At 43.2% G+C, this 144,179-nt stretch overlaps 4 protein-coding genes across 5 annotated transcripts; 2 read left to right on the forward strand and 2 right to left on the reverse strand.

Annotated features, from left to right (window-relative positions):
* Positions 1–5,429: 5,429 nt before the first annotated feature.
* Positions 5,430–10,897, forward strand: LOC141981651 (C-C chemokine receptor type 9-like). Of its 2 annotated transcripts, none has more exons than XM_074943275.1 (3): positions 5,430–5,540; positions 8,186–8,246; positions 8,947–10,897. In XM_074943275.1, the coding sequence occupies exons 2-3, from the start codon at positions 8,229–8,231 to the stop codon at positions 10,156–10,158; spliced, it is 1,230 nt and encodes a 409-aa protein (XP_074799376.1). In that variant the 5' UTR covers positions 5,430–5,540; positions 8,186–8,228; the 3' UTR covers positions 10,159–10,897. The 2 variants fall into 2 exon arrangements, with proteins under 2 accessions (XP_074799376.1, XP_074799377.1); XM_074943276.1 differs by having other exon boundaries at positions 8,994–10,897.
* A 9,208-nt stretch (positions 10,898–20,105) lies between these two features.
* Positions 20,106–102,887, reverse strand: FYCO1 (FYVE and coiled-coil domain autophagy adaptor 1). Its single transcript, XM_074945528.1, has 19 exons — positions 102,831–102,887; positions 94,444–94,598; positions 89,875–90,060; positions 80,403–80,509; positions 77,477–77,602; positions 74,035–74,141; positions 72,480–72,623; positions 71,145–71,238; positions 67,123–69,753; positions 65,051–65,143; positions 64,137–64,255; positions 61,571–61,738; positions 58,188–58,337; positions 56,622–56,827; positions 55,868–56,012; positions 26,452–26,547; positions 24,294–24,504; positions 21,666–21,775; positions 20,106–20,506 (listed from the first exon to the last, which is right to left on the reverse strand). The coding sequence occupies exons 3-19, from the start codon at positions 89,930–89,932 to the stop codon at positions 20,431–20,433; spliced, it is 4,641 nt and encodes a 1,546-aa protein (XP_074801629.1). The 5' UTR covers positions 89,933–90,060; positions 94,444–94,598; positions 102,831–102,887; the 3' UTR covers positions 20,106–20,430.
* CXCR6 (C-X-C motif chemokine receptor 6) lies at positions 47,026–48,057 on the forward strand. Its single transcript, XM_074945530.1, has one exon. The coding sequence runs from the start codon at positions 47,026–47,028 to the stop codon at positions 48,055–48,057; it is 1,032 nt and encodes a 343-aa protein (XP_074801631.1).
* A 6,597-nt stretch (positions 102,888–109,484) lies between the features above and the next one.
* On the reverse strand, positions 109,485–110,528 carry XCR1 (X-C motif chemokine receptor 1). Its single transcript, XM_074943277.1, has one exon. It carries the CDS (start codon positions 110,526–110,528, stop codon positions 109,485–109,487), a length of 1,044 nt encoding a protein of 347 aa, XP_074799378.1.
* Positions 110,529–144,179: the final 33,651 nt, after the last annotated feature.

Below are 144,179 nucleotides of genomic sequence, written 5' to 3' on the forward strand. Positions count from 1 at the left end.
TCTCACACCTGAGCCAAATTTTCAAAAAGGAGAATCGACGGGTGAGAATAAGAACGATGGGTTTTGTGCTTATCAATTCTATTAGCTGCTGTGCAAGTGACACACTCCATTGCCATTGTGTGTAAATGTTAGCACTCGAGTGGTGTGTGTGCAGGGGGTTGTGGGCACACAAATGCAAGCTGGGTTGGGGCTCTTTGGAAGATTTACTCCTCTTGTGGCATATACATACCCATCTGGACAGAAGCCACAGACAGCAGTAGCTATGCCAGAATCATTTTGGGTAGAGGTGGCTGATGGGAAATAAGCCCATCCCCCAAAGGCTCACCGAACACCGGTGATGAATTGAGCGTTGCCCCCTGCCTCTAATGCAATGTCTTCCTCCAGGTACTGAAGCGCTAAAGGCCTCTCTCCAGAATTTCTGTTCACAGGGTCTCAGCCCCCCTGAATTGTAGCAATAGTGTGAGGGAAGGTTTCCTGGCCCCAAATGGACAGGCAGCCAGGAGGACAAGCTGATTCTCTCCTTATCACGGCTTAAATTCTCATAGATTATTTCCTGAGCCCCCCATGGTCTCCCCTCTAACATGCTATAAAAACTCGAGAGCCCATGGGGGGTGGGGTGCCCTCAGGGCTTCAGCCATTGGGCTGGTGGAGGTGGGGAGCTTGGGGCTTCTGCCCTGCGGCTGGTCAGCAGGGCTCCAGGCTTCAGCTGGAGGGAAGGGGATCTCGGGGTTTTAGCCCTGCGGGAGCGGGGGTACCAGAGCTTGGAGTTTAAGCCTCGTGGGGGGGGGAGGGATGCAGGGGCTCAGAGTTTTAGCCCCACGGAGTGGGAGCACGGTGGCTCAGGGCTCCAGCGCCACAGGGGGCGCCAGGGCTCGGAGCTTCTGTCCTGTGGGGCGTGCAGGGACTCGTGGCTTCTGCCCCCCGAGAGTAGCTGGGGCTCCCCGCAGGTTTTAAAATATTTACTGGAGCTCTGCTCTGGACAGCTCTGACTCCTTATCATCTCTTACACCCACCATGTAACCCAGGTATAGTCCCATTATTCTCCCACTGAGGTCAATGAGAGTTGTGCTCACATATCCATGATGCAAATTTGATGTTTATTCTTTAAACCAGGCAGTAATGAAACTATTCTGCTTACATTAGTTCTCCTGACTTCAGCAAACATATCTCAGCATCTTGGGCCACTTGCAATTCTTCTGAGTCATCAAAGGTCAACGGATTACATGTGCTGTTTCTATGGCAAAAGGGAAGAAAACTGTTATTAAATATACTTGGAAACAGCACAACACAGACAAGTAACCACCGTAGTACTATTTGCACCCTTGTCTCCCACAGTAGATTCTTTTCCGTTACTGAGGGACAAACCTGATCATCTTTACTATTTGCAATACAGCACCACCCAGAGGCCCAGACCAAGATTGCAGCACCAGTGTGCAAGTCACTGTACATACATACAGTAAGGGACAGTTCCTACCCCAAAGACCTTGCAGTGCAAATAGAGAAGATAGGCAAAGGTAGGGGAAAGAAATCATTGCTAGCTCTATTTTGACAGATGGAAAACTGAGGCATAGAGCGATTTAAGTGACTTGTCAGGAAGTCTGGACAGATCCAGGAATCAAGCTCAAACCTTGTCCCAAATCCAATGCCTTACTTCCAAGACCTGCTTTCCCTGAGTAAGAGTGAGGAAATTCACAGTGAGAGTAGAATAATGAACTGTATTGTACGGGTCAGATTCCTCTCTCAATGATGGTAATGTGAACCAAGAGATGAGTCTATCAAAATCAATCAAGTTACAGTTGGATGATAGGAGAACCAAGACTGAGCACAACAACAAAGTGGACAAGGTCTCCAAGAGGATATTTAGATATTTAGTGGAAGACATGGCATTTGCCAGCAGACAGGTAAATCTATACTGATACCAGCTTCACTCGTCTTGATGTTCCTGCACCACAGCTCTCATCTCCCTACTACGCACATGGTCATGAAAACATTCTAATGTCCAGTTACGTAGCGAATGTTTTTACCGTGCTTTGAAGATGTAGGATAAAAACCTGTGTGAGCAAGAAGTCAGCTTTTCCCCATGACTAAAGACTCTGAGATAGAAAGTCTGCTCTGTGGGGGTGGGGTGGTAGTGGGGAGGGGGAGGGAGAAGATTGTGGTGACAACAACCTCCCCACTTCAGGGGGCCAGCACAGCCTCAGAAGTGGTTGCCACTGACCAGAGAGTTGGTGAGACCAGGGCAGATTCAGTACATCTCCTCAGCAGCCTTTGTGTGTGGGTCTCCTGTGGAGCTGTGGGCAGATTTCAAAGCGGCCCTCCTACCCTGATAGAGGGAAGTGAAATTGATACTGGATCTGGACTGCAAAGTGTTCTATAAATGTGTCTTTATTCTGACAATATCACTCAAAATGCTGGTCCATGACAGAACACTTTTACAAGAAGTATCTTCATGATAAAACAGCAAATCTTCTGCACCTATTGGAAATAGTGAGTGAACCAGGAACAGGAATGTATTGAACATCAAATTATCATAGACTCAACCCTCCCACGCCCATATGCTTCTCTCCATTACACGCTACTGTGAGTGGAGTGGAAGACCTCAGAGTTTGTGCAAAAAGTGGTGCATACAAGGGAAGTATAGCCTCTGCGTCAATCGCATATCAGAGTAGCTGTGAAATACCGGGTTGGGGGCTGTAGAAAAGCAGAGGAAAAGGAGTCTGAAAGCAGCCTGTCTGCACCATGTTCCCCATTGAAAGTCATGGAACACACATGGACAGCTCCCATGTAAGTTAATGCTATTCTAAGCTGTATTTACTTTGCCTACATACTCCATTGCCTCCATCAGAGGTGTTACAGGAGCCAACAGTAACGTGCCGACTGAGCCAGTTATGCTGCCATTTGTATGGGAAAGTCCTGTAGATTTTAATATGTAAGAAACAAACAGGGTTCGATAGAAATTCCTGAAAAAACCTAAAAAATGTAATAGAGCATGATCTCTCTTTATGGTTTTCTGAACCATCCTACAGAACTGTATAGGAAGGATTTCATTCTCTAATACATTCTACAGAGCAGTTCCAAACAGCTAGAGAAAAGTTCATTTTCTATGAAATTCTATAGAACTTTACGATAAGGAGGATGATGGGGTTAAGGCTTGCAGCAGTGCAGAGGGAGCAGCTAAATGCAACAAACCCCACCTCAGGTCATCAGCAGGGTTTGAATGTGTCATCTTCACCAGTGCACAGACATCCACCACTTTAAAGAAGGAACCCCATTAGCGGGAAGCGGTAGTAGGCTTTTATCTTCACGATGGATTAAACACTAGAGGGGCAACATTGTCAGGAACTCAGGTGGCTCCGTGCACGGTCGCCTAGCAACCCAATGAACTTGGCTGGGCCCAATGAACCCTCACTGAGTGACTGTGCTCCCTGATTGGACAGAAGAGCCACCAGATCCCTATTTAAGCCTGGTAGCAACAGCACCACAGTGTCTGCTCAGTGCGTTCCATGACTGCAGTTGTGTAAGACCTGCTTCTTGTACCAGCCCTTGCTCTAACCAGTGCCTGTCCCTGCTCCTGCCCTAGTCCCTGCCTTCCTCAGAACTCCTGATTCCTGACTCCAAGCACTGGCTATTCTCTTGACTATGATACATGCTCTGCCCTTTGGTTCTGTTCTGGCTCCCAACCCCTGTCTCTGGCCATTGGCTTGTCCCCTGACCACACCTCCTGATCTGCTCTCTGAATCTGCTCTGACCACTAGGCAAGACTCCTGTTTCGACCACTACCTTGCAACGCCTACACCTTGGTGTGTAACAGTTTGAGCAGCCCAGTAGACAGTAGGAGGGGCCTTCGCCCCATAGCATGGAGCTCCCCTACAGAAGGGCAACAGCAGGAGTCCAATCCGCCTTTTTGGACATTGTTGGGGAACTGCGGGCTCAGGTCGCAGAATTCAGTGAGCAGAATGCAGCCCTCCAGGCCCAATACAAGACCAGCCATTGTCTTCTGTCCCTGCAATTCTCACATCCACTTTCTGAATGACCAAGCTGCTTCTACTGGACAAAGTTCAACAGCTATTATGCCAAGTTTCATAGGTTCCTTAACCAATGTCATCTCCAGTTCATGTTACAGCCATATTTGTACCCCACGGATCAGTCCTGAGTAGGACTGGTACTAATCTGCTCACCACAGAGGCCCTGATGTGGGCATCCCCACTCCTGGAAGGGTCCAGGCCTCACTTTGAACACTTGGACTGCTTTGTACAGGCAATGGCAGGTGTCTTTGATAGCCCTAATTGAGAACGTACTGCAGAAGCTGCTCTCCAGGCCTCTGGCAGGAGCCCGGGTCTGTCGCCAAATATGCAGTGGGATGCTGATGTCTGGCTGCAGATCCCCACTAGAATGGGGCTGCCCAGGAACACCACTTCAGGCAGGGCCTCAACAACTCTATCAAAAATGAATTAGCACAGGTGGAACCTCTGCCTAGCCTGGGAGCCTTAATTGGTCTGTGTATTAGGACTGATGATTAGCTAATGAAGCGAGGCCAAGAAAAATGACACCCACAGGGAAGAATTGTTCTGTCTCCTGGGGCCCCAGTTGTCTTGCCAGATGCTGAACCAATGCAGTCGACCTGCCTAGCCCCACCTCTCTGCCGATGAGAAGAATCGTGGTTGGGCATTGGGGCTGTGCTGGTACTGAGGGGTGGCCCAGGCCCATTGCAGCCAAAGACCAGCCCACCTCCGCATCAGGAAACGCCTGAGCCGAGCCCCAGTAAGGGGGCGAGAGTTGGGTCTGTGCTCCACTCCTCCCCTCAGCAAATCACACTACTGCCTGTCCACCAGAATTTGGCAACCCCTAGTACACATGTCAAGTGGGCTGGAAGAAAGCAGACATTACAACAGCTTGGACTAGCCTCCCTGCCTGGCCTTTACTCTGTACAGGAGAGCCCCTGTGGAAGGATAAAACAGGGCCTCCCACAGCGGGTGCAGGATGTGCTCCCATTCACTCCAAGCCAGATGAACTGGCCAGTGTAGAGAGGTCAGGACTATGGCTGCAACTCATTTGTTCTCACCCTTCCCTCGGGCTCTGTTATTCTCAACATTGCCTGTGGAGGGGGCAGCCATAGCACTGGGCATTTCTGGTTTGCCCTGCATTAGCTGCTGTATGAGCAGACAGATGCTAACAGGCAGAAAAACATTTACAAAGGCATCAGGGATCCAACTACTTACCCCAAAGAGGGGGGAGGGGAAAGACTAAGAACAGCTTTTGTGCAGCATGAAGAAAACATCAGGGTGTGGCTTACTGAAACTCCAGGTGAGGAGAGGGGTTGGTTTGCCTCATTTATGCGGCTGCAACCAACTGAAGCCACAGATAAAAAAAGGCAGCATCAGATTCACCCAACCCAGAGTCCTGGAGCCATACGCCCTCCTAGACCCGCACTGAATGACAAACACTTTCCAGGAGTTGCTAAAGTCCTAGGAGCACACGGTCACCTGGGGCCACCAGTGCAGTGACTGACAGACTGACTCAATAAGGAGCTACAGCCACTGGTAAGTGCCCAGTTTTCTCCCATCCTCTCCCTGGCATGAGGGTTAAGATTTTGCTGTTTATTTTCTACATGCTGCTGCAGTGGAGATGAATCTCTGTGACATACGGCCTCTCTTGGCAAGCAGTACATTCAATTTTTAACTCACCCTTTTGTAACGACTTTTTACTTGAAAATATTTACTGTTAAAAGTAATTGCTGGGGTGCCCAAGGCTGCTGCAGTCAGCCCAGCCAAGCTACCCCTGTGCATCCCAAAAGGATTTACAGTAACATTTTGGAAATCGATACTAAGAGCCGTCTCAGGGTTTGCTGTAGGAAAATGAGTCAGTATCTTCAACATCTAAAATATCTCTGAACATTTAAAATTAAGCTACGTGAAATAACAATAACTTTCCCCCCCACCCCCTTTGAGAGCAACGCTGTGGCTAACATGTTACATACACCAAAGGAAGGATTTTTTTGGCACACCTTTTTTCCTCCTCAGTTACGCCAGCATAAATCCAGATAACTCCATCGGCTCCGGTGGAATTATCTGAATTTACAATTATCTGATGAATCTCAGAACTGTAAAATAGCACCCCATTCACATGTACTATTTTTATATGATGCTCTCTGGTGTTAATATTTATGCCTTAGCATTTCGGTGTAGTATGACTAATTTATGATTTCTGTGGAGATGGGGACTTTCAATCTGCCTCCTCTTACTACTGTAAAATTCCCATCTTCATTGTGACATTAATATAGTTATAGGCATTTAATTTCCTTCTTTGTTTTTTTAAAAAGAGGAAATCTGACTCTACGGATGTGAGCCTCAACTAAGCACGGGGTCACAAATTTAACTAAATGCACCACAGCATAGATAGAATCATAAAAAGTAATCTACTGAAGGTATTTCAATGCATAGAACTCCAGGGAGCTACATAATTCTGCAAGCCTCTGTTGCTCTATATGATTAAAATTACTAGAGCATATATTTTTCATTACTTTAAATGTTGTTATTTTTTAATCTATTTTTTCACCTAATCTTGTCAAAGCTCATATCCTGTAGTGATATACATGCAAAGACTCCATTTTGCAAACCTTACTTGGAAGTTACAAATATTCACATAAGTAGCCTTCCAGGATGACAAAAGGTGGCCAGCTCAGTTCCAAAGTTAGTACTTTTAGAACAAAATTATTTTGAATTGGGTGAAAAAAATTATCCAAATAATGCGTGAAAGAAGTGTTGTTTTTTGACCCTTGGCTAATAACAAAAAGGCCTAGAAGATTTTCTTCAAACCTTCACTTTTGGGCTGAGGGCAAGAGTAAAAGATTTTAGACCTAAGGATAACACACACACACACACATACACACACACTGAATGAGATTGTCATCTCAATAAAAATGAATAGCATAGCTGGTGATAATACAGTGAGGGATTGGATGATAGATTAACACCCAGCAGTAATAAGATCAGGAGAGATTTTATGAGTCAGCACAGATGAGAAACAGAGAATTTTTTCTTTAGTTTCATGGGAAACTACAACTTGAACGTTGGTCACTTCCCCTTGGAAAAAGCACTATTTAATGTAACTTTGCTGTTGTGGTCATCGGTTTTACGAGTTAGCTCCGGCTACACATTGAAACCTGTTTGTAGTGTGACCTATTTTCAAAGATGCGGGAACAAGTGACACTCTGAATGTCCTGAGTGATTTTCACTGAACTCCAGACATTTAGTTGTAGAGATCCAGTGAGTGTATGGTCACCATCTGAGTTGGCTAATAGTATTTAAGGGGAAAACCCTAGGTCTTCTCAGTGTTTGGGATTCACTCATTGACGCATAGCTGCACTGGTGCAATTGTCAACTGTAGACAAGGAAAGCCATGATTTGCACTAGCTTAGTTTACCCCTGCTTGAATGTAGGATAGTTAATTGGTGCAAATCACAGGTTTTCTTGGGCCCATTCCTGTCCACCCTTGGGTTTTACATGGTTTACATGATTCCTGGTCATCAAAGACTAAAATTTAAACTAATCCCAAGTAGAGATCACGGCCTATAGAAAAAGACATTTCCCAGAGGGAACGAAAAAGATTAGATAACCAGTTATTGCAGAAAATGGAGGTGTTTTTAAACTAGAGGCTGGTAATGAAGACAGGTGGATTTCCTTGCTAGTTGTGACACATAATTTGAGACAATTGTTTTTCACTCCCAGGAGCTTTTGGAAAGTTATGTTAGTTTTATTTAACAGTTTTTAAAGAAAAAAGTGTGAACCCAGGGACTGTACAGCTTCTTAAAAATGAAACAGAAGTAATCCTAGCCATTAAAAATGTTTAACCTGCACAGAGCACTTGAAAAGCTGCAGCCAGTATGCTGTTAAAAGCAAATGTAAATGCCGTAGCATATTTAGAGAGGTTTGTTTTTGGAAAACTTGCGTTATGAAAACGAAGCTGCAAATATAACTGAAAACTGCAGGGTCAAATCCTGCTCATCTTACCCACCCACAGAGTTGGACTTCAAAGGGACAACTCATGTGAGGAAGGAGAGTAGGATCTGGCCTGCAGGCTCATATGAGAAGGCTTTCTGTGAATATTCCTGGGTTTTTACACTCATCTCAGTCTGCCTGAAGGTCTGTATTTTATATGTCTCTTACCCACCTTATTCCCTCTCAAGTTCATAGTGTTGTTTTCAAGACTGAATAAAGATCTGACTGCAGATGGCATTTACAAGCATGGTGAGTATAAATCTACTACTGCCGAATAATCTCTCTCTCTTCCCCCCTTTCAGTTGTGACCGAGGCTATACCATCATTCCCTAAGGCGCTACAACACATTCCCCTGAACGTATTCTAGAACTGTGTTGTCCTCTCCAAGCTAGCAATGAACGTCTGTTCAGTCATGGATGCTCCTGCCCTACCAAACAACTCGGCTCATGCAAACTTATGGTTTAGCCAAAAGATGCTGGACATGAATTTGCCTGCTGAGCTGAGGGTATAACTGTACTTTGCTCTCCTGTTGGATCTTCCAGCTGAGGATCTTAAAGCACTTTACCCTGAAACACCTTTGCGAGCTAAGTATTATTGTCTGTAGTTTATAGCTGGGGAGCCAGATCCTCAGCTGATGTAAATGGGCAGCTATGTTAATTTCCTCCTGCTGTGTGGTTCTCGCCTAGGGAATGAAAAGCAGAGAACCTTATTGATTTGCCTAAATTCACACAAGAAGAGCATAGATTGTACCTGTGCACTATCTGCACTCAGATGTATTTGGGTTATTGGGCATTACTCTGATCGACAGTCAACGGAGGGTTTGAAATTTCCAATTTCTGGTGGTGGAAAATTTGCCCAGGTTATTGCAAAAATAATTCAAAATTCCACCTTCACTGTTTCTTATTCAATGATTTTGTCAGCATGTAATTAATCTGATGTTCCCCTGCAGACCACCCAGAACTACTTGGCTAACCTGGATTATTTTACGGGTTCTAGTTCTGTGTTGCCGCAATACAACAACCCATTTAACCACACAGACGTCATTTGTGAAAAAGGTCACGCCCAGCAGTTTGCTCAAACTTTCCTGCCAGCATTTTTCTGGATTGTCTTCTCCATTGGCACCATGGGTAATGCCTTAGTCATCCTCGTCTACTGGAAATACAGATACAGAAAGAGCATCACTGACAGATACCTGCTGCACCTGGCCATTGCTGATCTGCTCCTCCTTCTCACTCTCCCTTTCTGGGCAAAAGCAGCTTCAGATGGCTGGATCTTTAAGAATTTCATGTGTAAAATTGTCAATAGCATGTACAAGATCAACTTCTACAGCTGTATGTTGTTTCTGACATGCATTAGTTTTGACAGGTACATTACAATTGTCCAGGCCATGAAAGCTAAGAACTCTAAGCGAAAAAGGCTTCTGCGCAGTAAACTAGTTTGCTTTGGTGTTTGGCTGACTGCAATAGGCTTATGCATCCCAGAAATAGTATACAGTGAATCTAAGCAAGTTAGTGATACAACTGTTTGCAAGATGGTATACCCTACCACAGTTACCCGAACCATCAAAGTTACTATCCTAGCTTTGAAAATCACAATAGGATTCCTCCTTCCTCTCTTTGTCATGGTTACTTGTTATGCTTTTATAATTCATACCCTTCTTCAAGCGAAAAGATCCCAAAAGCACAAATCATTAAAGATCATCATCATGATTATCATAGCTTTCCTCCTCTCCCAGTTGCCCTACAACAGCATTTTGCTGGTCAAAACCATTGACACCTACACCATGGTCATATATGACTGCAAAACCTCTGACAACATTGACCTTGGATTCCAGATAACTCAGAGCATCGCCTTCCTTCACAGCTGCCTGAACCCCTTCCTCTATGTGTTTGCTGGGGAGAGATTCCGTAAAGCCCTCTTTAAAATTCTGGAGGATGCAATTCACCGCACTGGTAAGAGCCGAGAACAGAGCTCTTTCATATATGATAGCCAAGAAGGGAGCTCAAAATGGTCTGGATTGCTGGGGCCATCAAAAATCAGGAGCTCTCTCACTTTGAGTATGCACCAATATTCCTCACTCACACCCAACTTTTGCCAAGCTACTTTCGAAGTTAATGGGAGTCTGGCTAGAGGAAGGAGTACTGAATTCAGTGCTCTGTAAGTGATTCTTACCCTGTGAAAGAAAAAGAAAGATCCTACTCAACAAAGTGAATTAGGATCTTCATCAGGGGCTTGATCCAATGATCCTTCAAAGTATTGAGCAATCTCAACTTCTGCTGAAGTCAGCAGGAGTTGAGGGTGCTCCGCACCTTCCCTTGGAGTGCTGAACACCTTCAAAGATCGAGCCCTACACTTCTGGCTGAAAGTGAAACCATTGAAAAGAGCCAGAGAAATAGTATAACGCTATCTGGAAGCAGAACTGTCAAAGGATAGGGGATTTTAAAAACAAATCTTGTTACAACTGTAAATATCCAACCCAGCTGTGGCAATGAACAATCTGAAGCAGCAAGGGATTTAAGGGAATGATCACCTGTGGTCATGGAGCTCAGTTACTGTAGCCATGGACATAGCTAAGACTTGGTGGCTGCTTCACACTGCCCCATTCCGATCCATGCCGACTGACTAAAGCCAGGGGAGGAGTCAGGCCAGTACTGTTTTCAATGGGAGTTGCAGGTGCTCAGTACCTGTCAGGATCAGGCCTTAATTGGTTGATGTTTGTATAATGCTTCATAAAATGAAAAATGCTACAGATTGTTACGGTCATGTCACTGACAGCTTTTCAAAGTCCCTTTTCTGTAACAGGTGAAAGTAGAGTTGCCAAGTTTCTACTTGCACAAAACCAAACAACCTTGCCCTGCTCCCTGCCCCGCCCCTTCCCCGAGGCCCTGCCCACCGCTCACTCCATCCCCTCCCCCTCCCTCTGTCGCTTGCTCTCCCCACCCTCACTCACTCATTTTTACCGGGCTGGCTCAGGGGCGGTTGTGAGGGCTCTGTCTGGGAGTACAGGCTCTATGGTGGGCTGGGTGGTGAGGAGTTTAGGGTGTAGGATGGGGCTCCGGGCTGCGGCTGAGGGGTCTGGAGGATGGGAGGGGGATCAGGGCTGGGGCATGGTCATGGGAGGGGGTCAGGAGTGCCGGCACCGGGTGGGGCTTACTTTAGATGATTCCTGGAAGCGGCAGCATGTCCCCACTCCGGCTCCTAAACGGAGGCATGGCCAGGTAGCTCTGCACACAGCCCTATCTGCAGGCGCCACCCCCGCAGCTCCCACTGGCTGCGGTTCCCAGCCAATGGGAGCTGCGGAGCCGGCGCTTGGGACAGGGGCAGTGCGTAGAGCCCCCTGGCTGGCCCTATGCCTAGGTGCTGCATGGGGGATGTGCCGCTGCTTCCAGGTGCTGCAGGGAGCCACAGCAGGCCAGGAACCAGCCCTAGCCCTGCTGCACCACTGACTGGACATATAATGGCCTGATCAGCGGTGCTGACTGGAGCCGCCAGGGCCCCTTTTTGACTGGGTGTTCCGGGTGAAAACTGGACACCTGGCAACCTGAGGTGAAAGCTGTTTTTAGTGAGAGTTGCAACATTTCTCAGGATCAGCCCCAGAATCATCTAGGGTAAATTTCTGCACTCAGTGACATCATTTTAAATTCAGAGTAACTCTGGCTCCTTCACTAGAGCTACTCCAGATTTACACCAGAGTGAATGAGAACTGAATTTGACTCCCCTGATGCTTTTTTATTCAGTCTCTGATTTGTAAGTGTAACCTCAGTGAAGGCAGATTTAATTTTGTTCCACTTCCAAAGCTGCTACATTGCTAGAATAGTGGACATATGATGGTTTCTTGCTGGTGGAACTGAGTTGATTTAGATTCTTTTTTGGTAGGTCTTTGATTTTAGGGTGAAACTATGTGCATGGTTTGTACCATAATGCTTTGATGTTAGACACTTGCATTATATATACACATAAATAAACATTGTATCGTACAGCACAATTTTTAGAGGGTCATATTTGTAATTTTCTGGCAATATGGCATTTGCCTTTTACCCTCTGGTAAAGCTGGACGTAACGAACAAACGGATGCCAGAATGAACCACGGTGAGCATAATAAACTGGTTCAGAAAGTGTATCCAGCCTGAGGCCTGTAAGGCAGAGAGAGGGAAGGAGTGGAACCTAAGGTGCGGGAACAGTTTAGAGAGACTGGAGATGGGCCAGTTTCACACATTATGCAATTATAATGTCCTGCGCATCTATAGCATCTGTTGCTCAGGGGTGTCAAAAGCACCTAACAGGCATGAATGAATTTAGCCTCTCAATATTCCAAGTGCACAGGGAGACTGTGGCAGAGTCAGAAACGGAATCCAGCTCAGGGTCTCCTGTCTCGCTTTTCGGTGCCATAAACACCATCCTTCTGACTGACAAGATCTGGGCATAAGTGATACACAGCTTTGCTGTCTGCTCTCTTCTGCTCCCTAACATGCACTAGACTGTATGTCTCTTGGTGGCCATTTTAGTTTCGGTAAGCACTCATGGAAGGAGCTCTTTCAGTATTATCATGCTCCAGGACGAGTGCAACAGGCACACAGAGCATTGGAATTAAGGATCATATTCCCAGCTAGCCTCCATTCTGAGCACAATTTTCACACTGACCCATCGGCACGTACAAAGCCTAAATCGTTGTGCACAAAGAAGGCAGCTAGACACACAATGACCTGACTGGCACATGTGCAGGCAAAGGGACATACACAGGCAGTTTTGAGATTGCAAGTTTCAAGAATGCTGAGGAAAACATGGTACAAAAAAGGAAAGATAACTCTTTAAAGTAAATGGTAAGGAAAAGTCCCAAAGAAAGAGCTAAGATAGGGCTTATGCAAAGAAGACTTTGGTGACAAAGCCCCAAATTGCAAGTAGAAGCAACAAAACTGCTGTTTATCGAAATGATGTAGGATTTATTAACTTATTGAGAGTTTGGCCTTACAAGGCATGGAGCATTCCTAGGACATTCTGAGTGCCCTCAGCTATCACAGACTACAGTTGATTGTGCTCAGCACCATGCAGGAGTGCTCAGCGCTTTGCAGGATGGTGCTTCAACACAACGCGAAACAGCATGAAAAGAACATGATAGACTGATTACTTTTAGTACACGAGAGAGCAAAGCATGTTATGGAAAATAAATCCTGAATTCGTGTCTGTTTGAGAGATGCTCGCTGCACTGGGGCATAGAATAAAACCAATGGACACATTTATGAACCTCACAGCACTTTGTGAGGCTTTGTATATTAAAGTTGTTCTATACAATATAATTATCCTGGTAAAAAAAACCCTAGATAATTAGAGTATTTTAAACACGCACAAACATTTAGAACAGGTGTTCCTTAGATCCCCTTTGGAGACTCACTTATCTCAAGGCAGGGACGGAAATGAGCCATAAACATAGCATTGTTTTTCTGCTAATTAAATTCTAGTTAAAGTTTTACTTCCCCTGCAAGCTGCCTTCTTAATCCTTAGCCCTGAACAGTAAATGAGCAAACCTTAGGCACTGACTTGATGTCCAGGACAAATGGCCTTCTCTGACACGGGTTCCAGCTCCAGCCAGCAGCTCCTAGGACTCACCTTGTGAGCACAGTGCTGCTTGCTCTGCCTTTTTAGCTCAGCTGTGAGAACCACAGTGAGTTCAGGCTTTGGCTAAAGCAGTGGAATCTTCACGTATGATAGACAGTGAACCCGCTTCTCAAACAGCAAGAAAACCACATTAGCATCTGCCAATCGAAAAAATCTACACCAGCAGAGCAAACTATGTAGATAATTACCGAAGAGGTGCTGATTAGCTCTTCACCACTGTTCTTCACATATCCCCCAGTGTGGGGAAAAAGTGAAAGACTGCACTTCAAAATACCCCCACCTGGTTGCATGTCACTTTCAGTATTACTTTTTTGTCAGCCCTTTGAAATCTCAAGTCTCCTTTATAGAAATAATGGCTTCTTTACTGTGTGGTATTTGGTGAACCATGTTCCTGGGTTAATTGACACATGAAGCTTTTGAGTGTTCTGAAACCTAATCTGTATTTTCTCATACAGAAAGGTTGCGACCCGGTCATGCTACTTTGCCTATGAGTCACTTCTTAGATCTTCTTGTATTGTCATTGGAAGGTTTTTGAAACAATGACAGTCTAATGTGTTATATAGAAATAGAACAATTAGATTGCAGGCTATGGGACTTTGGCATAATTTGGACAGAAAGGCTTAGAAAAACTGCCCCATTTGGAACCTGTCCAGCACATTGTATAATAACTGCTGTATCTCCAGGTCTTAGTCAGCTCAAATTCTTAATTGATTTCACTGAGACTTTTGCCTGAATAAAGACTGGTAAGAACTATGAGCTAGTTTTTGCTCTGTTACAGCAAAAGAAAGCTGATCTAACTTTGCTGGATTTGCACTAGTGTAACAGAGCAGGACATAACTCTGAGTAGGCTTTTGTGCACAGAATTTTGAGGAGACAATAGGAAAGAGAGAGAATAATTTAAAAAACCTGTAGGCTCTGAGCTAGTTAAAAATTGGTGTTACAGAAAGAAACGTTTCCACTGATGGGCCAAATGCAGCACCATTTACAGGGGGCCCAGTGAGTTGTGCGCACATGAGGGCAGAATTTGGCCAATATCAGGTATACGCTTGGTGGGGTAGTTTCAGCTCTCTGCATCATGACTGTTTGCTTCTCCCACGGGCTTCACCCTGCACCCCCAATCTGTGTAGTTTTAGCACGTGCTCAATTCATAAGGTCTTACACAGCACAGACAAAAATTAAACAAATATGTGACCTAATTTGGCACAGACTCACCTGTCACAGCCAGGTTTGCTGGCTCACTCACCTGTTACACCAGTCTGACAAGATTCCTTTGAGGAAGTGGGAAAATCTCTGAGGAGCGCCCCAGTTGTTTTCCATCCCATGTATGGTCCTTCACGGATGCATTGCTATCTGTGGTGATGTTGTTCCTTCTCACGCACCACCCCCGTGTTCCATAATGATCCCCTCCATTATTTCATTGTAGGATAAAGCCAAAACTTTCAAATGTGGGTGCCTAAAGTTAGGTTCCTACTTCCATATATGGGCACCTACACTAGTGGCCTGATTTTCAAAAGCATCTGTGGAAGCTCCTGGGTGCTCAGCGCTTTTGAAAATCAAGTCACTTCATATCAGTGCTTAAACGTGCATTTCAGGGTACAGCTACACAGCTACCAGCAGCGAGCCTCTAAGCCTGGGTCGACAGACTTGGGCTCACCCTACAAATAGCTGGGTAGCAGCACTTTGAAGTTGTGGCCTTCAGAATCGAGCTCCATCCCAAACTGCCATGTCTACATAGCTATTGTTAGCAGGGTGGCATGAGCCTTGTAAGCCCAAGTCTGTCAACCCAGGCTCGGAGACTCCTTTCCACAGACTTACCCTAAGAGGCTAACTTTAGGCACCCATGTTTCAAAATCTTAGCCAATATCAATTTTCTCTTACTTCTGACCACCAAACACAAAAGGTAAATTAAAAAAATTGGGTTAGAATACTTAAATCAATGGAGAAATACCAGAGAGGAACTTGGCCCAATGGGCCAAATTCTGACCTTGATTACACCTATGTGTTTTCCATTGACTCAGTGTGTCCAGGTGTTGATGAATGCTGATTATGGCCCAAGGGGCATTTAGTCTTCTCATTGATCTAGCAAAGAACAGACATTCCCCCTCCTCCCCCCAATAACAATTTGCTCACTAGAAATTTGACTTCTGGGTCCTTACTGTGTATACTCTGAATTCAATGCAACTCATTATGGGTTAAATTCACCTCTGTGCAAAGAACCAGAACAAAGTCTATGCATCATGTAAGCATTTGCAGAGGTGTGAATTTCACCCGATTACTTTACTGGCATGATACAAGCAAGCCTCAAGATTTTTCTTAATTTTTTTCTTGCTTAAAACCTGATTGTGCAGTATTTCAATTTCTCATCTTCAAGACAAAACCAAGGATGCTCACTCTAAATGATATAGAATTTTATTTATTGAATTCCTGAGTAAAAATAAAAAGTATCAAGAAATATTCCAGTACAAAGCCGTCTACATCCCCATAAATGTACAGACGTCAATATTCAAAAAAGCTTTATTCCTCTGTGAAAGTTAAGTTGAACTTGGTGCAAATCCATTGTGCAATTCTTTGGCAGTTATGACCAAAAGATATTTCTGAAGAAGTTACAGTAAATTTCATTGAGCATTATTAAAACTATAGTGCAAGTTCAATTTTAAAACAAAACCAAGTCAAGTCATGTATTGCAGCTTTACAACTTCATCATTTTACAAAGCTGTAAACTCTTTTTATGCAATACATGTCAGTAAGTTTTCATGAACCAATTTTCAGTAACACTTATAGAAGTGTAAAGGAACACTGTCAAGCAATGAAAAAAACAAAAAGACAAAAAACAATTAAATTCTACCCTACGCAGAGTAAACTCTGATGGGAGAGTATCATTAGCCACATCCTCTGACTCCCAGCAAAAACACCTGTCTGCACATCACTGTTACCGCTACCTAAATATGTGTAAATCCTTGAGCCCAGTAACGGGCATTGTGTTGTTGGGTAACTGGCTTCTGCTGTGCTATAATGTGTACCCTCTGTGTAACAAAAGTACCACTCACTTTTAATTTAATTTCATTACAGATTAAAATGTGTCTTTTGTCTTATTTCCATGGCAGCTGATGGTCAGTTCTTAAAAGACCAATTTCAGCAAAGCACATGAGCGTGTGCTTCACTTTAAGTTCACGAGCCATCCCAATAACTTGAAAGTTAAGCATGTCCGTAAGTACTTTGTTGAATTGCGGCTTCTGACACTTGAATCATGGCTGTTCTTGTAACATCCTTCTGGACTATTTGTTTGCTGTATTGTCCATTCGGGGCTGCTTTGCCTCCATTTATTAATGTACAAATGGAAAACCAGGTAGGTTAACAGGTTGTCACACAGCACCTTGGCTAGATATGTAGAAACACTCCAGTCTATTGGATTGCATGGATGGATTCCTGTTCAGTTTAAACCACACCATAATCATTAATTAAGAATATTTCATCCAACGTTAACAGTATAAATCTCCTGTTTCTAAATACATTATTTGTAAATCCCTCGTATTGGCTTAAAAATAGCCTTTTTTTTTTTGCCTCTGAAATGCTCCAGAGATCAAAGGGGCTACAAAGCCACCCGACTGGAGCAGCTGGGGATTGCCCAGGTGGCTGTTGTGGAGCTGCCATCCCCTCTTAGCCACATCTCCATTTGATGTGCGGGGTGTGGCCAGAGCACAGGGCATACTCAGCTGCTCCCCAGTCAGCATAACAGCCCACTAGGGTGAAGTTCTGGGATATTGCCTTTTTTCAATTTTTTCAACTGGAAAACACTTTAAAAAAAAAAAAAGCAACCCCTCCCCCCCTGCATTTCTGATGTCGTACAACTGCTACATGTCTTACCTCGTTTATGTCTCAGTTTTATTGATAACATAACTCACAACCTCAGCACAGCTCTGATAATAAACGTGTGCTTTTGATGCTGGATGCTGTTTTTCAGTGTTGCCAACACTTACAGTTTTTAGTGTTTTTCACTAAGCCCCAGCTGCTGGAGTCATGGGGTTGCAGGAGAATCTCAGTGTTCCTTTTTCAATAAGTAAGTTTCTACCCCTGATGCTTGCAGAGGAAAGTGTGAAAATGTGATGCAAATGCACCCTAAAGACTCAAAAGCAAAAAAGGTAAAATAAAAAGCCCAACATTTATTATTTAAAAAAACTCATGATCAGCTTACAAATCTCTAGATTTTGGGGTGGCGGGGCAAATTCATGTTTTTGAATATTTGAGGTTGCACTACTGTTTTTTACAGAAGCAAAGCTACTCTGGGCCCTACATGAACAGCGTATTTTTTTTTTAAAAAATCTTTACAACAGAGTGATAGATTTTTAAAAAAGAGACAGAGAAAAAGTAAATCCAGAGGCCACCCTCTCTCAGATTATTCATAACATATTATAAATCACAGTTTGGCCTAACACTTGACAGTGTCCCTTTAACTTATGTTTGGCATTTTAAGAAAAATATCTTAGTGAAATTAGTATTCTAGCTAAACAGTAGCAAAATGCTTTTAAAATCACACCTAAAAGTTTAAGGAAAATTGCAGTGGACTTCAGTTAAACATCCATTATATTGCATAGTGTATGGTACATAGTATTCCACTTTTAAACATTAAATAAACTCTCATTGCCTAAATAAGAATAAAACAAAACCAAAGCACTAAAATAATATGCTGGTAAATAATGAAATTGCCAGTGCATAATTTGTTTATTGCTTATGTGCTACTCACTTTAATCTCAATTCCATGTTGATTAGAATCTTTTTAATTTAATCGTATTTTCAGCAGTATAGAGCTCAGTTGTGACGGTCTATGACCTCTCTGTTCCTACAAAGAAAAGGACCCTGCATCTTCCCAGGGCACTTTGCAAGTAGTACTAATATAATAAGAAAGACGAACTGGATTGTCAACTAAATGGCATGTCTTGAGAGGAGTCAGGATCCTGGCAGGTTAACATAGGGCCCGATCCAAAGCCTGTTGAAATCAATTAAAATTAAAATTTATTTCAGTGGGCTTTGGAGTGGGGCCATAGCGAGGGCATTTATGGTCTAGAAATACCCTGTATAGACCAATTAAAAAGTGCATCACCCGTAAACAACATCCATCCCCTTTCATTGCCATTTACAATAGCAATAATGACCTCAGCAATAGGGATTGGCGGCCTTCAGCTGTAGCTTGGGCCCTGGATTCCCACTGTTTTCTGTTCCCACCCCCAGGTTTCTTTTCTCTCTTTTAACTCCCCACAGGGCCCCCTACATCAGCTGATATTCCCATCAGGGAGCTGTCAAATTCCTGGCAGGCTCTGCTGGGCTTCCATCAATTGCTGCATTGAAATCTGTCATGGTCTCACACTCCCAGGCTATTTGGGTGAGGGATATCCAGTCCATTCTGAGATTTGTCTCACTCATGAGGAGATCTGGTTGGAAAATGTCCACCCCCACAAATAAATTTAACTTTCTGTTTATAACCTAAGAACTTTTCAATTGACACCCCAAAATCTTTTGTTTTTCCAGTTTTTGTAAAAAAATCAAACAAACTCAAAACCACAAATAACCCCTTAAATTTTAAATCTATGGAGCTTTTTATTTAAAACAAAAAAAAACCAATTTTCCACCAAAACCAATTTTGACTGAAAACTTTTAACCAGCCTGGCCCACAAGTGCATAAGATTTTAATAAAGGAGCCACCTTGGGCCCAGCAGAGAAAGGAAGGGCAAAGGAAAGTGACCTGACTGAGTTGGTACCAGGAGAGAGAAGGACAGGAGCGTAGGGGAGAAGGACGAGGACCTCACTAGGTTTGGATATGCATCCAGGTTTGGGTGGACTTATCCAGACTGGATCAAACCTAATGAGGCTCACCAATTGCGACCTTCCGCTCAGTCTATAGAAAGGAATCATTCTCATCATTTGTATCCTTCGAGTTTTTATTTTTGTGTGATCGCTGTGGTTTAAAAGAGCCAACTCAGAAAAAAGGAACATGGCCCTTTCCCTTTCTTTAGTGTCACACATTAGAACTGCTGGATTTTTCTGCCAGTTATACACCAGATTGTGACACAGTAAGTTGCTTTGAGAGAAACCTGACTCTGCAAGAGCTCCCATTGATTTCAGTGGGTCTACTTACAGAGAAGGGCGGTCAAGTGTGGAAGAAATAATCCTTCATTTTACAACTGTTGCATCTCTTTTTTTTCTTTTTTTGTAATGGACATTAAACGTCAGAGCGTTTTTTAAAACCCTGTTAGACATTTTAAACCAAAACTGAATATCTAAAAAGTATATTTGTTGCTTACAAGTCTGAAAAAAGGTAAGAACGATCCTTTAATGATACCTATCTTTAACGTCTAGCGTATTGCATATTTGCATTTTTATAGTTTTTTATAATTTTGAGCTGGTCAGAAAATGTTTTTTCCCCAACGGAAAATTTCAATTTTTTATTTTTATTTTTATCAAAAATTTCCAAGAAAAAATATAAACTTTTCAACAAAATAATATTTTCCAATTTTCAGCCAATTAATTTTTCTTTACAAAAACGTCAAAAACCAAATTTTCGTTGAAAAAAATGTTGAAGAAATTTTTTTTGACCAATTCTACCTAACAACATGGCTTTTGAGCAATCTCTACACAGCACTGAACCATTAGTGTTCCTGTGAAGGGTTTCTTTCTTTTGTGTAAACACATTGTAAGTGCTTTTTTTTTTGTGACTACTGCATAGCTTAAGGAGGTGTTCAAACAATGATATTTTTAGTGCTTACATACATATAAATAATAGTGTTTCTTAAAAATATAATTTAAAAAGGACACCATATATTCAAGGCTATGGAAAATCACTTCCATCGTAGATCACAGGGTGTTCAACAGTGAAGTGATAAAATACTTTTTTTGAGATAAACCTGTACAAAACAAACAGAAAATTATGTTAGTCTAACTCAAGTAAAAGTAAGATCATAATAGCTGGTCAAACCCTGCAGTCCCTACTCAGGCAAAACATCTATTGGACTTCAAGAAGTTTTGCTTGAGTTAGGATTGGATGCAGAACTGGATGCAGTAGGAGGATTAACTACAAGAAGACAATCCTGACTCTGAACTGGCTGTAAATAATCATGTAGTAAGTTTCTGTTGTTTCCTGTCTCAGAGATCAAGAGCATCAAAGGATGGAACAATGTTACAGAATCACAGGAAACTATCTTTAATAAAATCTGAAACTCAGGCCACTGAACCAATTTTTGACCTTTTTTTTTTTTTACTAGCCAGTCTATTAAAGTCTACAAGTAGAATATAGAATAGAATATCAGGATTGGAAGGGAACTCATCTAGTCCAACCCCCTGCTCAAAGCAGGACCAATCCCCAACTAAATCATCCCAACCAGGGCTTTGTCAAGCCTGACCTTAAAAACCTCAAAGGAAGGAGATTCCACCACCTCCCTAGGTAACCCATTCCAGTGCTTCACCACCCTCCCAGTGAAAACGTTTTTCCTAATATCCAACCTAAACCTCCCCCACTGCAATTTGAGACCATTACTCCTTGTTCTGTCATCTGCTACCACTGAGAACAGTCTAGATCCATCGTCTTTGGAACCCCCTTTCAGGTAGTTGAAAGCAGCTATCAAATCCCCCCTTATTCTTCTCTTCTGCAGACTAAACAATCCCAGTTCCCTCAGCCGCTCCTCATAAGTCATGTGTTCCAGTCCCCTAATCATTTTTGTTGCTCTCCGCTGGATGCTTTCCAATTTTTCTACATCCTTCTTGTAGTTTGGGGCCCAAAACTGGACACAGTACTCCAGATGAGGCCTCACCAATGTCGAATAGAGGGGAACGATCACATCCCTCGATCTGCTGGCAATGCCCCTACTCATACAGCCCAAAATGCCGTTAGCCTTCTTGGCAACAAGGGCACACTGTTGACTCATATCCAGCTTCTCATCCACTGTAACCCCTAGGTCCTTTTCTGCAGAACTGCTGCCTATCCATTTGGTCCCTAGTTTGTAGCAGTGCATGGGATTCATGATGAAACACTGCTTATTTCAATCTCTACACTCAGACTCTACCTACCTAGAGAAGGTGTTGTCAAATATCAGTATGTAGATACCACAGTTTCTTGCTTTCACCTGCCCTCTGATAGTTTCCTTATGAGAGTTGCAGCGGGTCATAGGAATAAGTACCTGGAATTGAAAAATCAAAACAGAACTTGGTTTCAAAGCTCTACCTTTACTCTAGGTTTGGAAGAGATATTTAGACTTATACCTTCCTGGTGGCAACAAGAGGGCCTCCTTGTGTGTATGTATTTCTCTTGGTTTGCATTATCTATTCTTGCGAGTGAATGTCAGGTCATATTTAAACTGTCTCCCTGTGACAACCTTCTTCTGACATCTACATGTGGAGTAGATCTATAATGCACACCAGTGATGGTGGTGGTGTGTAAGGAATGTGTAGCTACACACTGTGGTGAAAAGCAGGCTGTGTCCCTCTGAAGTGTACATACAGCCGTGAAAGGATCTGGCACCTGGGGAGGCAGTGGGACATCTCACTGCTAAAAATAGCCATGTAGACAGGGGAGTGTAGAGAGCCGGGTAGGGTATACACCCTAACGTTCTGCCATGTCCGTACTCTACTCACCTAAGTAGTTCATCAAAATCTATACTACTATTTATACCTGGGCCAGGGGGCATGCAGTGTATGCACTCTACACACCGCTGTAAAGAGTGCGCAGTGTAGACATACCCTTGGTTATAAGCTTTCATTGAATATTTAATATGTATAAAAACACTTCAAAGATACATAAGTGCTACTCATTAATATTTCTATAATTAAAAACAAAACTTATAAAAAGAATAGTCAAGCCACATAAACAGCTGTGGCCTGATTCTTCTCTCCCATACAACAGGTTTACACCAGTATAGTCCCTTGACTTCCACGCTTCCAATCTGCACTGGTCAGAGAGGAGAAACAGGCCCATGACATCTGTGGAAAGGGGTGAGACATTTGTTCCCATGAAGCAAGCCACAGCTAGGCCTGATCTGACCTGACCTCCCTCTACTCAGTTCAAAGCTCTCATGTGTGGACTTGTGAAACCAACACTGCGGGGGGGGGGGGGGGGTACTAAATTAGTTCCAATGGTGTCTAGTTTAATTTGGCCTTTTAAATTACTGCACGTTTAATGCAGCACCAACTGAATGTTTTATTCGTATTTTATCCAAAAAATGCCCATTGTTTTTGCTCAGTGGAACATACTGCATTAAAAAAACAAAGCCACAAATCCCGCATCAAAATATATTTGAAATGGAAGGTTTTCCTAAGAAAAGTTCGCGTTTCTGAATCTTTTGCTGGCGGTTGCCATACTATTGAAAAGGGAGAACATTTCTGTAGGTGATACTATGGGAAGCCTAATATCTCAAACTGTACTGTCGTGCCTCAATCAATCATCAGGAGAACTTTAACTTTCCAAGCAGGAAACTGCTGAGATATTCCATTTATCCCTCTCACCGTGTAATGGAAAATGGACTTGTACCGATAACTGATTTGAAAAATTCTGGTAACTTGGTGTGAGAGCTTTTCACGTACAAGCAAAATGGATTGTTTCAACCTGTAGATTTCTTACTTCACAGCTGGTGGGATTAACGTCCGGTAACAAGCTTTATGGGCCCATTCAGAAACGCACTTAAGCACACATTTAACTTCAGTGGACCTTTGATGACATTAAGCATGTGCTTCAGTATTTAGCTGAACGGGGCCTACATTTTTTTCACTGCTGACGTTTCCTTATCCCCAGCTGTATATTAAACAAGAAGAATGATCCAAATAAACTTAAGAGAAAAACAAGCTTCACTGGCTGGCTCAGGGAACTGGTAATACACTGCTGCTGCAGTGCTGTACGTAAAGACATGACCTTAATCAGTGTTAGCTGGTCATGGGAAACCTTAGGTCTCCCCAGTAACAAGGGTTAAAACTACAACTGCTTTGTTTTCACTACAATTTTAACACAGGTTAGTTAACATAAGTTAGCTTAACAAGGGTTAACACGGCCCCTTTTTTCCTATAAAAGACACACGCAGTGTGAATCAGGAATGTAGTGTGGGGCTTTCTGCACTGATCCTGCAAAAGGTTGAGCACTTTGGGTCGTATCCAGCAAAGCACTGAAGCACGCACTTAATTTTAAATCTGTGAGTAGCCCCATTGACTACTTCATCTTTCAACGGATGGCCTGTGTTTAAGAGCCCTGCTGGATCGAGCCTTATGCTATTTACAAATAATATTTATCTTTTGCATTAGATGTAAGGAAAAAAACTAAACACTACACAGATTTTGCAGGTTGGAGCTGAAGGAGCTGATTGTTTAGCTTAGTGACAGTGATTTAACTTTAAATACAAACACCAGAAGCTAAAGTGCCAGTCAGTGCAATGTCACCCTATTTCCCCAGGCAACGCTAAATAATTAAAGGTGTACTTCTTCCCACCAGAACAGTGCAATGGACTTTGGACAAGGAACATGTCTCCTGATGAGACATTTTGACATTTTCATATTTGTTACTACAGCGATGCAACTTCCAGTGACATTTGTTGGGGCCATGGTAAGTAAGCTTGCTGGTTCCTCCAGACAAACTCATTCACCTCATGTGGTGAAATGCAATTCCTGAGGTAGCTCAGTGAGGAAGAAAATCCCATTCTGAAATAACGTCCTTACTTTGCACTGATCCAGTGTTGCTTCTTCTGACTCTTGGTAGACAACGCTGAATGCTATGCTCTTTGGGTCTGATGAAAACACCCAGCTGATTGTAAGGCCAGTCTCTGTCACGGTGATAGGGATGGTGCTGTAGGTGCTGGACTTAACGAACAGCTCCCTGTTGTCTTCCCCAAAATTTAAAATCTCTTCAACTGTAAGGGGTAATTTTATCCTGAAAGACAAACATAACCATTGGAGAGGATCAAGTTAGATTGTGAAGACATCTGAACAGTGGACGCTGATATTTTATTTTCCTTTGCCAGACCTACTTCCTGCAGACTCCGCAGTGACTTTGGGGGAATGTCTAGAAGATGCAGCTATGGATGAAAGCAAGGACCAGATTATCACAGTCTAGTGCTTTCTATTGCTGCTGGCATTAAGCGACTTCACTCATTCATTTATTCCAGTGTAGTTAAAAAGAAGTAATATTGAGTGTGATACAGATACTTGACTTCAGTGTCACTTAACACTGTCGTTTCTCTTGATCAGCGAGTATATGACTTCATGTTTGTAATGGCGATGTCATGAAAAAGACTGCTGCCCTCTGCTGTCTCCTTTATATGTAAGCCAACGTCACTTACCATACTAACATCACTCATACTGAGAAATGGATGTTTAGGGAGATTTACAGAGCAAGTGAACATGAGCAGCTGTTCTACTAAATGTCACAGTGTGCTCTGTCCTGGGGCTTTTGGGATAATTAACCCTGATACTCACATTGTCAGTGGACAAGCGAACTAAATAAGTATCAACTTTTGGAACCTAAGATTAAAACTGAATTCTCTTCAGGACCTTGGGAAGTTCAGCCCTTTAACATTTTGTCAGACTGCCTCTCTATAGTGATATATTTCACATCTATGTAATTAGATCCTCAGCTCATGGTCTTCAGTGAAGCTTCACCAATTAACCGGCTGAGGAGGATCAAGTCCCCAGTATCTCCATTGGAGTTGGTCTGATATATCATTATTTAGAATCAAGAGAAATCATCTGAGCAAAGAGCTAACTGTGATCTCTGGTATTATGATACACTGTAATAAATTCATTGTCCGCCATCAAAAATCAGCACTTGCCAGCAGCTATCACACAATTCCCATAGTTATTTCCAACTCTAAGTATGGGGATCACTGTGGTATCTCAGCCATCCGTTGGTAAACGCTGAGTTTTAATGATAACTGCTGTTCCTAGGCCAATGAGAAATGTTTAGCTTTATTCATGTTAGTTCTTACCTAAGGTGAAACAACTACAGTACTAAACTCAGACGACCCTCAATTTTAAGTAGCTGGTAACATTTCTTTCCCCCACCTCTCAATCTATTGTTTGGGTGTGTATTTTGTTACAGCTGCTGTTGCTTGGGCTCTCAGAAAGACCACAACAAAATCCCAGCACAGACCAAATCACCTTATTGTAGTCAAAGTATAAACCTTTCTCACACCTGAGCCAAATTTTCAAAAAGGGGCATCTACGGGTGGGGATAAGAACGATGAGTTTTGTGCATATCAATTCTACTAGCTGCTGTGCAAGTGACACACTCTATTGCCCCTGCATGTAAATGTTAGCACTCGAGTCGTGTGTGTGCAGGGGGTTGTGGGCACACAAGTGCTGGCTGGGTTGGGGCTTTTTTGAAGGTTTACTCCTATTGTGGCATATACATACCCATCTGGACAGAAGCCATGGACAGCAGTAGCTATGCCAGAATCATTTTGGGTAGAGGTGGCTGGTGGGAAATAAGCTCCTCCCGCAAAGGCCCACCAAACACGGACGATTAATTGAGCATTGAGCAATATCTTCCTCCAGGTATTGAAGTGCTAAAAGCCTCTCTCCAATTTCTGTTTACAGGGTCTCAGTCCCCCCTGAACTCTAGCAATAGTGGGAGGGAAGATTTTTCTGGCCCAAACGGATGGGCAGGCAGGAGGGCAAGCTGATTCTCTCCTTATCACCCCCATACCCACTATTTAACCAAGGTATATCCCCATGATGCTGTTCTTAGGGCCAAGACCTGCCCTCAGATGCATACGGTCTGCTCCCACTGAGGTCAGTGCGAGTCGACCAAGATGATATCCAAGACGCCCATTTGGCAGTTTTTCTTTAAACCGGGCGGTAATGAAGCTGTTCTGCTTACATCAGTTCTCCTGACTTCAGCAAACATATCTCAGAGTCTTGGGCCACTTGCAATTCTTCTGAGTCATCCAAGGTCGAAGAATTATACGTGCTGTTTCTGTGGCAAGAAGGAAAAAACCTGTTATTAAATATTCTCTGAAACAGCACAACATGGAGACAAGTAATTTCCGTAGTACTCCTTCCGCACTTGCCTCCTGCAGTAGGCTCTTTTCATTTACTGTGGGCCAAACTTGATTATCTTTACTACTTTAACACAGCACCACCTAGAGGCCTTGATCAAGACTGCAGCCCCAGTATGCAGCCCCAGTGTACATACATCAGTAAAGGACAGTTCCTGCCCCAAAGACTAAATAGAGAAGATAGCAATGATTCCTTTCTCCTACCCTTTGCCTAGCTCCATTTTTAAGGATGGGAAACAGAGGCACTGACAGATTGAAGTGACTTGCCAGGAAGTCTGGATAGGCCAGGAATCAAGCTCAAACCTTGTCCCAAAACCATCCCTTACTTCCAAGGCCTGCTTCCCCACAGTAAGAGTGAGAAATCCACAGTGAGGGGTAAAGTGATGAACTATATTGAATAGGCCAGATTCTTCTCTCACTTATGGTAATGTGAACTAAAATATGATCTTACTGAAATCAATCAAGTTACAGTTGGGTGACAGTAGAATCCAGTCCACTGTCTGCATACCCCTAAACAAAACAGCACAACAACAAAGTGGACAAGGTCTCCAAGATACTTAAATATTTAGTGGAAGACACAGCATTTATCAGTATAGACATTAGGGTGACCAGGTGTCCGGTTTTTGCCCAGAACACCCGGTTGAAAAGGATCCTGCTGGCTCCGGTCAGCACTGCTAACCTGGCTGTTAAAAGTTCAGTCGGCGGTGCTGTGAGTCTCAGGCAGGCTAGTCCCTATCTGTCCTGGCACCGCGCTGGGCCCCAGAAGCGGACAGCAGGTCTGGCTGCTAGGCGGGGGGGGGAGCCCCATGGGGCTCCGTGAGCTGCTCCTGCCCCAAGCACCAGCTCCACACTCCCATTGGCTGGTTCCTGGCCAATGGGAGCTGGGGGGGCGGTGCCTGTGGGCGAGAGCACTGTGCAGAGCCTCCTGACCCCGCCCCCCCCAGCCTAGAACTTGGACGGAGACTTGGATTCTACTGTCACCCAACTGCAAGGGCTGGTACAAGAAGCAGGTCTTACAAAGCTGCAGTCATGGAACGCACTGAGCAGACACTGTGCTGCTGTTGCTACCAGGCTTAAATAGGGATCTGGTGGCTCTTCTGTCCAATCAGGGAGCACAGTCACTCACTGAGAGTTCATTGGGCCCAGCCAAGCTCATTGGGTTGCTAGGCGACCATGCAAGGAGCCATCTGAGTTCCTGACAGTGTTGCCCCTCTAGGGTACCGCCCCCAGGACCTGGACCCCTTGCTTTAACCAGTGCCTGTCCCTGCTCCTGCCCTAGTCCCTGCCTCCCTCAGAACTCCTGATTCCTGGATCTGATCATTGCCTTGTCCCCTGTCCACACCTCTGGTTCGGCTTTCTGATTCTGCTGCAATAACTAGGCCAGACTCCTGTTCCGACCACTAGGTCACACCATCTGCACCCCAGTGTGTTACAAACAACATGCATTATACAAGCAAGTTACATAAACTCAAAATGGCTTGTCAGGTGTAGAATTATGATTCATGTTTTCCTGTAGTTCCTTGGCCTACTGCTGCCCCCTCCAAAGCTGTGCCTAAGTAAATTAGAGATGGAAAAGATCTGTTAGGTTGGCTAGTCCAGCTCTCAGCCAATGTAACACTTCTCCCTCCAGTATATTCTATAGTACTTTGCCCAGTCTAGTTTTAATGAGATCAAGGAATGCGGCTTCCACCACCTTCTCGTGGGCTATTTTCCATTATACTCAGCCTAGAATTTTCCTTTGCTCAGTCTCCTCCCGTGACTTCTAATTTTGCAGCATAGACATCCTTAAACAATTTGCCACAGCAAAAATCATTCTTCTGTCTTTGCTATAAGTGGCTCAGACTCTGCTGTCAGCATTTGTGCCATGATATTAAAGTTCCCTAATTAATCCATTAATCCCACACTCTTTACTGGCTCCTTGGACTATACATTAAACGACGGGGGCAACATGTGCAGGCATGTTCCATCCCCTGACCAAACACACGCTTTTTTACTATTCCGTTGAGGTCCTTGCTATTTGTGGCTGCTGGCCTTGTACATTGTCTCACTTGGCCCTCTCCTCAACTTGCTTTGCAATTTAACTGGTAAGTGCAACGAATTCTGCCCACCCATTGAGCATCAAATAAGTGCCAGGTACACTATGCCATGTTTACTCATTTTCTGACAGCTTACACCTGACTTGACACCTTTTCCACTATATTTGTCACAGCACAAGTTGACTCATTGGCCATCTTCTCACCTCAGTTACGTGATGCTACTCCTTGCTTAATGACAGCCCCCCAACCTGAAGCAAATACTCACCAGCAACCACACACCACACAACAAAAACACTAACCCAGGAACCTATCCTTCCAACAAAGCCTGTTGCCAACTCTGTCCACATTTCTATTCAAGGGACACCATTGGACCTAATTACATCAGCCACACCATCAGAGGCTCATTCACCTGCACATCTACCAATGGGATATATGCCATCATGTGCCAGCAATGCCCCTCTGCCATGTACATTGGCCAAACCGGACAGTCTCTATGCAAAAGAATAAATGGACACAAATCAGACATCAAGAATTATAACATTGAAAAAACAGTCGGAGAACACTTCAACCTCCCTGGTAAACTCAATTACAGACCTAAAAGTCACGATTCTTCAACAAAAAAACCTTCAAAAACAGACTCCAACAAGAAACTGCAGAACCGGAATTAATTTGCAAACTGGACACCATTAAATTAGGCTTGGATAAAGACTGGGAGTGGATGGGTCATTACACAAAGTAAAAACTATTTCCCCATGCTAATTTTTCCCCTACTGTTACTTATACCTTCTTGTCAACTGTTTGAAATGAGCCATCCTGATTATCACTACAAAAGTTTTTTTTTCCTCCTGCTGATAATAGCCCACCTTAATTGATTAGTTTCGTTAGAGTTGATATGGCAACAACCATTTTTTCATGTTCTCTGTATGTATGTGTGTATATCTATCTATCTTCCTACTAAAAGAAAAGGAGTACTTGTGGCACCTTAGAGACTAACCAATTTATTTGAGCATAAGCTTTCGTGAGCATCCGATGAAGTGAGCTGTAGCTCACGAAAGCTTATGCTCAAATAAATTGGTTAGTCTCTAAGGTGCCACAAGTACTCCTTTTCTTTTTGCGAATACAGACTAACACGGCTGTTACTCTGAAACCTATCTTCCTACTGTATTTTGCATCTGATGAAGTGGGCTTTAGCCCACGGAAACTTATGCCCAAATAAATTTGCTAGTCTCTAAGGTGCCACAAGTATTCCTCGTTCTTTTTACTCCACTGAAGTCAATGGTCCAAATTCATTCCTGGTATCACTCCATTGAGAACACCAGAGTTACACCAGTGAAGACTGTGGCCTATAGAGGTCAGTGGTGTTCCATTAACTTACAGAATATAATTCTGTATATTTATCTAGCCTCACTAGGTGGCAGTACATCACTCATTGAGCAAGGTTGTTCCTACGGTTTGCATCATGTACATAACTCTTTCTCGGCCATATAAGAGTGTTCAGATTGTTTTGCTTTTCTTTCTTTTAAAAGCAGAATGGATCAAATGACATGACTGAATAAAGAATAAAGAACTAAAGAATGGAAAATATTTTTCACAACCCTTCCCCCCCCCAAAATTAAACTAGAAATATTATGATAGCATTTTGAGTGAGGATTAGTGCTCCAGTTGAACAAAATAGGAAACAACTGAGCTTTTGCTACTTTCAGAAGCCAAACTTGAATAAAACTTGCTTGTTTAACTTTCCCACCATCATTTTCCATTTTCACAAGCTTCTGAGCTTCCATCTGGAAGAAGAAATTATGAAATACTGCCAGTCGAACTCCTCATAGAATTTCTTGTTTAATTTCTTGTCCAAAGAGAATTTACCTTACATGATTATTATTAGTAAGGCCCTACTTGAATTGTGGTATGATCTTCAAATAATTGTGGCTGAGTTGTGAACAAGACATGGAAAATCACGGAAAAGTAATAATGCACCTTTATTCATAGTGGTAATTTGGAAAAGCCAGAGTAGACCTATTTGTTTAAGAAAAATTTGCTGGCAAGGGCGGCAGAGCCATCCCAAAAGTGGGGGGGGGAGGGGGAGCAGGGCCCCTCCCTTGCCTCTTCTCTTCCCCTTGAGGTCCCACCCCCGGCCAAGCCAGAAGCCAGAGCCAGGCCGGGAAGCCGCAGACCCTCCACCATGCCTCCTCCCCACCCCGTTCTGGTGTCCCTGGCTGGAATGATATAAACACTCAAGTATTACGTAAATTTTTTTTTGATAACCAGACATTTTGCTGCAACTATATTACATTAATTTAAAAAAAAAAAAAAAAACCTGACTGGTACAATATCAAATTCAGAAGACGAAAAGTCTTAACACAACTGCTGTAGAAATCGAGTCCAGTCACTTTAGCTTTTTACATTTTATACGTTTTGATTGTTAGTACAGTACTAATTGCATACTCAAAATATATACAAAATTGTGGACTGTGCAAAGTAAGCTAATTAAAATTAAAATTTCAGTGGAAGCCTAATATTGCAGGATCCACAATTTCAGCAATATCACAAATGAAGTAGGGCCTCAATTATTAGTTATTATTTGTATGCGGCAGTGCCTGGGAGCTCAAGACTTGGACCAGGACACCATTGTGCTAGGTGCTGTACAGACACAGAACAAAAAAATGGTTCCTTCCCCAAAGAGTTTACAATCAAAGTATAAGACAAGAGACAACAACTGGATACAGACAAATGGGGAAGCACAAAGAAACAAAGACACAATACTAGTCAGCATGATCTGCAGTAGTCTCAGCATATAATCTGCGTAAACATTGCCAAGTTTTTTGTACCTTGCACCATGGCAAAGGAAAGTTTTAAGGAGGGATTTGAAGGCGGAACAAAGCCTGTTCAAGCTCCGTTTCCAGCCAAATACTGTGTACTGGAGGTTCAGCAGTGAAGAGTTTCAAATAAGCAAATTTTGAGTTCTAGTCTGAACTCAGACTCTGAACCATGCTTTGAAGGTGCAGGGTTAAATCCTGCCTAGGCCAGAAGTCAGTTTGTTCCCACGAATAAAGCCCCTGAGACAGAACGTCTGCTGTGGGAGGGCAGATTGTGATGATGACAAACTTCCCACTCAGGGGGACAGCACAGCCTAAAAAGCATTTGTCACTGGCCAGAGAATGTGTGAGGCCAGGACAGTTGGGGAATACACAGATACAGTACATCTCCTCAACAGCTGTTGTGCGTGGGTTTCTTGTGGAGATGCTGGCAGATTTCAAAGCTGCCCTCTAACTCTGAACCCCTGATAGAGGGCAGAGAGTAGCAACATGGTCTGAAGTCCCCCTCCAGCACATGGGGCTAGCCTGGCACAGGGAGGTGAAACTTACACTGGATCTGGCCCATGAAGTGTTCTATAAATGCAAAGCATGTTTCATTATTCTGATGATGGGCTGTAATGGAAAGTGAATTTTGTGGGGTAAAAGACAGTGGTACAAAATGTAGGCTCCTAAGACAAGTGGCCTTGCTGATGGTTCAGGACATTTGTTTATTACAATCGTTGTCTATGCAGTGAGCGATGAGGACAAGGAGGACCCTTGTGGTTGATTGGGTCCATTAGAGAATGATTAGAGCTGTCAGCTTCTAGCAGCATTAAAACTTTCACCCAGAGGTCATGAATCATTGCAGAGTCAAGAACTTGCAGGAGGGAGCAGCTGCCAGTGCACAACTGTCGCTCAACACTGCCGACGAGGACAGTGGCTTAAAGCCACTATTCTTCAGTAAGCTGTTCATTCATTCATTGAACAAAGAGTACAATTCCTAGCATGAAGCTATTAATGACTGCAAGACTAAACACCCTTTGAATTGATCAATGCTATTGTAACAATACATTTAATATTATTTTTTTTCTTACTGGGACAGCTTCATGGACACACATCTTATTTTCAGTGGAGATCCTGAGGTTCAGCAGCCATTCAGTCACACTTCAGTACCTTACAGACAAACCGTACAGAGGGCTGTTAATATAACATAGCAGGTAACATCAAGCAGTCAGCAATTCCCAAGCTTTTTATGCTGAGATGCTGCTTAGAGTAGAAGATCAAAGGTGATTTATGGAAATGTGGTTCACGAGTCAAAGGAGGAAACAGATTAGAATCATGATTTAGATAGAGAGTTACTGAAACTATGCAGAGTGGTGAATTTCCCTTTGTTCTTGATAGAACAGTAAATGTTCCGATATTGTTAACAGTGTGTTTTCCACTTGTAAAAGGATTTATCACAAGTCACACAGGAATGGGCTCCCTGAGGAATCCCAGAGGCATGGTGCCCACACATGAAATAGGGCCAATAGCAGCATGGGGAAATATTTCCTCCAAGGGGAAGGACACCCCCACACACGTGATCTGAGGGAGAGAGATCTTTGGCTGTTAGATAGCAAGCAGGTTTCAGACATGGTTTGAATTGAGTTAATTGGCCTATTCATGTAGCTAAATTGATAAATTAGCTTGAACGATCTTTCCGCGGATGGCCCACTAAGCAGTTATTGTTTAAAAATTTTTGTTTTCTGCTTTCTTTGCTGTACCTTCAAATATATACACCATTTGTTTTATCTAATCCTAACTAGATCTGACTGTTACACTTGGTATTAATGAAAAGAATATTTGAGCTTCAAAATGCAACTATTTGTACCAGAAACCTAACTCCAAGATTTATGTGTATTCATCAATCTATTGTTGCCTCTTTTTGTCTGAGTGTTAGTCAATATTTGGGGACTTGTTTCCATTAGGAGGAGAAACCGATGAAACAACTTGTGAAGAAGGTGAGAGACACCTGTATTTTTTAAAGAATATTACGTGACTCTGTTTGATGGTTAGGGTGTTGCTTGCCAAAGGTTAATGAGGGGTTCAAACAGTCTTAAGTGGTTTTTCCCTATTTGCAGAATCAAAGTCAAGTGGCCATTAGATAGCCTGATCACTGGTACTCAACTGACAGTACAGCGGTCAAAGCCTTTGAAGTCTGGTCTCTAGAAGAACATAGCAATCTCTCAGTTTGGAAGAGGGGAAGAAAATCTTAAAGAACTTGAGAACTGTTAAAAGAGCATCCCCAGAAGCAGAGAAAGAGGGGCAGGGTCTACACATAAGCAGATGGAAACCTGAAGCAAGGGGGTTATGTGGGATAAGTGGGAGCTACCTACCTCAAGGGAAATGCTAAGCTTTGGGGAAGAAGAAGTTACTCACCTTGTGCAGTAATGATGGTTCTTTCAGATATCTGTCCCTACGGGTGCTCCACTGTAAGTATCCTTATAGGTGCTCCACTGTAGATGTGTGTGCGCCTCCGTGCTGTCACTCAGAGAATTTCAATAGTAGTCTGTCCCACCTACATATGCACAGCTCCCCTCCAGCCACTAGCCCAGCCGCTGTGCGCAGGCATTCCCTCCTCGGTTCCTTCTCTACAGCAGAGTCAGTAGGGGAACTCTGAAACAGAGGGCAGGTGGGTGGGTCGTGGAGCATCCATAGGGACACACATCTTGAAGAACCATCATTACTGCACAGGGTGAGTAACTTCTTCTTCGAGTAGTGTCCCTGTGAGTGCTTCACTGCAGGTGACTCCCGAGCAGCACCCACTGCTGGAGGCTGGGACTTCACAGTCGAGTCTGATATAGATGACAGTACTGAGGCCGTGAATTGGGCGTCCGAAGCCGAATCCCCCAGTATGGCATAGTGATCTGCAAAGTCATGTGCAGATGCCCACATAGCTTAAAAAAGGCAATTGACAAGGAAACTGACCTTGTGGAGTGCATGTGTCTTGAGGATGGGGTGTTACCCCCCACAATTACTAGCAGAGTTTAATACAGCCAGAGGCCCACTGGGAGAGTCACTGAGCTGATCGCTGCACCCTTCGATCTATCCACAACGGAGAGGAAGAGTCTTGGAGATTTTCTAAAGAACTCTGTCCTGTCCAAATAAAAGGCTCTTCTCACATCTAGTGTACGGAGGATGACCTCTCAATTATTCTTATGAGGTTTTGGATAAAATGTTGGGAACTGAATAAGTTGATTCATGTGAAATGTAGAAGTCACTTTTGGAATGAACTTTGGATGTGGTCTGAGTGTGACCTTGCCAGGGAAGAACACAGTAAACATGGGATGTGCCATCAAGGCCACCATATCCCCTATCCTTCTTGCAGAGGTAATGGCAATGAGGAATGCCATCTTCATGGAAAAGCGAATTAACGAACAAGTGGCCACGGGTTCAAATAGCAGTCTGGTTAGGCCCTTTAACACTAGGTTGTGGTCCCATTGCGTAGTGGAAGCCCTAGGTTGTGGGAAGAGGTTTCCTTTAAGGAGCCTCTTCATAGTTGGGTGGGAGAAGATTGAGTAGCCTTCCACCTGCTGGTGCAAGGTTGTGACTGACGCCAAGTAAACCTTCAGTAAGTTAATAGAGATACCAGACTTCTTTAAGGATAACAGGTAGCCAAGGACGACCAGTAGGTTGGCCGAATCAGGGGTGACACACATGGGCTGGCACCATATCTGGAATCTATTCCATTTCGGTAGTTATGTGCGACTAGTAGCATCCTTTCTACTATGCAATTGTACTTCTTTACCTCCTCAGAACAAGATGCTGCTATGTGCTGGAACCCACGAGGGAGCCAGGCTTTGCGATGCAGAACCTAGAGACTCGGGTGGAGGCGTGACCCTCATTCTGTGACAAGAGGTATGACATGATTGGCAGGGTCATCAGTGGCCATAAAGCCATCTGTGACTGGGTACAACATCTGTCTGGGCCAGGTGGGGGCACGTCTGTCTGGGCCAGGTGGGGGCAATCAGAATGGTGCTTGCTTTTTCTCTTTTTCTCTTCAGCAGGACCTTTAGAGGGAACAGGGAATGGAGTAAAGAAAGCCCCTGTCCCAAGGAAGGAGGAGAATGTCTCACTTGGAATGACATACGATCCCTGCTCTGGAGCAGCACTGCAGATGTTTCTTTTTCTGGTAAGAAGCAAATAAGTCTATTACCAGTGTCCTCCATTGCCGGAATATGCCATGTAGAGTCGTTGGCTCTATTTCCCATTCGTGGTCAAATGGGAATTTGTGGCTAAGACTGTCGGCCATGGTGTTGTGTACTCCTGGTAAGTAGGCCGCTGATATTAGGATGTTGTGGGAGATGCACCAGTTCCATAATTTCCTTGCTTCTGTGCACAGGGAATGAGACCTAGCGCCTCCCTGCCAGTTTATATAGTACATGCAGGCCATGTTGCCCATCATGACCTTCCTTTGTGTGTCCTTGATCAGCAGGAGGAAGTGAGTGCACGCATTTCATACCGCTCTGCACTCAAGCAGGTTGATGTGGAAGCACGTCTCTGATTGGGACCATTTTCCCCTGCACTGTGCGACCATTGAGATAAACTCCCCACCCATGAGGGATGCATCGGTGGTCAGGAGAAGGGATGGGGAAGACTAAGCAAATGGGATCCCTGTACAAACATTCACTGGGCCTTCCATCAGTCTAAGGATTGTTTGACTCTAGAGGGCACTGATAGGAGCTTCCTTATATTTTCTGTTTGGTCTGTACACCGAACCAAACCATGCTTGGAGGCATCTCATGAGTAACCTTCCATAAGCAATGACCGAAGTGCCCATGGCCATGTGCCCCAGAAGTTGAAGGCAATGACTGGCCAAGATCTGAGGGCTGCATTGTACTGTCTCTATCAACAATCAGAGACTGAGAAATCTGTAATGTGGCAGGAGTGCCCTCGCCTGAAATGAACTCTAGCCTTTGAACCGGTGTTGAGGTTGATTTTTGTTCATTGACCTGTAGGTTCAGACTCAAAAACAGGTGATGTGTGGCTTGAGTGTCTGTTGGGCCTCCATGAAGGATCATGCCCTGAGAAGGCAATCATCCAGGTAAGGAAAAATCATGATATCTTGAGAGTGGAAATGGGCCGCCACTACCAAAAGGACTTTAGAGAATACCTTGGGGGCCAATGAGACACCAAAAGGGAGTATTCTTTACTGGTAGTGGTCCTGGCCCAGTGTGAATCTGAGATAACACCTGTGCCTCAGGATAATGGAGATGTGAAAGCGTCTTGCAGGTCGAGGGCCGAGAATCAACCTTCTTTTTCTAAAGTCGGGATGACGGTTGATAGGGTGACCAACCTTAATTTCTGTGTTTTCACATATCTGTTGAGCTTTCTGAGGTCCAGTATGGGTCTCCAGCCTCCCTTTTTCTTCGGTATCAGGAAGTAACAAGAGTAAAAGCCTTTGCCCCTGAAATGTATGGGCACAGGCTCTGTAGCTCTTAAGAGGTGAACCATCTCCTCAGTGTAACGTAGTAGACTTTCGTGAGAAGGGTTCCTGAGAGGGATGGGGAAGGGTGTTTGGGAGGTGGAAGGGAGGAGAAGTGGATGGCATATCAACTCCGGACGATTTCCAGCACCCACTTGTTGGAGGTTATCTGTTTCTAGGTACTGCAGAATGGAGTAAAGCAGTCTCTGAAAGGAGGAGTGGGCTTTTCCAGAATGTGCTGACGAGAAGAGTGTTCTACCGGTGCCTCAACCAACCCATTAAAACTATCGCTTCAAAGTTGAGAGTTGAGATGAAGACTGTTGTGGCCCCAATTGTTTATGCTTAGAGAATTTATATTTCTTTCTCTACGTCTCATATGATCTCTGCAATGGGTACTGAGATGTGTACTGTGATGACCGGGGCTTGAACTGTGGCTGAGGGCTATATTTCCTCTTGTAGGCTGGTGTGTATATCCCCAGGGACCGAAGAGTCACCCAAGAATCGTTTAACGTGTGAAGAGGCACGTCTGTCTTCTTGGTGAACAACTTCATTCCCTCAAAAGGAGAGGTCCTCTACTATAGTTTGGACCTCCTTAGGGAAGCTGGACAAATGGAGCCAAGAGGCCCTCCTATAACCACAGCCATGGAAACTGGGTGTGCTGCCATATCCAGTGTGCATTGGAGAGATTTTTTTGCCACCAGCCGGCCCTCATTAATAATGGCCATGAACAGGTCCTTGTAAGCATCTGGGAGTTGGTCAATAAAGGAATTAACTTTGCATAGTTCTGATAGTCACACTTGGCCAACAAGGCCTGGTAATTTGCTACCTGAAACTGAAGGGTGGCTGAAGAATAGGCTTTCCTGCCAAACAGGTCCAAGCACTTCCCATTGCAGTCATAGGGCATGGATTTAAGTTGGTACTGGCAACCCCTAGAATTAACCGCATCCATGATGATGGAATTTGGAGACAGTGGGAAAACAAAAATTCTGTGCCCTTTACTGGCACATAGTCCGCCCGTTTGCATGTTGGTGGGATGGACGCAGGGGTCTGCCATATGACCCTAGCAGGGTCTAGGAGCACCTTGTTAACTGGGAGAGCCAATTTCGTAGAGGTGAAAAAGTGGAGAATGCCCACCAGTTTACAATGGGGTTCAGTTACTTCATGTAGCTGCACTTGCTGGGCTTCAGCCACTCTTTGGGCTAGGTCCTGGAATGATTTAAAGTCATCCACCAAGGATGGCGGGGGTGGGGGGCAATCACTGCCTCGACAGGTGATGAGCTGGAGGAACATCTCCCTTTTCTGCTTCTGTTTCTGTTCCTTCCCCCAATAGCTCAGGAGGGTCCGACACCTTTGAAGGTGCTGGTGAAGGAGGGTGCCTCCTTGCCTGCCAATATACCTCGCTAGGGGCTGTAAGGCTTGTTGCCTCTGGGTTTTCCAGGGGTCCCAGTATGGCCACTGTGGGTAGGGTGCTGGCAGCTGGAACTATGGCTGCCCAAACCATAGAGGTTGAGGGCTGGGCTGGTATGCTTGGTGCCTATGGTAAGATTGTGACCTGTATGGTGGGTGGAACGAGCAGTGAGAACCCAAGTCCTCTTGCTTACTGAGTCTGAAGAGGAGAGAGGCGGTGCATGGCATGGGGATGCCATTGTGTCCACTATTCCCGGTGAGCTTGGTACTGGAGCCCTTGTAATGAGAAGGGGCAAGTCCGATGCATCACAGACCGAGAGGTCTGATGCGCAACTCTAGTCTGTCGGTGCAGGTGGTACCAGTATCGGTGCCAATGGCTGTCAGTCCTGAGAGGTCCATTGGTGCCAGGTACACCGAGGTCAGTGCTGGTGCCAACGACCTAGTCAATGTAGCCTTCCCTGGGGTGGAACATCTATGTCTCATGCCCCCAGTGTACCAGAACTCCTTGCCCGTGAACATCAGGTCTTTGGGCAGTTGACTGGCGTTGTTGGCTTGATAGCACGCGTGCACTGGGTACTGACTCTAGGCAGCTTTGGCACCATCAGTACCAAAGATACTGAAGAGCCAGAGACTGTTTCCAGCTCGATCTGGGCTCACTAGAGGGACTCACAGACTTTTCTTAGAGGTCTTCAGTGAGTGGCTCATCTCTTTGGGATCACCTGCTTTCAACTTGGAAGGTTGCAGTGATAATTCTCACCGGGACTCCAGGGGTTGCAGGGCTGACTCCATGAGCAGGAGTTTTAGCCTTAACTCTCTGACCTTCCTGGACTTTGGTATTAGCTGCTGGCATCAATCACACTTTTGTGGATTGTGCTTCTCCTTGAGGCAGCGAATACTGTGAATGTCCATCTCTTACTGGGATGGAATCTTTGCAGCTAATTGGGGGGGGGGGCACGGCCAGCTTAAAACAAATAAGTAATAAAAGAAAAGAGGCTTCAAGAGAAGCAAAAATCGACAAAACTAAAGGAGTTAATGATCTGTGATTGGCCAGCTCTTAGCTCCATCTCTAGCCTAGGGTGGTTGACAAGGAACTAAGGGGGGAATGCCCACACGCACTGGCTGGTCTCATGGCTGGAGAGGAGCCATGCAGGTGCAGGCGGAATGGATTGTTATTGAAATTCTCTGGCTGACAGTGTGGGGACACACACACCCTTACAGCACCCGTAACAATGCTTACAGTGAAGCACCTATAGGGACACTGTGACGAAGTGGGAATGTTCTTAATGTTTTCTCTGAATACTGTGTGGGTGCCTCAGTTTCCCCCTATGCCCTTCTTAAGTATCTAGGTGGTGGGATAAGGGTGTGTGATCATTGCAGAGCCCTAGAGGGCCAGTGTGATGGTGTCTTCACAGAGAATGGCCGACACCCTGTCTCCTGGCAACTGATGGCCTGGGCCCCTTCTCTGCAAAGGTGCGAACTGAACGTGTTGGAGAACAAAGAGATCAGGTGACCTCCTGGCCCGGGAAAGAGACAAAGGCCAGAGGAGGGGCTGGAGAGTTTCAGTTCGGAGCTGGCTGGGGAAAGAGAGGGAGGCCCAGACCAGGGGTCTGGCCTCCCTGGCCCCAAGATGGACCTGACTTAGGGGTCCCGTTTCTATACCTACAAGCTCTGTTTTAGACTGTGTTCTTGTTGTCTAATAAACCTTCTGTTTTACTGGCTGGCTGAGAGTCACGTCTGACTGCGGAATTGGGGTGCAGGGCCCACTGGCTTCCCCAGGAACCCCGCCTGTGCGGCCTCACTGTGAGAAGCGCACGGTGTGAGAAGGGGATGCCGAATGCTCCAAGGTCGGGCCCAGGAAGGTCAAAGCTGTGTAAGCTTCTTGCCCTGGAGACAGTCTGCTCACAGAGAGGAGTTTCCCCCAGAGTCCTGACTGGCTTCGTGTGGAGTAGTTCCAGAGCATCGTCCAGTGACTCTGTGACAGACACTACTCAAAGAAGACGACAATATGCATGTAGGCTTTTGCTGTTTTAACCCCTTTTCTCTGGTTGCTATGTTCCTATGGCTAAATAAATAACACTTTGTTTTGAGGAAACTGCTCTGAGTCACACTATATTTTCATATTGATCTCATCTCCTGAAGGGAGGTCTGAAACAGGTACCAAACCCAGCTAATCCTGCTAAGGAAACATAACAGGCCAACGAGGCTGCTGAAAGTGGGTTGAATCATGGGATTCCACCCTGAAAGAAGTGCAGTTGCTGGGACTATCACTTGAAATTGCACCCGGGGGTGGAGGGGGAGGTCAAAGGTATGGCTCACACTGAACTGTGAGGCAAGTCAGGTAGACTCTTGGTGTAACCTTGTTTATTTATTAAAAATGTACACGAAGTCCTGCTTCCCTGAACACAGCAGAAACAAACAGCAGCAGGCAGTTTTCTTGCTCAAAAATCCCTGGTGTGCTACTCCAGTGAGCAATGTGCCCCAAGAGGCTCCATTGATCTGCTTCCTCTCAGAGTCCTTCTCCTACCTGCTTCTCTCAGCCTTCTCAAAGGAAGACTGCAAACTCAAACTTCTAATTCCTGTCTTTACAATTAGGGAAACTCCTTAGCCCACATGGCTTATTGCTGTCCTGCCATGTGCCTTGGGCAGCTCTTCCATTGTTTTCAGCTGCCTTTATTACATAAAGGAGGCTTAATGGGTTCCTTCCAGTGGCCCTGAAAGAGGGCTTGGCATACCCATTGACTAACAAGGTCTGTGACTGTTTCAGGATCAAAGACTCACTTGCTGTCATTAGCAACTTCCTGCATAACACTATTGTAGCCTTATCTATAGTGCCCATTAGAAATGGTCAAAACATGGGATGAAATTATCACCTTCCCCAGCTGAATTTTGATGAAAAATTGGAACACACTTTTTAAACTAGTTGTAGCGTACATCAACATGGTATCTCAATGTTCCAACTAAAGAACAAGAACACTCCCATGCGATCTGCATGTCCAATCAAAACTAACCAACACAGATGAAATTTGGAATATTGCGTGCTCATGATTAACTGCCATGAACTATGTACAGATGGTGGAAACTGGTAACTGGTAGAAATGGGAGAAACTGTCCTGCAAATGATTAAAAAAAAAATTCAATATGTAAGAATCCCTGATCTTTAGTGGAACTTGCATTTGTGGCCTGGAGGTCAGATATTTTCAGCAAGTCTTTTTAGATGTACTGAATAGTCTCCTTTAGGCCATATCATGTACCTTAGAAAGATCGACTTAGAGACAAAGATGTAATTTCAACAAGAGTATCATAAACTACTATTTTTGGTGTAAAAAAAAAAAACAAAACACAAAAAACCCCAGAACACCGACAGGAAACATCACAGGCGGATAAAACGATAAATATATAGAGTCACTGCCGTCTTCAGACTTCCTTTGAAACGTAAGCGTCAACACTCTCCACCACCATACACCGTCTTCCAGTAAGTGACTATTTTCTCTTACTTCAGATTGGAAGAGGAACATATATGGAGGGTAGAACAAAATACAGACCATCTTACATCTCTTAAAAATCCACTGGTCTGAAAGATTCTATTACTTCTGGAGGCATCCCCTATCTCTAAAATGGGAATTCTATCAGAACAGGTAGGTTCTTTCAAACCTGTGTAAAATATTTCAACTTTGTTTTCCCTTTTAAATATATTCTAATGTTGTTTTTTTAAACAACACTTTGAATTAAACAAATATTTTGGATACAGATGTTTGATGGAAGAGTTTTTAGTAACATCTTTCTAAACAATCTATCTTTTTCAGCTAGGGCTTGCTTAGAAACAAAAGAAGGATGTAAAATAATTTCACCTTCATCTGATCATAATGACCAGAATAATAGCTCAGATCTCAAAAGCCCCTGGTAGTAAAGACTATGCTCGAGACACAGATTTTAAAGCCACAGAAATCACAGGGTACTAGAAAAAGCACTGTTGAGTCATTTTGGTCTTTATAATGGGGGCAAATAATCATGTTTACTAGAAATATGTATTTAAGTCTATCACATAACAGGTGGTGGGGTTTTTGTTTTTGTTTTGTTGGGGGTTTTTTCATGCTGAATGATGCACAATTTAGTCTCACTCTGCTGGGAAACCTGTAGTGATCAGCACATCCCAGGAAGTGGATGAGAATGACCAACCAGACTGTGTGGCCAAGGCACCCAGAAAATATGCTGATTCAGTGATTCACCCCTCAGTTTAAAGCTGCCCTGCCCTGGAATCACAGGAATGGGGTCAGACGACAGGGGTATATACTTTAAGGATACAGCTAATCCATCACTGGTATCAGTGGATGAAAATTACACCCCTATATGCCAAAGGGTCAACTGAGTGCAGAGTATTCCTGACCAGAAAATCATTGAGCATTTTCTGTTTCAGGGTAAGAACTATTTAAATAGCTGGATGGTGTTATTGTTCCCAGATCCCTGCTAGGGAGGAACTGAGCAACTGGCCACGTGTATTATTTGTTCCCTCCATCCCACTTCTTTTGCTGAGGCAGGATAGCAGACTAGAAAAATAGAAGTTAGAGATCAAAAAGACCTATCAGACTTCCTCATTCATGGATCTTCACGGGGTCCCAGATGGTGGTGAGAAGTGGAGGTAATGGAGATGACTTACCCTGTTTTCTTGATAGGAGAGGTGAGATCCATGCACAGAAGGTCTATTCAATGCACAGAAGAGAGTGATGTGATCTGGCCCTGCATTTTTTTCTCCCTTTTCCAGTTCATTAATATGTACCAGATACCACCATTGCTCCTCGAGGACTACATGGCCATTCATCACTACTTAAAGTTTACAGTATTTCAATCATTTTCAGTCCATATCGTTTGTTTTTATCCAAGCCAATTTGAATTCAAGTTTTAAGTAAGCTTCCAGCCTTTTAAAATCCAAATATATCATATCTGCTTCATGCAGTACTTTTGTAAATCTGTCCCAAAAAACAATCACATTCATTTATAAACCTACAGTGCTCCTGGACAGTTCCATTTTCCTCAAGATGTTCAATAACTCCCCACTGCCCCCTTAATATGTCTTTCATTATCTCACCAAGAACAGATGTTACACTTGCCAGGATGGTTACTGCCAGGATCACAATTCTTTCTTTTTTTTGGAAAATTGGTACAGCTGGATCACTGGTCTGATCAGAGGTAGCAATTCCAATGTTTGAGACTACGTGCATTGTGGATAACAGCTTACTTGAGTAAAAAGTACTATTTCAAAAAATATGCAACATAAGACCTATTGATTAAAATATCAAATATATTAGCGAAAATATATCAAGAATAAATCATAACTTTCTTTTCAATAATTAAGTTACTTATCCTTTTTCCTTTTACAAGTTGCTACCACATGGGAAAAGAAAGAACTACTGACTTGTCTGAATTTTAGTTGGTTGAATGGGCCAGATCCTCAGTTGGTATTAAACATGATAGCTTGGCTGACTTCAGAGGAGCTACGCCACTTTATACCAGTTGAGGATCTGGCCCAGTATTTTTTGTTTCAATAACAGCTAGTCTTCATGGTTTATATATGTTTCCATCACTTTTTCAATAGCATAGGTTGGAAATATTTTGAAATATTTCAGGAATTGTTCCTTTCTGTAGTGATGATGAAGTATTAACTTTTAAAACACCCACCTTTAATAATTTCATATTACATCACCAGCAGGTGGGAAAAACATTAGTTAAGATTAAGAAGTGGGTTTCTTTTTTTCACCTCCCTTTTTCAGTGGCTCATAAGTTTCTCGCAAAAAGTGATTTGGGCCTGAAATTTTCCATGCTTGATCTCAGCCCTAAGGTGAATGTTTGGTTTTGTCAGATCAGCATATTCTCATGCATGTGGCTCTTTTTTGTGGTTGCCAGTGTCATTTAAGTGGGGGTTCTCTCTGGGTAAAAACAAGCAGAAAGAAAAGAGTCTTTTTTTAAAAAAAAAAAAAAGAACCAGAACCAGAAGGGTGAAAAAAACCAAAACCCAACTTTTGGGTCTTCTTTCGACATTACAAAAGTTAAAATCACCAAATTTAAAAAAAATTATTTAAAGGTCATCGTTGATGACCTCAGTTAATCCTTTCTTATCTGATTGATGATGCAAGAATAATTTGAGCCACGTTCTGCCAAGTGTATATGAGAAATTATGCCCTAATTCATATTTTTATTATATTATTAAAACCAGATTTTGAAACACACACTCATATATGTGTGTGTGTTTCAAAATTTGGTGTAACTCTTCTTCCTCTGAAATCACTAGTAAAAGTCCCACTGACTTAGAGGGTAGCACGACTGGGCCAGTGCTGAGCCCTTTTGACTATCCTATCCATAAAACACAAAGTCATCAGAAATTAAAAAAGTACAGCTTAGCTGCAGAAAAGAGGTTTTAGACATTAAATATTTGTGGGCTATAAAGAGGATCAACGTACTATCTTATGGCACATATAGGAAGAAATTATTTAACTTAAAAATAATGCTTCTGAGCCTTCAAAAGCAGAGACAGTTCAGTTGAAAAATACCTTTCAAATGAGACACTTTCCTTAGCTACATTAGGGCACTGTAATATTGTTATGTTGTCACATTATACACTGAATATGTATAAATTATTTTGCTTCAGCTCACAGGAAAAAAAACTTTCTTCCCTGAGAGGGTATTGAAACATCAACGGGAACATCAGCTGTGCCTGGAACAGTATGTAAACTAAAGTTTATCAGTTTGTTTCAATATATGTTGCCATGGTTTTGTTGGCCATGATTTTATTTTGCTGATTATTGTCCCCCTCCCCCCATCCCAGTATATCTGGATATGTAACAACTCTTTTATGAGGGGGATTATTATTAAATTTTAAAAAAATATAATTTGAAAGGATAACAGAAACCATTGTATAAAAAGCCAATAACTCTTCAAGAAGTCACACAAGGATTCCCCACACTTCTCTGATGGCTGAAGGCCTTTATGACTTTGCTTTCTGGCCTCAACACACAGCCAAGGCTTATGAGTAGCACCAGTTAACCATATTCTTTGTATGTTATTATTTAAATAATAGATGCCTTTGAACCAATCCAGGAGATCAAATCATTCAGGGTTGAATTCTGCTAATCTTATGTTAACTTATATTTAGAAATACTTTGCTGCATGAGTATTCTCATTGAAATCTGCCATTTGAGTTTCAAAAGGGACATCTGACAATAGCTTTACAATTGACTTGAAAAAGTTTTAGTCATCCACTCAGGAAGAAGAAACAATGTCAAGTAACCAATCGCATGGCAGGAATAATTGACCTGAACTGTTTACAAACACCATAGGCTGCAAATTGTTTGGTCAAAACTTTCTAGGTGCACTGGTGAATAGTGAATACATTTGCAGAAAATCAGTCACAAATGTTTCATGAACAGAGAAGAGAGCTAAATTCACACTGAATATTACTCTCAGTGAGGGCCAGATTCTTCTATTCTTAATCATGTAGAGTAGGATCTCACTTCGTAAATAGTTCTACTGTTCGTGGTGTGTGGTGGGTCACCAAAACTAGATGCTATTGTTTCTGCTTTCTAAATGGACGCCTAAAACTTTTCAGCAGGGAAAAAACAAATGGCAAATAACGCATTTCTGGGGTGAAAAAATATTCATGTTAAAACCTCTTAAGCTGTCAGAATTTGCACAGATCTGAATATTCACAAATTAATAATATGATCCCATGAAAAATAGCAGCAGAGTTTATTTGGGAATCTGTTGGGGTTTATTTGTTGTTATTATTTGTGTCCTGGTTGTGGCCACAGCATGCCATGTCCACACACATAGCAAGACAGGCCGCCTGCCTTGTAGAGCTCACAATCTAACCAGCTCTGGAAGAAGTGATAACTAGAGCCCTGTGCAGATACAATATTGTATCCACATCTGACCCACCATCCGCAAAAATCATCTGCGGATATCGGCATCTGTGGATACAGATACCCGCGGATATAAAGCAAATATCCATGGATTTGCAGGTCTCTAGTGATACCTATAGCATGGACTAGGTGTGACTGGGATTTGATGGACAAGTGGCCATTTATGTGAAAACAGTGGATATGGTTGAAAACTTTACATTAAAATCAGGATAAGGAAGAGATGTCCCGCATCAAAGCTCAAATGGTAGATGAGAGGGGTTTTCTTTTCCTGAATTCAAGAAGGTACAGTCCATTGTCACAATCAGTGTTGGAGAGGAAGGGGGATCTGAGTGACACTTTCTGACAGGGGTTGACATTCTTGTGCTGAGGTATGTCATCATCAAACTCATTAGGACTCAAACCCTAATTTTAGAGAAGGGCCTACACCAAAGGCCTGATCCAAACGACTATGAAATTTGAGGCATTTGAAATATTAAACCTCTCAGTCCCAGTCAGTGTAAATCTGTGCTAAAAATGTTGTATCTGCTTTCAGGACATACAGGTTCAATAGCTGCTCTGTCTGGAGCAAACAGTGTTCAGATTACACCATACCACAAAGATAGTGTGGTTTCTATCAGACAAATAAATATATGTTTATTTTCACCACATCAGTGACCTCTTCGCTTTTAGATAACAGCTTAGTAACATTTGTGCTTGTCCGCTGGATATGTTATAATAATTGTTTTACTTGCTGAGAAAATAATTTCAGATGTGTGTGATTACAGGTAGCCTTTAAAAAGAAGACTACATGGAGCTTCCAGATTGTTATTACCCAGACCTTAACCTTACGTGCAACGATTACAATGAGAATGAACATTTTCTCAGGGCCAGCAAAATCTTTCTGCCCTGTATGTATGCATTTGCTTTTGCCTTCGGGCTGATAGGAAATTCTTTGGTCCTTATCATATACATTTTCTGTGAGAAACTGAAGACGCTGACAGATGTATTTTTAGTGAGCTTGGCTACAGCAGACTTGCTTTTCCTTTCCACCTTGCCATTCTGGGCATATTCTGCTGCTCGCGAGTGGATTTTTGGCTCCTTGATGTGTAAAATTATACGGGGCCTGTACACTTTGAATCTGTACACTTCAATGTTAACACTCACTTGTATAACTATTGACAGATTTATTGCTATTGCCCAAGCCACAAAAGCCCACATGTGTCAAGCCAAAAGAATGGTTTGGGGGAAAGTGATCTGCATTTTAGTTTGGGTGATTTCACTAGCATTTGCAACGCCACAATTTAAATACAGTACACAATCAAACTATGATAAGTCAGTCTGTCGTGCAGTGTATCCTTCAGATCTCACAGAATTGGTTTTTAAAGTACTCCAAATGACCCTTGGATTCTTTATCCCCATGCTAACCATGATTATCTGCTACTCAATAATTATCAAAACTTTACTTCGTGCCAGGAGTTTCCAAAAACATAAATCCTTAAAAATAATATTTTCTATAGTAGTGATGTTCATTCTTACTCAGTTACCCTACAATTTGTTGATACTCATACGCAATATACATGTGGAATTCAACCTGGACTACAATTTCGACTCTGCGGTGGTTATAACAGAAGCAATTGCTTATCTCCATGGCTGTCTCAACCCTGTTCTATATTTCTTTATTGGGGTGAAGTTCAGGAAGAACTTCCAGAAAATCATCAAGAACATCAGATGTGTTAAGCGCCAAGGTATCGTGAAGCAATGGCAAACCACTGAAGATGAGGGCTCGAAAACTTGTACTGCCTCACCCAATGTAGAAGCAACAAGCATGTATCCATTATAAAAACTGCATAGAGGGTCTCAGCTTTGTTAATTTTTTAAAAATGTACTCACATTATGACAGGGCTTATGTAACAGTCACATGAGACTGATATAGTAGAAGCAGGCTCCGTGTAAGCTTCTCAACACATCCAATGCATCTCAGTCCTGACATTGTAGCACTCCTGTTATTCCTGAGCAAAGACTGGTAACTGGGTGAAACTCTGCATTAGTTTTATGATAGGTATACATAAAGGTTTGAGGATGAGATCATCCAGCTCTTTCATGTGTGATCTAAGGCTGGGTTTGAACTTAGGGTTGCAGCGATAGAAAGCTAGTGTATCAGCCCTCTGGGCAAGTTAACCTCCCAGGAGGGATGTTTGTAAGCAGAAAAGACATTTAAGAGCTTTGTTTTAAAGATGCTAAGTGAATAGTTGTAGTTTGTTGTGACTTTTAGCCTGACTTTTTATATTAAAATGTAATTTGTTTAAATGCTCAATCTTCCCATTGTGGTTTCATGTGATTCTTTTTTTGTTTTTGTCTGTTTTCCCTTTCCTTGCTCCCTCCGAGTCCCTGTTTGCCTTCAAAGGTAGAGTGAGATTTCTGTGGTCACAGAAGAATAGTAATCTGTCTTCAAACAAATATCAAGTCTCTCTAACAAAAAAACCCAAAGCATAAAACACCTGATTCCGTCACACACAACAGTACATATCATGCCGTAACAGTGCCGGTGTAGCCAGTTTGGCTGGTCCCACTTCCTACATAGAAATATTGGACTCCACAGACTGGATCAGACCCCTCAGCGACAGGGTTCCAGAGGACAGCCCAATAAACCCTATAGTAGGCAGATGTGGGATAATCTGTCCCCATGAAGGTCTCCTCCTAATATACACCCTGAAACATGAGGTTTTAAATCCTTCCAGTACTCTTTTAGCATTAACTGTTGTAACTCTAGACAGTCTCGCAATTCATATAAATATCCGGTCCTTCCTCCTAACTCTCTGTGCATCCCAGAATGCACTTCCCTACTATGCTACTGATGCCCTACTTTGTGCATGTACCTAAGGTGCTCTGTTCCCTGTGAGACAGCTGCTCAGATTTTCCCAGAATGCAGTGAGAAAACAGTGATACAAACTAAGCTAGGGAGCGTGGTGGGTGCAGATATATAGTTGTGTTTTGAATAAAGCAGCTGTGTGGGCACAAGTCAGTTATGGCTGTTGTAATCAGGTGAGGAAAAATTGTCATGAATTTGTTAAAAAGAAGTTATAATGGTAGGGTAGACACGGCCTTCCAATGATCTCTGTCTTAACCACAAATGCCAGTGTCAAGAAGGTGTCAACAAACAAATAGTTTTCTATGTTTCATAGTCTGTTTCTCGGCTGCTTTTACAGGATGTTTGTTATTTACTTCTTCAGCCCTACCAACAACTTTTCTATAAAGAAAAGAAAATGTTTAAAGTAGAAAAATAAAACCACGAATAAAGATGCACAACAAATTGTTAAATTATAACATATGCCTGGAGTGCTTAAAAAAATATAATCCCTGACTAACTTTTACTTGGCTACACACTCCCTAAACAGAACAATCAACAGCTTATCTTATTATTAACAGCCTATAATGTTTTCTGAGACAAAACAATATCTAAAGATACAGGGCCTTACTCTGTTCCCACTTATCCCAGCTTTACATTGATTTAATTCCTGATTCACACTAAGAACAAAATCAGGCCTTTCAAAAGCGTGACTACAGTTCTGTCAGCAATGAAGTCTGCCGTCCTTTTAAATTGAATTACAAACAGACATTTGCTGAAGGTAATATTGGTGGGGAAAAAACAAAAACGCCTACATGGCTTTGATTACACTATGAAAATTCATAAGCTATTTTTTGCAGTGGTGTAGTTTCCCCGATGCTACCAATGTGAGATGACGACAAAACATTTTTAACCACTACATCACCTAACCCTACCTGATCCTATCACTGCAGTACTCTACTTATTCCATATACATGATACCTACCATACACTAAAGGGTAAATCAAAATTAACACAAGATGTGTACCCAGTTGACTCGGATATACTGCTGAACTCCAGCCCAGCCTTCACTGTAGACACACTCTACAAACTGCCACATATCAAAAATTTAAAAAGTTAGAAAAGAAAACAAAGAAAAACAAATAAATGAAAAGAAAACACAAATGAACAAAACCTCAGCTGGCTAGGTGCAGACAGAATATTAAACTTATGATGATTTCTCACTTAAGATTTCAATGGAGTTACTACTCCAGATTCACAATGAGAGCAGAATGAGACACCAAGAGAGTGGTCCTCATTCCTAATTACAACTAGGGAGTTGAATCCTGTTTGCATCAGGTTGTGATGGCACAACAGGTGGTTTATCCTTTGAAAAAGTTCTGGAAATCATTACCAGGCACCATTCGTATTAGGTGCTGAATGTGACCAGAATCAACAGGCACAGTGAGAAAGGAGGACTCTCAGTATTATGAAATGACACGGACAATCATTTTAAGGAGAGAGCTGCAGAGGCAGGATCAATGTGACTATGAGGGAGAGTGGAAAACAAATAGATAGAAGGCAGACAGGCAGAGAAAATAAAGAGGGGCAGACGAAAACAAGTAAGCCACATTTCTTGCTCTATACTGCTGCAAGAGGCAACATGTTAGATTCGCCTCTCTGGGCACAACTTGCATGTCCAGCACCGAGCAGGACAGTTACACCGGGGTGGGGGAGGTAAGAAGGGGAAGATTCACACCTAGAGTAAGGCTGTGGCAGTACCACCACCTCCCCCCTCCCTAGGGTGCTCTGCTGGAGTAAGGCAGCTTTAAAATCTAGCCAGATTTGTACACAGTGTTGTCGGCAGAGGCTCCCTATGAAAAATGCTGAATCAGCATCTCTCACAGCCAGCCTGGTTCAGCCTTTGGCTGGGTCAGCTCCCCCACCCCCGGCCTTCTGCACTGGCTAGTTCCAGGTCACTGGCAGAACAGAGGTGACGGATGGTGTGGATTGTTTCCAGCAGGAACCAAGGGCATGATTCTGGCCCAATATCGTATGTATTTGGATGTGACTATTGGACCAAAAACCCAAACATGAAGACAAATAAAAACACAGTCCTGGAGCCTTAACATTCTGCCTGTCCTTGTGGGGATTTCCTTTGCTGCAGGATGAATTCTAGTGATACTTAGCACATAATTCATCATCATCATCATCATGATAATAATGTATTTGTTTTGCAGTGGCACCTAAAGACCCCATTCAGAGATCAAGACCCACTGCTCTAGGCACTATGCATACAGATCATTAAAAGACAGGCCCTGCCCAAGAATGATTACAATCTAAGGGCCTGATCCTGCAACTAGATGCATGTGAGTGGACCCCTGCCCTCTGCAGAACTCCCCTGACTTTGCAAGGGTCTGTCTGCAGTTAGGATTGAGACCTGAATAGCTGTCTTTCACATGACAAGGGAGATTTTCAGTTATCCATTCATTGTACAGGAGAAAGCTGTCACTCAAGTACAGACATCTTGCATAATAGCAAAGGAAATACATAAAGTTACCGGTTGAGCAAATTATTTCTCATCTATATGCTTTGGTATTTCCAGTGTGAAAATTCATTTCTAAAGCTACTTGCAACGCTGCCCAACTCTATTAGGTCCCACACAGCACTACAGAAGAGGCATATAACCCATCAGGCCAGTAAAATATTGAAGATCTGATTTTCCACTGTTACACTGGTTTTATATCACTATGATTCCCCAGAGGAAAGTGAAGTCACACCGGTGTAACACTGTGTAATGAAATGGAGAATCAGGCCCTTATTTGTCTTTCTATTTTAAACTAAATACCTTAGAAGTGAATCCAGCCCTGAGATGGATTGGTGCTAACTCCATTGATTTCAATGGAGTTTCACTAGGGATGAATTTGGCCTTTGTTTTCTTTGGGTGAAATAGTGTGTTCATCTTTTAGGACCCTGCAAACACTTAGGGTTTGCCTGCACTAGGGTTTTTAACCTCAAGATAATTGATTGCCAATAAAGACTAGGGAGCTAACACATTGGTAAAGGCCAGTGAGGACCATCCACAAAGAAATGCTTGTACCAGGACATAAGATTTTGTGGTCCACTTTAGGCTGAGCTCAGTTCTGGATCAAATATTTGGGGAGTATCCATACCTGGTTTTACAAGCTACCTTTCGTTAACTGGCAATTAACTCAAGCTAAAATATTCTAGCGCAGACACACCCCTACATGCATGCTTAACTTTATACATGTGAGTAGTCCCCCTGAATGCAGTTGGGGCAGGGCCTAAGATTATAAACTGTGCTGAGCAAGAACTGTCTTTATTCTTTGTACTGTACAACACAGTGTGAAACAAACAACAAATGTTGCTGTTAAACAAATAATAAATAAAAAATAATGGGGATTGTTCACCTTTATGCATTTGAGGAACAGAGTTTTTAAATAATGATAAAATAATATATAGATGATATCAGAACTAATTATTTTAGGGGATTGCAACAGAATCTCAGCATAATGAGACAGTGTTTGAAATATATGTACCTTTCCAAGACACTGTATGGGACAGTATTTCACTACCTACAGTTTCAATCCATTTTGAAATGTCACTAATGTTTGACCTTCTTGTCACTATTCTTTTTTATGGTTACCCCAGGGATATAAAATTTGTTCGTGGTTAAAAATGAAAATCTTTGGTATATTATTTCTGCTCTTTCCTATCTGATAGTCTGCTGATAAACAGCTTGGGCCAGATTCCCAGCTGGTATAAATCAACACAGCTCTACTAAAGTCAATGAAGTGGTACAGATTTACACCAGCTAAAGATTTGGCCTCTCCTGCCTCAAAACCCCCGTATTTATTTGCTCTGTGGGTTTATGTTTGCTGAGCTGTGCTGCAAAGGCCTGACTGTGACACCTATATTTCTGCACGCATTTCACTCACCACAGAGGTAGCTCTGAAATCTCTAGGGCTGTAAAAGGCAGTGCTGCCTGTTCACGGTCTAATATTTTTTCCCCGAGCACAAAATCACAGAATAATTAAAAAATTCACATATGACCCACAGGTGGCAAAATGCATTATGTCTGACTAACATTGAGTACCCGTCACTGCAGGCAATACATAGGTGGGGCTGATCAGCAGATCTTATATATATAATTAGAGCTATTCCTGGGTACCTACAGAACCCACAGCCAAGAAGGACCTCCAGTTTGTAGGAGAACCTCAAATTTCGCATGGGACCATGTGGTCTATAAATACCTCAGTGTGCTGATCTGTGCTAAAAGCAGGTTGAAGTTCAGCATGTTTTCTGCTGGTTTACACCGGAAGAAGGCCCATCAGCCAGGCTCTCTCTCAACACCCACATGAAGAAAGGGGACAAAGGGGAGATCTCTGTCTCCCTCTCTATCCCAGTTATACGTAGGAGGGGAGATCTACCATCCTTGTCTGTTGACCTCATAAGGGGTGACTAAGCAGAGATAAGGGGCTAGAGTAAACAGAGAGAGGAGAGACTGAAATAGTCCTGAGCCCAAAGGCCCTTTAAGATCATGATACTAAAGAGTCAAGGGCAATGCATATGAAATGGTTCTGATTAGCCTATGGAAAGCGATAAAGTAGAAGACTATTTTTCAGTTTTCTTCTCTATAGACTGTGAACAGTGGGGATAGAACAACAACACTGCTACAGGGTAATGCAGAATTCTAATGATACATCCAGATGCCTTCAATAATGGTCTTACAGTTTTGGTGGCTACCTCAGCAAGAGACTGACAGCAAGATGACCAGAGAGCCCTGTCCTAACCTCACAGCTCACATGCTCTCTCTCAATGTTGTGTTCCCAAGGGCTCACATTTTGCATTGTTCACGTCCCTTGGCCAACAGGAGTGACAGCTCCTGGGTTCCTAATTCAAGATGCCTTACAATCCTATTTTGCTGAATCATGATGAAGGTCATCATATGACTTTGGGAAAACTTGCATCACCTCACTTTTGCCATCTGTAAAATGATGCCAATGCCAATGCACAGGTGAGTTGCAAGGCTTAATTCATGCATATCTGTAAATGCTTCAGGGTCCTTTGAGACATTGCAGGCACATAGATGCTATGGTGGTAGGTAATTAAATAGCATAGTATATTAGCAAAATAACATAGTATATTAGCTGAGAAACAAAAGCCAGAATTGAAACATATTTTGTTCCAGATAAGTAAGCATCTATAGTCTACCTTAGACACAAGTAGCAAGGAAGTGTGGTTTATACAGGAACTAGTCACACAACGGGGGGCAAAACAATCTAGCTCGATTTTTTGAACCACAGACTTGTTACTTTGGGGCTGCTTTTAACCTGGCATTGAGAACATTTGTCACTACAATTTTTCTTCCCTGGTACTAAGGAACAACATGTGGGTAAAGAGTTACAGTAACTTACTTTTTTTTTTCTTTTGAAAGATATAAAAATAAAAATTAGACTTCAAAATTTTGTCAGGAAGAAATATTAGTGAACAGACAGCCTGTACCATTGTATACATTTATTTTTGGGGTAAAATATATTTTACTTTGGATATTGTTCTTAATATTCAAATGATTGAAACACAATGCAAAATGAAACTTTTAATTAATACAGAAATAGGCATAAAATATATTAATGCAACATTAAGTTTGCAAATTAAAACAGAGAATCTATCAATTCCTCCCTACTGCTGATTTATGCGGGAGTAGATGGAACAAGTGACTGAAATCTACACTATGAAAAAAGGTGTGGTGGATTTAGCTATATAACTGTTGTTCCTTTGTTTTCTGGGTATTGAATCTTTATAACTCTACAGACTCTGCTGTCTGCAGAGACAGGCAGCCACTTTATGTTCAGTTCAATAAAACTTGTCATAAGAGAAACACTGGACTTTGCTTTGGGTTTTCCCTTGTATTGTTTTCTTAATCTAAAATGAAGTTCAATATGACTGGGGGCTTGTCTACACTACCAAGTTTTGTTGACAAAACGTATGTCGACACCCAAAAGTCGGCAAAACAAAAATCACCAAAGCGTGTTCACACTTGCTGCCTCTGTCGACGGATCACGTCCACATTGGGGACACCATCATCGACAGGGTGAGCAATGCACCGTGGGTATTTATCCCATAGTGCAGTGTTGTGGGAAGGAAGAGCTGATCGCTGAGAATCTTGGGATTCTCTCCAAGTTCTCCCACAGCCCCCTCAGCTGCCGAGAGCAGCATCATGAGTAGCCCTGTGAGCTCTCCATGTTGAGGAACGGCAAGGCAGCACAGCAGTCTGTCCCCCTCCCGCTGCAGTAGCAGTCTGCCTGCTGCTGTGTTCCTAGTGCAGGGCAGAACAGGAGCATGCCAATGATTTGCTCTTGGTTTGTTTGTTCCCCAAATGGAGCAGCACACAGATACTTCCCAGAGCTTTGAAAGGGGAGGGGCGCATGCCTGCAGGGCAGCAGAGATCACAACACTGAGCAGAGCAATCAGGGCAGGCATTGTGGGATACTGGCGGAAGCCAGTTATGTCTACAAAACAATCAGCAGTGTCTACACTGGCTCTTTGTCGACAATAGAAGTGGGGGAAAAGACAAAAAAGTCTCTAATGGGGTGGACGTTTTCTGTCGCCAAAACTGGGCGTTTTTTGTGACAAAGTCCCATTGTAGTAGCGTGTATGCTCTTGCTGTTTTGTCACCAAAAGGCAGTTTTTGGCGACAAAACTTGCCAGTGTAGACAAGCCCTGACAGCGTCTGTTTTCTCTTTATGGAGAGGAAAAACGTAACACGGAGCTCCAGTTTTAAATTGAACAGTGTTTTACTCACAGATCTGTGTCACTCTGGTCCAGAGACTCTACTTCAGCTTGACTTTCATTATGGATAGAATCAGATTCCTGCACTTGGCACAGTTCCTCATCTGTGATTATATCAAACACTACATCATCTGGTGGTTTGGAGGTTTCATTCGTAACTGTGCCATAAAAGTACATCAAAAGAAACGCAGTCATAACATAACAGGCAGCAACAGTGGTTTTGTTTTTTAAACAAAGCTTATGTACATGGGCCATTATTCTGCCTACACAGTAGTTTTCGCATACAGCAAGTGCTAAAGCAGGGGTTCTCAAACTGGGGGTCTGGACCCCTCAGGGGGTCGTGAGGTTATTACATGGGGGGTTGCGAGTGGTCAGCCTCCACCCCAAACCCCGCTTTGCCTCCAGCATTTATAATGGGGTTAAATATATTAAAAAGTGTTTTTAATTTATTAGGGGGGTCGCACTCAGAGGCTTGCTATGTGAAAGGGGTCACCAGCACAAAAGTTTGAGAACCACTGTGCTAGAGGGACTCTCCAGGGTGACTCACTTGCATTAAAATATAAATGGGTATTTGTATCAACCTATCAATATTAACATATACTAACAAGCTCCTCAATTACTCTGGGACAAATTCCGCCTTGACTTACACCCCATTAACATCACTGGGGTTGCACAGAGTGTAAATCGAGCAGGATTTAACCACATGAACCCTGGCAAGAAGCCCAATAATCTCATTTATCTCACATTTGCACATGAAAAGGACTAACCTGTAACTTCCAGGGTCGGAGACACTGGTGAATTTAGCAGAGCTGCTGGTTCTTCTTGGCTGGCACGGGATCCAGAGTCATCCGTATAATCCACAATCACCCTAGGTTTATTGAAGCAAGCTCTACAGCACCGCTCCTTCTTGCCGCTGTGTTTGGTCATCAAGTAGTTGTTACAGCAGTAATAGCAGAAAATTCGACCGCACAGTCTAGAAATTAAAAAGAACAAACGCAAAGGTATGAGAATGTTACACCTATGGCTTAAAAATAGAATTAGGTAAGGTGTGCATTGATAGTGCTTGGGGTTCTGGTCATAAAGGTCATGTCCCCTGGGAAAGCATGAATTTTTTTGTAGGTTACAAGGCAAAAATCACAATGCAGACAATTCTGCCTTTTAAGGTTCAGAAAGACTTATTGGATCGTGAATGTTCAGAGAGGCACATTTTTCTTTTACAGTTTCAATAAAAATAAATTACACAGAAACAGAAGTTTCCAGATGGTAAAAACAATTAAAAATACAATTTACAAACATGACAACAAGAAGTACAGAACACATATTTAGTGATTTTCGATGGGCCTGATCTTGTTCCATTAAAATCAATGGGTGTTTTGCCATTGACTTCAGTAGGGAGTAAAAAGAGGCCACGTATTGATATTCACTCAAACCATCCCTAACCTAAATCCTTCCCCGCATAAGCTGCACAGCCTCCAGAAAAGGGAAGCAGTAGCAATATAAAATATTGGCTTCTGTGCAGTCAGAAAGAGAGCTACACAAGGATATTTGGTCATTATTGGAATCAGTCAAATAGTCTTTTAATTGATTTGTTAACAGTTTGTTGATGAAAAGACCCCAGTTCAGTTTGCTGCCATTCATTGGGTTTTAATACTAGCTGCTTTTCATAAGTATTCAGACAACCACTGGGTATTGGTGAAAATGTTTGCAAGTTTCACAAATATTAGTTGAAATCATTCTTCATCTGAAAAATCATACTGGAAGTGAGTTATTAGCTATTAACTAATCACCACCCGGTATTCCCTACTTTAAAATGTCATTGATTAAATGACTAATCGCACATCATGAATAAAGCGTGAACAGTCACACGCCACCCTACTGCCTGACATTTGTTCATCCAAACTTTGTGAATATATCTGGAGAAATCACGAACATGTAACTATTAATTCATGAACAGAAAAGGGTCAAAATTAGAAGCAAATAATTCAATCAACTGTCAGATGTTTTTGAACAGGCCATATCAAAATCAAATCTTGCTATTCAGAGTAATTGTTTCTCAACATATCTTTTAGTAGTAAATGTTATGTGTGTACAGAACCTAATTCAATGGGGCATCAACCCTGATTGGGTCAGTACTGTAATAAAATAATAATAGTACCATCGTACTGGACAATTTTTAAAGCATGTATATCAAGTGCAGACAGCGTATAATATACATATTATAACAATGAATGCCTGGGAACAGTGTAAAATGTTAAAACACTGGATATTTTCCATGGAACCTATGATATTTATTTCCATGTTTTTAATAACGTGTCAGAGGTCAAGAAACTGACCTGCAGTGGTGTCGGCGCATCATCCAAGTAAACTCTCGCTGACAGCCCAGGCACTGATTTACTTCTGTGTCACCGAGCCATCTTTGCTCCTCACAGAGCTTCTGCTGAAATTCCAGAGCGTCTGATTTCTGCCAGAGGGCATCCTTATCCCTATGGAGACACGTGTAAAGAAGAGCAATCCATTTTAGAAACATCACTGTTTGTTTTTAACTCATCTCAACTCTGCCCCCGGAAGAAAACTCTCTAACGTAAAGTGCTGTTATTTAACTCTGAAGTACACAAATCTGAAATAGCCCACTCCCTGCACTTTTAACTCAGTTACACCAGGACTGACAAATGTATATACACCGCCATCAGGTGTGATTGGCCTTTGTAGATAGAACCTCAGAATCAAAGAACTGCCATACTGGATCAGTACTATGGCCCCAGTTCAGGAAAGCATCCCTAGTTAGGAAAGCACTTAAGTGTGCACTTAATTTGAAGTTGGAACCAATGAGCAATGCCTAAAAGGATTCAGCTGAAGGCACAATATTCTTCTTACTGCAGCGAGTTCTATCAAAGATATCCCAGGAGCACATTTGGATCAGATTGTAGCTGTAAGTCATGGTTTGCTCTGCGGGAGAGTGAGGAGAGCTGCATTACAGCTGACCCACCCAGAATTCCACCTGGGGATCAGGTTGTGTGTGTGGGGGGTGGGGTGCATGTTACTGAAAGTGTTCTGTCATCCTTTGAAAGGATGTGGTGGAGACTCCCTCTTGCACTAGTCCACCTTCAAAGGTCAGGGTACAAGAGGGTGGAATTTAGGCTTTCTGAAGTGGAAGTGCATCAACAGCAAAAACAGGTTTGCAGCACTTGAGGTAAACTGTCAAGTGAGACCTCAAACCACAAAGGCTAACAACACAGAGCTAACCATCTCACGACACCATCACTACCTGACATCTTAGCTCAACTCTTTGCAGCTAGGCATAGGAGCAGAATCTTACACCCTAGTTACAAGGAAGGCTGCACTGTATATTTGACAAAGGGAAGGACTAGGAGTTAGGAGTTATAGTCTCAGCTCTGGCCCTAACTTGCTCTGAGGTCTTGGTCATTTGATTTAATCTCTGTTTCTCAGTTTACCAATCTGTAAAATAAATATGGTAATATTTAAGTACCCCACAGGGTGTATGAGGATTGATTAGTTAATGGTTAGACACTCTTTGAAAATGTTACGTGATATCAAGGGCTAAGTATGTAAGCCAAACTTTGCTCTCGATTACATCTTCTTCCGGCTCCTCAGCATATAAGTTACACCAAGTTAAACTCTCTTACACACCTGTAAATAATTGTAACAAGATCGAAGGGATTCTAAATTAGCATAAGGGAGTCTTCATTTATGCATCACTTGTGAATCTGACCTCTGGAAAGAATCAAGAAGTCAGAAAGAAATGCTACCTATCTTGACCCTACTGTATTGTTAGTCACCAACACCATCAGATGTAGGAAAGGTAATAAAGAAAGGACTTCATTTTTTTCAGTGACTTCACAGGTTTGTCTTCTTGCACTTTAAAAATAGATGTCAACTGAGATCATAACTCCTTGGAAAGGCCAAGAAAACAGACATTAATAAGAAAACCCACATTCTCTTGTCTGACTGAACAATACCAAAAGCTTCTGTGCATACTGATCAGAAGAATGTGCTAATGCCCTGGCTGTGTACTATGAGCTAATCAACTTTTCAAAGTTTTGACAGTATTTTGAAAAGAAATATCTGTTATAGGTTTCTCTGATTAAAAGGAGGCAAGAACTCCAGTATTAGCTCCTACTCCTTAACCAGATTCAGATAGATAGAGTAGCTCAGGAAAGGAATGACACAGTTAAAGGAACTTCTTTGTAGAAGGATCATCTGATGACCAGTTAATGTCTAAAGCTGCACTGGGTTTTCACTCTTCACCTAGTAAAGGTGGAGAGGTTTCTGCAGCACGCACAAGCTTTTGCGTGAAGACAAGAATACACAGACCAGAAGTGAGAAACCACAATTGGTTGCTATTTATCAAATTGTTTGTGTTTTGTAATGGCAACATAATTCAACACCATTAACCGAAGTAGCTGCACGTCTGCAAGTTATGTCTGCAACACTCGGCTTGCTGAAAGACAAAACCCTCCATTTTTTTAACATAAGTCACAATCTGTATTGGTCTTGTTCACTCCAGAATAGTTATGATAGACATTAACAGCCTACAGGAGTCTTCCTTCAAGAGGAAGGACGGCCCGTCGTCAGGGCCAGCTTCAGGCACCAGCTTTCCAAACAGGTGCTTGGGGCGGCATTCCGAATGGGGCGGCAGTCCGTGTCCAGCGGTGGCAATGTGGTGGCAGCTCAGCCGCTCTTCCGGGTGCGGCGGCTTTTGGGCGGCAGCACCGCCGCTCTTCCGGGTGCGGCGGCAATTTGGCGGCAACTGCTTGGGGCGGCAAAATTGGTAGAGCCGCCCCTGTTGGTAGTTAAGACACAGGACTGGGACTCAGGAGAGTTGGGTTCAGTTTACAGCTCTGCACCAGACCACATGTGTGACCTTGGGCAAATCACTTGGGGCCAGATTTTCAAAGCTGCTAAGCTTTCCTTTAGTAGTTAAATAAGGGCTAGATTTCCAAAAGGGATGCATCCAGCAGCTCCCATTGTGACACCTGTCAGCACCCATTAACTTCAATGAATCTGCACCAATTTAAACCAGCTGAGCGTTTGCCTGTTGAGTTTGCTATTTAGAGGCTGATCACACTGGGCTCAATCGTGGGCCAGACTATGGGCCAGGACAGGGAATTAAGGGGTGGGGGGAGATGACTCCTTGCTTCCCTGCGTGGGACACCCACATTATGGATGAGAATGTAGGTGGGACAGCAGTTGCTGCTGAGTCATTACTCCTGCACCCATGAGAGTGAATGGGGCATGGGTGAGCAATAGGTGGAGCCTTACACATATTTTTCACCCTCCATTTCCCCACAATGCACCGGTCAGCATCGTTCTCTGAATAACACTTTGGTCCCAGCCCAGCCCCTTATCCAGGGCACCCTTTAAAGTGCTCTCTATAAGTGATGGATACTGGAGATAAATATTTGCTAGGAAAAAATATTGAAACATTTTTGGCAGGGGAGGGGGAAGAACATATGCCATATATAGAATGACATGCACTTTGCAAAGCAGATACAAGCGGAGAAAGAGCTAGATCACATTTTGTCTATTTTACTGTTCATAATGTGGCCTAACCACTGAACTCACTGCCAATGTTGTCTCACAGAATTTGGCCATTACATTTATTTTCTGTTCAGGAATAAAAAATTAATCCCTCCACACAGCACCATTTAAAATCCTCTCTAATAGAACCTACACATTATTTTTTTTTAATACCAACCTGAGAAGTTCTATCAAACGTTCTTCAAGGAATTGCTTTGTTCTAGTTAGATCGTTTAGCTCAGCCAACAACTTCTGATCATTGCTGTCTCTGTCTGCTGTCGCCTTGTTGAGTTTGTCACCATACTCTTTGACTTGCTCATTCGCTTTGTCAACTTCCTTTTGGGTCCTGTTTAAATGCAAATTAATTGTTCTTAAAGAAGTCCCTTCTGCCATTTATCTTGATGAAATCTGTAGTTTTAGTGAAGTCTCTCTCAGTGTGAACATAATATTGTATATAACAACGTGCTTTAGTCTTTTGACACTTTTGAAGCTGTGCATAGATACATTACCTGTGGGCACCTTTGGCAATCAGTAACTTCTGGGGATGAGGGTCCTATTTCCTGCTCTCTTTTCATAGTTGTGTTTGTGATGGCTGCCCTCTTGGCTGCACACCAGGGATTGAACCAGGTAGCATGAACTGCTACAGCTTAAGCCAAGAGCCAAGGCTTTCTGGGTAGGTCTGTAAAGACCCATATCCCCTGCAGACTGGCCACAGAGGACAATCCACAGCACAAACATATCAGTGGTTTACATGTTCACAAAAGGTCTACTAAGTATTATATTAATTTGCAGTACCACAAAACAAAAAACATTTACAAAGGAGCTAAAAACCCTTTACCACTGAGTACAAGAAATATTGACAAGCTCTGCTAATATGACTTCACCTGAGTCTCATCCAGACAAATTTCCCTCAGATTTCAAATGGAAAGAGTGAAAGACTTAGAGGTTTGATCTGATTTCTGGTGTATTAATTTCAGTTAATAGAGCAACTTAAAACTAGAGAATTACTCACAGCTTCAATGGTAAACTTGACAGTCTACAGTCTACTTAACTTAATCAATAGACTTCCAGTTGGCACAAAGGATGAACTCACCGGATCAGACACAGTTTTGAAATCAGTGGACACTGATTTACACATGGAGCTACTTCAGTTGACACCAGATGAGCACCTGGCCTGCAGTGTTGACAAAGTGGATCACCAAGGACATTCCCTCCCCTCCCCCCCCCGCCAAAAGGGCATAGTCTTTGGGCTGAAGCTAAACACAAAAAATAAACTAGTGCACACTTAGTTGTAAGAAACTAGAGTGGATACAAACAGAAATCTGAAAAAGGAATTAAGGGCCCTGATTCTGGGAAGTCCTCATTCAGGCCCATATCCCAACTCTCTTTTACATGGGAGCAAAATAAGCATTAACTCCTTACTTCCAGGTAACACTTCTGTGCAAGGTCAGGCCCAGTCAGATCTGCTCCATGACCAGAGCTCATAAAGTTGCTGAGGGGCAGATTCTCCATGTAAATGAGGTCTCTGAGGGCACATCCACAGAGCAAGCAGAAACCCACGGCAGCATGTCTCAGAGCCCAGGTCTACAGACTCTGGCTTGTGGGGCTCATACTACAGCGCTCAAAATAGCCATGTAGACATTTGGGCTTGGGCTGGAGCTTGGGCTCTGAAACTCACCCTGCTCCCCAGGCTTCAGAGCTCAAGCTCCAATCCAACCCCAAACATCTACATGGCTATTTCTAGTGCCGTAATGCGAGCCCAAGTCTGCAGATCCCGGCTCTGAGACTTGCTGTTTCTATTGCAACACTGATTGATACCAGCTGAGCATATGGCCCAATATCTGTACTTTTGTTGGGGTCTGAAGCATCCTGGGCAGTTCGGTGTCCTCCCACCCCTACCTGTAGTCTCCATGGAGAGACCTGCCCTGATGGACACTGTGCACTCTCCAGCTGACAGCTCCATTACATAGCTGACTATCCTCTGGACTCATTTAGCTGATTGATAACCAGGGGGACCTGCCCTCCCAAAGCTGCAGTCACAGAACCCAATAAGACAGAGTCACAGACTCCTGCCTCAAGGCACGGGGCAGAGTTTGGTGGTCATGTAGGTGTTATGCAGCCATCCCTGAAAGGATTCCCCTCATTCTTGATCCAAGCAGAGATCCGCAGCCCTGGAGTCAGGCCAGGCTAGCTTGGTCTTGCCAGCTCTGTGCTGCAAAATCATTTAGTGCTAGTATTTGTCACCAAGTCCTTACTCAGGCAAAATGCCCACTGAGCTCCATAGGAGACCTGCCTGAGCAAGAGCTGCCGAGTGTGTTCCCTTCAACAGCAATTCTTACTTTACTCTTGAGACACCACAGAGGGGCAAAAATAAAACACACCCTCCATGTAAAATGCAGTGCAAATGTTCCAGTCCTCTTTTAAACAGCAGTCAACATTTCTGTGCTTTGAATGCTGCATCTAACCCATGATACAAAGCCTAGCGCCACGTAGACTAGTTTCACAAAGGAAACAAGAAATGTGATGACTATAGAACATCAGCTAAGTGAACAAAGGGAAGCTGTATTCTGTGTAACGTCCACGTTTTTCACCTGAAAAGCCAGTCAACGCTTCCTACTCAGTATGTCTGTATTCTCTCCTCTGCCTCATATAATGTACACAACAATAAGGTGTACACACTATGGTGACTTATCTTCTGCTTGGCTTCTTACAAACAGTACAAGTGAAATACCCAAAGTGCTAACCTCTCCAAGTGTTTTTTCAGCGACATCACCTCCTCCTCTTTTTTCAACCTGGTGGATTCATATTCAGCCAATTGCTCTGTTGCATGCTCCAGTTTGCTAGACAGATCCGTGTTTACAGCCTAGACAATAATAAAATATTTCTATTTAACATACAAAACCATCACTGTATCAACTGTAACTTAGTTACTATGTCACCCAAACAATGCTTTGATAGGGGAGTTTAAGAAGTCCAACCATTAATTAAAACATTATTATTGAATAATCAGACACTAATTAGTTATGTACTGGGGATTGATTACTTATGTCACATTGAATAAGGGATCAATTGTAAAGTAAGACAGCATTAAACCATGCCAGTAATTCTTATTAGCCACAGCAGAAGAGCTTTGAATGGCTTTTGTCTCATTATCAAAGAATAAAGTTCCAAACACAATGATGAAAGAATAAACCACATCAGTATTTAAAACTATTTCAGTCTGAAATAAGTGCTTCAATAGGCAAACAAAAAGTTTAAAAGAAACTAACTTATCATGCGGGGGAAAATGTCAAGTTTATGGCTTCTTCATTAAAACAAAGTTAAATATGAAAGGAAGTGAAAAAGCACCCTTTAAATGTAAACTTTAGAGGTACCATTTTCAGACTTGGGTACACCTCTATATCTATATTTAGGCACCTAAGTAAAAGTCGGCTGGTTCAGGGGGTAAGAACCTTGGTGTTTAACTGCTATTTGTGCCTTTGAAAATCTCCTCCTAGTTTGAGAATTTTGGCCTGCATGTCTATTATTTGTTCAAGTGCATTCTCAGGCTCCCAGACAGCTGCCAGACAAGTCCCCTGCCTTGTAAATTCTAACACAAGTGACTATTGATGCAAATACTTTAGCACATTTCCTTATTGTAATCAGATGAAGCACCTACATGAAGCTCTGCAATCTCTTCCTCTGCAGCACACAGTTGTCTGTTCTGTTCCTCAAGCTTCTTTTTTACTTTCTCGCATTCTTCACTGACAGCCTAGTGGAGTCAATAAAGCCCTTGTTAGTGTTCACATAAAAGTCATCACTCAGTTTTAAAAAGTTTCCTGCTGATGCAGCATGGACAATTAAAATGTACTGGGCCAAATTAATCCATTAATTATAATGGAGTTACAACAGGGATAAATTTGGCCCTCAGTGTGGCTGATGGCAGACCAATTCAAATGGGCATCCCAGGAAACTGGGATTCATGGGAAAAGTCCCCCACTGTGGTAGTCAGATGATGTTTTTCTGGCAATTATTATGGGCCTTAACAAAAATGGCCCAACTTGCTAAACATGTAAATGTTGTGGTGAAAGTACAAAGGGAGCACAAGTCATGCTGGGAATTAGTGCCTGACACTACTTTAAAACTCATTGACTAGATGCTCTGTGGGCAAGGAAAGTAGAAAGTAAGCGCACACAACTTTTCGATGTTAGAAGAATCTCAGCATACACGGAAGTGTGTACGTCTGATCAACTGGTAGCCTTTGCCTCAGAGCTGCAGTAACAGACACACAGTTCATAGATTCATAGATACTAAGGTCAGAAGGGACCATTATGATAATCTAGTCTGACCTCCTGCACAACACAGGCCACAGAATCTCACCCATCCACTCCTGCGAAAATACTCTCACCTATGTCTGAGCTATTGAAGTCCTCAAATCGTGGTTTAAAGACTTCAAGGAGCAGAGAATCCTCCAGCAAGTGACCCATGCCCCACACTACAGAGGAAGGTGAAAAACCCCCAGGGCCTCTTCCAATCTGCCCTGGAGGAAAATTCCTTCCCAACCCCAAATATGGCGATCAGCTGAACCCTGAGCATATGGGCAAGAGTCAGCAGCCAGATACCCAGGAAAGAATTTTCTGTAGTAACTCAGATCTTTATCAGTTCTTTATCCTTCAGAAATTTCTCTCCACATGATTCAGAGTTGAATCGGGGTGGCTCGTGACTGCTTCTTGAAACTAGACATTTATCTCAGTGGCTGTATCTTGAACAGTAAAAATACCGCTCAGGCTGGGATTTCTAACTTTGCTCTCACTGAAATCGACATTGATTGCAAAAGGAGAGGAGCCAGGCCCACACTCAGACTTCTGAGCATCCCACCATCGGCCTCTAGCCCATATGTTCAAACAGATAAACTTCCAGGTGTGAACTCAGTGTAACCTGTGCTGCACTATATGTCAGAGTCTGCAGACTGCCTGAAACAGTGCCTCTAACAGAGGGGTGAGTTGCCCTTATTCATATCAACAGAAGTTGACACTAAAGCCTAATGACAATGTAAATGTTACAAATATTAACTATTTCACTGCTGATCATTCATACAAGGATAGAGAAGGAAGGGTTCATGTGATCAGAGCAGCACAATCTACTGTGAGCATCTTATTTAGGTTCCACGAGTGCGCAGATGTTGGGTTGTAACTGGATTTTAGGAGAGCACCAGTACGGGTGTTACTTTTATCTGGGAATCGATGGGAACTGAGGGCACTCAGCCCTGTGCAGGAGGTATGCAGCACCTTAAAGTATTGGGCCCATTGTATTACAGGTACTTTTAAATAATGGCAAATCATAAGCTGAAATATTCATAGTTATTTGACGAATAATATTCATGAAAGTCGAGCAGCCATTGGGTCTGAAAACCCACCATTCTGCGGAGAAAAGAAGTTCACACATCCATAGCCTTGTTCTGCTGACCCAGTGTAAAGAGGATATAACTGGTTCAGTGTTAGACATCAAGGGGAGTCAAGGTTGCTTAGCACATTTCAGAGCAAGGCTCAGTGGGTGTTGGGGACTAAGCCCCCCTAAATTCATAGGTGCATAGATTAAAGCCAGAAAGTACTGTTGCGATTATCCGACCTGCATAACACAGGCCATTTCACCCCGTTATTCCTTTAGAGGAGGGAATGACTCCTCCTTACCATGTCAGTGAACACTGTGAAGCATGTAGAATAGAAAGTAGAATATATTATATTAATTTACCTTGAATTTTGTCTGATAATTTATAATCTCTGTGCTCATTTGAAATTTTATTGCAGACAGCTCTTCTTTGCTGGTCTCTTGGAAGCTTTGGGCCTGTTTCTCTGCCACCTCCAGCTGCGTTTGCAGGCTGGGAACAGCTGCAGCACATACTTGAGACTCCTTTAGTTTCTCTGTCAGGCCTTGGTTCTCCTGCCTGAGCATGGAGATGTCAAGTTGCAGCCTCTCCTGCTCCTTTGCTGCTTGCTCACCCAATTCCCTGAGCTTCTCAGTGACCTGCGCCAGCTTCTCTTCTGCATCCCCCTTCTCAGACGTCAAGGTACAAATCTGAATACCAAGTTCAGCCATATCAGTGTTGGTTCTGTGGAGCAGGTCATTGGTTTCTACATTTTCCATTTTAACAGTCTCCAAATACTGCTTAACCTTGGACAGCTCTTCCCTGAGACTCAGCACGTTTTTCTCCAGCTCGGCCTTTCGGTGGGCTTCCCTTTCCCGCTCTTTTTTCAGCGTTTCCTCTCTTTCTTTACACTGTACCAGCTCTTGCACATGGTTTCTGTTGAGTGACTCACTCTGCTCTTTCAGCTGCTGGACCAGTGTCTTTTGTTCCCCCAGAACTGCCTCTGTTGCATCCAGCTTGCCTTGCATCCTCTCTCTCTCATCAGCTGTCTGTTGAAGCTTGGCTCGAAGATCAATCACTTCTGCCTGCAACCTGGACACTTCACTCTGGTTGATGTGCAGCTGCTTTTCAGACACGGCTAGCCTGGAAGCCAACTCTTGTGACTCTTTCTCCTGACATGCTGCCTGCTCCAGCTGGGCCTTCTCCACTGAATCCTTCTCTCCAGTAAGGGATTCAATCAATTTTATTTGATGAAGGCATGTTTTTTCCATACTTAGCTTTTCCATCTCAAGAGACTCCGCTTTTTTTCGGTACATCTCAATCTCTGCCTGTAGCTGCTTGCATTGGCTCTCTATGCCTTGCAGTGTCACATCTTTCTCTGTAACCTGTGACCTAAGAGACTCTTCACACTCCTTCAAGGAAAACAGAATCTTTTCCATCTGTAAACCATGCTGTTTGGCACTCTTGTGCTCTGTTTGTAATACAGCTAAAGACTCCTTGATGGCATCTTCTCTTTGCCTCAGTTCCTGGTATTCAGAATACAGAGACTGTAGCCTCTCTTCCAGGATTTGATTTTCCCTTGTGACATTCTGCAAGTCTTCGTGCAACTGTTTGTTCTGCTCTCGGAGCTTTTTCTCTTTTTCATCCACCGACACCATGGCATCGTCAATCTGACTCTGGAGCTGTTTCTCCGATGCCCTCAGCCTGGCCAACTCAGCTTCCAAAGAGGCTTTAGATGCCTCCAAGTTTTTCTGCTTCTCTTTCATCTTCTCCTTGCTTTGGTGCAGATTTGCATTCTCGGATTTCAGTTTCTTGCTTTCTTCACCAATTTCGTTCAGTGCCACGCTTTGCTGTCCTGTGAGCTCCTCCATGTCCTTTACCTTCTGGAGGAGATGATCATTGCTTGAGAGGAGCTTTTGGTTTTGCTCCTCTAGGCTGTGCACATTCTGACTCAGCTTTGATAAATGATCCTTCAGCAGCTCAAGTTGCTCTGCCAAGGTTCTGGCTTCCTGCTTCAGCACACCTTCCCTGCAGTTGCTCTCTTCCTGAAGGTTCTCTTTTGCTCTTCTGGTCTCTTCAAGATTTTTTTCCAGCGATCCCACATGAGCCAGTGAGCCCTTCAGCTGGATCTGGAGTTCAGCCACCTCCTTTCCTTTCACAGTCAGTGCCTCCTGAACTGTATCCATTTCTTTTGCCATCATTTCCAGGCTCATGAGCAGTTTTTCATTCTCTTTTTTGGAGTCCGTGGTGAGGCAACTAAATTTGGATTCCAGTTCTTTCTGTGCCCTCTCTTTCAACTGCAGTTCCTCTCTTGCTGTCTTTACCTGAGACAGAAGTTCGTTATTTAGTTTCTGGATGTCAGCCTTTTCCTTTTCTGCCTGGTGAAGTTTCTCCAGCAATTCCTGGATCTTTAGGGTAGACTCATACTGGGTGGAGGTTTGTTGTCCTTTTTCATCCAAGATGGCATCGACTTTTGCAATGAGCTCTAGATTCTTCTGCTCTGTTGAATTTATCTTGGTCTGGAGCTCACTGATGCAGAGATCCTTCATGCTGACCGAAGCCCTGGTGGTTTCCAGCTCCTGATTCAAGAGCTGCAGTTCTGAGGCATAGTCCTTCTTACTTGACTCCATTTGCTCAAGCCTTGTGTGGTATTCCCTTTGCTGCTCGGCTGCATTCACTTCTAATGCCTGCATGCATTTTTGTAGCTCATGAACAGTGCTCTGAGTGGAGTGGGAAACCTCACACTGTTTCTGTAACTCTGCTATCATCTTTGTCAGTCTGGAGTTCTCCTCGCTGAAGTTGCTGCTCTTTTCCTTTTCCACTTGCACTTGTTCTTTCTGAAGGCTGACAGCTCCCTGCAGCTCCTGGTTTTCCTTCTCTAGCTGATTAATCCGGTCCTGCAGCACCCTCTGCCTCAGCTCTCCCTGGTCAAGTTCCACACGCATCTCTTCAAAGCCCTCCAGGTGTTCAGCATTTAGTGAGTTATTTGCATCAGGGCTACCTGGAAACTCTTGTGTCTAAGAGGGCAGGAAGGGAAGAATAGAAAAGTTAAATTGGAAACAGTGTATTTTTATACATGAAAGATTATGAATGTTCCAGGACTCAGTGATAGCTTAACTGTTTTTGTTGATTAATACCTGGTGGTGGTGGTGGTGGTGGTAACAATAAAATGAATATTTAAGGGATGCTGTCAAATAAAAATCATTATTAAAAAAATCCTAAACCTACATGCTACTCTTAGTCCCCTTGATTATTAATTACTTTTATTAATTTATAAGCATTTCTATAAGGCTCAACACTCCAGCATCTGAAGTCTTAGAACAAAAATAAAGTTCTATTAATTATTTATTTACTCTTTGTATGTTATGCACCTTAGCCAGTGATGTTACACCAGTTTGTATTGTGGTGTTCTCAGCAATGCATTTAAGCACATGCTTACATCCCATTGACTTTAATATATAGTTAAAATGCTTGCTGTGTTGGGGGTCTTGGATAATTTCACTTTCTGGTTCCCAGATGCTAGCACAGTGCTGTTGTGGTTGGAAGAACAAAACTGAGAAGGGAAACTTAAAAGAAAGAAGGCTATTTTCATTGATAATAATGAAAACCTTTCTATTCATGAGATTTTGTAAGCTTTGGTGTTTTTTTTGTTTGTTTGTTTTTTAAAAGAAGACTTAAATGTTAGGTTTAATCAAATTGTAAAAAGAGTCCTCTTAGGTTTTTCTCCCAGATGATGGGAGACCCTGGGCACACTCAGTGGCTTAAACACAGGCCCCAGTTTCCTAGTCCTTGCAAAGAGGGGACCCCACCCTTTGCAGGCCTTCTTAAATCTCTTCTGATGGAGGACATAAAAGGAAAATTAAATGTATCAGCACCCCAAGAATAACTTCTTCCTTGATCCAACTGAAAGGGAAAAAGGCAAACTTGCTTCAGTGCTGTCCGTGTAGCAGTTTTCGTGGAGACCCGCTGCCTAGCCTATTGAATCAGGCTCACTCTGTCAGGCCTATACTGGGAGTTCAGTGCACTCCCCACAGGGTCGTGGGTGGAGATCTCCTGGATAGAAGCTCCCCTTGTGGTGTCAGGAGTCGCTCCAGCAATTTCCTGCTCAGAGGGATCTCTCCTGTCAGCTGCCTGCAGTTTCCTCCTTTTTAAAGGCTTCCTTCCTACCACCCTTGACTGACAGGAACAGAGGGGTGGGTACACAGGGCCTCTCTGGCACCTTCCTCATCAGTGTGTGGTCTATCCATCCCATCACACAGCTATGGGACAATTCTCCTTTATATTTATTGTAGGTTTTTTGTAGTTTCCCACTAAAGTCACAAGGTGTTATACAGCTCCCAGGCCTAAAGATCTTTGGTGTTAAGGAAATGTGGCCTACATTGCATGCACTTCTTTGTCATTCAATTACCTGCAAATAGTTGCTCACTAAACTACTTATGCTTGAACTGCGACTTGGAGGTTTCCACAAATATGCTGAAGAGCCATGTGAGGACAATGTCCTCCTGCAGACCGCAAGAAAAAACAAAAAAGAAATCTTTTAATAATGGCTAAGCGTGCACACACACATAATTGTCTGCTCTGACTTTATGGATTCTTTCAGTTATAACCACTGGATATGGCAATGTACTACTGGCTAGCATGCATGGGGCCTGATCCAACATTCATTGAAATCAATGGGAAGACTCCTACAGACCTCAGTGGAACTGGATCAACCCCTACATGCAGGATTACCCTCTTTCAAGCAGAAGCAGGCCTGCTGAAACAGGTGTGTGTCATGAGTTCTCTTACTGCTCAAATGAAAGAGATTCATGCTTAGTTCAGCGGGTATGGAATGCAGCTTTTGGAGAAGAGGGACCCAAGTTAACTTCTCATCGTCACTGTGAAGATGTGAGCAGACCCTAGGGGGTCTGAGCTGATGCCCACTGAAGTCAGTGGAAGGACTCTCAGACTTGAATGAGCATCAGATTGGCCCCTGGAGTTCAGCCCAGTAATGACCATGAAGTCCACGTTGGCTGCAGAGATGTTACAAGGTGAAGGCTTATGCCTCCTTTTTACGCTTAAATAGAAAAGTTGCAAAAGTTTTTGCAAGTCACCAGAGGTGAAAGTAAGCTGGTATGCCCCGGTACGGTGTACCAGCAAGAGCCGATGCGCCATACCGGGACCGGCTTTCCCAGATGGCAATTTAAAGCCCTGGGGTAGCGATGGCGGGGTTCCGGAGGGGATTTAAAGGGGGCTGGGGCGGTAGCGGCGGCTGGAGCCCTGGGGCCCTTTAAAGCTCCGACAGAGCCTGGCCGCTGCTACCCCAGGGCTCGGGCAGCAGGGCTCAGACGGGGATTTAAAGGGCTTGGGGCTCCAGCAGCCGCTACCACAGCAGAGCCCCAGGCCCTTTAAAGCTCTGCCAGAGCCCAGAGCCCCGGGGTAGCGGTGGCAGCCGGGAGCCCCCAGGGCTCCTCAGTGATTTAAAGGGCCCTGGGTTCCGCTGTGGTAGCGGCAGCTAGAGCCCTGGGCCCTTTAAATCGCCCCCCAAGCCCTGGTGCTCCCAGCCGCCTCGGCAGCTGGTAGCTAGGGGGTGATTTAAAGGGCCCAGGGATTTAAGGCCCTGCCTCTTCTGGTTGAGGCCACGCCCCCTGCTCAGGACTCCGGTGTACCGGTAAGTCCTTTAATTTACTTTCACCCCTGCAAGTCACAGAATGTGTGTTATGGCTCTAACTGTATCGAAAACAGTAAAATTTTACTACATTACCTGGCAAATGTTGGCCAAGCAGCATCTAAGTCATGCCCTCTTGATGCCAAGTCAAACTGAACCTCAGTTAACTCATAGAGTTGACCCACAATGTCAGAACTCATTTTAGACTTCAGAAATGGACTTCTTGCATAGTACCAGTCACTAAAAGAAGAACCAAATGGCATGGAGTAATAAATAAAAGGGGAGCGCCTGCAACATTCTCAAGAAAATGAAACATTATTTGTTACTTCCCAGAAAAGTTGCCAAGATCCACTGCAAATGCAATCGACATCAATCAGATTCCCTGCCCCCCACACAACCTCTTTGTTGGGAGTGAGGGCAGCTCCTGGTGGCAGTAGGAGCTAATGAAGCTTATGGATTCCTCCTATGGAGAAACCCTACACAAAACATTTTTACTCTGGGCTTTGGCAGGCAACTGGAGAGGGTGATGGATTTGCCATATAATGGATAATCACATGGTACTCTGTAAACTGACATTTATGTTTTGAATGTGAGTAAACTGAATGTTCATGACAACAAGTGATTGGCAGCAGCAATCAGAATTAGATACATTGAAAAGGAAGATAAAAACTGAAAGCTTGTCCGTGAATATCCATCCTGACTTGCTAAACTCTTGCTATTCCAGTCTTTGGTTTTTCTTGACCAGAAAGACTACAACATGTTACATTGTACCTCACTGTGTGATACTTAGTGATGTACAGAATTATCATTTGGGGCTCTGTCCACTACCTCCAAATTCATTTCCATATATGATTTTAGCTACATCTGAACCCAGATGTCCAGCACTTGTAAAGATTAAAAAAATGTAAGGTCTGTAAGTACCATGCACAAAACACCATATAGTTTTTAAATGTTCCAGGCACAAAGCACTCTGCTTTATAATGAACTAGAGGTTCAAAAATGCCTTTGTAGGGTCCCCCAAGTTACAGATGCTAAACTCTAATGTTTATCATTACTTTGCTCTGGCCAACAAGTATGGAAAAGCAGAAAACTTGGACAGAAAAACAAGTCCTAGTGCAGGTGGTTGTGTTTTAAATTTCAATGACTTTCTGCCTTTTATAAAGGTGCCATATTTACAGCCCTGAAGGCTACAATACTCTACCTTCTGAAATTATAAGAAGGGACAGCAGCAAAGCAAGCTTCCCCACACTACCCTGCTATTTTGCCTTGCTCCTATAAAAGATGAAAGGATAGTTTAGTTTCAATGCCCATTTGCTCCTTGACCCCTCTACTGAGAGTACTAACAAAGGTGCAGACTAGGACCAGTTGTAATGGCAGTTTGCAATATTGACTCTGGTCTAAGAGGAACTGGTCTTGGACCAGTAACACATTTCATATAGGCCACTGAACAAATGTCAATATTTACTGACCTAAGATGGGTGTGAAACAGTGACCTAGATTACACTGGCTTTATACCCTATTATCAGTCCTCTGAGCCAACCACATGGAAGGTTTTCCATTTATTTCATGCGGCGCTGAATCAGTCCCATGTTTCACTGTTTGTTCGTCTCCAGATATCTCTCATGCATCACTACAGTACCTTTGCATTTACCTTGTTACTTTGGTATGCATAAAACATTGTTGCAAGGTGTCTGCCAGCCTTTGGTGTACTAAGGAGTAACGTATAAATGCTCTTCCTTTACCAAGAGATGTTCTCAGCTGGGAAAAACAAGCCACAGGAAGATAACTTTAAGCACCAATTATAAACATCTATAAATGGCACACTGACAAGTGAGCTATTAACGTTTCTATGAACATATGCCGAAAACATGTATAGCAATTGGGCTCCAGGAAACAATATTAGCGGTGACCCTGAGAGACACCCTCCCTAAATATCTTAATAGCAGAGTTCGCTCCTCTGACTTCTGCAGTTTCACTTCAAGAACACAATCTGACAAACGTATTATCTGAAACAGCTGACTGGTTTTTTTTTAAATCATAAACCGCAAATAAACAAAATTATTTTAAAAAATTATTCCACCTACAAATTTCTGTGGCTCCATAGAAAGTGAAACAGGAAATTTCTGTCACAGTCAAACCATAACAACTACATGAAGCTGTGTTTATTATGAAATTAAAGAACAAAAAACATATTTTTGAATGCTGAAACTTAAGGACGTCTGTAATGCTCTGTATCTCGTGGAAACACCATACACCCTCATGTTCATCTTTATAAAATGATTGTGTGGCATCCAATGCGAAGTTTATCATGTTGGGTGTCTTCGGAAGGCTCATGATGCACTGAGCATGGTTGTTATAGTGATGTTATAGTAATTTTTACAGTAATGTTATAGTAAGGTTATAGGTTATAATTTCATGTATATAGTTATGAGGCTGAAAATGTATCCTCATGGTTTTAAAATAAGTCCAGGCAAAAACTCTCCAAGAGCAGAGAGGCAGTTCACACCTCATCAGGGCAGGTATGGGACAAACCCAGCCCAGCCTCACAGGAACAAAGGACTTTGGCCTAGGCAGCAACAAAAGAATCTGTTGGACTCTTGAGGGAGTCATCCCACTTCCTTTGGTCAGTTTGGAATTGCGATAAGGTAATGCTCACCTGACTCTGAAGGGGAGGGAGGGGGGCAAAGCCAAGAGGGTAGAAAGGACATGATAAAAGGGAGAGACATTAGCCATGCTCTCTCTCTTCCACCTACATCTACAGACACCACCACCAAGTGACTGAAGTGCTGATCAAAGGGGAGAGCCTGGCTGAAGAGCAATCAACCAGCCCGCGGTGAGAAGCATCTAAGTTTGTAAGGACATTGAAAGTGTTAAGATCAGCTTAGAATGCATTTTGCTTTTATTTCATTTGACCAAATCTGACTTGTTATGCTTTGACTTATAATCACTTAAAATCTACCTTTATCTGTTTGTTTATTCTACCTGAAGAAGTGCATTTGGTTTGCAGTGTGTCAGAGACTCCCCTTGGGATAACAAGCCTGGCACATATAAATTTCTTTGTTAAATTGACGAACTCATATAAGCTTGCAGTGTCCAGCCGGCATAACTGGACACAGCAAGACAGAGGTTCCTAGGGTTTTGTCTGGGACTGGAGATATTAACTAGTGCCATTCGGTTGCAAGTAGCTGGGAGCACCTTATATGCCAGAGGCTGGGGTTCTCACAGCAGAGCAGGGTAAGGCTGGCTCCCAGAGTCAAGGATTGGAGTAACCTAGCAGATCACTGGTCCAGATAACACCAGAGGGGAACGTCACAACATCTTACATAGTTTTTAAAAAAGGACAGAAATCTTAAGGCAGACAAGAAAGATTTTGGTATCTGGTGGATAGAGGAGACAGAATTTATAACTAGTTATGTTTCTGCTGTCAAACCAAAATTCAAGTACAAGTACCATAGGAATGGAAAAAATAATACATCAGATGAGCTCATTGGAGGAAGCTCTTGCCTGGCTGTACAAATGGAGGTGGAAGGTTTCTGGTGTCTCTGCTCCTCCAACCATGTGCAGCCAAACAAGATGCATCGGAATCTGGCATTTATCTAGCTGTACAATATAAATGCACTGGAATTTTCATTGAAAGAACCAAAGGGAAGAAGATGGATTTGGAGCTGAAAGAGGGGTTGGGGAAATGTTTCATACCCCAAAGCTATGAGAGAAAGCTGGGTGGGGAGAGGGGGTTCCCCTGAAACCAAATGGAAGCCTGAAGGAAGGGTATGAGGAGAAAGAAGTGGGATGGGGAACATAGGGGCTAGCTACGCTAGGGGCAGCCATGCTAGCCTCATGACTGGCTCTCTGATCATGCAGAGAAGTTGCATGATGACAGCAGTCAAGGCTGCTGTTAGGAAGTTCTGACAGAATAGATGAAAACTTCTTTATCAACAAGTGCAGCCTGGTGCAGCCTGGGAATAAAATACCCTAGGAGTCATCAAAACCAAGTATCAGGACAACAATCAGCATAACCAACAACAGTGCTCCACTTACCCACGGGGAAAGTCCTCATGCAAGTGATTTAAATTTACTCTAATGACTCAAAGGATCAATATTAAAAACTTCTTGCAGTGCTTACCTCATTGACTAATAGATTTAGAGATAAAGGGTTGCTACTCTGTTGATATTGGATTTAGGTTTTATTACTGTGTTACTTACTAACATGTACTTTGCTTAGCCCAATACAAACCATTTCACTTTGAGTCCTTTCATGTCAACTCACCTCAAGCGATAACAATAATCTTAATCCTCAACAGTCACATGGTATTTTATATCTCCAACGCACCGTGCAAGTATTAAGTGAGTAGAGACATAAGACCAAATTCTCTAATCAGTGACTCCCATTCAACCCTATTGATCTACAGGAAGGTGACAAGAATAGTAAAACTTTACTACTTTTTCCTCTTGCACTCGATCAAATCCTTCCCTCAGGGAACCTGTGCACATGAGGGCAGGAATTGCCCCCTTGATTTCATTTCTGCTGTATCCCCATTGTTAAATCGTAGGCATTAACCCTAAACAAAGACCTTGCCCACCATTCATCAAATGTTTTCTTTTTTCTTTTTTTTACTGTAACTGAAAACACATAGGAACATAAGAATGGCCCTACTGGGTCAAATCAAAGGTCCACCTAGCCCAGTATCCTGTCTTCCAACAGTGGCCAGTGCCAGGTGCCCCAGAGGGAATGAACAGAACAGGTAATCATCACATGATCCATCCCCTGTTGCTCATTCCCAGCTTCTGGCAAACAAAGGCTAGGGTCACCATTCCTGCTCAATGTAATTTAAAATAATTCAGGACTCAACTGAGGTCAATGGGACTACACCTGCAAGGAAGAGTACACCAGCATGCATAAGGATTGTGCAATCTAGCCCTAAGAAATGTGATGAACAATAGGCGTCACTTATCTTTTGGTTTTACATTCTGCAAAGACAGAAAAAAAGTCCCATTCCTTCTCCTACTTTTCTTTTGAGTTCTGTAGCTCTCCCAATGGACATGCAGAAACATGAACTGCCTATTGTGATGATTAATCAGTCTGCTTTACTTACCTCTGAAATAGACTTAACAAAGCGGATCCCATCATTAGCTCCTTTGACTTTAGCCAGACAGTCGCAGAAGTAATCCCAGTAGTCTTTTCTGTTCCCCAGCAGTGTGGTCTTTTCTTTCTGGTCAAACTTCAAAAGGAAGAAACACTTAGAAAAATTTAAGACACTGAAACACAGAGTTATTCTATGTTTTTCTCCCACTGATATTCACATTCACAGCTATTAATTTTAATTAACAGGAGATGTGTGTGCACATCAAAAAAGGGAATAGACATCATTCTAGATCAATACAATTTGATGAATTTAAATGCTGCTCTACAGTTCAAAAGACAAATTCAAATTAGGGCTGTCAAATCACTAAAAAATTAATCACGAGATACAAAAATAACTGATTAATTGCAGTTATAATCCCACTGTTAAACAATAATAGAATACCATTTATTTAAATATTTTTGGATATTCTCTACATTTTCAAATATACTGATTTAAATTACAACACAGAATACAAAGTGTACCGTTCTCTGGAACAGTGCTCAAAGCATGGAGGGGCAAATGAATGATTAGCATATCTGGCACGCAAATACCTTGCAATGCTGGCTATAAAAATGCCATGTGAATGCCTGTTCTCACTTTCAGGTGAGATTGTAAATAAGAAGCAGGCAGCAGTACCTCCTGTAAATGTATACAAACTTTTTTGTCTTAGCAATTGGCTGAAGAAGAAGTAGGACTGAGTGGACTTGTAGGCTCTAAAGGTTTTCATTGTTTTGTTTTTGAGTGCAGTTATGTAACAAAAAAAAATCTACATTTGTAAGTCACACTTTCATGATAAAGAGATTGCATACAGTACTTGTATGAAGTGAATTGAAAAATACTATTTCTTTTGTTTCTTTTTTACAGTGCAAATATTTGCAATAAAAATAATAATATAAAGTTAGCACTGTACACTTTGTATTCTGTGCCATAATTGAAATCAATATATTTGAAAATGTAGAAAAACATCAAAAAATAAGTATAATAAATTTCTATTGGTATTCTATTATTGTTTAACAGTGCGATTAATCGCAATTAATTTTTTTAATTGAGTTAATTTGTTTTGAGTTAATCGCTTGAGTTAACTGCAATTGACAGCCCTAATTTAAATAATCAGCTAAATTAAAGAATAGCCATTCAAATCTATTCAGAACTCATAAACTGATCACTGGGATTTACAGCATTTCCAATCTTAATACAGTGCACAAATGTAGGTCAATACATTGAAGATAAGGTACTGAAAAATAGATACATAAATCCATACAGCTTACAATGAACTCAACATAGATCACAAAATGCTTAACAAAAAGTGGGTACGCAGTATTATCCCCATTTTACAGACCAATTGAGGAACAGACTGGTTCAGTGACTTTTCCGAAGACAGAGTGAGCCATTTACAGAATCATGAAATGAATCCAGATCTCATGGAGTGGAGAACTGTGAGCCAATGACTCATAAAATGACTAAGCAGACTGGAGTATAGTGGTAGCTGTGTCGACCCCAGGATATTAGAGAGACAAGGTGGGTGAGGTAATCTCTTTTATTGGACCAACTTCTGTTGGTGAGAGAGACAAGCTTTCAAGCCACACAGAGCTCTTCAGCATGTCCCTCTCGCCAACAGAAATTGGTCCAATAAGGAATATTACCTCACCCACCTTGTTTCTCTAACCAGACTGAAGATATTCACAGCAAAGTAACTTTTCCTTTTCACTTGGTTTTTGATCAAGGATTAAAAAAACAGACATTTCACCTGAAAAAACCCTACTCTTTGTATTATATTTTCGATGTTATAAAACTATTTTTCATAGCAAAGTCATGTTTTTGCTTGCAAAAACCTATATATTATACAGGTAATTATATTTATGAAATAATTATTTTTTCCCTTAAAACATGTCATCATTCTTATTACCAAAGAGCTTCTGTGATAATGTAAAATGGCATGTTTCAAAGTCAAGTTATAAAAGCTCCCCATACAATGCAAAATTCCTTGTGTTCTCAAAAGCAACCTACTAGTTATGATACATTGCTTTTTCACATAAGCATATTTACTTTCTATTGTAATAGGTGCAATAAGTATTGATGCACGGGAACCCAACAACTAAAAGGAAAGAGGTCTGTACTGTACTTAGTTAGAATACATTCTGATTTTTTAATTAATAACTAGATTCATTACTGAACCTTAAAGGTAAGAGAACAATACAGATGAAGGAAAGTCCAGTTCTCCCATATTATTAGGGCTCTATTAAATTTGTGGCCATGAAAAACACGTCACAGACCGGGAAATCTGGTCTTTTGTGTACTTTTTACCCTGTACTATACAGATTTCACAGGGGAGACCAGCATTTCTCAAACTGGAGGTCCCGACCCAAAAGGGGACCACGGGGTGGGGGGTGGAGGGGGTGCAAGGTTATTATAGGGAGGTTGCAGTATTGACACCATTACTTCTGCGCTGCCTTTAGAGCTGGGTGGCCAGAGAGCGGTGGCTGTTAGCTGGGCACCTGGCTCTGAAGGCAGCGCCTCGCCCGCAGCAGTGCAGAAGTAAGAGTGGCAATACCATCCCATGCCATCCTTACTTCTGCGCTATTGTTGACGGTGGCTCTGCCTTCAGAGCTGGGCTCCCGGACAGCAGCTGACGCTCTCCAGCCAGCCAGCTCTGAAGGCAGCGCCACCACCAGCAGTAGTGCAGAAGTAAGGGTGGCAATACCACAACCCCCTACAATAATCTAGTGACCCCCACAACCCCTTTTGGGTCAGGACCCCTACAGTTACAACACCAGGAAATTTTAGATTTAAATATCTGAAATAATGAAATTTATGATTTTTTAAATCCTATGACCATGACTTTAACCAAAATGGACGGTGAATTTGGTGGGGCCCTACATATGATTGTGTCACTTACCTGTAAAAGGTACTCAAGCTTGTAGGAAAACTTTTGCAAGTTGATGCTGTCATCGGTGATTGGTTCCCCTCCTTCTCTAAATTCTTTGCTTAACTCTGTCACAGCATCTTTAAAACAAGACACCAGAATAGGTGACTAAAGATAAATGATGTTTGGGGTTGAATACACAAACATTTTGAAATAAATAAATGGGGTGTCTCTCTTTACATTGTGTGTATGTATTCACTTTTTCAGTCACAGTGTTTTAGGGGATATCTAAACTGAAGTCGACCTATGTTAGGTCAATTTACAACCTGCGATGGCTGATGTCCACACTACCCACCTTCGATCGGGGATGTGTGTCCTCACCGACTGAAGAGGGGCAGCATGGGGGGCTGAGAGCCAGAGCTCTCAGCTCTGCACAGCTCCCCGCTAGGAGCCCACCTGCTCCCCTGGGCTTCATGCCTCCCCGCCAGGAACAAGAGGTAGCCACCCGGGCTTCTCACCTCCCTGCTCTCCGCCAAGAGCAAGGGGCTGCTTCTCGGCTCCCTGAGCAGGGATCTGGGATGGGGGGCAGCCAGGCTCTAGCTGGAGCCCACTGCCGCCCCAGGCTTTCTTGTCAATTTGGAGCCAACAGCTGATGTATGTAACACAGTGTCTACAGAGACATTGCGTAGCCATAACTAGACTAACATAAGCCCTATGTCTCTCATGGAGGTAGAGATATTATCTCGGTGTAGTAGGGCACTAAGGCTATGTCTACACTACCGCGGTAAGTCAACCTACTCCACACAACTCCCACTGCGTGAATAACCTTAGGTCGAGTTACCGCGGGGTCTACACTGTTGGGGGTAGACGGCAGAAACTCTCCCGTCGACTACCTCTGATGAGAAGAGTAAGGTAAGAGTACAGGGGTTGACTGGACAGTGATCACCTGTCGATTTGGTAGGTCTTCACTAGACCTGCTAAATCGACTGCTGGTGGATCGATCTCAGAGCGTCAATCCTGGCTGTAGCGTAGATGTAGCCTTACATTGGCGGGAGCAAGGCTGTTGTGCGTACACTGACATAATTAGGTCAAGGTAAGCTGCCTTACGTCAACCTAACTCTGTTAAGTAGACCAAGCCTTAATGACAGAGCAGGATCTTGCTGATAGACTCATAGTCCCAGGGTGTGCAAAACAAAAATCTACAGTTTATGTTGTATCCATTTGTTATACTGTTTTGTTTCTACCCTGCTGGAAATAACTAGACTGTAAACCCTTCTCCCTAGAAACTCATAGCACTGGAGCAAACCAACTGAAATTTTGAAGAGCCCCACCAGTATTTCCCCCCTGTTGCTTTTATTGGAGAAAAGAGAAAAAATATTGTTTCAGTTTGTATATACATCTCCCTGCACGGGGGCAATGGGAATTCTGATTCAACAGGATGGAGAGTGTAAGCTGCTAAAGAGGATCAGCAGATTCTCTAACATAAGAACTGTCCTTCACTCAGGATATTTACCTCCTCAACGTTTTATTCTGGAAGTTTCAGAGTGTGCTGGCTACAATACACAAGTGAAAATAAATAGGCTAATCCTGTAATAATTAGGCATGGAACTCTGCTGTCTCCAAGTGGACTTTGCCATCGCAAAGGGCTATCCTTCTGAGTAGCACCGTAAATTGCTGATTTTACAGGTTTCTGTAAAATTCTTTCTCAGTGCCTAATTGGGCTTTAGGTCTCAAGCTCTAGTAATGAAGGAGAGCTAAACAAATACTCAATTTGTTGGTGTGGGGGCCAAACCAAATGAATAATAAAAAAATTCAGTTTGTTTTGAACCAAAACTGATATTTTTGAGATTTTCTTCACCAAAAGTAAAATGAAGGGAAAAAAAGTTTTAGATAACAATTCCCTGAAATGAAAAATTAGAATGAAACAAAATTTTTTTTGTTTGGTTTCATTTCATTTTTGGGATGTTTTTGGATCCAAAATTAAATTTATTCCATTTTTTGTTTTGGGCAGTTTTTATCCTTTTTTATTGTTTTTTAGATTTTTTTAAAAAATAAAGATAGCTAAATTTCAAAATGTAATGTTTCAAAATGAAAAGTTAAAATGTTTCTTTTCAAAATGGATTTTCTTTTGGGGAAAAAAATATTCCATTTTTTTCTGCTGAAACTATTTGCCAAATTCATAGTTTGTGAATAGTTTCAGTGCCTGGGGAAAAAAAATCATTTTTTGGTAAATTTGCTATTCGCTGAATTTTTTTTTGCCCAGCTTTATTCATTACTGCATGAAATCTACAGAGGGAACAAAATCCCTTCTTATTGGAACTCAAGTGGGGTCTCTATACTGTGTCAGAGAGAGTCAGAGTCCCAGCTCATGGCTTTGCCCTGTCTTTCATATGAGGCATGAACCCAAAGCCTCGACCATTTGTGGTCATTAAGGATCCCTCACACTTTTCTCAAGTGGAAAAGTCTTAATCATAGAAATGTAGGGCTGGAAGGGACCCTGAGAAGTCAACAAGTCCAACCCTCTGCACTGAGACAGGACCATGTAAATCTAGACTATCCCCGACAGGTGTTTGTCCAACCTCTTCTTAAAAACCTCCAGTGATGGGGATTCCACGACCTCCCTTGGAAGCCTGTTCCAGAGATTAACTCCCTTTATAGTTAGAAAGATTTTCCTAATACCTAATGTAAATCTCCCTTGCTGCAGATTAAGCCCATGGCTTCTTGTCCTACCTTCAGTGGACATAGAGAACAATTAATTGATCACCATCCTTATTATAACAGCCTTTAACGTATTTGAAGACTGGTATTACGCCCCCCTCAAGCTTCTTTTCTCAAGACTAAACATGCCCAGTTTTTTAATCTTTCCTCATGTGGCAGGTTTTCTAAACCTTTTATCATTTTTGTTGCTCTCCTCTGGACTCTCTCCAATTTGTCCACCTCTTTTCTAAAGTGTGGCACCCAGAGTTGGACACTCCAGTACTCCAGCTGAGCTCTCATTAGTGCCAAGTAGAACAGGACAATTATTTCCTGTATCTTACATGTAACATGCCTGTTAATACACCCCAGAATGATATTAGTCATTTTTGCAGCTGCATCACATTGTCGTCTCTTATTCAATTTGTGATCCCCTATAACCTCCAGATCCTTTTCAGCAGAACTACCATCCAACGAGTTATTCCTCATTTTGTAGTTGTGCATTTGATTTTTCCTTCTTAAGTGAAGTACTTTGCACTTATCTTCATTGAATTTCATCATGTTGAATTCAGAACTTCAAAATTTGTCAAGGTCGTTTTGAATACTAACCATGTCCTCCAAAGTGCTTGCAATCCCTCCAGATTTGGTGCTCATCTGCAGATTATATAAGCATACCCTCCACTCCATTAACCAAGTCATTAAAGAAAATATTAATTACTACTGGACCCAGGACTGACTCCTACAGGACGCCACTAGATACGTCCTCCCAGTTTGACAGTGAGCCACAGATAACTACTCTTTGAGTATGGTCTTTCAATCAGTTGTGTACCCACCATATAGTAATTTCCTCTAGACCACATTTCCCTAGTTTGTTTATGAGAATGACATGTGGGACTGTGTCAGAAGCCTTACCAAAATCAAGATATATGACATCTACTGCTTCCTCCCTGTCCACTAAGCCAGTAACCCTGGCAAAGAAGGAAATTAGGTTGATTTGGAATGCTGGCTATTCCTTATAACCCTATTATCATCCAAGTGCTTACAAACTGATTGTTTAACAATTTGTTCCAGTATTTTTCCGGGTATTGAAGTTAGACTGACTGATCTATAATTCCCCGGGTCCTCTTTGTTAATGATAGATACTTTGGTTGCCATTTTCCAGTCTTCTAGGAACTTACCAGTCCTCCAGGATTTCTTGAAGATAATGGTTAACAGTTCCAACATTGCTTCAGCAAGTTCCTTAAGTACCCTAGGATGAATGTCATCAGGCCCTGCCAACTTAGAATCATAGAATCATAGAATATCAGGGTTGGAAGGGACCCCAGAAGGTCATCTAGTCCAACCCCCTGCTCGAAGCAGGACCAATTCCCAGTTAAATCATCCCAGCCAGAGCTTTGTCAAGCCTGACCTTAAAAACCTCTAAGGAAGGAGATTCTACCACCTCCCTAGGTAACGCATTCCAGTGTTTCACCACCCTCTTAGTGAAAAAGTTTTTCCTAATATCCAATCTAAACCTCCCCCATTGCAACTTGAGACCATTACTCCTCGTTCTGTCATCTGCTACCATTGAGAACAGTCTAGAGCCATCCTCTTTGGAACCCCCTTTCAGGTAGTTGAAAGCAGCTATCAAATCCCCCCTCATTCTTCTCTTCTGCAGACTAAACAATCCCAGCTCCCTCAGCCTCTCCTCATAAGTCATGTGCTCTAGACCCCTAATCATTTTTGTTGCCCTTCGCTGGACTCTCTCCAATTTATCCACATCCTTCTTGTAGTGTGGGGCCCAAAACTGGACACAGTACTCCAGATGAGGCCTCACCAGTGTCGAATAGAGGGGAACGATCACGTCCCTCGATCTGCTCGCTATGCCCCTACTTATACATCCCAAAATGCCATTGGCCTTCTTGGAAACAAGGGCACACTGTTGACTCATATCCAGCTTCTCGTCCACTGTCACCCCTAGGTCCTTTTCCGCAGAACTGCTGCCTAGCCATTCGGTCCCTACTCTGTAGCGGTGCATTGGATTCTTCCATCCTAAGTGCAGGACCCTGCACTTATCCTTATTGAACCTCATCAGATTTCTTTTGGCCCAATCCTCCAATTTGTCTAGGTCCTTCTGTATCCTATCCCTCCCCTCCAGCGTATCTACCACTCCTCCCAGTTTAGTATCATCCGCAAATTTGCTGAGAGTGCAATCCACACCATCCTCCAGATCATTTATGAAGATATTGAACAAAACCGGCCCCAGGACCGACCCCTGGGGCACTCCACTTGACACCGGCTGCCAACTAGACATGGAGCCATTGATCACTACCCGTTGAGCCCGACAATCTAGCCAGCTTTCTACCCACCTTATAGTGCATTCATCCAGCCCATACTTCCTTAACTTGCTGACAAGAATACTGTGGGAGACCGTGTCAAAAGCTTTGCTAAAGTCAAGAAACAATACATCCACTGCTTTCCCTTCATCCACAGAACCAGTAATCTCATCATAAAAGGCGATTAGATTAGTCAGGCATGACCTTCCCTTGGTGAATCCATGCTGACTGTTCCTGATCACTTTCCTCTCATGTAAGTGCTTCAGGATTGATTCTTTGAGGACCTGCTCCATGATTTTTCCAGGGACTGAGGTGAGGCTGACTGGCCTGTAGTTCCCAGGATCATCTTTCTTCCCTTTTTTAAAGATTGGCACTACATTAGCCTTTTTCCAGTCATCCGGAAAAATACATTTAACTTATTTAAATATTCTTTAACCTGTTGTCATAAATATAAAGGGAAGTATAAACACCTTTAAAATCCCTCCTGGCCAGAGGAAAAACCGTTTCACCTGTAAAGGGTTAAGAAGCTAGGATAACCTCGCTGGCACCTGACCAAAATGACCAATGAGGAGACAAGATACTTTCAAAAGCTGGGAGGAGGAAGAAAAAAAGTCTCTCTCTCTCTGTGATGCTTTTGCCGGGGACAGAACAGGAATGGGAGTCTTAGAACTTAGTAAGTAATCTAGCTAGATATGTGTTAGATTCTGATTTCTTTAAATGGCTGAGAAAATAAGCTGTGCTGAATGGAATGGATATTCCTGTTTTTGTGTCTTTTTGTAACTTAAGGTTTTGCCTAGAGGGATTCTCTATGTTTTGAATCTAATTACCCTGTAAGGTATTTACCATCCTGATTTTACAGAGGTGATTCTTTTACTTTTTCTCCTATTAAAATTCTTCTTTTAAGAAACTGAATGCTTTTTCATTGTTCTTAAGATCCAAGGGTTTGGGTCTGTGTTCACCTATGCAAATTGGTCAGGATTTTTATCAAACCTTCCCCAGGAAAGGGGGTGTAAGATTTGGGAGGATTTTGGGGGGGAAAGACGTTTCCAAACGGACTCGTTCCCAGTAACAGGTGTTAGATGTTTGGTGGTGGCAGCAAAAGTCCAAGGGCAAAAGGTAAAATAGTTTGTACCTTGGGGAAGGTTTAACCTAAGCTGGTAAAAGTAAGCTTAGGGGGTTTTCATGCAGGTCCCCGCATCTGTACCCTAGAGTTCAGAGTGGGGAAGGAACCTTGACACCTGTTCTTCCCCTATTTTGGCTTGCGTTCCTTATCCCTTATTAATATTAATTGTATTTAGTATCTGGTCACCATTAACCTTTCTAGTGAAGTCTGAAGGAAAATTAAGGCCTTAAACATTTCAGCTTTCTTGATGTCATCAGTTAGTGGCTCTCCTTCCACACTAAGTGGAGGATCTACACTTGCATTTGTCTTTCTCTTGCTCCCAATGTATTTATAGAATCTTATTGCCTTTTCTGTCCCTTGCTAGGTGTAAATCATTTTGCACCTTAGTCTTTCTGATTTTGTTGCTACACATGAGTGCTATTCTTTTGTACTCCTCCTTAGCAATTGGTTCATGTTTCCACTTTTTGTAGGATTCCGTTTTGATTTTCAGGTCATTAAAGAGCCCCTGATGGAGCTATATTGGCCTCTTACCATTCTTCCTATCTTTCCTTCTGTCATAAATATAAAGGGAAGAATAACCACCTTTCTGTATACAGTGCTATAAAATCCGTCCTGGCCAGAGGCAACATCCTGTTACCTGTAAAGGGTTAAGAAGCTCAGCTAACCTGGCTGGCACCTGACCCAAAGGACCAATAAGGGAACAAGATACTTTCAAATCTTAGGGGGGGGGAAGGGGGAAGGCTTTTGTTTGTGCTCTTTGTTTACGTGTTTGTTCTCTCTTGGAACTGAGAGAGGCCAGACAGAAATCCATCTTCTCCAACCCATCCTAATCCAAGTCTCCAATATTGCAACCAGTATAGGTAAACCAGGCAAGGTGGATTAGTTTATCTTTTGTTTTATGTGAATTTTCCCTGCGTTAAGAGGGAGGTTTATTCCCGTTTTCTGTAACTTTAAGGTTTTGCCCAGAGGGGGATCCTCTGTGTTTTGAATCTGAATACCCTGTAAAGTATTTTCCATCCTGATTTTACAGAGGTGATTCTTTTACCTTTTCTTTAATTAAAATTCTTCTTTTAAGAACCTGATTGATTTTTCCATTGTTCTTAAGATCCAAGGGTTTGGGTCTGTGTTCACCTGTACAAATTGGTGAGGATTCTTATCAAGCCTTCCCCAGGAAAGGGGGTGTAGGACTTGGGGGGATATTTTGGGGAAAGACGTCTCCAAGTGGTCTCTTTCCCTGTTCTTTGTTTAAAACTCTTGGTGGTGGCAGCATACTGTTCAAGGACAAGGCAAAGTTTACACCCTGGGGAAGTTTTTAACCTAAGCTGGTAAGAATAAGCTTAGGGGGTCTTTCATGCGAGTCCCCACATCTGTACCCTAGAGTTCAGAGTGGGGAAGGAACCCTGACACCTTCGCATCAGGATAGTTTTCAGTTGTCCCCTGAATATTGTCTCTTTGAGAAATTACAAGGTCATTTGAACTTCTTTTTCCCTTAGTTTTCTTCCCATAGGACCTCACCTATCAGTTCTCGCAGTTTGTTAAAATCTGCTTTTTTGAACTCCATTGTCTTTATTCTGCTGCTCTCATGCCTTCTTTTCCTAAGAATCATGAAATCTATCATTTCATGATCACTTTCACCCAAATTGCCTTCCACCTTCAGATTCGCTACCAATTCCTCCCAGTAGGTCAGAATCAATTTAAAATGGCTGTTCCACGGGTTACTTCCTCCACTTTCTGGAACAAAAATGTTGTCTCCAATACATTTCAAGAACTCTATCGTCCAGACTGCGTAATGCCATCTTCCCTACCTAAATCGCCTCCTGTAATTTATTAAATCTGTTAAAAGACTTTGCCTTTCCCCGCTCACCAATTTATATTTTTAATCTGAAAAATAAAGGTGGGGGGGGAAAGGATTATTTGGAGAAGGAAGCAATGACAGGTGTAAGGAATGGCTCTAATATATAATGTCCTATTCCCCTTGAGTTGTCAAAAACAACAGTGGTTTAATGATATAAATAAATAAAACAAAGATTAAATTTCACCTCCGTTGCAGCTGTTGCCCATTTGAACAGTCACACACAGACAAAAAGAAATACAGTTCTTTGCCCTTATATCGCACTTTCTGTTTTAGGAGCCAATCTGCTAGATCAGGGGTTCTCAAACTGTGGGTCAGGACCCCAAAGTGGATCGCAACCCCATTTTAATGGAGTCACCAAGGCTGGTATTAGACTTGCTGGGGCCTGGGGCCAAAGCCCAATGGCGTCAGCTCTGTGTGGCGGGGCTCAGGTTACAGGCCCTCTCCTGGGGCTGAAGCCTTGGGCTTTGGCTGTGCCTGCCCCCATCCAGGGCGATGGAGCTCTGGCTTCGGCTTTGGCCTTCCCTGCCAGGGCAGCAGGGCTCGGATTTTGGCCCCCCTGGCACAGGGCAGTGGGGCTCAGGTGGGCTCTGGTCCCCTCTTCTGGGGTCATGTAGTAATTTTTGTTGTCAAAAGGGGGTCGCGGTGCAATGAAGTTTGAGAACCCCTGTGTTAGATGAACTTTAACGAATTAAGGCTTGACAACATCTGCGAGGTACACAAGTGTCCTCATTTTTTCAGATGCGGAAACCGAGGCGCAGGAATACTGACCACTGATTTAAGGTGCTTCAGTTTTTGAAAGCCAAACTTTGGCTTGTTGTGGGTCCTTGGTACTTATGAAAAATAGGCCTAGAGGTGGGCATCCAAAACCACTGATGAGTTTTGAACATTTTGGCCTATGTGCCTTCCTCAAGGCTATACAGGAAATCTGTGGCAAAACTAGAAAAAGAACAACAAGTTTCCTAACTAATCTGTGCCTTAACCGTAAGACCATCCTTCCTGGATCTTCTTCCTCATGCCCTATTTAATTACCAAGGATAAATCCTCACTCATCCTCCTTCCTGTTCTTCCCCTCCCATGGAGGCCTCTCATCACTGTTTGAAGCACAGTACTGTGAACCAGGTATTTGTCTTAGTGAACAATGAATGACCCATCGTGTGCATTAAAAAAAAAATAGTAAAAAGAAATTAGAGCTGATCGTCCTCACTCTGACACTGCACTTATTTACAGCCGTTTGGCTCTGTTGACTTCAGTGGTGTTACTCCTGACTTGTGAGTGAGAGAAGATCCTAACCAGAGAGAATTTTTTCTTCTTTGTAAAACAGACATAATTTAAGATCCTACCAAAAAAGGCTTAGTAAACTTTATGTAACATTTGAAATCAGAGTCACATCTATACAGAACAGTCCAATTTCCTGTTACAATGCCATATACAGATATCAGACAAACACTCCCCCTGTTCAATTAAAATATGAGGAATGCAGGCCAGCCTACAGATTTAATCTGCCAACAGGCACCATACCTTGCAAATCTCTGATAATCCTCTGTAGCTGGCTTTCTCCACTAGTTGCTGCCATCATGAAAACCAAAGGAGGTGCAAGCCCACACTGTTAAACTCTTCACCCAGCTAGACAAAAAAAAGCAGAGTTCACATCCTTGATGACCATTCAGTTGGAGGAGATTAGTTTCCTTTGTGGCATCTGCAATTCTGAAAGAAGAAAATCTATTTATATATAATCTGGTACAAACAGCACATGTGCGCGCGCGTACACACACACACACACAAACACATACACTTACTTAACTGCGGTGCTTTGGATTTTTAAATCACATTTAATAATGTTTCCATAGTGAGGTTTTTTCCTAATAACCACGTTCTACTATTTTCTTTTTAATTTAACCTTCCCTGTCTCCCCTTTTCAAATTTAGCAAAATCAATTTTGACAAATTTTCATTCCCCCATTGGAGCTATGACACAAGCTAGTTTCACTGTCTAGTCCAAGCTAGGATTCTATATAGTTAATCCTTTGATCCTGAGTGAAGTTCTGATAACGCGAGAGCGTCCCGACAGGAGCTCTATGCAGTACCTTTTCTATATGGAACACAGAACAGTGTTACAAGCACATTTCCTTCACTCCAGAAAGCAGCAACCTTACTAGCCAGAGTACCAAGAACGAACCTTAGCGTCCTAGAATGAGTATGATCTGATTGTCTCCTCTGGGATCGGCGGATATTCCCATTCTGATTTGGTCAATTCACTGTTTTACTTGAGTCATAAACCTCCAGATTATTTTCAAAACAGCCTGGTCTCCTCTCTCTTCTTAATACTCACAGTTTCCAGTACCACATTATTTTAAGGTATGTTACAGCATCCCTGGCTAGTACACTACTATAGTTAGGGCCTATGGGGGGTTCCTATTCAGTTTTCAGCTCCAGTCACAACGGCAAGTTAATTCATAATAAATAATAATAATAGACAACCTTGGAGTAGCACTTCTCATTCACAGATTTCAAAATATTTTATAAAGATGGATAAACATTCAGAGCCAAATTTTCAAGTGCTCGATGCTCAGAATTGGGGGCAAATTTTCAAAAGAGCTCAGCTCCCACTGAGGCACCTAATAAGGGGCAGATTTTCAAAAGCTCTGGGCACCCAGCAGCTCCTGTTGTGACACTTTTGGCCAGATTTTGAAAAGAGCACAACACTCAAAATGCTGAGTCTGTTGAAAATCTGGCCCCACTTGTATATGTTTTAATACAAATATAACTGTTGGGTTATTTTATGTAACTGCGATGATCACAGTCTTTTCAAGCACTGGTGTGAGAAGATTAAATAGCTGCATACATCTCTTCCATTCTTTATATAACCATACAGACATACTCCAGTGGGTTTTGGGAAGAGACCAGATGAGTCATAGAGGTGACACTTTAAAACTTATGTGCCCACGTGCTGCTTTGCTGTGTACCTGTCACAACCAATCCTTGGCCTTTTTGACACAAAGTAAAGGTAATTAAAATAAACCTTAGCAAAGAGAGTGACAGACAAATAAATAAAAGGCTAAAATTGTTCTCTCAAGTGCACGACTCTTAATACCCAAATTTAGTCAATGTGCTGTTTTCCACTGCCATGCTTTGGTGTGTATTGGTCATGTTATTAGGCTGGGCTAGATCTCCCTGTCCTATGGAGCACACTTGTTTCTCTGAAGTCCCCAGCATGCACATGCTGCTATATAAAAATTCAATAATAATAATAATAATAATAATATTCAGAATACACATATACCTTTGCTATTTAAAAGCAGCCCTTGTTCTGAAGGCAACACACTGGATACAATGCCAACAATCAAAAAACAGAGCGAGCTCTTCAGCGTGTGTGAATTGGAACAGTTGCACTGATGGAGCTATACCAATTGACACCTGTTGAGATTCTGGAACACCAGGTCTAATTCTGATGTCACACTGGTCATAAGCAGGAGTATCTCCATTGAATTCACTGGAGTAACACCAGCAAAAATCAATGCAAGATCGACCAGAACCAACTCCCCTGCTTTCTTTTGATACTGTATCTTTAGCCTCATGGTGTAATGATTCCTACCCTAATTCTGCTTAGGGGTTGCATACAATAACATCTCCATGTTTCTTGGTCACTGGTTGAGTTTGGTTATGGTCAACAAGATGATAAAGCATCCTGCATTAGAGAAGTTATCCCATATAATATAACAAACACAGCACCCTCCCCGCTTCACCAGGCCACTTTACAGTTATGGTGCTGGGGCAGAAGGTGCTGCTGTGGGTGGTAAGTGCCCCCCTGGCAGGTTAGTATAGGGCACCCATTGAATTGGGAGGCTACATCCAGCCTTGGCACTGAGCACCCTTCTCGATTTCCCAGAGCAGCCACTGAATAAAAAGGGATGATCCTGGGAAAACCTGGACAGGTGGCGACCCTAGTCCCCACTCCTGCCGCTATGCAGGGGCCAGGCAAAATCACAATCTCTGAGCTCGGGAAGCACAAAGGCCACATGAGACCATCATCTATAGCAGCACAAACCTCTGCAAAAAAGGTGCAGAGCGGAGGGTTTACATCATGACCGAGCACCCTCTACTGTGCAACAGCCCGGCAGGGGACAGCATACACTGAAATCTGTAATAGCGTAGCACCGTGGCGGCACTCAGTTGCGCTGAGTGGAGCTCCGGGAGGCATTGTACCTGTCATACTCCTGGCTCACTACCTCTCAGAGTCTGATCTGCGCAGAGAGGCCTCTGCGGGATTGGAGGAAGATGTTGTGGAGATATGTCTGGGTTCTGGGTCTCTGCTGCTCACAGAAGCAGGGGGGATGATTCAACCCTGGCAGCTTTTGCAAGGAAAGACTGTACTTAAATTGCTTCTGCCTCGTTCCGCAGTCTATAACATGGGGATAAATAGCACTTCTCTACCACAATAGGATGTTCTGAGAATATATACACTAAAGACTGTGAAGCACCCAGTGGGCCATCAAAGCATCTATGAGAGATTTAAAGGTCAGAAGAACCTTTATGATCATCTAGACTGGTCTTCTGCATTACACAGGCTATAGTATTTCATCCAGAGTCTCACATCCTATTGTTTAGGATACAACCCACCCCCCCTCTGTCTTGTTGCAGAAGTGTAAAATTATATGAAATGGGATCGGTGAAATATTAAAAGATCATAACTTAATTATACAGCACACCCACACAACCTGCTTTGGTCACTTCAGCATTTATGCAAAACTCTGAGCTAGCTCCTCTCTAATGACACTGACGTTAATAGAGATCAATGGAACGACACCCATTTATACCAGCTGAAAAACTGGCACGTGATTTTCAAAGAGGGAGGTAAAGAAACTCATTGCTCTCTCCATACACTCACGTGGCAGTGTCCAATGAGTCTGGGAGGCGGCCACATTTCTTGTCATCCCTTTTGAAATACGAGTGTGTGGGTGATTAAATCTGCTTTGTAGAAGAGGAGAAGAGCTGTGAGATTAAACGGGGAAACAGATGGGCATCAGCCCAGACTCATCCACTGGAGAGAAGAAAGATTTACCCAAAGGAGAATTAAACAAAATAACAAAGAAAAGCAATGATTATAGGTCACTTAGAGTTTAGCTGTACAGTAGCTATGGAAATTCACAGTATATTTTTTATGGGAAAACCACGCTCTGAAGACAGCTCCTTTATTCTCCTTCTCCCCAAATACCTCCCGCAAAAGATCAATGACATGATAGATAGTTAGCTACACAAATTATACAGCAGGGAGCGCTTTCATTACATAATACTGTTAAACCCCTTGGACAAAATTCATTGCTCGGGTATCCACTGAGGTGTCTTAGGCTAACGTTATTACATAGTCTACGCCTTGGCCATAGAGCAGCACAGGCGCCAGGGTACCTCGCCACACATTCCTTGCCAATATTATATGACCTTTAAGTATTCAACACCTGGTTACGATAGCACCCTGTATGGAAACCATGGGTAACTGAAGATACTCTAGGGCCCAATCCTACAACCCTTACTGCTGTAGTCCCATTGATTTTAAAGGTCCTGCCCCCTTGAAGAAAGTGAGAAAGGTTTGTCCCATAATAGAAGACAGGGACCGCTAACTGCAAAGCGCACTTTTGGAGGGTGACACAAGAAATCTAGTGACTGTAGCATAAATACACTAACAGCAGGCATGCATGAGTGAGCTACTAGAAATGCAGAAGAGTCACTGACCAGAAATCTCACTGCAATACTGAAGAATTAAAAAACTTTTGACATTCTATAACCTTCAGAAAGACTTTAACTTCTAAAAAAAAGTATTAAATATTTACACTGACACTACAAGAAGCATACAGTTCCAATGTATATTTCTGATATCCTGCCTCAGTTTGTATAGTATCATGACTGGTACGTTACTGGCTCATTTAGCTGCTATACTCACAAAAACTAATGACTGCTGTTTGCTGTGATTAAGAATTTGAGTAATATATAGACAGTAACATGACCCCTTTCACAGAAACATTTAAAAGGCCATTGTGCTTTATCATCACATCTTCTTGAACAAAGTTATAAACCTATGTGAGAAAATACTTACCCTCAATAGGACACATTCCGAATGAGAGGCAGCCTTAAGTCTGAATGTCAATGAAGAATTCCCAGAGCCTTAAAGTGTGGTTCCACTCTGAGAAGTGAAATCTACCTTCTTACTGAACAAATCTTCTCCCGCCGTATTTCAGTCACTTGTATCTGCTAATCACAGTTATAAAAATAAGTTTTCAGTACTTTTCATGCTGGTTTAATATTTCACAGGCAAACCTGCTATGAGAGGGTGAGCTGAAGACCATTCTGGATTTTGCATACATCCTCCCCCTCCTGCCCTCTTATTCTAGGGCTCAGGTAGTATCACTGTCATAAATATAAAGGGAAGGGAAACCACCTTTCTGTATACAGTGCTATAAAATCCGTTGGCCAGAGGCAAAATCCTTTCACCTGTAAAGGGTTAAGAAGCTAAGGTAACCTTCTGGCACCTGACCCAAAATGGCCAATGAGGGGACAAGATTCTTTCAAATCTGGAGGGGGGGGGAAACAAACGGTTTGGGCTGTCTGTGCGATGCTTTTGCCGGGAACAGATCAGGAATGCAAGCCTTACAACTCCTGTAAAGTTAGTAAGTAATCTAGCTAGAAAATGTGTTAGATTTTCTTTTGTTTAATGGCCTGTAAAATAAGCTGCTCTGGAGGGAATGTATATTACTGTTTTTGCGTCTTTTTGTAATTTAAGGTTTTGCCTAGAGGGATTCTCTATGTTTTGAATCTGATTACCCTGTAAGGTATTTACCATCCTGATTTTACAGAGGTGATTCTTTTACCTTTTCTTTAATTAAAATTCTTCTTTTAAGAACCTGATTGATTTTTCCATTGTTCTTAAGATCCAAGGGTTTGAGTCTGCTTTCACCTGTACCAATTGGTGAGGATATTATTATCAAGCTTTCCCCAGGAAAGAGGGTGTAGGGCTTGGGGGGATATTTTGGGGAAAGACATCTCCAAGTGGTCTCTTTCCCTGTTCTTTGTTTAGAACGCTTCGTGGTGGCACCATACTGTTCAAGGACAAGGCAAAGTTCTTAAGATCCAAGGGTTTGGGTCTGCGTTCACCTGTACCAATTGGTGAGGATATTATTATCAAGTCTTCCTCAGGAAAGAGGGTGTAGGGCTTGGGGGGATATTTTGGGGAAAGACATCTCCAAGTGGTCTCTTTCCCTGTTCTTTGTTTAGAACGCTTCGTGGTGGCACCATACTGTTCAAGGACAAGGCAAAGTTTGTACATTGGGGAAGTTTTAACCTAAGCTGGTAAGAATAAGCTTAGGGGGTCTTTCATGCTGGTCCCCACATCTGTACCCTAGAGTTCGGAGTGGGGAAGGAACCTTGGCAATCACTTATTTTATTTAAAAAGAAAAAAAAAAGATTTTGTAGAAAAATTGAACACATAAAAATCATGGCAAGCGAAATACCATAGCACAGGGGTGGCCAATCTGTGACCCTGGAGCCACACACGGCTCTTCAGAACTTAATATGCGGCTCCTTGTATAGGCACTGACTCCGGGGCTGGAGCTACAGGCGCCAACTTTCCAGTGTGCCGGGGGGTGCTCGCTGCTCAACCCCCTGCTCTGCCCCAGGCCCCGCCCCCACTCCACCCCTTCCCGCCCCATCCCCTGAGCCTGCTATGCCCTCGCTCCTCCCCCTCCGAGCCTCCTGCATGCCACGAAACAGCTGATTGGGAGGGAGGGGGAGGCACTGATCGGCGGGGCTGCCGGCGGGCGAGAGGCGCTGGGAGTAGGGGTGGGGGAGCTGCTGACATATTACTATGACTCTTTGGCAATGTACATTGGTAAATTCTGGCTCCTTCTCAGGCTCAGGTTGCCCACCCCTGCCAAAGGATATCAACACATGGTAACCAGATGAAGTATGTAAAAGTATAATTGTTATATAAAATCTTGGTAGAGGAATAGTAAGGTAATACCTTAGAACACTTTACATCTATTCTATTGGCCAGGATCTTGCATTCTAGGAAGAGCAGACACTTTGCAGAATAAGAAAACCACACAATTACATGATATAGCATAAACAATGAGGAGTCCTTGTGGCACCTTAGAGACTAACACATGTATTTGGGCATAAGCTTTTGTGGGTTAAAACCCACTTCATCAGATGCTTGGAGTGGAAAACACAGTAGCAGGTATATATACAGAGTACATGAAAAGATGGGAGTTGCCATACCATGGGGGGGGGTCAGTGCTAATGAGACAATTAACAGTAGAATACCAAGGGAGGAAAAATTACTTTTGTAGTGGTAATGAGGATGGCCCATTTTAAACAGTTGACAAGAAGGTGTGAGTAACAGTAGGGGAAATTAGTTTTTGTAATGTCCCATCCACTCCCAGTCTTTATTCAGGCCTAATTTGATGGTGTCCAGTTCGCAAATTAATTCTGCAGTTTCTCGTTGGAGTCTGTTTGTGAATTTTTGCTGTTGAAGAATTGCCACTTTTAAGTCTGTTATTGAGTGACCAGAGAGATTGGCCAAACTGGACAGTCTCTACACAAAAGAATAAATGGACACAAACCTGACATCAGGAATTATAATTAATTAAAAAACCAGTAGGAGAACACTTCAGTCTCCCCGATACCACATGAATGGATCTACTACAGCATGAGTGCTGTGTCTCATCAAGATCAATGAGATTTTGCATAATATCTAACCATGCATCCATCCACAGTATACATTTTTCCATTTTAAATGTTCAAATATAAAAATGTATGTAAACTAGCTAACGTGCCTGCACAGAAGACTGGGGTTTTTTTCCCACGTAAATTGAGGATTTTTTGTTTTTAAACAAAAGGTAAAGTACAACTGATTCAATAAGAATTAGGTGGGATGTAGTCTGTTATAAGCCAATTTTTTAACACTCAGTGGGGGAGTGAAGTGGCAGGAAGGGCATGTGAAGCATAGAAAAAAAAATGAACCCATTTTTACTCGGCAACACTGGAACAAACAGGCCGGACACTCAAACTAAGATGCAAGTTAAAAGCTCTCCAATCAAAAACACAAACAGAACAGAGTTGATGCACTATAAGGATGCTGCCATGATTTGAGGGTGCAGTGTTTTGCCCGTAATGCTCTTCGCACCAACAATGCTGAGGTGTAATGACCATTTCACGCAAACGGGGAGGAAAAGATGGACATGTGCTTATCTCTGTTTCATAGGAGATATCACTATGAGAGAGATTGCACACTTGAGGAAGTAGTCAGTTAAAAGAGAAGAGGGCTCTTTTGCTGAAAGAAAATTCAGTGATAACACTCTTAGCATACTTATCTGACCTTGTCTCTTCTGAGATGCCACCCCTGTTACTCTACCAATGATGTAACCTCAACACCTTATTCATCCACTTCTCTAACCACCATCTCTACACCTTTTTCTACACCACCCCCTTTGCATGGAAGCCTTCCAGAGCTGCTGCTGCGCAAGGCCCTTTCCTTCTCCTCATCCTCCCTTCAGACCCACCTCTACCTGCATGTCAAGTCAAAGACATTTACCTACAAAAAATTGAATGATTTTCTCTTTATACTTCCATGTGTGCAAACCTTTGCTGAGTAACTATGTAATCTCATTGCTGGAAAACCTGCTCTTCCTCCCTTTTCTTCCGGCATGTGTTCTAATACCTCCTTCATTGAGTCATGTCTGAAATCAGCTTGCAAGCTCCCAAAGGAGGTGCGATTCCCTGCACAAGTGGATGTGCACATGCTAGCTCTGCTCGAGCTAGCACCTAAAAATAGCAGGGTAGCCACAGCAACACAGACGGAGGCTCAGGCTAGTTACCTGAGTATATATCCAGAGGGTCAAGCAGGCAGCCAGAGCCACTGCCCATACCACTGCAGCCACATAGCTATTTTTAGCACACTAGCTTGAGCAGAGCTAGCATGTGTCTATCTACCAGTGCTGGGAACCACACATCCCAGCTGCTGTGTAGATATACCTCAATGCAGGAACCACGTCCCTGGAGCTATTCTAGTGATGGAGACAATAAAGATACCTAACTAGAAAGATAAAGTATACAGCCTACATTTTTAAAGTGCCTAGTGATTTGGGGTGCCCAACCTGAAACAACCTGCAGGAGGGATAGCTCAGTGGTTTGAGCATTGGCCTGCTAAACCCAGGTTTGTGAGTTCAATCCTTGAAGGGGCCATTTAGGGATCTGGGGCAAAAATTGGGGATTGGTCCTGCTTTGAGCAGGGGGTTGGATTAGATGACCTCCTGAGGTCCCTTCCAACCCTGATATTCTATGATTAAAGGGGACTGATTTCCAGAGGGTGGGTCCTCATCACCTTCTGAAAAATCAGGCCCCTTTTAGGTGTGTAAAGTAGGGCTTCAAAAAAATGGAGACACCCAAAATCATTAGTCACTTTTGAGATTTTGGGCCTATTCTCTTGTGTGAGGAACCTCACATACTTTTGGATATTTTACTACAACATAATAAGTGCTAATAAATATTAATAACCATTGCCTCTATTTAGGAGAACTGTCCTTATTATGTTTTTTACCCAAATATATCCTCTGTCCACATGCTGTCCACCGAAAATCTCTTGTGATCCAGTGAATTTCAGTGGTACTAAAAGGGGGTGGGGGTATCCTTATTTACAGTTTTCAAATATTGGCAGATGGGCTCTTAGAAATGTCAGCATACAGCCTTACATCACCTATACCACCAGGATTATGGCAGCGGGCAGGACATTATGGGCCCTCGCCCTTACGCTACACAAAACTCCCAATGGAATCAGTACCAAACGATAGTGAAAATATTACAGATTTGGACCCTGCATGTGGAAACCATTGCAGAGTATGAGTGGGGCAGGTAGAAGGCAGTTGAATTAAATCAAGAACGGACAGATATGCAGAGAAAACCAGAACTGTTCCCACTGAGTGAATCATGCCATCACAAGGGCTAGGGGATGAGCACCCCTCATGTTCTTCTTTCACCTCTCCACAGCTCCATCGGTTTGCGGTGATGCCCCAGGAAGTACTGACTGAATTCTACCACAGTACCCTGTTTTACTGTAGCGGGCCTGTTTTGGCCCTCCATTTTGTTTGTTTGGGTTGCAAAATGAAGAACTTTAAAAAGCAATTTGGCTATGGGATCTCTACAAGCACGATCCTTTTTGAACAGACAGACACATACATAATAGAAGCCTGTATTAAGCCAGCCTGATCCTGTTGTTCAATGTGATACTGATCCAGTTTGTCAGCTGTCAAAAGGGAAGTTGCTTTTGGTAAACTAAGCAGGCTCAGTTGCTGCCGCTGCAGCATGGCATTGCATATCTCTTGCACTTTGCAGCAATAAGTGACGTTACCGTGGTGCTTATACACTGCGGTGACTGGCATTCTATAAGTACCTTAGATTAGACAGATGGCAACCACAGCATATAGCAATGGCTGAAAAGATTAAATCAAAGACTACAAGACGCAAGATAAGATTGTGGGTGCAGCAAAAGCTTGCAAACACTGTTCCAGCTGAACAAATCATATTAGAGACCCTCATTTAGCAACAAAATTTTAGATTTCAGAGTAGCAGCCGTGTTAGTCTGTATCCACAAAAAGAACAGGAGTACTTGTGGCACCTTAGAGACTAACAAATTTATTAGAGCATAAGCTTTTGTGGGCTCCATCCCACTTCAAACACCCCCTCCGCCCTGTCCTGAGTTTTGCTATTCCTTTTTTTGTTATATTTTGAAAAAAATGTTGTGATTTAAATTATTCATCTGCAGGTTTTGCAGCCTAAAAACAGCTGAGTTAGTGCACGAGACCCTAAAAATAAAATTGACTACTAACAAAAGTGGAACTGCAAGAAGTAGTCTATTTTCATTGTCCAAGAAAGGAGAAATGTAAAAAGTAAATAATAGTGAAAATTACACTGGATTTGAAAAATTCTCTCCGTTTTAATCAACTAAGGAGTATTAGTTGATAAAGGCTAGGAGGGTCATAAAATTTTACCCAACAATGTCCCCTTAAAAAGATGCTGTCAGCTTAAAAAATCTAATAAAAAAAATTACTCGAGTTAAAAGTAGTTTTAGGTACTACCTTGCCCTGGAGTCCACCTAGCAAATTCTGTAGTTTTACCATCACATTTGCTTGCATTTTTAATAGACTCCTCTCCTGAGTTGCTGTGGTAGGACCTGATCCTGAATATACTTCTGTATGCAAGTAAGACTTTACACTATGGGCCAGATTCCCATTTACATTAAGGCCTCTTTATACACCTCTCAGGCAATGTAAATGTATTACACCCACTTCAAGGCCACTTTACACTGTCAGAATGGTTTATAAAGGGGCTTCTGTACAAATAAGATTCAGGTTTCATGGCTAACTGACTGGAGGAAAATGTGAAATCAACCATAGTCTCAGTGCTGTCAAATGCATAAAGTAAACCAACTGAAACATTTTAAATATATTTTTTCTCTAATCTTTTTTCAGTCATAGTAATCTTATTTTTTAACAACAGCAAGTAATTTTTTTTCATAACAGAACCATGATTTTTTTTAAGTGAAGGTGCTCCTTTAAGGATCTCTGGAAAACTGCAAGAAGGACATCTTGTACACAGTAATACATTTGTGTAATTAAACATTGTTCTTAAATCTGTTAAAATATAAATGCCCCCTTCAAGAGAGTTTATCTTCTCTGCTGCATATTCCATTTATGTACATGCAGAACTAAAAAACACGCCTACAGTACAATTCACCAGGACCTGTGATGTTATATGGACAACATAAATTCAATTTTTGTGCACTGAAAGTTAATCACAATCTGTGGTGGTGAACTGACGGGTGGGATCAGAGTTGAAGAACTCAAGTATCCACTCTTTGTGCTCCTGAATAAGAAACGTAGAGCCTGATACTTCAGATTTATACCAGTTTGAAAGGAGTAAGTCGAAGACAGTCAATGGAGTTACAAGCCTGTTAAAACAGTGTGAGAGGAGAAAAGTGCAATGAATTCACCAGCCCTTTCTCCTTTTCTTATATGCAGCATAACTCCACCACATGCCAGCTGGCCAGAACAGGGTGTCTCTAGTCAAGAAGAATGCAAAGTGCATGCCAATAAAAACAGATCATAATTTCATAAACAAAAGTGATAGCTTTATACCTGTCTAACAGGTATGTGCAACAGGGTTAACAATAGTGGGAGTGCTGCAGCTAAATCCTCAGACATTCTGGAGCGAGACCAGGCTGGCTTTGTGCAGACAAAATCCTCACTGTCAGCAGTAGATTTGCCTACACAAGGACTTCTGTGAATATTTACGTCAGCATTTCATAAGTCTAGGGAGCGGGGGGGTGGGGAGGATTGGTGTGCACATTTTCTACAAAATGTCCACACAACATTGCTCCTCCAGAAAATTTGCAGAACTCTCCTCTAATGAGAAGATTATGAACAATCAAAGAGAAGTTTACACTTTGGAGAAACACAGAACTTTTTCACAATTCTATTTGGGAGAAAAAGAGACGTTATTATTTCTGATGTCTATAGCATTTCACAGGCATGTAAAAACACTTCCCTGCCGTAAAGATCTTCCAATCCAAATATCGGTTACAATACTGGACTACTACAGAGAGCGCCTCACACCGGGACAGAAAGAGAGCAAGACACCTCCGTGTGAACAAGGGGACCGAGAGGGAGGCAGAAGCGGCAGCAAAGGAGAGTTGGTAGTGACAGAAGAATGATGACGGGAGGAAGGCAGGGGAAAGAAAGCTTGAGAGCTTTGACGTAGCATCCCGCATATTGCATGCTAATGGCCTGGGTGGCGTTTATTCTGCTTCCTGGAAAGGTTTAAACCAGGCATGAAAAACGACTGTCAGCTGTTCCCCCAGCTGTTTGTTGTTGGCTGGCTACGGGGGGGGGGGAATCTACCTGTTACACCACACGCTGGAAACTTGCTGGGAAACAGTCTCACACCCCTGCCAACTTGTGAGAGTCACTAATGGGGAGGCGCGGGGAGGGAGAAGAGAGAGAGAGAAAGCAGGGCGCTGAAGGGAGCACTGAAACCGACAGGGCCGGGAGAGAGTGTTTGGGAAGTTGCAGAGCGGGCGGCAGAGGGACAAAGTTTTGCGGAATTGAAGGCATGCCCTTCACACACAGGGGCTCCGGCATGTGCACTCCGGGGGGCGGGAGTGTCTGCCTACAAAAGGCAACAGCAACACACACACACAGAGCACGTCGGAAAGAAACCCCCAGCAGCCAAGTGGCAAAGTCAAAACAGAATGCAGTGACTTCTCCTGTCCCACAGAACGTAACCTGCAGAACTGAGCCTGCCTGGCCCTGCCAGCCCCTCTCCTGCCAGGCACTGCCTCGCGCCCCTCAGCCAGGCCACTACCCGCGTGCGGGGGGGGCTCTGTTTACACAGGGGAAAATAAGTATAGTCCACAGAGGGGAGAAAGTACATTACCTCCGCCGGGGCAGCCATTACATTGGAATACACTGAGGAGGTTTCACTACAACTCCCATGATTCCTCTGGCCTACATCTCCCATGAGTCCCTTGTCCCTCTTTAACCCTTTAATTGCACGGAGTAACAACAATGGTAATTTTCACTCCATGCATCTGAAGCAGGGGGTTTTTTAACCCACACACGCTTATGCCCAACTAAATCTGTTGGTCTTTAAGGTGCCACCGGACTCCTCGTTTTGTTTTGTTTTTTAACAATAGTGATAATCCCTACCTCTTATCTGATACAGTACTTTTTATCTGCAGCTCTGGAAGCACTTTGTAAATGGGGTGAACACCATTCCTTCCCCCCCATTTTACAGATGTGGAATCTCAGGCACAAAGAGGTGAAGTGACTTGTCACACAGCAGGTCTGTGGCAAAGTTGGGATTAGCTCCAAGGACTCCCAACACCACAGTCTGTGCTCTATTGGCCGGATCACACTGCCTCTGAGAGTCAAGAATTGTCTTCTTTCCAGCCAGCTGTTATGGGCTCCATGTGTCTGTCCCTTCTCATTCCTGTTAAATGTCATGTCATATTATTAATTATTATCAGTAGTATTACCATGGTGCCTAGAAACCGTGGTCATGGACCAGGGCCCCTTTGTGTTTAGCATGGTACAAACACAACAAGAAGATGGTCTCTGCCACAAAGTTCACAGCTGCAGTGCCTGCAGAGAGAGAATGAGAAAATGGTACTGATGTAATATATAAAACAAGGTGAGCAAAGATGATGGTCATGATAGACATGAACGAATAGTCCCTTCTGGCCTTAAAAAAAAAAAAAAAAAAAAATCAGTCTATCAAGGGACACTCTATAAAAGTCAAAATCAAAAAGTGAAATGAACTAGTTTGACATTTCTTATGCGTTAATAGTTTAATAAGTCTTGAGTATTAGACTTCTTCCCCATGCTGGATTGAAGATTATTTTTATCCCAAGAAAATGGTATTGAGTAAATGCATACCTTTTTTTCCATTCCAGAGGAGAGAACAGACTCTGAAAGGCCTTTAACTTGCCTTGTTGCTTAATAGAGGCAGCTGAGTTCGCTTACCACGGAGAAGTAAAAGGTATTTTTATAATACAGGCTTTTTGCACAGTAGCATACATCACTGAATGTTAAGTGAAATGCGTTGAAGTAAATTGCCTCACACATTAAGAAAGTGCATATATTTGCTTAGAAAAATAAGATTTTTGATTATGGTTTCCTCACCAAATGACTCGTGTGTGACTGAAATATCTGATTGAATTGATATTCAATCAGATATGTAAAGAAGCAGCAGCTTTATACTGAAACTTACACTTAGCAAGTGCCTGGAAAGGTTGAAAGGGGGCTTTCAAATAGCAATTATTAGTTTTTCTTTGTATCACTGGAGCTCATGGAGATCCCAGTTGAGATCATTGCCCCATTGTGCTTTGAACTGTAGGTAGAAATTATTTAAAAATCCACTTTTTATGGGTTTTTCATAATTTCTCTTACAGTATCAATAACCAAAAACATCACTTCCTAAATCAGGTGCCACTCCCATTGAAGTTAAAGGAAGTTTGGTCAGAGTAGGACTGCAAAGTTTTGGCCTTGACTTTGCTAATTACCAAAGTTATTTGCATTTGTTCTGTATCAATGGCATTCAGCTCTGTGTACAGGGATAGCACAAGTTCTATATATTACTTAAGTCCCACATAAGCCCTATTTTGAAGGGTTAAGGGGAGGGAAGTGATGCATAGGTCTTGCGCTGCACAGGAGTGAATTTCATCCTCTGAACTCAACAACTCCTCTAATTTGGTCCGACAATAAAGGCAATACTGATGCTGAATTTGTTACTTCAGAATCATTGTCAGAATAGAGGGTGAATAGAGCTGGTCGAAAAATTACTGTTGAAACCTTTTTGGTGGAAAATGGCACTTGGATGACGTAGACATTTCTGCAGAAAAATATATCAACCCTCTGGTTTTAAAACAGAAAATTTTTAAATTAATTTTTTTTTTTTTATGAAAACACCTAGCTAGCAAAGGCATAGGGAAAGTTACCAATGGCCCCAGCATGGGAGTGAGAGCATTTTCAAAGGGGCATTTTTCCTCTGTAGATTTATATGGCATTTGCCTTAAGAACTGCCTTCACCTATTTTCACAAAGAACCAATGAAGATCCTTTTTACCCTTATGCTACTCTCCAGATTACTTGAGTATCAGTGACAGAACTCTCAGGTATCACCACATCCATGTTCCTCTTATTTTCACATGTAGCTATTCTTTATATGTAATACAAAATCCCCTCTAGTACTTCATATGGGCTGTTCTCACTTTAACTGAGAGCTAGTCTATATTAGAGATACAAGGAGGGTGAGGTAATTAAATCTTTTATTGGACCAACTTCTGCTGGTGAGAGACAAGCTTTTGAGCTTATACAAAGCTCTTCCCCTTATCTATATAGTATTCTAGCGTCTGTTTCTCATGTGTGTTATGTTTACAGCATACACACAGAGGAGATGGATTATTTTATGTTTATATCTTTCCGAAATGTTGCAACGTAACACTATTTCTTAAAATTCAGAACCCTAACACACAAGAACCCCAAAACAGAGAAAGACAAAAGCAGCCTGCTCCCAAAAGCACAGAGCCACAACTCAACCCACCTTGCTCTAGGCTGGCTGGCTGCAGACTGATTACTCAAGGCCTGGGATAGCATGTTTGCCTGCAGTGCCCCTAGCCTGCAAGCATGAGGAAACTCCTGACACACTTAAAGTGATATCGTATAATTTTAACACTGTTTTCAATACACCACAGTACGCTCTTCCGTTTTGCCTCTTGCACGTGCTGTGATCCTTCAGGCGGCACCTATCAGAATATATTCATTTTCAGATATTTTGAACCAAAATTCAGCAATGGTCAATGGGAGTTCTGAGACCACTTAACACCAGGCTCTATTTCTTCAACAGTCGATATGTAAGAAAAATTTCTTATGAGGCAACGAAAGTGCTTATTTAAAAATAAGTGGAAGAGAGGAAAAATCCAAGGTTGGGGTTGGGGTGTGATGTGCATTGTTATTCCTGATTTTAACAATTTTGGTTTTGGTTTCAAACAGCTGAGCACTGTATTATGGAGTCCCAGTTTTCCGATCTTGCAAAAATTTAAAATTTTGCAAAACATCCCCCTCCTGAATCAGGATGAAAAGTCAAAATCGAGAATTTTCATTTACTGAAAATTTGGAAAAAAAGTGCATCAGGTCAGTTGAAATGTTTCATTTTGATAATTTTAAAACCTTGTTTCAATTTCAACTTTTTTTTTTTACATTTTTAAAAACCAAAAAATATGGCTGCAAAACCAAAAAAAACCCTGAACTTTTCATTTAGTAAATGACAGAACCAAACCTTTCAAAATTCTTTTCTTCAAAGTTTTTTCAAAATGGGAAATTAGTCAACACCAACCTTTCCTTTCCCACAGATGATTTTGGTTTTAACAAACCAATATTTTCTGGCAAAGCTTCATTGAAAAATTCCTGATCAGTTCTACTTATACAGTTACTTTTCAGGCAAAGATACCGTGCCAGATACAGAACAAGGCCTCCAACTGTGGAACCCTGCTGCAGACAAAGTTCTACACATGAAGCAACTTCTGGATCATGTCCCTGTAAGGTAACTCAACAGCATACTAGACATAGTCACAAAAGACAGATATATAAAAACACAGGATATGAAACAATCTAAGGTTTCTTGCACAGCATCCACACTCATCATCCCTAAATGCTGCTGTTTTATTTGGTGCCTGGATTGTCCAGGTTTCAAGTTTGAAAACTGACCCCTGAATTTATACAATGGGCCTAATCTTGCTCCCACTGAAGTCAGTAGCAAAACTGCCACTGATGGCAAATAGAGAATGAGCGGGCCTCAAACTTCAGCACTGTACTATATTTTGCAAAATGAAGATTAAGAGCATTAGGAAGCTACACTATGTACAGTGGTTTATAGTCCACATTCTTGTTTTGGATAATAAATGTCTGTATAGAAAGACAGTGTAGCCTAGTAGATGAAATACTGGACTGGGACTCAGGAGAGCTGGGTTCTAATCCTGGGTCTGTCATTAACCCATGGGTGACCTTGGGCAAATCACTACTCCTCACCGTACCTTGATTCCCTCCCCTGCATCTGTAAAATGGGGGTAATGATATTAACCTCCCCGTAAAGCACTTTGAGATCTGTGGGTGTAAAAACTGTTATATAAAAGAGCTAGATATTTTATATTATAGTAGTGCTTAAGAACCCCAGTTACAGATCAGGGCCCCAGTGCGGTAGGCACTGTACAGACAAGTAAAGAAGACAGTTCCTTCCCAAGAGAGCTCACAATCACATGACAAACTGCAAATACTTCTTCAGGTACAGTTTTAATAGGAATTAATCGAAAACAGAAAACACCAAATGTTACATGTTATTCTGCATTAGTAAAATTCAATTTCTTTTACATACTCCATTTTCAGAAATACAGATATCCTAACCAAAACACAAAGTTAAAAATCAAACTAATTTAACTAAACTGTTTAAAGCTAAAAACCAAAAACAAAAAACCAAACCAAAAAACAATCCACATGGTTAATCTTATCCCTTTATTATATTGCCCAGCCTCATATAGAGTATGAAATAAAACCAAAACAAGAATTAGAGGGTGCCTCATAGCACCTGTCATAGTTAAGTTTTCAGCATCCTTTGAATGATGCAGACAAGGGCCTTAATTAACTCTTGTTTACTCAGGTGTAGCTTTGTTGAAGTCAATGGAATTATTCCTGAATCAGATCCATTTTCCTCTGGGTAGTCTTCATCTGCATAGCTGAAGGCATTTTTGCCCTGATTTTAAGTCTATTGAAGTCAGTGGAAAGAATCTCCTTAATTTCAGTGGTCTTTTGAGGAGTCTCTTTGGCTGGAATCCTCTACCCCAAGCCAAGATACCTCAGCTAAAGACAATGAAAAGGCTTATCCCAAAAGTGTTAGCTGTACAGCAAGGGTAAACTCACTCATGTTTAATGGGATGGATGGATTTCCCCAGAGTAACCCAAATGAGACATGGGAAGATTGAGAATTTAGTTCTGGTAGCTGAATTCAGGCTCAGACTAAAAAGGTACAGTGAAACTTCTCTTAAAACCACCCTAGAATCTGTTGCCTACTAAAGGTCAACTTTAACTACAGATCAGACTAAATTGTAGTGAGGACCACATGGGAACGCTGTAAAGTGGTTGCTTAGGAAAGGGGGTTACCAAATGGAATCAAGAACTAATTCAGGGTCCATTGCAAAGAGCTACATAAATGCAATGTTATGTTTGAGATTCTACACCAAGGTTAAGAAATTGCAAGGACTGGTTTCCAGAGCATCTGTAATGCAGTTATGTTATGAGTAGGCAACAGATGTAACACACATGGCTTGGAGGAAAAACACAGGTTGAAAACGTGAGAGTCTCAGTTCTCGTGAAAATCTTTAGTTAATACTTCTTGACTTATGTGTTCAACATCTCAATAATCCCATTGCAATAATATATAGTTTTGTATTGAAAATACATAATAAAAATAAGCCAATGGAACTAACAACAATTTTAAAATATATTGCATTTAAAATGGATTGTTGCAGGAAGTCAGACTAGATGATCATGATGGTGCCTTCTGGCCTTAAAGTCGAGGAGTCTTACACCTTAAGAGCTAGATTGTCAAAGCTGTGTGCATGCAAGGGTTTGTACATGCCTAAATGCTGCATGTAAATACCAAAAAGCTCACACACCAATCAGCTATTTGCACACATGGGTAATTGCATCTTCGTCTAGCCGACCTAGGCATCTACCTGAGTTGCATAGGCACATCTCATATTTGTATGCATACGCTGGTATACTCAAAGATATGTGCATGCCTAACTTTGACTGGGCCTGCTTTTCAGAGATTCAAACATTTCTGTACATAGATGAAGTATTTTAAATACCAGCTGGAACTGTAAAACAAGCATTTACATTAAGACCTACTGTTCTAGCTTTCTAAAGAAAAACATTTCTTTTACAAATAAAGGAAACAATATCTATTGAGATATCACTATCAAAACAAGAAATGAAGCAGGCTCATTCTTCACTCTTCACACACTCTTCACACAAGAATTAAGAAAGTATTAACACACTCATTAACTTAATTCCTTCTACCACGCATCAACCACCAAAACTTCCTACTGAGGATCAGAAAATGGGTTTGTGTTAATCTTATAATATTAATAGCTTTGTACACAGCAGCAGTGAAAAGTTTACCTTGAAAACATCAGGTATTCTGAGTTATGTAGCTACTGTCAAACTAATAAGACCTGGCTTAATCCCAGGTAGAGACAGTGGGTGAGTTCTGCTCTCATTTACTCTGCTTCAATGCTACTGGATATGATGGAATTGCAGGAATGTAAGTGAGAGCAGAATTTGGCCCCTTATCTAGAAAAGCCTAGAGGTGATGTTACCCCTTCCCCATGGAAATACATTTTCTATTCGTTTTCCACATCTCAAATATTCCAAAGAATAAATATGTGAGTCTTTCAAATGAATGCCTCTAAAATCAACTATTGTTAATGGCTTTAAAATCTGAATATTTCACCATGCTTAGCACTGCAGAGCAGCCTTCAGTAAATGGAATTATCTTCATAGTGGAATTTGCCATGAGAATAAATCCTGGGGCTGGAGCTTTTCCCATTGTTGAATGGCCAGAGGCGATTGCACAGGTGCATCAAATGTCTTCTGAATTTGACCCCAACAAATACATAGAGCACAGGGTTAAGGCAGCAGTGGGAAAAGGCAATTTTGCGGCTGATGTAGAAGGCATATGCAATGTTCTTTTGGATCTCACAGTTCAGAAAGATGTAATGAGCTGGCAAAGTTTGCAGGAAACAGAGTATATTATAAGGTGCCCAACTCAGGAAAAAAGCTGCCACAATGGTAAAGATGAGTCTCACAGTTCTGTGCTTCCTGTGAGATCTTGTTCCGAGCAGAATTTGTAGTATCTTGATGTAACAAAATACAATAACAGCAAAGGAAAAGAGAAAGAAGACATTTCGCTGATAAATTTCCACCCTTTTCCAATGTAAGTCAGTGTAATCACAGGTCCTGAAATCATCCAGATCAATTTGTACTTGGGTGAAAATCATCTCAGGAACCACAACTAACATGCTAGCACCCCAAATGGCCAAGCTCACCTGAATGCCACGCTGGCGTGTCTGAGTACTCAAGGCTGACAAGGGGTTCACCACTGCCAAGTACCGGAGAATAGTCATTGTGGTCAAAAAAATAATACCACTGTAGTAGCTGATGGAGAAAACAGTATTCACAGCCTTGCAGAGGAAATCACCAAAAATCCATCCATGCAAATGATATACGATCCAGAAGGGCAGCATGCAAGAGAAGACCAGGTCAGAGATGCAAAGGTTCATGATGAAGATGTTTGTTAAAGACGCAAGGTTTTCATACTTCATTAGGATCCATAACACCAAACTATTTCCTAGCAGGCTAAGAACAAAAGCCAGAGAGTACAGAATGGTGGTGAGATGGGCACCAAATGTGTGGAGGTCATCCATTTCACACACATTACTAGAGTAGTTAAAATAACTGAAGTTCCCATACTCTTCATAGTCGTCTGAAGATGAGTTTAAGTAATAGTTGGAGTCACCCATTTGGATGTGTGAACCCAAATGGCACTGTCACAGCAACTGGTAGAAACCCCCACAAAGAACCAGACTTCTTATGATATTTTCTGTGACCAGTAGGGTCTTCTCTTATCTAAGCCTTTAAGTTTCTGTGCATGCCACAAATGGAGTAGTGAAATTTCTTCTGTTTTACTGTGGGGGCGTGATTTAAATTTTATGTCTTTACCCTGAGGAGCTGGAATATGGTCACAAATGGAATTTTACATTAATAGAACATTAGGCACAGACTTCAATTTTTGCATTTCTTAATTAGTTAAAATTCGAAGTCTCAAAAGCAAGGTAATCAGTTTGCACATTATAGCTGCCAACAACTGAATATTTTACCTGGGATAATTCCAGCTAGAGTTGTGTGCACACTGATGTATCTATATTTAAGGACAGTTATCAGGACTTCAGAACCCATCCAGTTTTTACACTGTTCTGAAAAGATATTTACCCAACACGTGATCCTGTTTCACGATTCAATTCTGCAGAAAACTTATAAAACCAGGCAAACTTCCAATGCCAGTATAGAAATAGATAAAAAATACAAATAGATTAACATTAGTAATGAGAGGATTTTTCAAATTAGTATTCTAAAAGAGAACAAACTGCAGCAACTGCAAACACTTTCGCATAATATTGGGTTGGAAATGAACACGTCGAAGACAAAGTGGATGCAGAATGAACATTGTGCAGAAGGAATCATCACTGTAAACGGGAAAGAAGTCGAGGAGGTTGAAAAATATATTTACCTGGGTCAGCAGCTGAGCAGAGACAACTCATTCGAAGGGGAATGCTGTAGGAGGCGAAAGGCAGGGTGGGCAAGTTTCAACAAAATAAAGACGTCTAACGGATGATGAACTGCCCATGAAGAAAAGGAAAGCACTGTTTAACTCCACTCTTCTGCCAGCAATGATATACAGAGCAGAAAGCTGGTCAACAACGAAAGCAGAGGAAGAAAAATTTGCTGTCACCCAGAGAGCAATGGAAAGGCAAATGTGTAAGATATCACTCTGTGATCACATACCGAATGAGGAGATCAGAAGGTGTACATAGGTGAATGATGTAGCGCAGGTGACGTACGACGCAAAGCGGAGCTGGGCGGGTCATGTAGTCTGCAGGCAAGACAATAGGTGGACAACCCGCATCAGTGACTGGATCCCCAGAGACCATAAGCGACCACGGGGCAGACCGAAAACGCGCTGGGCTGATCCCATGACAAAACTTTTTGGCTAGAAATGGAAAGAACATGCTCACAACAAAACAGAATGGTGTGGCGTCGACTTGTGTTTGTGGAGGGACAGACGAGGACAAGCCAGACAAAGGTGATTCTAAAATATATAATGGTGTTGATCCAGCTCCCGTTGAAGTCAACAGAAATTTAGTCACTGATTTCAATAGGAGCAGAAGCAGACTCATGATGTTTCTTTATTTCCCTCTTCTCTACCTTCCTTTCCTGAACTTTTCATAGAATATCAGGATTGGAAGGGACCTCAGGAGGTCATCTAGTCCAACCCCCTGCTCAAAGCAGGACCGATCCCCAACTAAATCATCCCAGCCAGGGCTTTGTCAAGCCTGACCTTAAAAACTTCTAAGGAAGGAGATTCCACCATCTCCCTAGGTAACACATTCCAGTGTTTCACCACTCTCCTAGTGAAAACATTTTTCCTAATATCCAACCTAAACCTCCCCCACTGCAACTTGAGACCATTACTCCTTGTTCTGTCATCTGCTACCACTGAGAACCATCTTTTCCCCATTGAGTCCTTCCTTGTGTTGTTCCCTTTGACTCACCATCTGCCACTTTTACAATAATGCAAATCTGAAAGAAAAATCTCCTGGATCATTTATGGGCTTTCCTTATTTACACAAGTAGTTCTATTTGTTGCAGGAGTGCTCTATGGCTGTGTATATGTAAATAGTTAATAGACAAAGTGCTAGTGGATGGTGCTCAAGAACATGGAGCATAGTTCCTAAGTACGACCAGTAAAACTTGTGCACTGCCTATGACTTCCTCTGTGCTGATGTTTAAAAGAAGCTCTTATGACCATTGACTTCAGAAGGCAACCTGTAGGAATTGGCCCAGAGTTTATTGCTTTAAGACCAACTTCTCAAAAGTGGCCTCTGATTTTGTATGCTTCAGTTCTGGTGAACCAAACTTAGGATACCTACGGCCTGATTCTTCCAGAAGTGTTAAATACCCAGAGCTTTAGTTGAGTCAACGGGAACAGCAGGTGATTGGCATTTCTGAATATCAAGTCTATGACTTTTCAAGTGGGGCATCCAAAAATTGAGACATCTGTTATAAATGACCATTTTTATTCCTGCTTGCCTCTGTGAGTGATGCCACCATTCGTTTTTTCTGCTACACTGATTTATAGGAAGGGCAAGGTGATTTTTCTTTTTAAATGGTTATGAAACTGGGATCTTTTACTGGTATCATTCAAATGAAATGGAAGTCAATAAATACATGAAAGATGAATGTTTGAAACTTACAACTCCTGATTTTGATTAAGACCTAAAATTAAAGGGCAAAATTCTGCCCTGATGCACACCTCAGACACTGACCTATTTGCTGGTGTTGGGAGGTCACAGTTCTGAGAGGAATTTGTACCAGTAACTCTCAGGGTATACCCTAAACAATAATACCAGCAGTCATTGGCATATTCCCTGTCGGCAGCATTGGTCTCACCACTCAGGGGGCCTATGGCTCAGTGACCCCCTGTAAGAACCTGCAGGACTAGAAGTGGGAATCCTAGGGGGTGTTAGACCACTGACCCCTCCACATCACCCCAGGAAGGTTATGCTAGAATCCTGCCAGAGGACCTTGTGAAGCTGGGACCAGCAGGAAGTACCACGCAGCAGGACCTGAGTGGCAGCTCCTCGCAGCCCACTGATTGGCTGGCACTAGTACTTAAGCCAGGAAGCCATGACAGGGAGTTGTATGAGCAACAATTCAGTCTGCTTTGCTTCAGACCCTGAGCATGAGAGATCCCAGACTCCAACTTCTGACCCTGCGGCCCTGCCCAAACCTGACTCTTGATTTACCCTCTGGCCTGTCTGAGACTCGGACTTCCCAGTACCTGGCCCTGCCTGCCTGCTGATGCCTGACTCCTGGTTTGCCCTCTGGCCTGTCTCAGACTCTGATCTTCTGGTACCCGAATTGGCCCGACTCCCACTCAGACCACTAGGTCTGATTGACCACCCAAGACCTGGTCGTGACACTCACTGGGCTATGGTAGCCACTCACTCAAACTTGATCAGATAGGCCTCTGAACCTAGACAGGGTGGAGTGGAACTGTTGCTTGAAGTAGCCACCTAGTCCATGGTGATGTGCCCCTGAAATAATAGCTTCTGGAACTGCTCTTGCTGCTGTTGTGCTGTTATCTGGGCCTGCTGAAACTGCTGTTGGCCTGCTTTCTGGGCATGCTGCTGACATATTAGCCATTTCAGGAGGGCCTGAAACCCAAATTGACACAAGGTTGGCAATAGCCTCTAGCCGTTCTCCTGCTATGCTGTTTTACAAGCAATAAACTAAAATATACAAACCCAAAAAGTATCAGCTCTCCAGAGTAGCTCCTAAGCTTCCTCAGAACTCCCTACCTTGGATTCCGGTTAGCAGTTCTGGAGGAGCGAACTACTTCACCCTCATTAACCCTCCTTAGGATATCAACAAGGCTTCTCGGCTCCCTCTATGAGACACCCAGAAACTTGTGCACCCCTGGCATACACAGAAATAGGATTTGGAAAATAAACTAGGTGATGACTGGGATGGGCCTGGGGACTTCAGAGAGAAGACAGACAATATCATTGTAAAAACATTTAAATAAAGCCTTAGAGCAGATCATAAACCCGTGACCAAATAATTCACAAGAAATAGTGCTTGATGAAAACTAACTTGTTTCCTGCTCTATCCTCACAAACATCAAGCAAGCAGCACTGAAAACCCAAGACATCACAAACCAGCTTCTCACTTTCCTTCTGAAAGGCAATCTTTGGTTAGAGGCACAGGTACTTGCTACTTAATAAAATGGTAGTTAGGCACCTAGGCACTTCTGAAAATCCCACAAGGTGCCTATTGCATCCTTAGGCACCTAAATACCTTCAAATTACTCAGGATTTATACCCATATAACCAAACCGAATTTGGCTCCAAAGGTAGAAATTTCCCTAATTTTTGCCATTAGGACACATATGAAGAGAACAAAATACATTGTTCTAGTTAGAATAATTCCTACCATGGTTGCACATTTAGGAATATTGTTTTAATTGTACACAGGTGGTAACATTAGCTTCAGCTGTTAATTAAAAAAAAACTTCTGCTTTTTCCTATATTTGCTGTTCTCAGTGGTTATATTGTTATGCTCTGAACTTCATTTTTTCCTTCAAGATACCTTCTGGTAATGTCACAAATGAGGAAATAGGACTTTCATTAATATATGAAGATGTTTTAAAATAAACCCTGCATTTTCTTCTAGCGGTTTCATTCACAATGTCAAAACTACACGAACTATGTGTTAAAGATGTTGATTAATTTACATGTAAAGATTTGCAGTACAATGCACGATATGTAATAATAATGTGGTTGTATAAAAGCCACCATCCACTTACAAGACACAATTATAGGCATTTTTAGACTTTAAACAGCCTTTAGACTGCCTGCTGTGTGGGTTTTTTGTTTGTTTTAAAACCTTCAGGAGCAAATGAGCAGCTGCTGTAAACTCATTTAAGCCAGTGGAGTTACAAGTATATGCAGGGACACATATTAGTTTGGCAACTCAATCCTAAATAATGATGAACAGGGACTGAAAGTGAACACTTATGTGAGGATACTTGTACTCAGTAGGGCTGGCTGAAATGTTTCTGTCAAAACCCAAACTTAGTTTTTGATTACATTAAAGTTTTCACAGAAAGTGTCTGCTTTCCTTTTAAACTTTTCATTTAGGGAGTCAGAGGGAGGAGACAGGACTTTTCAGTTTTTTTGACCAAAAACCAGAAAGGAGTTTTGGTCAAAAAGTCAAAATTTTCAGCAAAGAACCCACTTTCCACCCATATCTAGTGCTCAGAAAAGAAGCTCAAAATCCCACCCAGTCTAATAGTATTATACCTAGGAGAGGCAGTCTACTATTTAAGGCAGAGGGATGAGCATCAGGACTCCTGGGTTCTTTTCTCATCTCTACCAGTGACAGCATGTATGAAACAACTTTTGTGTAAATCACTCTTCTGTGCCTCATGTTCTCCATCTGTAATATCTCAGAGATTCTGGGAGGCTTAGTCTACAACAGCACTTTTGTTGGCAAAATGTGTGTCACTCAGAGGCGTGAAAAAACCCACCCCTGAGCGACATAAGTTTTGCCAGCATAAGTGCTTGTGTGCATGGTGCTATGTTCGTGGGAGATGCTTTCTTGCCAACACAGCTACCACCGCTTGTTGGGCTGGTTTTATTATGGAGATGGGAGAGCTCTCTCCCATTGGCATAACGTGGCTACATGAGCCATCGTACAGCTGTGCTGCTGTAAGTTTGAAAGTGTAGACATTCATTTGTAAAGCAATTTTGAGATCCCCTGACATAAAGGTGTTAAGTGCTTTTGTTTTGTGGCTTGTCCTCCTTTCCCCATTCCCTACTGGGCCCCCCCTCTTGCCTGCAGACATATATGCGCTACTTTTGCTACAAAACCAAAATCCAACATAAAGCAAGTGACCAAATAAGTTATTAGTAATGAAAGGAAAAGTTGCTTGGATGTACACATGAAATAACACAATAGACTTTTTCTTTATCTAGTACAAGAGATGCATACAATGTACAGTCTAGCAGTAGCTGTTTCATACCTTTAATTTGATTGTTTATCTTCATCACCCTGTAACTGCTCTTGCAGTTTGATAAATGTTTTAATCTCTTCTCATCCATGTCACCTTACCATAGACAGATGGTCTAGACTGGAGGCAATATGCACTGTAAATAATCTACACATAAAACTGCACTCATTTAAAAGTGGGTTTTTGTTTTTTTTTTAAATTATTTGGTTACACCAGTGCAAGTTTGGATGTAGACAAGGTCTAAGAAAATTCATATTCAGATCTCCACGACCTAGGCCAAGTCTGCACACAGATTTTGTGCCAGTACAGCTATATTGGGTAGGGTGTTTTTTTTTAAACCCGAAAGAATTATACCAGTACAACCCACTGGTGTGAACACAGTTATATTGGTATAAAGATTCCTTACAGATGTATAGCTGCTTATACATCAAGGGGGCTATGCTTCTTTCACTATGCAGGAATAGCTAAAATGGTACAGCTTTTGTCTTCAGACAAGCCCTTAGCATCAGCCACTTATTCAGCTGAGAGGGCTGTGCATAGGGAAGACTTCAAATGCAATGCTCAGAATTATTTTCATGAGAGTAATTTTACCTAGCTAAAAGAACTAAGAATAATTCTAATTGTGCACATGCAGTTTTGCATGCCTTAGCCTTCAGGTGCATGCTTAACTAACATCTTCTGGAAAAAACAAACAAACAAAAACTCCTCCAGAAATAAAGTTGTGGCCTAATTCTCCTCTTAACTACACTACTGTAAATCAGGAGTCACACCCTTGAGGTCAATGTAGTTATTTGGGTGGTAAAGCTGGTATTAGGTCAACTTGAGTACTTAAATGTGTGCTCCAGTCTTTATTTTGAGATTATGCATTAGAAACTTAGCCTCTAAGCAGAAACATACATATGTATTAGATAGTATTATCTCAGGTTAGGAAGAGAATAAATATAAAACTTCATGTAATTAAATGACAAGGAAACCGGTGTCTTTGTGCAAACCAAACCAAGGCACTTTGACCTAGCAATCTACCCTTGTCTCTGGGGTACAGAGACATGGGCCAATGCCAGACACAGGGGAAGGAGCTGCAGAAGGTGTCCAGAAGACCGAGAACAGCCCCAAGGCTGATGCTGCTCCCAGGACCATCCACATTACAAACAGCTCTATGTCCTACTGAGACAGGACCCATAACTTCCTGCCAAGAACAATGGGCACTCCCGCTTGAAATGGCAGCTGAGGAGGAGATGACTGATAGCAGGGACATGGACTCTGCCAGACTGACTAACAGACCCACAGCCTCTGCCAGACAGATCTACAGACCCTGCCAGACAGACCGAGCTGGACCCACAAAGCCAATTCATCACTAAGGAAGGGGACTCAGATAGGTGTCACTTAGTAGGACTGGCCCATTAATGCAGGTCATTTTGTTTGTTTACCCTAGGGCCCCTGAAACATCACCAACTTCTCAAAATGGCAGTCGACTGCTTCCAGGGACTAGCCCCTTTATTTTAAAAAGCATCAAGCGGCAGTACCCCCAAAAGCCAGAAACCAGCTAAGAAGCATTCCTAAATACATAGTTCTGCGAAACAGAAGCTAAGCACTTGCACGGATTCCAGCCCACATTCCCAATACGTTCTTCTACAGCACTTGTGTTGGAATGATTTCATGCAGCTTTCTGAGACCCAAAAAGCAAGAATGCATTACTTGCAAACTGGGGTTAGAGTCAGGAAAGAAGCAGCCGTATGTGGTAAACTCATGACTTGCCTCGCATCCCTAACGGTCGGATGCAGGAACCCTTGGCTGCTCGTGGAGAAGGCATTAGCATGCACAGCTCTGCACTCTTGTGGTACTGTTTCACAGGCCTTTTCCAGCAAATAGCATTTAATCTTTGCCCAAACGTTTCTAGGGAGAGCTGCCTGGTTTTTCCCACCACAGTAGGGCACCTTCCCATGCCACTTTGTACGAACTGATTGGTGGATCATACCTGTGAAGCATCTGGTAGTGTAGGGCTCTGGTTGACCACCCATCCTCTCCAGCAGCACCCTGCTGTGGCCCTTGAGACGCTCATAAAGGGATATATCCTCAAAGATCATGGCTGCCTAGAATTTAGCAATCTCTACTATACCACCCTGAAAGTTACCCCCGCCCTCCACTCCCAACCCCCACCCTTATGGCTAAAGGGGTTAAACATACAGCATGGCGAATATATGGTGTACCAGGAAACAATGGTCACTGTAAGCCTTTAAAACAAAGAAAGGACCAAGATGGGAAAACAGAATTATAGCAGTTATTCCCTACACAAACACCTAACAATGACTCGGTCTATCCTTGACCTTGGTTGGGGTATCCTGGAGGCACATCCCTTCTGCACAGGCTGACTAACTCAGCATGATAAGGAGGAAACTGGCAAGGGAAGACGTGTTTTCTAAACTGGTCCAGACCATTCAGCCCAGAGCCCACAAGACTCAGGAATGGCAGGAATCAGGGCCATCCCTAACAGGGTGCAGGGCCTCGGACAAATCAGCCTGTAAGGGGCCCCCGGGGCAGAAGGGCAATGGATGAGGTCAGCCTGGCACTGGCGTGTTCCAGCGGCGCTAGGATGCTGGCAGCTGGTGCAGCAGCAGGCGAGCAAGAAAAAGAAACAACACGCACTTCCTGCCAGGGAGTGCAGAACTGATCCCCGCTGCTGGTGTCAGCCCCTCCTCCCCCGCGCCGGCCTGGCCCCTCAAACCCCTAACCCCACCCCCTGGGCTGGCCTATCCCCCCAGGCACCCCTAACCCCACCGTCCTGGGCCGGCCTAGTGCCCCCTGCACGACACATGCGCACTGAAGCTCGGGCCCCCCCAAAGCATGGGGCCCAGAGCAGTCACCCCGATTAGCCAGACCAAAGGGACAGCTCTAGCAGGGGTGTATGCATGAGGAGAAAAAGACTAGAAAATTAGGTTGACTTAACTGTTTCAGACAGAGGTGTGAAAATTCCACCCCGCCCCCCCGAGTAGCATACTTAAGCCAACTTAAGTCCCTGTGTAGACAGCGCTAGGTTGACTGAAGAATTCTTCCATCGATCCAGCCTCTCAGGGAGGTGGATTACCTATGCCGATAGGAGAATCCCTCCTGTTGGCAGAGATAGTGTCTACACTGAAGCACTACAGTGCCTGCCTAACTTCGTCCTGCTACCCAGCCAGTAGCATTTCCCCTGGGCCTGTCAGATGATATACAATACATAGCATGCAACCACGGAATATCTCCATCACTGAGATCGAGCTTGTCATCAGAAATCTCCACCCACCCTTCAGTCTTCCAAATGCACACTCCACAACCATCCTGCATCTGCTCAGGCAATAGTTAAATCTTTCCTCACTTCTGTCCAAGTGCCAGGAATGTGGCTTCATTAGCAGAGAAAGCAAAGGGCAGACTGGGTCCCTGGGGAAGGGGGGTGGGAATCACAACCGGCATTGCAACCCTATTTGCAACCCCATTAATGTCAATAGGGCACCTCAGGAAAATGTCCTTACTTTCAACTTACCAAAAAGTCCTGTATTCCTACAGATACAAGCATCATGGAACTTCCCCGGCTGGCCAACAATAGTGTCACTAAGTTATCCACTAAACACGTGCATGGAGAACCAAGGAGAAGTACCCCTTTCTTTTTACATATTCAGAAACAAGGCAGGAGGAAGGAACAGCCAGAATCAAGATGTGTCCCCCATTTATCACCCCATCACAATTAGGAGCCCTTGTCACCAAATCCATCTGTTATTTCCTGGACGTTGCCCAGCATGACAAGCCTGTGCAGGAGAATATGCTTATTTGTCTTGCACACCTGCATGATGACCACCGCCCACGTAGATTTTCCAACCCCAAATTGTTTGACGTAAATGATAGTTAGGCCCTTTAAAAAAAAAATCCACTAGGTGCCTAGGTCCTTATCTGCATCTTCAGGTGTCTAAATACCTTTGGAAGTGTAAGAACTTCTCCATGCCTCAATCCCTGCCCCGCTCCCACCCCCCATGTGTAAAATAAGGTTAACACTTACCTACTTCAGAGACATACCCGCAGACTTTAATATCTGTCAAGTGTTCTGCTTTTTTTTGTTGTTGTTGGATGGCTATTGAAGTGAAAAACTCAAAGTTTAGAGGCAAACAAAGGTTTAGTCTCCACTCAGAAGAGCATCTGAAAAGCACATCAATTTAATAAAAACATCATGATTAAAAAAAAAAAAAAGCTATAACTAGGCTGAAGTTCAGTCAGTACCAAGAGACTGAGGTAATATGTTTTATTGGACCAACTTCCGTCAGTGAGAGAGACAAGCTTTCAAGCTACACAGAGCTCTTCTTGAGATCTAGGAAACATACTCAGAGTTGTCACAGCTAAATACAAGGTGGTGCTGATTGTTTAGCATAAGATGTTAAGACTAAATAGTTGCACCATATGCCTCAGTGTGGGTGAAACGAGACAATCATTGCACTCTCAAATGAACTTACATAGAAAAATTATAAGAAACACACCATATGCCTCATGGGTGAGCACTTTTCAAAAAAAATGATCACTCTGTATCTGACTTCTCGTCCTCAAAGGAAACCTGCACAACATCTTCAAGAGATGAGCCTGGGAAGCTTAAATTCATAACTTTGCTAGACGCTAAAGGTCATGGCCTGAATAAAAACACTGGATTTATGGCTCATTACAATGATCTATCACCCACTAACCCTCCTTTGTCCTATGACTACAGAGTTGTTAACTGCCCATTTAACCTTGAATGGTCTCTTGCAACATGTTAATTCCTTAGACTAAACAATCTGTTCCACCTTGTGTTTAGCTGTGACCCTCTAAGAACCTTTCCCAGACCCAAAGAAGAGCTCTGTATAAGTTAGAAAGCTTGTCTCTCTCACCAACAGAAGTTGGTCCAATTAAAGACATTACCTCACCCACCTTGTCTGTCTGGGACCAACATATAAATACAATAGAATAATATTCTGGGACCAACATAGCTACAACACTGCAAGTAGTCAGTACAAAGCCTCTTAAAGGAATTGGGTAAAGATAAAAACCACTAGTGAAGATGTGAAAGCATACAGAGGACAATACGGTTTCAAATCTGCAAGCTGTCATCTGCATTGCTGATCTGAAACAGCTCTTTATATTAAAAAGATTTTGTACATAATAGCAGAATCTGAGTGTAGGTAACATTTTCAGAAAAGGCCATCATTCAAGAGCCAGAGTCACACCGGAAGTTAGTTGGACTTCAGCTCCCTCTAATCAACATTTCACAGGTTTAAGAACCGCAGGTGCTCTTGAATCTTACCCTGCCTCTTAAAGCAAAATCTGCTGTTGAATGGGGTTCATTTGTGAACACATCACGCATAGGTCACCAGTTTAACGTAGGAGCTTAGTTGTGTTCTGTTGCTTTGCCAACACTATGGATTTTTACCAACTGGTGTTGGGCAAGTAACTGATTTTTCAGATCACTGGCAGTGCCAAAAAAAACAAACAAACAAAAGTTGTTTCATATCACCAACATTTTTCAAAATTTCTGGTAAATGATAAAAAATTAAACGTAGGGCATGTCTACAAGGAGACGAACTGCGTGGCAAGCCAGGGTGTGAATGGACAGCACATTTGCCTGTTGCGCGGCAGCTGGCCACGTGGCTAGGCTAGTGCGCTGTTCGTTCACAACCTGGCTTGCCACGCGCTAAGTCTCCGAGTAGACCAGCCCTTCGAATCAAATGAAACATTTGGGGAAGAAGAGCTAGATTCACAAGGCGCCATCGGTGTCATTCCCAAAACAAAGCAAAACAGCTTCTACAGGAGAGATTCACAGACACCCCCCATCCAGAATAGCCAATAACTTGGTGGTGAGAGCACTCACCAGGGATGTGGGTGACCTTGGCTCAAGTCCCTGCTCCTAGGTCTCCCATATGCCAGGTGAGTGCTGTAACCATTGGGCTGTAGGCCATAAGGGGGCATCCCCATCACCTCAGTGGGGTCTTGTGAATGGCGGTAGGTGCCTAAGTCGCTTTGTGAATGTAGCCTGAAGAATTCAAATGTTTTGTTTCAAAGATGTCAAAGTGAACCATTTTGACATCTCCAACCTTTCTCTCCCCACCAAAACAGTTTGCTGAAATCATCACAAAATGTTTTGCTTGGCCTAAAAATGCAAGTTCAGGTAGACAAAATTTTGGCTGAAAAATTTTGCCCAGCTCTACCATTAGCCCTGTACCAATTCAGCTGCAGGGAGGTAGGAGTGGAAATGGTGGCTTAGAGCCTGCTTCTGCAGCATACATGTGTGCTTAACCAGGCACTGTGAGTAGTCACATGAAAATCAAAGAGGAGAGGGTCACACACTTCCAGTGTGTAGAGTTAAGCACATTGTCATAGGTCACCCCCAACTGCAGTGGCTCTGCCAGCAGGTTGCAGCAAGACTGGTGTGCCTGCCTTGATTTCCCCTTCATCAGAGTCCCCAGTAAAAGTCCAAACAGTCTCTGAATATAAATATAGCCCTCACAGAGATAATGTATTACAATAAGTCCCATGCAACCAACTCCCACAAGCATAGTCCCAACAGTACATCACCATAGTCCAGCTCTCCAGGGCCACCCCAGTGACCCTCACCACATCTTTCTCCAAGCCTTCAACCCTTTCTGGCCCCCCAGCTTCAGCTCTCTGTCTCTGAGAGCAAGCAGGCATCTCCCTCTGCTTCATTCAGCCCTCTCTTGCCTTCTCTAGCCATAGCTTGCTGGCTCAGGAAGGTCAGCAGGCCAGCCCCTCCACTACCTTCCTGGTAATTCCCCCTCTCTGTGCTCCTTACAGCCTTCATTAGATACCTCCAGAGAAGAGACAGCTGGAGGAGGTATGTCTACACTGCAATTAAACACCCACATCTGGCTCATGACAGCTGACTCAGACTTGCAGGACTCAGGCACAAGAGCTGTTTAATTGTGGTGTAGACATTCTGGCTCAGGCTGGAGCCTGAGTTCAGGGACCCTCCCACATTGCTGGGTGCTGGAGTCCAGACTCCAGCCCAAGCCTGGGCATCTACACCACAATTAAATGCCCTTTAGCCCAAGCTCTGTAAGCCCAAGGGTTTTTAATTGCAATCTAGACATACCCTGGGAGCTCTGACTCAAGAAGTCCCTCTGTCACCAGACAAGCAGAGAAAGCCCCATGTCTGCTGCCCCTTATCTAAATCACCCAAGCTCCCTCTCATCAGGTCTCTCTCACCTCTAGGCACAGGTGCCCTTCTTTAAAGCAATTTGGAGACCGCTAACGAGGCACAGGTGCACTAGCCCTACTCCCTCTTAAAAGGCCAGTATCACCCTGTGACACATTCTTAGGTCTTTGGAGGGTAAGGATCTTAGAATGAATGTAACTTTGCAGTCATAACTACTGTCTTGTCAGCACAATGTTACCATAGCAGCCATTCAGTACAACAGGTTTATTAGCAAAGATATTGAAAGGGCAAAATTGGGGATAAGATGACATTTGTTGTCATGAGGAAGAAGATTTGGTATGGTGTTTTTTTCCATCACCTGGCTTCTCTTTTCTGAAGGTGAAAAACACTTCAGGGTGTTTTGGTCCTGTTTCATAACAGCTTCCCCTTTCTGGACTTAAAAAAATAAATCCAGAATTTAGAATTTTGTTTTTCTGTGAGTATATTATTTATTGTTCTCCTCCACACACCTTTACTTCAGGGTACAAAGAGCAGCATGGAACTAGTGACATCTGTAAAGCATTCCCATGTCACACGTGATCTGCCATCACACAGCTCATCTTGCCTAGGCTCCTTCTCTGGAATCAACAGAATGAGCCTGCATTCTACAAACCTATCCTGAAGAGTGGTGAAGGACCTTCCCGCACCGAAGAAGCCATTTGGGGCATGGCCATTGTTGCATTTTGCTTCTAAATTGCAGTGTCATCATGGATCCATTGATAGATCATGTTGTGTTGTGCAGTAAACTGCATATGGTTATGTACCTGTTTACCTGATGCTGACTAATGCTGTAGCCAGCTTTTAAGGCTGGTAGAGGATACTGCACATTTTGATGATATCATGGTAGGTGGTAGTGTTCCGTTTTAAGGTGTTGATGGCTATCCTCAGATGAGTCTTTGTGCCAAAGACAATCATGGACCTCCTTAAAGTCAAGGAGTGTGGCAAGCACTCTTTCAGACTCCATGGAAGGAGCAATTGAGACTCTTTTTGTAACTGACTCTATGTCTACACTGCAGCTGGAAGCAAGACTCCCAGTCTGGAGGAGAGATTTGTGTTAGCAGGGCTTTGAATCATAGGGACTGCAAGGGTCATGTAGTCTAACCCCCAAATCTGTATTTTCATTAATACAGCTCCAAAGGGAGTACCTGGATTTGAACCAGGGACCACTTGAACTGTAGTCAAATGCGCTACCACTGAGCTATGCTCCATGCACCTGCTAGCCCCTGGGTGTGAGCTCAGGTGGCTAACCCGAGCTGCTGCCAGTGCTGCAATGTCCACACAGTTTTTTTTAGAATGCTAGCATAAGTCTGTCTAACCCAGGCTGGGAGGCTTGTTCCCAGCTGCAGAGTAGACATTCCCCCAGAGAGCTGAGCTCTGGCAGCTCAGAGCTAAGCTGTGTGGGCTGAGGGTAAAGGCAGATGCTAGGGTAGTAGCTGTGCAGCACACCTGCATTAGTGGCAAAAAGTTGCAAGGAGAGGTTGTGAGTGTGACCCTGAGAAGAAGCAAAAGGACAGAGTTTCTTGAGCACGTATCCCCACGTCTGCGTCACCAGTGAGCTTTCTGAGCAAGGAAACTGCCTGTTTGTTTCTACTGGGTTCAGGGAAACAGGACTAGGTACATTCTTATAAATAAACAAGAATGTGACTCATTGATTTTTCATAATGGAAAAAACCCTGCAAGGCCCTGAGTGGTAGCTGACTGATTGGGCCAAAGGGGCAGCAGTAATATGTATCCTTAATTGCCCATCGTTTTCAAAGATGCTGTGCTATTAAACCATAAAAGAAACAATTTTAGTTATCAACTGTTGTTTTTTTGGCAACGTGAACTGAACAAATCAACTTCTGCAGGTTTTCAGTGCTTTAAAAATAAAAGAAAGGCCTATAAACTATTGTGCCAATGTACTTTCAGAAGAAATGAAATATAGGTACCTTGCAAAATATTAAATACCTTGCAAAATATTGCAAGGTAGGACTCTTTCTCAGAGGGCTCACCAAATACTTTACACATTCAAAAAAATCACTGCCCCTAGAAGTTATACAAACCTTCCATTAAATAAGTCAATTTGTAAGGTAAACTCATTCTTGTGTTCTTTCACACATTCTTAAAGCCATTAAATGAGAATGTTCCAGACACAATTTTTTTTTACCTTTAGAGAAAGGTAATTCAGAACTCTCCCCCATTTTAAGTTTAATGAAATTCAGGCTTATCAGTAAAGTTTATACAACCACAAGATACCTGTTAAGCATCAGAAGTTTTTGGTCTTGAAAAGATCATCAAGAAGAAGATGCTGTTGGTAGTGCATTTCAACAGAACTCCATGAACACCCATGGATTTAAGCAATGAGAAACCATGTGATGGTTCCTCTAGAGGAACCAAGGAGACAATATGGCAAAAGTGCTAGCGTGAACCAGCTGCCAGGGTTTTTACCACAGTGTCCCATGGACTTTCTCTGAGCTGGTTTAGATGATATGGTGGTAGAGACACCTGAGCCCTGGCTACACTAGGATTGCCACAGTTGCTACTTCATGTGTTATTTTGCAAGAGAGGTAGACTACTTGAAAATTATGAGCTGATGGAGCCAGTGAGTCAAGGGCAACAAAACCCAGTAGCATGTCGGAAGTTACACACTGGAGTACTGTCTCCAGATTGCTGCCCAGGTGGTGGTCTTTGGGGAGGAAGGGGAGGCAGTGGCAGGAAAAAATCAGAAATAAAGCCCTTCCTGAAGACAGAGAACAAATGCTGCAAGGGGCAGTTATGAACTGCATCACTGAAAATAGCATATTTTGATCATTTACGTTTTCCCAACCAATAACAGTGCGGCTCCTACATAGCCATCTGTGTGGGTTTATATCAGTTTCTCTCCTCTTTTTTCAAATAAGTGGCACTCAGTGTAATTATGCCTAATTAGAATTTGGCCCTCTCCCCTTATTAACAAGTGCTGATGCTCTGTCCTAGGAAACTAGGAAGGCTGTAACCTTAAAAAGGAGGAAGCACAAATAGGTGAAATCCACCAGCGTAGCTGTGCCATGTCTTCAAAAAATAAAAGGCTGAATGTAGAGCTAGTGGAAGGAAGGAAAAGATGTAGGAAAATAGTAAAAATGTATTTAAAATGTTTCTTTCTAATCCCTGTGTCATTTTAGTTTCCCTTTGCATTTTCTCTGTTTACAGTATCTCAAAAGAGTGAGAGCCAGGACTGTGCACTTTCCTTACATTGTAGCTACTTAACATTGTATTCTGTAATACTTTATGGACAGTAGCCTCAGTTACTCTCACACCTATTTGATAGCACTGCAACTCCATTGGCTTCCCTGGAGTTATTCCTGATTTACATTATTTGTACTATACTAATACCTAAGGCCCCAACCAAGATCAGGGAGCCATTGCACTGAGTGCCATACAAATACTTAAACGAAGGCTGCTGCCCTGAAGAGCTTGCAATCAAAGTAGACAAGGCAAAGGAAACATTAACCCCATTTTACAGACGGGGAACCGAAGCAGAAAGATTAAGTGATTTGCCCAAGGCCACAGAGAACTCTGTGGGTCTTGAATTGAATGGAGACCTCCCAAGTCACAGTCCAGTGCCTTAACATGAGATCATCCTTCCTGGTGCCAGGGTGGTATCACAGAGGCCAGTGTGTGGCAACTGTTGACTTTTAAGGTGGGCCTCTGCAAATCATAGTCCCCATTTATGCTGTGCCATGTTGTGCACACAGGGCTTTAGAGGTGCTGCTCTAGAGAGCTTACTGTCTGTCATCTCTCATTTAATTTTTGGGACCACCAAGAGGATCCACATAATCAACAATTAACAATAAATATATCAGAAGAGATCATGCTAGCAAACCAAATTAAAAAAAAAATACAAACAAAAAGATACCCACAACCACCACAACTCACACACCTCCTTCCAGTCTGGTAGACACCCACAAACCAATGCCCTACTCCATCCAGAGGCCAAGATTCCCAATGGCTTTCAGACTATATAAAGTATTGCCTTCCTTCTCCAGCTGTTGAAAGTAATTTTGGATTTGAAGAGGAGGCAGAGAAGCAGAACAGGAATCAGAATGACCTGATTTTAGGGTCCAACAAGTGGATGGAACCCTTCAAAACTAGTTGCTTTATAACCAGAGGATGTTTCAAATGAGAATCTGGAAATACAGTTATACACTAATGCATGAAGATTCTACATTTTAAATTGAAGGCAGAATTGAAGAGTTTGATTTGCCTTGGACATTTCCAGAACTAAGTACTTCTTTTTCAACTGCCTATAAGTTAAGTTGAGGGGTTAAAACCAAATCAGTGCTGTTAAACATCGATACTATTCAAGGCCTTGTTTGCACTAGTAACTTGGCTGGTAATTTATATCAGAACAGTCTACCATTTCTGTAGAACAAGAACACTTACTCTCTTTGTTGTACAGCCTCAACCACCACTTCCTCAACAATCAGAAGTTCCTGATAAAATGATGTGATTGGTAACCACAGTCTCCTATAACAGATCATAAGATATTTTTCATTCATAGTTCAACAAGATTGTGGAAGCATGATTTCAGAATGTCAGATTTCTCTAGGCCTTTATCCTGCAATAAGGCCTGTACAGGTCTGTGACGTTATACAGCTCCAATGATTTCACTTGGGCTCCATCCAAGCATACAGGCCCACAAATGCAGACCTCATGATAGAATTGTTGCTTTACTCACCAAGTAGGCACGCAATGCTCTGTGGACAGTGGTTCAGTAAAGCCCTTACAGCAAACTCTTCAAAGAGGAAGTCCTTCCCAATGAAGCCACAATAGTTTGCAAAAACAACTCTAATTATACCACAAGCTTTAGATCCACGTAAAAAACCCCTGCAGATTAAATTAATTTTCTGGCAACTAGCAAATCCATAAAAAAAACCAGCCAGCCTGTTCAAATACCAGCCAGGTGGTAACTCTAGGTCCATGATGTTATGGGGGCTCAACCAGCAGAGGCTGCTCTACTGTTGTAGTTACACCACAGTCTACCTATAGCGAGCCAGGGCTCAGAGGATCAGAAAGTGGTCCCCTGCCAGGCTTCAGGGTAAGCACTCCCTCCCTGGCATGGGTAAGATCACAGCTGCTGCTGAGGCACTGAGTGGCTTGGGGCTGCGCCAAGTGGCACTGCCAGGCTTTGGCCACAAGCACAGCAATCTGCACGGCTACATGTTGGTGCCCAGCCCCATTGGCCCTGCTACTCAGGCAGCCCCAAGCCCCTGTCCCGGCTGCCACCTTGGACTCGCATTGGGGCTGCTGCTTCAATAGCGAGTAGCTCATCCAGAAAGGGGGTGGACTGGCAGGTGCAGAGGTTGCTGGGAGCCAGGTAGGGGGTGTGGGCTGGGATGAGTTGAGGGAGCAAAGTGTTGGGGGGCCTGATTGGAGTGCCCAGGTCCTGTTGTGGTTGAGCTAAGTGGCTCCAGGGAAAGGGTTGAGGGGGTCCCCAGCCCCAGGGGGTGGAGGAAGAGGAGGCCGGGGAAGGATGCAGGGGATAGGGAGGGTTGATGGGGAGTGGGTCCCTGGACCTGGTGGAGGGAGCCAGGGAAGGCTTGCAGGAGGCAGATGGGGAGAGGTCCCAGATCAGAATTAATCTCTTTTTACTCTGTTAGAAAGTGTTTCTCCTAACTAGGCTAGATTCACTGGTGCACTCTAGCTCCAATGCAACATTGTCTGTATATCTGTGACAACATTTGTTTGTATTTGGTGCCCAGCCACATGACTGGTGAATCCAAAGCAAATCCTGTTTGTGCTCAAATTGCAAGTTTTTCCATGGGCAAAATTGTGGGTTCAGATATAAAGATCTGGGGCTTGATTCCCCATTGCATTACTTCCTTTTTACAGCAGTCTAACCCCATTCATTGAATTCCAGTAGAATTGCATCAACTTGAAACAATGGTGACTCAAGCACTTTGGTTTTCTGACTAAATACATGTATGTTTTGGATATGCCTTGCTACTTAGTTTATGGATTGACATATAAATGCTGGGTCATTTGTATTTGTTTGTATTGCTAGAAATTTATGTACTGTTTAAAAATGTCTAAACAACTGAGTGGAGCTGCTATGTGCAAGAAACTCAAAGGAGACTAACAAGCCAATTGCAAAGCTGCCGAAAACTGATGGTTTTCTTAATGCTATCACAACAGAGGATATGCCCAAAACATCTTCAGCTACCAGAGACAAAGTCATGGGAAAATTTGGCAGTGACTGTGCTGAAATGTTTTTAATCCCGAGTTCAGAAACTAAGTTCAAATCAGAAACATTTCGTTGTAAAACCCAGCCCTTGTCAACCTAAGGGACCATTCCCATGTGACTCTAAGACAGACGTTTTTCAGCATCTTATTATGAAACTGTGAATGAAGCAAGTAATAAGGTTATCCAGACTAGTCCTGGAGGAATTCTGCACCACTGTACATGTGCAAAATTTGTGTCCCCCGCAGATTTCTTTGCTTCCCCACAGAAATAGGATTTTCTGATGTGGAAGCAAAGGGAAGCCACAAGAGTGACTCTCTCCAGCAGTATCTTTCGGGCGCCCAAGGCAGCTGGCAGAAAGGTAAATCACAGTGGGGCAGGAGGTGGGACTGGGGAAGACCCGGCTGGTGGCTCCTACCCTTGCGCTGGGCTCAGCTGTTAGTCCCAGCTTGGCTGGGGAGGACAGGACTTCCTCTTCCCCTATGTGGCATCCAGGGCTGGATCAGACCCATCCCCAGATTTCTGCCCCAGCTGCAGGAAGCTCTGAAAACCCCTCCCCCACTTCTTGCACTCATCACTCCTCAGCTGCAGGGGGAGGGAGCCCTGTACAGGGAGCTGCTCCCCATCTGCCCAACTCCCGTGCATCCAGACCCCCTCATACCCAAATCCTCCAGCCAAGCCTCACCCCCCACACTCAGAACCCCCCCTCCATGAGCCCCACTCCCCCTGCACCTAGACTATCTCAACGAGCCACCCGCACCCAGATTCCCACCCCACTGAGCCCCAACCAGCTGTACATAGATCCCCACCCCACTGAGCTCCACTCCCCCAGCATCTGGAACCCCCACACCCAGATCCCCCTGCTGAGCTCTATCCCCATCCCCCACACCACTGAGTTCCAACCACATTCACCTGAACCCCCTGCAGAATCCCATTACTGTTGTACCGAGAACCCCACAAGCCCATGTGCACCCAAATCTCCCCTGCACCTGGATCCCCCACTAAGCCACCCACACCAGATTGCCCCACACAGAACCCTCTCAACCCACACCTGGATCTCCCCACACTAAGCCCCTCCACATTTGGATCCTGCCTTCCTAAGCCTGCCTGCCCACACCTGGTACAGAGGGACAGGGCCCTGGGGTGTTTCTGGGGAAGACCCTGTCCTTGTGCTGTGTCAGGGATGGGTGCAGCCTCACCATTGAATCTGTGTCCGGGGCGGGGGGGGAAGCTGCACAGTAATCTCCCACCTCTGTGCAGCCAGTGGCCTGTGCTCCCCAGTGCCATGCTGGAGCCTCCACATTTGACAAATAAAATTTGCAAAATTTTAAAATATCAGGTGCAATTTTTTAAATTTTTTGGCACAGAATACCCTCAGGAGTATTTGAATGGAAAATGAACAAGCAAGAAGAGTTGGTACATCAAAAACAACTGATCTGTTTTGCTGACCAAAAGTCTAGAAACCAAAGATTTTAGTTAAATATTCTATAAATGCGTATATAGAACTTTTCTGTGTGAAGATTGCATACTGATGGATAAAATGGCTAACACAAGATGCAGACTGTGTTCTGATTTTTCAAGGCAGCAAAGGTAAGGAAAATTTTAGATGTTGGAATCAGAAAGGGGGCCCCTAACTTATTCTTGCAGCAGGGCTCTCAGTGGCCTTGCTACACCCCTGGTGGAAGGGGGCTGAATCTTTGGTGAGTCATGGAATAAGGGCACAGGAGAAAACGGAGTGAGTCACAGGTCAGAGGATGGGTGGAGTGTATCAGTTGGATGCACTGAAAGGGTGCATGAGACAGGAGAGCATGGAAGGGGAGGAGGTTGGGATCATAGAGGGGACATGGAAAGGCTCAGAGGACAGAGAGGTGGGCAGGGCTGGCAATAGGAGGGCATGGAAGGGAGATGCAGAGGACTGGGGCAGGTATTGAAGTCAATGGGACTACTCATGGGCATAGGTATTTGCAGGATGATGGCCTAAGTTAGACTTATCACAGCAAGGGTAGGGGAGAGGGAGAGAAATGGGAAGTAAGGGTTACAGAGACACTGCAGTGTAACTAAATACATATGTAACGGGCTTGCTCTCCTCCTGCTGCTGAAATCCAGGGTGTAGGTGGGTGTGGTTGGAAAGAGAGGCTGAGGGAAATGGCAGTTGAAGCCCAGTGTTCTTGTGACAGGTGGTGCCAGTTCTAGGTGCTGCATGATGAGGGCTCTGGCAGCACTAAAGTGTGTTGGGTTTTTATATAACGTGTCCTCGTGTCATTCCTTCAGCTACCCCTGATGTTATATCACTGTAATACCAGCTTACTGCAGAAGACACACCACCATCGAAAGACACGAATAGACTGATCTAATTGAGTGCTTTTGCAGCCCCAGTTCTTGGAGATAACCCACAAACCCCTCTGTCAGTCTTCTAAAACAGTAGTTCTCAACCTGTGGTCTGCAGACCCCTAGGGGTCTGCAGACATTGTCTAAGGGGTCCGTGAAAGACTTAGACTGAAAACGGAATGAATAGAATTCCACTACATATACAGACAATATATTTCCAAAGGAGTCCACAAATGAAAAAAGATTGAGAACGACTGTCCCCTCAGCTACCTGTCCATGGCCCAACACTGGCGCTTTAGTTAAGCAAAGCCAAGACCTTCCATGTAAGTCAGCCAGCAGAGTGAGCCTAGGTAGTTTGCACACCATGTAACAGCAGCAGGTGGCATACACACTTGCAATGATCTTGGAGTTTGTTAAACAACAAACTAGTGAATGAGAAAGGAATAACATTTTTAGTAATGTCACCCTTCTGCCTGGGCAATTGACAACAACAAAGGCTGGGTTCAATATCTAGGGGTTCCTCTTAACCACACAAAACAGAACTGGCTCAAGTCCCCAGCCAGTAATCTGGAAAGTAGTACTTCCCCTCTCACAAGCACTGATTCTGTGTATAAAATTCCTTTTAATACAAGGAAAAGGGAACCAAGGATTAATTTGTGGAAAACACCACAATCACATTCAAAAGCACTCAACCTTAAGCAAAACCTGACCCCACAGTACGTTGGGCAGTGTCCTTTGCCTCACTTTCCCACCTTGTGATGGGACAGTCCAACAAATGAAAGTACCTTTAATACATCACTCCCATCTCCCTCCACTGCATCACAGTTGGCTCTCCTTGGTTAGTGAAGACCCACAGTTCAGAGGATTGTTCACAGGGGTTCACCTCCCACCCCAGAAATGGGGTGTGTGTGTTGAGAAATGCCTCTGTGGTTACTGTGGGCCTCTTTGACTGGCTGTTTGTTGATGCATCTGCTGCTTTTCTCTGCTGCTGCAGTTGGACACTCAGTGCTAATTCTGTGATGACACCTTCTGATATTCCACCACTTAACCCAGCTCTTAGGGATTTCATTGCATAGCAGGGAGCCTCACTGCCAGTACAGCCTCTACATTAGCTTTCCTTTCACCACTAGCCTTCCGCCAGGTCTAAGGCATGGCCCCTAGACCTGCTTATCAGCATTCATTTCTGGTAATCGCTAATCAGAAACAATGCCTGTCAGCTGAGTCTAATTATCTCTGTTTGGAGAAAAGATTAAACAGCATCTAGAACTCTTTAGGCAGTCGCTACACCACCAGGTAGAAACATCTACCCCCACCCCCTTTTTTTTCATTGGGATTTGGCATTCCTACCCCTGCTTAGTGAGTGCAGCTCAGTTGAGGGTGACCCCCTTCATTCAGGCAGGCAAGTACAGTTCTGCTGCCCTTTACTCATATAATAAAGATAACAACATTTCATTAACTTGGCATTCAATGCTAAAGTGATTTGTAACCCACCACCGGCCAAAAGTGATCATTTGGCAAAGCAGCTCCATCCTGTCACATACCTAGGCAGAGTAGGCATGTCTATGCAAACATGGTCTCTTCCTGAAGTCTTTTCCCCCAGCTCATCAATAGATGTCAGCTGGCGTCCCGTCTCACTCCTTACCACGGACTACAAAATCGTAGCGAAAGCAATCTCGCTGCGGCTAGGGTCCGTGATGGCGGACGTGATCCACCCAGACCAGACCTATACTGTCCCAGGTCGCAGCATTTTTGACAACCTATTTCTAGTCCGAGACCTTTTGGAGCTCGGGCGGAGAGATGGTCTGTCGTTCGCCCTCCTGTCTCTTGATCAGGAGAAGGCGTTCGATAGAGTAGACCATGGGTACCTCCTGAGCACTCTGCAGGCGTTTGGCTTCGGACCTCAGTTTGTGAGTTTTCTCCGGGTGCTGTACGCCTCCGCGGAGTGTCTGGTTAGGCTCAACTGGACCCTGACCGAACCGGTCAGCTTCGGGCGAGGAGTGCGGCGGGGTGCCCCCTCTTGGGCCAGCTGTACGCTCTGGCTATCGAGCCTTTGCTCTGTCTCCTCCGCAGGAGGCTGACAGGCTTGGTGCTGCGGGAGCCGGAGCTGCGGCTGGTTCTGTCGGCGTACGCCGATGACGTGCTCCTCGTGGTCCAGGACCCGGGCGACGTGGTGCGGGTGGAGGCTTGCCAGGCCATCTATTCGGCAGCCTCCTCCGCCCGAGTCAACTGGGTCAAGAGCTCTGGCTTGGTGGTGGGGGACTGGCGGCAGGTGAGCTCCCTCCCACCCGCGCTTCAGACCATTCGGTGGAGTGCGGGTCCACTGCTATACCTAGGTGTTTACCTTTCTGCCACGCACCCTTCCCCGCCGGAGAACTGGCAAAATTTAGAGGGCGGGGTGATAGAGCGGCTCCGGAAATGGACGAGGCTACTCCGATGTCTCTCCCTCCGAGGGAGAGCACTGGTGCTTAACCAACTAGTCCTGTCCACGCTCTGGTACCGGCTCAACACCCTGGTCCCGGCCCCGGGTTTCCTGACCAACCTCCGGACATCGATTCTAGAATTCTTTTGGTCAGGAATGCACTGGGCCCCTGTTGGGGTTCTTCATCTACCCCTGAAGGAACGAGGGCAGGGCCTGAAGTGTCTGCACACTCAGGTCCGTGTCTTCCGCCTCCAGGCCCTGCAGAGGCTCCTTTATAGTGCAGGTAGTTCGACATGGAGCATACTGGCGCACGCCTTCCTGCGCCGCTTCCAAGGGCTCCGATACGAACGGCAGCTCTTTTATCTCTGTCCGAGAGGTTTTCCGCGAGACCTCTCCGGGCTGCCGGTCTTCTACCAGGACCTCCTCCGGACCTGGAAACTGTTTTCAACGACCAGGTCCGTGGCGGCCACCATGGGAGCAGATCTCCTCGTGGAGCCCCTGCTACACAACCCCCAGCTCCGTGTGCAGGTGGCGGAGTCCCGCTCGGTGCGCCAGAGTTTGGTCCTGGCGGAAGTCACGAGAGTCGGAGACCTCCTGGACTACGACCAGGGAGACTGGCTGGATCCCCTGACGCTCGCTCGGCGCATGGGGCTCTCCAGACGTCGTACCCCCCGGCGCGTACTTCAGGAGGTGAAGACCGCCTTGACGCCCGTTGCTCGGGCTTATCTCAACCGAGCCCTGCGCGAGGGCGCATCCTGCCCACCCTCCACCCCAGGCCCGCCGGACCTTTCAATTGGACCCTACCCCGTAGATCCCAACAAACCCCTCACCCTTTCCCTGCAAGCCAGCTGCATGAACTGCAGCCGGTCAGTTTCCAAATCACGCCACGGAAATATTTATACACACTCACGCTTCACACCCTTCACGCCCACACCCTGGTATCCCGCCCTGATACAAAGTGGCGGGACCTCCTGCCACCTTTGGAGGGTGAGCAACCTCGGTGGGCCAGCCTGTATTCCACCTTGGTCCCGAGGCCCGTCGGGGACATTAGTTGGCGGCTCCTTCACGGAGCTGTGAGCACGGGCGTGTTTTTGACATGGTTTACCCCCATCCCGGATACTTGCCCTTTTTGCAACATGAGGGAAACCCTGGCGCACGTATACTTAGAGTGTGCCAGGCTGCAGCCCCTTTTTCAGCTCCTCACGAATATTTTATTACGCTTTTGGCTCCACTTTTCCCCTCACCTTTTTATTTACACACTCCCCATCCGTGGCCCCACAAAATCGCGAGATCTCCTGGTTAACCTCCTCCTAGCCCTAGCTAAAACAGCCATTTATAAAACCAGAGAGGGGAGGTTGGCTAATGAAGCGTCCTGCGATTGCGGGGCCGTTTTCCGATCCTCAGTACATTCACGTATCCGGGCAGAGTTCCTCTGGGCGGCGTCCACTGACTCCCTTGACGCCTTCGAGGAGCGGTGGGCGCTGTCCGAGGTTCTCTGCTCGGTGACCCCGTCCGGTTCCCTCCGTCTGACCCTTTGATTGAGGGGAAGAGCGAGAGACCCCAGCCCCAGCCGTTGCCGCTGTGGATACCATCATCACTGTCACCTAGGAGGGGTCCTATAACACGTGGGTGTAATCCCCCCCACCCCCAAACCGCCCACCCCGCAGCCATGCCCATCTTGTCGGGCACTCTCAGGAGAGGAATAATCGGTGACACTGGGCGTGGCACTAGGTAACTCGAGGGGGTGGAAGACCACGAGTGTCGAGGAAGCCCACCCGCTCTGGGCCCAGGCTAGCCTGAACACTTCTCCCTCCTGAAGGCTGCTGTGTTATACCTTCTGTTTGCTTTTGTTTTGTTGCATAGTTTTGCTTTACCCTCTTTGGTGATTCTTTGTAAGTGTTACACAAATAAAATTCTTTTCTGCTTTAAAAAAAAAAATAGATGTCAGGAGAGAGCTCATTCAGACCCTGCTTACACTAACAAACTAGAGAGCATCTTTGGTGAATTCCTGTGCATAGCTAACCTTTGCTCTCTACCCCCCTGCTTCTAGGCCATGTCCATATCCCTATATTCATAATATTGTCAGAATTCATAATACTGTCCCTTATGAAGGAGCCTTTCTAAATTATAAACTTTCACAAACATATCTCTACATCTTCCCTCCTAAAAATATCAATTAGTTCTTATATACATCTATAAACAGCTACCAGATATCTAATAACACATATATCAGATTCTCAGCCCAAATAGTACATTTCCATAAACTACAATCCATATACCTAGAGATACAATCAAATACCCCTTCTCCAGGCATGTTAGCAGGGCATAGAGTCATAGAATCATAGGATTAGAAGGGATCACAAGGGTTATCTAGTCTAACCCCCCTGCCAAGATGCCGGATTTGTTGTGTCTAAACCACCCAAGAGTAGACAGATGGCTATCCAGCCTCCTTTTTAGAGACTCCACTGAAGGAGCTTTCACAACCTCCCTAGGCCGTCTGTTCCATTATCCTACTGTTCTTACAGTTAGGAAGTTTTTCCTGAGATTTAATCTAAATCTGCTATGCTGTAGTTTGAACCCATTGCCGCTTGTCCTACACTCTGTGGCAACAGAAAACAATTTTTCTTTTTTACCGCAGCCTTTCAAGTATTTGAAAATTGCTATCATGTCCTCCCTTAACTTCCACTTTTCCAAACTAAACATACCCAATTTCTTCACCCTTTTCTCATATGGTTTGCATTCCATCCCTTTGATCATCGTTGTCGCTCACCTCTGGATCCTTTCCAGTTTCTCTACATCCTTTCTACACACTGGTAACCAAAACTGGACACAGTACTCCAGCTGAGGCCTAACCAGCGCTGAGTACAGCGATACTATCACCTCCCGTGACTTGCATGCTATGCCTCTGTTAATGCAACCTAAAATTGAATTTGCCTTTTTTTGCAACAGCATTGAATTGCCTTGAATTGCAACCTCATGTTGAGGTTGTGATCCACCACAACTCCCAGATCCTTCTCAGCAGTGCTGATGCCAAGCCAGTTATTCCCCCATTCTGTACTTGTGCATTTTTTTCTTCCCTAAGTGTAGCACCTTACGTTTGTCTTTGTTGAATTTCATTTTGTTGTCAAAAGCTGAGTTCTCCAATTTATCAAGATCCCTCTGAATTTTAGCTCTATCTTCCAAAGTGTTGGAAACCGCCACACCTCCCTCCCCCACCCCAGCTTTGTGTCATTAGCAAATTTGATCAGTATGCTCTCCCTTTCAATATCCAGGTCATTAATAAAGATGTTGAACAGAACTGGAGCCAGAACAGATCCCTGTGGAACCCCACTTGAGACCTCCCTCCAATTTGACATCATTCCATTAATAGTTACTCTTTGTTTGCATCCGATGAAGTGGGTTTTAGCCCACGAAAGCTTATGCCCTAATAAATTTGTTAGTCTCTAAGGTGCCACAAGTACTTTTTGTTCTTTTTGCTGATACAGACTAACACGGCTACCACTCTGAAATCTGTGTTTGTGGTTGTTTAACGAATCACATATCCACTTAATGGTAGTTCCACCAAGCCTGCATTTCTCCAGCTTAATTAATCAGAATGTCATGTGGGACTTATGTTTGGTCAGCAACTGCTTATTTCTTTAGGCCACACTTTAATTATCATTTCTTTAAGGATCCCCAATGATTTGTCTTTCTCCATTTCCCTTCTTATTTGTTGCAGTTTTTTGTTAGTGACGGGAATTGACTTTACAATCAGATTTGCATAGGTTTGCGTATCTATTTGTGAGGTCTTCTCTGGTTTTGTAGAGGGAGTCACTGCTCTAGAAAGTACATCCACACTAAACATGAATTTACTAGCCACATAGGTCACAACCACATCATACTTCTGCAGCTTGATCACCATTCTTTGAACCCTGATGATACAGTCATTTAGTGGTTTGCCAAATAATGCTATTGGAGCTTGTAGTCTGTTTCAACATCCACTGTCTGGCCATAAAGATATTGGCTGAATCTGTCACAGGAAAACAATACTTTTAAAAGCTCCTTCTCAGTTTGTGCATATCTGGTTTTTGCATCAGTCAGTGATTTGGATGCCTGTCATAAAAATAAAGGGAAGGGTAACCACCTTTCTGTATACAGTGCTATAAAATCCCTCCTGGCCAGAGGCAGAACCATTTCACCTGTAAAGGGTTAAGAAGCTAAGATAACCTCACTGGCACCTGTCCAAAATGATCAATGAGGAGAGAAGATACTTTCAAAGCTGGAGGGGACGGGGGAACAAAAGGTCTGTTTGTCTGTGTGATGCTTTTGCTGGGAACAGATCAGGAATGCAGCCTTACAATTGTTAGTTAGTAAAGTAATGTAGCTAGAAATGCGTTAGATTTCCTTTTGTTTAATGGTGGGTAAAATAAGCTGTGCTGAATGGAATGTAGATTCCTGTTTTTCTGTCTTTTTGTAACTTAAGGTTTTGCCTAGAGGGATTCTCTATGTTTTGAATCTGATTACCCTGTAAGGTATTTACCATCCTGATTTTACAGAGGTGATTCTTTTACCTTTTCTTTAATTAAAATTCTTCTTTTAAGAACCTGATTGATTTTTCCATTGTTCTTAAGATCCAAGGGTTTGGGACTGTGTTCACCTGTACAAATTGGTGAGGATTTTTATCAAGCCTTCCCCAGGAAAGGGGGTGAAGGGCTTGGGGGGATATTTTGGGGGAAGACATCTCCAAGTGGGCTCTTTCCCTGTTCTTTGTTTAACACGCTTGGTGGTGGCAGCATATGGTTCAAGGACAAGGCAAAGTTTGTACCTTGGGGAAGTTTTTAACCTAAGCTGGTAAAAATAAGCTTAGGGGGTCTTTCATGTAGGTCCCCTAGAGTTCAGAGTGGGAAAGGAAACTTGACAATGCCTATGCCACCGATTGCAAAAATCACATGTTTCTGTAAAATCACTGTACCTACCCCGGACTGTGAAGCATCTGCTGAAATGTTAATAGGCCTGCCTGCTGCATAGAACTTCAGCATTGGCTCTTGCATCAGCTGTTGTTTCAAACCTTCTCATGATTCCTTCCATTCTGCATCCTAGTACCATTCATTTTTATTTTCTAGGAGTTTCCTCAAAGCCACTGCTTTAATTTCAAGTTTGCAGCTCGAGTTGCATCTAAGACTTCCCAAAGTCAAAATCATGCTCCTTTTTAATTGAGCCCCAGATGATGATGTCCTCTATTGAGGTGTCAACCCCGTTAATATGTTCATAAATCGTATGTATGGCACTTCAGATGCCCAAGCCATGTCAAAAGGTAGGTGTAAGAATTTGTATCTTCCAAATGAGGTATTAAATGTGTGTAGTTGAATATTCTTCAGTTAATTTTAGCTGCCAAAATCCTGATTTATTGAACTATGGTGCATCCAATTTATTGAACTATGGTGCATTCGCAGATTGAGCCATACTCTCTTCTCTGGTTGCCAGTTTGAAATGTTCTATTTTTGTAGCTTTGTTGAAGTCTCTTGTTTCTTAGCATATGTGAAGCTGGCTGTTATTTTTCTCCACAGTGACTAGGGAGCTTACCCATTCTGTTGGTTCCTCATTTTTGTGTAATACTTGTGTTGCTTCCATCCTTGCAAGCTCAGCCTTGAGTTTATCATGAAGTGCAAATGACACCTTCCTATGTGGAGGCACTAGCTTATTTATGTGTTCACCCTGCAAGAAACCCGACCCTAGAAACAGATCATGATATTCCTGAATGAGTGCCTCATAGCCAGGCCCAGTATGATCTTGTAGTGAGAGCACCTGTCAAGGTTCCTTCCCCACTCTGAACTCTAGGGTACAGATGTGGGGACCTGCATGACAGACCTCCTAAGCTTATTCTTACCAGCTTAGGTTAAAAACTTCCCCAAGGTACAAACTTTGCCTTGTCCTTGAACCGTATGCTGCCACCACCAAGCGTGTTAAACAAAGAACAGGGAAAGAGCCCACTTGGAGATGTCTTCCCCCAAAATATCCCCCCAAGCCCTTCACCCCCTTTCCTGGGGAAGGCTTGATAAAAATCCTCACCAATTTGTACAGGTGAAAGCAGACCCAAACCCTTGGATCTTAAGAACAATGGAAAAATCAATCAGGTTCTTAAAAGAAGAATTTTAATTAAAGAAAAGGTAAAAGAATCACCTCTGTAAAATCAGGATGGTAAATACCTTACAGGGTAATCAGATTCAAAACATAGAGAATCCCTCTCGGCAAAACCTTAAGTTACAAAAAGACAGAAAAACAGGAATCTACATTCCATTCAGCACAGCTTATTTTACTAGCCATTAAACAAAAGGAAATCTAATGCATTTCTAGCTAGATTACTTACTAACTAACAGTTGTAAGGCTGCATTCCTGATCTGTTCCCGGCAAAAGACCGACAGACCCTTTGTTCCCCCGCCCCCTCCAGCTTTGAAAGTATCTTCTCTCCTCATTGATCATTTTGGTCAGGTGCCAGTGAGGTTATCTTAGCTTCTTTACCCTTTACAGGTGAAATGGTTCTGCCTCTGGCCAGGAGGGATTTTATAGCACTGTATACAGGAAGGTGGTTACCTTTCCCTTTATTTTTATGACTGCACCCATTTTACCAGATCGAGGTTTTTCACAGGTGGCCAAACCTAAAATTGGGGTCACCTCCTTTGGTCCTACAGTGAACAGGAGGAGCCTGTCGATGGTGATTTTATATCTGATACTAGCAATGCAACTCCCATTCACTGGTATATTTGTTCCAGAATAACCAGTCACTTTTATGTTTTGGTCTCCGTTTTGGCCTTATTTACAGTCTGTCATAATCTTGTTCAGACAGAATATTAATCTGTGTCCAGTTTGAGTGGAAGTATTGTTTCATTCACTTTCATTGGCAGTATCCGGTCCCTCTCATCAGCTTGCTTTATTCCAGCATCTCTACATAAAACTCCTCAACCAGGTTGTTTTCATCTGCATGCACTTGACTTTTCCATGTTTGGGAGCAGCAGTATTTTGCAAAATTATTATTTTTTCGATGTTTATGACAGAGCTTCCCAAAGGCAAAACACTGTTTGGGGCCATGCTGCAATCCACACTTTCCATCTGTGCCCAGGCCCTCCCAGCAGTTGATTTGATAGCAGGTGATTCCATGTTTTGAACTGACCTTTGTACTTAGTATGTGGATAACCCCTTCTGGTGAATTCAGCTCTTTGGCTTGTGCTTTCTGAGTTTCTGCTGTCGTGTGTATCTGGAGAGCTTTTTCTAAAGTTAAATCACCTTCACAGAGCAGTCTGTCACCTAAAGACAATGGATTAATGCCACAAATGATTCTATCTCTGCCCAGAGACTCTGTCAACTCATCAAAGTCACAGGTCTCACTGAATAGTCTTGATTCTGTGACATATTGCTCTACGTTGTCATCAGATTTTTACATGCATGTAAAACATTTGTCTCTCTCAAAGGTCTCATTCTTTTCTGGCATGCAATGTTCCTCAGATTTGATCAGTATTTTACTTAACTTCATGCTTTCACCTTCTTCACATTTAAAGTTGTTATAAATGTCCAATGTTTCCTCCCCCACAAGAAGCAAAAACGTTGATGATTTCACTTTATCATTTTTCTTTTCTGCCCATATCACCATTAAATATAATTCAAATCTAGGTTCAGATTTTTTCCAGTTCTCTGCAACATTGCCTGACAATTGCAGACTGGATGGGGGTTGCAACACAGCCATTTCTTTCCAAACCTTTCTTCCTTTCTTAAGCTTGTCAGACTACTATTGTGCTCATAAAATAAGTTTAAAAAGCTTTTTTCATCTTTGTTTGCTGCTGCATGTGCTCCCCTTTGCCCTGTTTTCAGTTGCAAGCATGGGAGTTAACCTCAAAATGAATGCAGTCTCTTTCTCATTTGGCACTTCTGGTACCATGTAACGACCTTGGGGCTCATTAATCAACACACCAGTGAATGAGAAAGGAATAAACCTTTTATTAACAAACTAGAGAGTGTGCCTGGTGAACTGTTCTGCACAGCTATCCTTTGTTCTCAACCGCCCTGCCTCCAGGGCAGGTCTCAAAATTCCTACATTCAGTCCCTTATGAGTGAGCCTCTGTAAATTATAATCTTTCACAAACATACCTTGACAGTTCTTGAACTGGAATAACTATTATTGCTATTACTAATGCTCTGCCAAAGAGCTTCCCACAAGTGACACCTAGAGTAGCTGCTCCTTTTCATGGGGAGGGACACACTTGATAGAACACTAGCTCCTAAACATAAATATGCTGGAATGAATATTGAGTTCACCCAGAATATTGAGCAACAAAACCACAGGCCCTGATTGTCAGAGCTGCTGACAACTTCACAACTCCAACGGAAGTTAGCAGGAGCTGGGTGTGCCAGGCCCCTCTGAAAATGAGGTCCACAGAATCATAGAATATCAGGGTTGGAAGGGACCTCAGGAGGTCATCTAGTCCAACCCCCTGCTCAAAGCAGGACCTAATCCCCAACTAAATCATCCCAGCCAGGGCTTTGTCAAGCCTGACCTTAAAAACCTCTAAGGAAGGAGATTCCACCACCTCCCTAGGTAACGCATTCCAGTGTTTCACCACCCTCCTAGTGAAAACATTTTTCCTAATATCCAACCTAAACCTCCCCCACTGCAACTTGAGACCATTACTCCTTGTTCTGTCATCTGGTACCACTGAGAACAGTCTAGATCCATCCTCTTTGGAACCCGCTTTCAGGTAGTTGAAAGCAGCTATCAAATCCCCCCTCATTCTTCTCTTCCGCAGACTAAATAATCCCAGTTCCCTCAGCCTCTCCTCATAAATCATGTGCACCACCCCCCTAATCATTTTTGTTGTCCAGAGTTAACACATGCAGGTCTGCACAAGCAACTCAGGTGATCTGTTTCCAGATTGAATGAAAAAAATCCTAGTTATAATCTACAAGGCCCTTTGTGGGTCCAGGCTCTCTCCAAGACAGGCTTATTCTCCCACAACCCACTAAGATAACTATAGACACTGAGACAGATTTGCAGCATCACTGTGAAGTTATGTTCACAGCATACAAACCGAGAAGTGAGATAAAAACATAAAATCCTCTTGCTGGAAAGTTGCCGGATAACACGACTTAATAGCTTAGAATTCAGAACAACAACCCGCAAGGACCCCAAAACGCAAAGAAACAAAGCAGGTTGCTCCCTAAAACAGAGAAGCACCACTCAACTCAACTTACATTAGTCTTCTCAGGCTGATGCTTCCCTACAGAGCCCCCTAGTTTGTAATTTTTACACAGTTTTTTCCATACACCGCACGATACATTATTTAAGCTCAGTGCCAATGTGGACACAAGAACAAATGGATATAAACTGGCCATGAAGAAGTTTAGACTTGAAATTAGATGAAGGTTTCTAACCATCAGAGGAGTGAAGTTCTGGAACAGCCTTCCAAGGGAGGCAGTGGGGGCAAAAGACCTATCTGGCTTCAAGATTAAACTCGATAAGTTTATGGAGGAGATGGTATGATGGGATAACATGATTTTGGCAATTAATTGATCTTTAACTATTCATGGTAAATAGGCCCAATGGCCAGTGATGGGATGTTAGATGGGGTGGGATCTGAGTTACTACAGAGAATTCTTTCCTGGGTATCTGGCTGCTGAATCTTGCCCACATGCTGAGGGTTCAGCT

This window comes from Natator depressus, chromosome 2 (assembly GCF_965152275.1).
Source record: "Natator depressus isolate rNatDep1 chromosome 2, rNatDep2.hap1, whole genome shotgun sequence".
In the NCBI taxonomy this organism is placed as follows: domain Eukaryota; kingdom Metazoa; phylum Chordata; order Testudines; family Cheloniidae; genus Natator; species Natator depressus.

Bases quoted from the DNA above. Each gene is read 5' to 3' on its own strand.
- CXCR6 (XM_074945530.1), top strand. From the start codon at position 47,026: ATGGAGCTTCCAGATTGTTATTACCCAGACCTTAACCTTACGTGCAAC.
- FYCO1 (XM_074945528.1), bottom strand. From the start codon at position 89,932: ATGATGGCAGCAACTAGTGGAGAAAGCCAGCTACAGAGGATTATCAGA. The intron at 72,624-74,034 runs GTAAATGCAAAG...TTCTTCTTTTAG, and splicing joins ATGCATACCAAAGTAACAAG to TGACTGGTACTATGCAAGAA. The intron at 71,239-72,479 runs GTAATGTAGTAA...TGCGGTCTGCAG, and splicing joins GCTTGGCCAACATTTGCCAG to GAGGACATTGTCCTCACATG.
- XCR1 (XM_074943277.1), bottom strand. From the start codon at position 110,528: ATGGGTGACTCCAACTATTACTTAAACTCATCTTCAGACGACTATGAA.